Genomic DNA, 142166 nt, shown 5'->3' with positions numbered 1-142166 from the left:
ATGGGATGGACAATATCTGCAGTGATCGGAAAACACATTAAGACAAGTAGGTTGAAGTTACTGTGTGGAAAGCCTGGATATTTTTATTACCAAAATTTTAAATATATTTCCAGTAGAAGTATGAAAACACTGAAATTGGGGGGTGGGGGGATAGTCATTCAGGTTACTTTATAGTTGGTGCTTTTTAACTTGAAGAGAAAACATCTAGACTAGCTGTATGACTGAGAAAATATGTAACTTCTCTGGCCCTATTACTTTTCTGCTGAAATTAAGATACTGTTATTAATCTCACAAGGTATGTATAAGAACCTAGGGTCTCAGAGTTCAGCCTACAACAATGAGACCATTGGCTCAGTCTCAGCAAAATGTAGGGATGAATGAATCCTCAGGCTTGACTTTATCCTACACTCAGATGAGGTGAACAGAATCTGGGTTCCCTTTCTCTGTTTCTCATCTCTGCTTTCCTAGGGTAGGTTACATTCTCAAGGAGGCTCTCCCCTCTGAGAGACAACAAGGCTGCCAATACAGAGATACATCCTCTCCAATCTGTGTCCCATGGGAAACATACCAGTTATTCTGTGGGGAAAGGCTTTCATTCACAAAAACCAATCCAAGAACCCCCCCCCACCCCATATCATTCACTGTAGTAGGATTACATGAGAGACCATGAACCAGACAATGTGACTAATGAGGGTGGAAAATGCTGCCAAATATGCACTTTATGGTCCCTACCCCATAGCTGAGGATAGCATCTACCCCAAGTGTACACACCTGAAAAAGTTTAATGAAAAAATTCCCCAGGAGAAATAAAGATATTGTTGGTAGAGGAAGGAGGCCAATGAGTGATGGTGAGCCAACGCTCAAATGCCCCTATACATATGCAAAGGCACACTGTCTCATTGCAACTATTGCATGAATACAAAGAAACCCAATCAATTCCATTTGTTGTTGGGGTTGTGTGTGTGTGTGTGTGTGTGTGTGTGTGTATGCACACACGTGTTTTGCAAGACAGGCTGGAAGGAAGTATAAATAGGATGGAATGGATGAGTAAAACAAGAAATATTGCAGAGGATGAATTGAGTGTCCTGAAGGACATGGATGTTGTGGGTGAAGAAGATAAGATTTCAAATCTTGATGAAGGAACGATAGAAAATAACTAGAAACAGGGTAAGAGAAGTCTATAAATGAATTACTTCAAAGAGTTCACACATTTTGTGGTCTAGTTCCCAAGTCTAGGAGTGAAGGGGAAAAGATTATTTAAAAAAAGTCAAAGGGTGAATAGTTACACATCCTACTAATGAAGGCGCCTTTTTGAGATTAACCATCCTTTCTCTCAGCAGGCTGAGTCTGACAGTATGGATGCCCCAGTCACCGTCTCCATGGTAAAAAAAATCTACTGTGCTGCACCAGTTTGCATTCCTACCAATAGTGAGTGCAAAATGCCACTCTGGGAAAAAGTATGGAGGTTTCTCAAAAAATTAAAAATTAAAAATAGAACTACTCTATGGCCCAGCAATTGTACCACTAGGTATTTATCCAAAAAATACAAAAGTGCTGATTCAAAGAGGCACATGCACCCCAATGTTTATAGCAGCACTATCAACAATAGATAAATTATGGAAAGAGCCCAAATTCCCATCAACTGATGGATGGATTAAGAAGATGTAGTATACATATATAATAGAATACTACTAGGCAATAAAAAAGAATGAAATTTTGCCATTTGCAACAATGTAGATGGAACTGGAAGTTATTATGTTAAGCAAAATAAGTTAGAGAAAGACAGATATCATATGATTTCACTCATGTGGAATTTGAGAAACTCAACAGATGAATATAGGGAAAAGGAAGGAAAAATAAGGTAAAAACAAAGAGGGAGGCAAACCAGAAAAGACTCTTAAATACAGAGAACAATATACAGCCAAGAATCTTTTATCCAGCAAGGCTGTCATTCTGAATACAAGGAGAGATAAAGACTCCCAGACAAACAAAAACTGAAGAAGTTCTTGACCACTAAACCAGCCCTGCAATAGATCCTAAGGGGGACTCTGTGAGTAGAATGCTGCAAAGACTACAAAGGATCAGAGACATCACCTACAGCATGAAACCTACAGATAACACAATTACACTAAATCCATATCTTTCAAAAATAATTCTGAATGTAAATGGACTAAATGCCCCAATCAAAAGACATAGGGTATCAGAATGGATTAAAAAAAAAAGACCCATCTATATACTGTCTATAAAAGACTCATTTTATTAAAAATTTTTTTAATGTTTATTTATTTTTGAAAGAGAGCACAAGCATAGGGGCAGAGAGAGGGGATCTGAAGCAGGATCTGAAGCAGGTTCCAGGCTCCAAGCTATCAGCACAGAGCCCTACATGGGGCCCAAACTCATGAGCCACAAGATCATGACCTGAGCCAAAGATGGATGTTCAACCAACTGAGACACCCAGACACCCCAAAAGACTCATTTTAGACCTGAGAATGCCTTCAGATTGAAAGTGAGGGGTTGGAGAACCATCTATCATGCTACTGGAAGTCAAAAGAAAGCTAGAGTAGCCATACTTATATGAGACAAACTCGATTTTAAACTAAAGACCGTAACAAGAGATGAAGAAGGGCATTATATCATAATTATGGGGTCTATACATCAAGAAGAGCTAACAATTGTAAATGTTTATGCCCCCAACTTGAAACAACCCAAATATAGAAATCATTTAGTCACAAACATAAGCAATCTTACTGATAAGAATACAGTAATTGCAGGGGACTTTAATACTCCACTTACAACAATGGACAGATCATCTAGGCAGAAAATCAATAAAGAAACAAAGGTCTTGAATATTACACTGGACTTGATGGACTTGACAGATATATTCAGAACTTTTCATCCTAAAGTGGCAGAATACACATTCTTCTCAAGTGCACATGGAACATTCTCCAAGATAGATCACGTACAGTGTCACAAAACAGCCCTCTATAAATATAAAAGAATTGAAATCATACCATTCATATTTTCAGGTCACAACGATATGAAACTTGAAATCAACCACAAGAAAAAATTTGGCAAACCTCCAAACACATGGAAGATAAAGAACATCCTACTAAAGAATGAATGGGTCAACCAAAGAATAAATTTTAAAAATATATAAATGGAAGCAAATGAAAATGAAAACATGATAGTCCAAACCCTTGGGATGCAGCAAAGGTCGTCCTAAGAAGCAAATACATTGCAATCCAGGCCTATCTCAAGAAACAAGAAAAATCCCAAATACAAAACCTGACCTCACACATAAAGGAACTAGAAGCAGAGCAGCAAAGAAACCCCAAAGCCAGCAGAAGAGAAATAATAAAGATTAGAACAGAAATTAGCAATATATAATCCAAAAACAAAACAAAACAAAACAAAACAAAAAACCAGTAGAACAGATCAATGAATCTAAGAGCTGATTTTTGAAAGAAGAAACAAAATTAATAACCCCCTAGCCAGACTTCTCAAAAAGAAAAGAGAGAGAATCTAAATAGATAAAATCACAAATGAAAGAGGAGAGCTCACAACCAACACCACAGGAATACAAACAATTATTAGAGAATAATGAAACTATGAAAAATTATGTGCCAACAGTCTGGACAACCTGGAAGAAATGGAAAAATTTCTAGACACCCGTGCACTATCAAAACTCAAAGGAAAGAAATGGAACGTTTGAACAGACCCATACCCAGCGAAGAAATGGAATCAGTTGCCAAACATCTCCCAACAAATAAGAGTCCTGGGGCAAATGGCTTCCCAGGGGAGTTCTACCAGACATTTAAAGCAAAATTAATACCTATCCTTCTCAAGCTGTTCCAAAAAATAGAAATGGAAGTAAAGCTTCTGGACTCTATAAAGCCAGCATTACCTTCATTCCCAAATCAGACAGAGATCCCACTAAAAAGAATTACAGGCCAATATCCCTGATGAAAATGGACACAAAAATTCTCAACAACATACTAGAAAATTGAATTCAACAGTATATTAAAAGAATTATTCACCATGATCAAGTGGGATTCATTCCTGGGCTGCAGGGCTGGTTCAGTATTCACAAATCAATCAATGTGATGCATCACATTAATAGAAGAAAGGATAAGAACCACATGATCTTGTCAATAGATACAGAAAAAGCATTTGACAAAATATAGCATCTTTCTTTAAAAAACCCTCAAGAAAGTCAGCATAGAAGGAACATACTTTAACATCATAAAAACTATATATGAAAAGCCTACAGCTAATATCATCCTCAATGGGAAAAACTGAGAGCTTTCTCCCTGAGATCAAGAACAGGACAGGAATGTCCACTCTCACCACTGTTGTTTAACATAGTGTTGGAAGTCCTAGCCTCAGCAATCAGACAACAAAATGAAATAAAAGGCATCCAAATTGGCAAAGAAAAAGTCAAACTTTCACTCTTCACAGATGACATGATACTCTACATGGAAAACCCGAAAGACTCCACCAAAAAGCTGCTAGAACTGATAACATGAATTCAGCAAAGTTTCAGGATAAAAAATCAATGTACAGAAATTGGTTGCATTTCTATACACCAATATGAAGCAAAAGAAAGAGAAAGCAACAAATTGATCCCATTTACAATTGCAACAAGAACCATAAAAAACCGAGGAATAAACCTAACCAAAGAGGTAAAAGATCTGTATGCTGAAAACTATAGAAAACCTATGAAAGAAGTTGAAGAAGACACAAAGAAATGGAAAAACGTTCCACTCTAATGGATTGGAAGAACAAATATTGTTAAAATGTCAATTCTACCCAAAGCAATCTACACATTCAATGCAATCCCAATCAAAATGGCACTGGCATTTTTCTCAGAGCTAGAACAAACAATCCTAAAATTTGTATGGAACCACCAAAGACCCTGAATAGCCAAAGTAATGCTGAAAAAGAAAACCAAAGTGGGAGGCATCACAATCCCAGACTTTCGTCTTCACTATAAAGCTGTAATCAAGACAATGTGGTATTGGCACAAAAACAGACACATAGACCAAAGGAATAGAATAGAGAACCCAGAATTGGACCCACAAAAGTATGGCCAACTAACCTTTGACAAAGCCAGAAAGAATATCCAATGGGGAAAAAAGACATACTCTTTAGCAAATGGTGCTGGGAGAACTGGACAACAACATGCAGAAGAATGAACCTGGACCACTTTCTTACACAATACACAAAAATAAATTCAAAATGGATAAGAGACCTAAATGTGAGACAGGAAACCATCAAAACCCTGGAGGAAAAAACAGGCAACCACCTCTTTGACCTCAGCTGCAGCAACTTATTACTTAACACGTCTCTGAAGGCAAGAGAAATAAAAGCAAAGGTGAACTATTGGGACCTCATCCAGATAAAAAGCTTCTGCACAGCAAAGGAAACAATCAACAAAACTAAAAGGCAACCAACAGAATGGGAAAAGATATGTGCAAATGACATATCAGATAAAAAGTATTCAAAATATATTTTAAAAACTTACTAAACTCAACACTCTAAAAATAAATAATCCAGTGAAGAAATGGGCAGAAAACATTAATAGACACTTTTCCAAAGAAAACACCCAGATTGCCAACAGACACATGAAAAGGTGCTCAACATCGCTCATCATCAGGGAAATACAAATCAAAACCGCATTGAGATACCACCTCACAGGTCAGAGTGGCTAACGTTAACAACTCAGGAAACAACAGATGTTGGTGAGGATGTGGAGAAAGGGGAACCCTCTTGCACTATTAGTGGGAATGCAAACTGGTGCAGCCACTCTGGAGAACAGTGTGGAGGTTCCTCAAAAAATTAAAAATAGAACTACCCTACAACCCAGCAATAGCGCTACTAGGAATTTATCCAAAGGATACGGGAGTGCTGATTCATAGGGGCACATATACCCCAATGTTTATAGCAGCACTTTCAACAATAGCCAAATTACAGAAAGAGCCCAAATGTCCATAACTGGTGAATGAATAAAGAAGACGTGGTTTAGATATACAATTGAATACTACTTAGCAATAAGAATGAAATCTTGCCACTTGCAACAACGTGGGCAGAACTGAGGAGTACTATGCTAAGTGAAATAAGTCAGCCAGAGCAATACAGGTATCATATGTTTTCACTCATATGGAACTTGAGAAACTTAACAGAAGACCATGGAGGAAGGGAAGGGGAAAAATAGTTTGAAACAGAGGGAAGCAAACCGTAAGACTCTTGAATATGGAGAACAAACTGAGGGTTGATGGGGGCATGAGGGAGAGGGAAAAATGGGTGATGGGCATTAAGGAGAGCACTTGTTGGGATGAGCACTGGTGTTAAATTTAAACAATGAATCATGGGAATCTACTCCTGAAGCCAAGAGCACCCTGTATACACTATATGTTAACTAACTTGACAATAAATTATATTTTTAAAAAATCAACACTGAATAGAAGCAAATCAGAACAGGGAAACAATAAAATTAAATTTAAAATAAATTTATCTTTAACCACCTTTACTGGGGCACATGGGTGGCTCAGTCAGTTGAGCGTCTGCTCAGGTCATGATCTCAGGGTCATGGGATGGAGCCCTGCATCGGTCTCCAACCGAGTGTGGAACCTGCTTGGGATTCTCTCTCCCTCTCTCTCTGCCCCCACCACTTGCACATGCTCTCTCTAAAATAAATTAAAAAAAATACAGAGAACAAACTGTGGGTTGATGGGAGGGGAGGTTAAATGGGTGACAGGCATTAAGGAGGGCACTTACATGTCATATGTAAGTGCCCTGGGTGTGATATGTAAGTGATCAATCACTGGGTGATTACACTGTATGTTAACTAAATTGGAAAAAAAAAATCCATTGGGGGCTAAAAGTGGGGAATGGGCAGTGTGAAACATAAAGATTATCATCTTTCTGAGTCTGTTATGAACTCAGAAGGGTGTTTTGCTTTGTTTTGTTGTTTTGATTTGTTGTTTTGTGTGGTGTTTGGAGGGGTTGTTTGCGGGGTAGATTATTTTGGTTTGTTTGTTTTGTGTGTCTGTGTGTGTGTGTGTGTGTGTGTGTGTGGAGGGAGTTGCATTTCTGCCAATGTTCCAAAAAGGGAAAAGGAAATTCTAACTTGTCTAAGAAGGCATAGTCAATGACAACAGTGACAAAAATGGATTTGCACATTGATCCAATCTCAAAATTGCCACATATTTGCTAAAATAAATTCAGTCTTTCCCTGGCAAATGTTCTCCAAATATTCCCAAGAATATTCACATTTTTAACTTGCTATAGGAACCCCACCAGTTTGTGGGCTCTACAAAAAAATGTGGGTTTCATTTTAAGAATCCCAGAGATAGGGAGAAATATGGTAAAATTTTCAAGACTATTTGGAGCTATAGCAGCTGATATATTACTTCATGTGGCTTATGGCTGCTGCCTGCTCCCCCACCACCCTCCTCCACTAAGGGTTGCCAGATTGAGCAAATAAAAATATATAATGCTCAGTTAAGTTTGAATTTCAGATAAACAAGTAAACTTTTAGTATAAGTGTGTCCCACGCCAAAAAAATATATATATATATAGTTTATCTGAAATTCAAATGTAACTGGGCATCTTGTATTTTGTCTCACTACCTTCCTCCTCCTGCCACTCTTGAACCCCACCCCTTCAGAGGGGGTCCCCATGGCTGTTCCCTAGGGACAGAGCTCTTCCCTTTGACCACAGCCTTCTCTTTCCCATGGTTGGCACCTCCCACTCCCCAGAGGGAGGCTAAGTAAGCACCAGGTAAGGCCAGCCCCTCTCTGTACCTGGAATCACTCCTCCCTTTGACCATCAAGTCCTGAAGCCCAGTGGACCCTTTCTTTCAGACTTCTATCCACAGGGATTTCATTGCATCTCCCTCTTACACAGCCCCCTCAGGGAATCCCAGACCATCAGACACACTTGTATTTGTGTAAAGTCTGTGTGACATATTGTTCTGCCTGTTCAGAATCCTTCCCTTTGGGGAGCTACTCTCCCATTCCATGCATTTCAGGAAGTTCTGATCCTTTCTTACTTAGCCATGGGGGTGTGGCCTAGACCATGAGACTTAGGGCTATCCAGTCAGAGAAGTTCATCTTCCAGACCACAGTGATTGTTCAAGGCTTGGTACATATCTAGGGTCAGGTCAGAAACCTCTTCCAACTTCTCTGCTAGACCTGTTGGTAAAGACAATTCTGTTCCTTTAGGGTCATTGACTGTAAGGATGGTTTAAGCAGACCATAAGAGAAATGGCTCTTATGGCCATTTTCTCTGACATGTAAGAGCCACTCTCTGAAATGAGAAGAAAGGGTGACTATAAAAAGAGCAACAGACAAGAGAGAGAGTGAAACCTTGATGTCGTTGTTTAAAAAGAGCCTGACAGGGGTGCCTGGGTGGCTCAGTCGGTTGAGCATCCAACTTCAGCTCAGGTCACGATCTCACGGTTCGTGAGTTCGAGCCCCGAGTCGGGCTCTGGGCTGATGGCTCAGAGCCTGGAGCCTGCTTCCGATCCTGTGTCTCCCTCTCTCTCTGCCCCTCCCCCATTCATGCTCTGTATCAAAAATAAATAAACATTAAAAAAATTTTTTTTAAATAAATAAATAAATAAAAAGAGCCTGACATACCTAAAACTAGAAATCATTACTTTTTAAAAAGTAAATACAGTGGGTCATTTAATTTTTGCTTAAGCTAGTTTGGATTGAACGTGAATCCTAATATGTTTAAACCTCAGTGGTTTTTAGATCCATGTTTTTTGAAGCAGGCCTCCTAGGCCCCATGAAAATCCAGCAGTGTAGCTAAGCACCTGTTTCATTGTGCCCAAATTCTGTATGACGTTTGGGAGTTGGTCTCTGTGAACATCTAAGCTCTGTAGGGGACAACACAGCCTTTCTCACTGGATGCCAACCAGCCTCTGTAGGAACGTAGTACAAATTACTCTTCAAATAAGTACATGCACACGCATAAGGTTTGTTACATGTACCCTGAATCTAGGTGTTCAATATGCAATCTATCTAATTATCAAATGTGGAGCCACCAACCTTCCTGTGTGAAAAAGAATTAATAATAATTAGTGTTATGATGTCCCAATTGACCATCCAAGGCTGAGTTCCCTTGGATTCAGACGTCTGGGCATGTCCAGCAGATTACTGGAATTGGTACACATGGAATCAATTTGTGAGGAGTCATGACAGTAATAAAAATGTGTAAAAAGCAAAACGAGGGGTATCTATAACCTTTCTGTGGGGCACTGAGGGTCCAAAGCAGCACCGACATTCTCAGCTGTGCTGACACCAGCAGCAACAGCTGGGGTGGGGATAGGTTTGCAGTGCTTAGGCACAAGGTCCTCAGGGGCCTCTACACTGTTGACTGAGGTATGGGAACTAAGAGATGTCTTTGAGGAACCCCAGAAATTGATAGGGCCCCTAACTGAACTTTAATTTCCTCATCTAAGAAATGAGTCACGAACTACATCTGGAATTCCTTTGATTCTTCTTCTTTTCTATACAGAGGGAGCCAAAGAAGAAAAAGAGATTATGAGTTACCGCTTAGAACTGACTGGTCTTTACAAAAATAAAAGGGAGGTAATGGCACCAATGAGGACAAGTGACATGGTATTAGTACAAAGCTAAGTCAAGTCACAGTAGACCTTCCAAGACCAAAGATCTGTAACAAGATATGGCTTATTTCCAACATGGAAACTCTAGAAGTTTCTAGAAAGATGGGGAGCTACTATCTAAGCAGCAATTGATCACAAGTACAAAGTCAAAGGGATATTCCAGTATGACACAGTACACTATTTCCTTTAAATGTTGATATGAGGGGCGCCTGGGTGGCGCAGTCGGTTGGGCGTCCGACTTCAGCCAGGTCACGATCTCGCGGTCCGTGAGTTCGAGCCCCACGTCAGGCTCTGGGCTGATGGCTCGGAGCCTGGAGCCTGTTTCCGATTCTGTGTCTCCCTCTCTCTCTGCCCCTCCCCCGTTCATGCTCTGTCTCTCTCTGTCCCAAAAATAAATAAATGTTGAAAAAAAAAATAAATGTTGATATGATATGTTTCACATTATCCCATTTTATAGAATAAGCACAATCCATAGTTTATTATATTTAGAAGTTTATTTTATACAAAGAGTCAAATCACATGTTTGGTGACTGACATTGACACATACATAAGAGGGGTTACTGAAACTCTACGGTATAGGAGGTTATAAACAGCCTCTAGGAGGAGGGGATTTTAAATAACTGATTTTGAGCCATTGATGGTAAATGTGGTTGTTCCTGGGAACTCATTCCACATGGACTTTCCCCACATCTTATGTTCCAAGTTTTCTGATCCCCTATTATCCAATGTTATTTTCGATTTGTTCCTCTGCTTTTCCACTCCTAGTACCCATTAGTGTAATCTCTCATCTGTCCATTCCTTTTTACACCCTGTATTCCCCTATCCCCCGGTCCCTACCCCCACCACCTTCCCAACCCTTCAGTTCTATCTGCTTCCCAGATAAATGCTGCTCCTACCTGCCACGTCGTTCATTCCTCTGCCTCTCTGCCTTTTCCATTAGAAGACTTCTCTTGAGCCTTTGCTATATTATTGTCACAAGGACATTTTTGCTTTTCTTTCCATCCATTGCTCAAGCTGGTTTTGACAGAAAATGAGTTCTTGCCATGGGATTTCTTTTTATTTGAATGTTCCATCTTAAACGATACATCGCTCATCTGAACGCCCTTTACCAGATTCTTTATTTTAGACTTATACAGAGATAATTCCAAATCCCAGGCCCTGTTACATTTTATAGATTCCATTTTTTCTTTAAAATTCTTCAGATCCTGCTGTACCGAGGGAGAAATTTTGAGGGAGAACTTTAGCTCAAAGTTCGAGGAGGTCTCTTTTCTCGATATGTCCAATAAAAACCGTGTACTGAGGGTCATCTCCTCGTTCCCTGCCTGCCCCTCTTCATCCAGAAGGCTGTTTACTTTTCTGTGGGACTCTTTCCCCAGCTGACTCTGGTCCTCTTTCACCAGGTAGGACATGGCATAAAAAAATTCCTGGAAACTAATGTGGCGGAAGGTATAGAACTTCTTGATGTCAAATCCCTCTTGGTAATCCATGCTGCTCAGGAAAGCATCAAGCCTGGTCCCATCTAAATTGTACTTCCTGAGGTCAGCTTCTTCAAACATGAACCTCTGGTGCTGGATCCCCTCAGCTGCTAAGGAGCACAGACCCCTCAGGACCCTGTGCCGGGTAAGCTCAGAGCCGCCTCCGTTGTCACTGGGCGGCAGGAAGGTAGAGACATAGGCCATGAAGATGTCTGTGCCATTACTGGGAGTCTCTGAGATCTCCCTGCCCTTCTCCATCTGCTCCTTCAACCAGGAGCAGACCACCCAACAGATGCCTGGAATCTGACATGATTTGTAGAGAATATCATTCCCTTGTACAATGTCAAAGGCATTTCTGGCTTGCTCCTCATCCGTGAAATAGGAGCTGAAATACTTCCTCCTCTCATCCTCAGAAAAGCCTAGGATGTGAATATGATGCGACTGTTTCAGCAAGGGCTTCAGATTCGGCAAAGCAAGGGGCCGGGTGGTGATAAGAAGTGAAGACGTGGAAAGCATCTCTCTCCTAATTAGACGGTGCAGGATTTCCCCCATGGGGCACGGACTCAGCCTCTTCAAGCCCTTTGCAAAGGGCCTCTGCAGCTCATCAAAGCCGTCCAGGATGAACAGCAGCCGCTCTGGCTCCCTCAACATCTCATCCACAGGTGCCTGGTTGTCCCCACAACACCACAAGAGGAGCTGGTTCAGTCTGCCCTCCTGCAACAGGACCACTTCTCTGCAGCTGACATAAAAGACATAATCAAACCGGCCTTGGTAAAGGGTGCCAGTGGCCCAGTCCAGCACCATTTTTCTGGCCAGTGTTGTCTTTCCAGTGCCAGCAGACCCCTGTAGTACCACTGTGGGCGGGGCTTGGTAAGGCCTTTCTCCTGGATCAAACAGAGCCTGCAGCGACACGGAGTCCAGCTCTTGCTCCAGAACGGGGAGGGCAGACGATTCTGGGCTCTCCTGGCTAGGCCTGGCCACGAGGAGCAGCTGGCTGTGGCTGCTGCAGGGTCCCCCCTCTTGCCTCTCCTCCAGGCCGCGCATATGCTCTCGGTATATTTCTCTGTAATCTGAGCCAGACACATGGGGTGTTAGCGGGTGACATGGAGATAAAGAAGGACCAAGAGGGCCGTTCACACTCTAGATCCTGATCTCTAGTTTCATTTTGTATGCTAACTTCTATCTTCCTGAAGTTTATACTTCCAGCCACAAGGACAGTGACTGCTACAGATGTGTATGTGTGTGTACCTGCACACATTTACATGCCTGGTGTGCATGTGTACACCCATATGAGTGTGCAAGGGTGTGTTTTGTGTGTGTGGGTATCTGTGGGGTATGAGTGACTGTATCCACACATGCCCATGAGAGTACACCTATGAAAGCTTATGTATTTTTTTAATGTTTACTTATTTTTGAGAGAGAGACAGAGCACGAGCAGGGTAGGGGCAGAGAGAGAGGGAGACACAGAATCTGAAGCAGGCTCCAGGCTCTGAGCCTGATGTGGGGCTTGAACCCACGAACTGTGAGATCATGACCTGAGCTGAAGTTGGATGCATAACTGACTGAGCTACCCGGGCACCCCAAAAGCTTGTGTATTTTTGTGTGAGGAAGGCATGTCAGTGTGCATCAGCAAGTAGGTGTTTGTAAGAATATGTATATGTGTAAAAGTCTCTGTGTATGTGACTGAGTGTTCCGATGAAACATCCTCATTTCAAATGGTGAAGACAGGGCCGCCTGGGTGGCTCAGTTTGTTAAGCATCTGACTCTTGACTTGGCTCAGGTCATGATCTCACAATTTGTGGGATTGAGCCCTGTGTGGGCTCTGTGCTGACAGTGCGGAGCCTGCTTGGGGTTCTCTGCCTCCCCTTGTTCTCTCTCTCTCTCTATCTCTCTCTCTCTCTCTCTCAAAATAAATAAATAAACTTTAAAAAAAAACAATTAAAAACTTTTTAAAAATTGAAATGATAAGGACAGAGAGGGGAGAAAGGGAAGGGAAGCTGGAGGATAGTGAAGTAATAGAAACCTATTTTTGGTAATCAAAGCAGGTGCTCAAGATAAACCAGCTTCTGAGCAGAAGCCATGACTTTGTGCCAGAAGAGGTCTCAGGTGTGAAAGGGGTCTATGGATGGAGCACCCCCCCAGCACCCCATGAGAAGGGACAGGAGACATTCTGGGCTCCATGCCCATCCTGCACTCTAGGGCGGCATCAATCCATCAGTTCCTTGAGAGAGAAGGACGCAGAAGCAGACTGTCCTCTGTGGGAAATAGCCTGAGCTGCCTGCTAGGACAGCAGCTAAGGCAAGGTCAGACCCCCACCACCTGATGCCATTTCTGCTGCTTAGCGGAATCCCCTTCACCAACATCTTCCCCAATCTCTAAGTCCTTCTCCTCTCCTCTTCTTTTCTGTGGCACTATGACTGGAGGCAGGAGGTGGGGGCATTATGGCCACAAGATAATAGTAATCTTTCTGTAAATAAATCCCCACCTTCGGCTCAGGCTGTCAGAGCCTTGGGCTGGAGACCACCAGGACCCTGGGCACTGGTGCTCCTAGGCATGGACAGAGGGCAAGAGTAAGAGACAGCATAAATCACAGGCTGTGGGAGTCTCTGGAAATGTCATGGGGGTATCATTCCCATGATACATTGCTTACATACATAGTCCTGGGGCTACCCTGACCTCCTGTCATCCCCTCCTGCACTCACCATTCAGACAGATGTGGCTGAGCTGGTCCACTAGTTCCAACAGGTTCATGACCTTCAGGATCCTGAGCACCACCTTTGAGGCCTCCTGTGCTCCATACAGGGAAATCAGCAAAGAAGCCAGGTCCACCCGGCTCAGGTCCTCCAGCTCCCCCCGAGCCAGCTGTGGCTGCCTCTCAAGCAGGCTTCTGTCCCGTAAGTGGAACTTGAATAGCTTGAAGCTTTTGTCCTCAAGGTCACTCAAAACCCAGAGCAATGTCTCTCGGGGGCTGTGGGCCAGGGCCATGGTGTTGGGGTGAAGGGTCGAGTTGAGACCAGTGACCTGGAGAAGCAAGGGAGAGGGGAAGAGAGGTGAGCACTGAGGGAAAAGCAGCCTGCAGGCACCTCAGCCACTCTCCTTTCTGGGTGTTTAGCAAGCTGCTGAGCCCAGGCCAAGGAGAGAGGAGAGAGAGACGTGTGCAAAATTCCAAGAAAAGCGAGTAGGTGGGACAGCAGGGAATTTTCTTACTCATTCCCGGCTGTGCTTCTTTGTCAGCTGACGTGTGTCTGTGCCAGCAAATAGGAAGGAAGGGATGTGGGTGTATAGGTTCTATCTCTCCATCTCTCCCTCCGCCCCCGTTCTCCCTCTCACACACACTATCAGGCCCTAAATGCCTACTTAAGACAGTTGGGTTAAAAATATATACTTCTTTAAGTTTTCAAAGTGAGCCCTTCCCTGACTTTGTGAACCTATCCAGAGTTGAAGCATACTGGCTAGGACTACTGAGGAGTTCTGGCAAGAAGGTAGAAACTCTATATCATCAACCCATTGGCTTCGCAATCAGCCTCATGGACTCAAGCACACACAGGATTTCAAAGCTGGAAGTTTTCTAATTCAGATAAGGAGACAAGTTCAAATAATAAAAGAACAGTCACTTTGAGGGCTCACTTTGTGCCCCATGATTTCTTTTCTTTTTTTAAAATTTATTGTCAAGTTAGCTAACATATAGTGTATACAGTGTGCCCTTGGTTTTGGGGGTAGATTCCCATGATACATTGCTTACATACAACACCCAGTGCTCATCCCAACAAGTGCCCTCCTCAATGTCCATCATCCATTTCCCCCTCCCCCACCCCCCCCACCAACCCTCAGTTTGTTATCCATATTCAAGAGTCTCTTATGGTTTGCCTCCCTCTTTGTTTGAAACTATTTTTCCCCTTCCCTTCTCCCACGGTCCTCCGTTAAGTTGCTCAAGTTCCACATATGAGTGAACACATATGATATCTGGTTTTCTTTTATTTATTTCACTTAGCATAATACCCTTCAGTTCCATCCATATTGTTGCAAATGGCAAGATTTCATTCTTCCTCATTGCCAAGTAGTATTCCATTGTATATATAAACCAGATCTTCTTTATCTATTCATCAGTTGATGGACACTTGGGCTCTTTCTATAATTTGGCTATTGTTGAAAGTGCTGCTATAAACATTGGGGTACATGTGCCCCTATGAATCAGCACTCCCGTATCCTTTGGATAAATTCCTAGTATCACTATTGCTGGGTCATAAGGTAGTTCTATTTTTAATTTTTTGAGAAACCTCCACACTATTTTCCAGAGTGGCTGTACCAGTTTGCATTCCCACCAACAGTGCAAGAGGGTTCCTATTTCTCCACATCCTCACCAACATCTTTTGTTTTCTGAGTTGTTAATGTTAGCCACTCTGACCCATGTGAGGTGGTATCTCAATGTGGTTTTGATTTATATTTCCTGATGATGAGTGATGTTGAGCATCTTTTCATGTGTCTGTTGGCCATCTGGATGTCTTCTTTGGGAAAGTGTCTATTCATGTCTTTTGCCCATTTCTTCACTGGGTTATTTTTCCCCATGATTTCTAAGTATTATCTCTCTTGATCATCACAGAAACTATCTTAGGGGTTACTCCAGATAAGAAATTTGAGAGAAAAGTGGTTTTCCAGAATTTTCCAGAGCCGGACCAGTGGGCAAAGAGGCAGGATTTAAATCATTGTCTATGACCTGGGTAAATAGGAACAGAAAGATGTGAAAAGAAAAACCATAGAAGACAGATGCAGAAACCATGTCGTTAGACTAACTGCTATCCCCCACTAGAGAGAACAGGATCTTGAATTGTGTTTAAAATATAGAGCTAATATGTTGACAGGGTGGCAGTCTTCAGAAGAAGAGAAGCAACAATTAGAAGACTTCAGAGTCCAGAACTACCCCTCTGATCTATAACCAATGGGAAATCCATCTCAGTAGCAAAATGTCTGAGAGCTAGAAAAAGGTATTTGGATATGGGGAAAGCCACTGAGATTCAAATGCCAGCATTTTAACTATGCACCAAAAAGTGAGAAAAAAATTTTCAGAGTATGTTAGGATACAAGGGACTTTGGGTGCAAGTCTTGGGGTAGTTTGGAAAAGCAAGCCTATTGACACAGGAGTGATTTACAATAAACTCTCAGGCTCCCCTGAAAATCTCTGCTGTTGGCAGAGCTAATTCAGGAGACAGCAAGAAAAGATAGCACTAGAGGGTGCCAAGGAGATCTGCTATCTAGGCTTCAGGCCATTTGGACTCAAAGAGCTGGAGGTGAGTTAGGGATGACTCACCTCCCTTAAGCAGGAGCCCAACAAGCCAGGTCCTGGGCACTGAGGGAAACAGATCTTCTTTTCTAGTCAGACCCCAGCCAAGCCTGGGTCCACTTAGCCCAAACCCACTAGTTCACTTCTTCTTGGTGGTGCTGGGATTAAAAGGGTGGGTGGGACAATCCCGTCACCTCCCCTTTCATACCTAATAGGCCCTGGCCCATCTGGGGCTGGGAGAGATGAAGCACCCCAGGGCCTCAGAGCAGCAGAAACACCCACACATTCCATCTAACATTCAGTAGATAAGCGCTGCTCATCAGAAGAAAACTTGACTTCCTTCCTGCACATAGTAAATTGAAAAACAAGGGAATGGCCAAAGGGATGACCTATTCTGTCACCAAGAAAAAAAAAAGAGTCCAGCAGCCCTTTCCTCTCCCTCTCTGAAACCCCAGCACTCTCCTACAACTTGACACAGGGCCAGGCTGGGGCAGTCTGACTCGCAAGGCAAAGGAATGGAGGCACTGTCACCACCATGTCCTCAGCCATGCATTGCACCATTTCTTCACATTGTTTAAACCACTGGAGGATGTGCTCCACCAAAGTGAAAAGGGAGAAATATAGGAGCTCCATGAAACAGGAATCCAAACAAGGAGGAAAACAAAGCACCCTCCCCACTCTGCCCAGGGCACCTGGTCAGAGAGCCTAGAGTGGGGACAGGACAGAAGCCCTGACCGAGGAGAATAGGGCTCTCAGATCATCTCCAGGGGGAAAAAAGAATTGACAGAATAACAGATGCTTCTAGGCCCTCTGGAAGATCCTACTGAGAGGCTACTAGAAGGTATGGAGAAACTAACATTCAATACCAAGAAAACTAAACAAATAACTAGAATATAGAAATTCTAGCTCTAGGAAAAACAAAAAATAAGAAAGAATTTTACATAATAATAAACTACAACACTCCATTGTAAATAATGTTTGCATAGAAATAATAATGGAACCGCTGAATATTGATCTAACTAAAATGTATAATATAACCATATTGAAAGGACAGTGGTGGAATATTATGGCATAGGAAGTCAAGAGATAGTGCATAAAATTGATGAGACAAAAGGTAGCAGTAGACATTTATTATTTAAAAGTGCAGAGATGAGAGGCACCTGGGTAGCTCAGTTGGTTAAGCATCTGACTTCAGCTCAGGTCATGTTCTCTCACAGTTTGTGGGTTCGAGCGCCACATCGGGCTCTGTGCTGACAGCTCAGAGCCTGGAGCCTGCTTCGGATTCTGTGTCTCCTTCTCTCTCTGCCCCTCCCCCACTTGTTCTCTGTCTCTCTACGTCTCTCAAAAATAAATAAATGTAAATATAGTAAAATAAAAAAATAAAAGTGCAGAGATACAAGAGGAAACAATTTAAATATAAAAGCAGTTGCCTCAGGAAAGAGAGAATGGAGGTAGTGGAGTAGGGAGGGGGTTGGAGAAGTGGACCAGGAAAGTACTGGATTTGGAGCACAAGCTTTTTGATGTTAATTGACCTTTTAAACTATGAGCATATATGTTATAAAATAAAAATTAGCAAAGTAAGAACAGGAGGTAGAAGTAGAGATAGTAATACTGTATTGCATATTTGGAAGTTAGTAAGAGTAAATCTTGAAAGTTCTCATCACACAAAAAAATTTGGAACTATGTATGATGATGGATGTTGGCTAGATTTGTTGTGATGATCAGTTCACAATATAAACATATATTGAATCATAATGTTGTATATCTGAAATAAATATAATGATGTATGTCAACTAAACCTCAGTACAAAAGAAAGTACATTAACTAATGTATATAGACATATCTTTCAGGAAGCTTGGCAACAAAAGGAATTGAGAGGTCCTGAGAAGATGTGGGGGATGTGGGGCCAAAAGAAGGTCTTGTTTGTTTTAATGTGAGAGAGTATGGGAAGGATTTAGATGCTGATAAAAAATCATCTGACACAGAATCAGGTTAGAAATACAGGCAAGAGAGAGAAGTACCAGAGGAGAGAATTGAGCTGTGGATTGAGGCAGGATTCAAAGCAAAAGCAAAAGATGGGCCTTTGACAGGAGAATGGAGGGAACATCTTCCATCCATGCCTGAGGAAAGTGACAGGGTCATTTGGCAGAGCAAAGCGGGTCTGTGAGTTTTGTGGTCAGGTGAGGGTACTCATGTCTGGTTGTCCCTGGATTCTCTTTGAATGATGAGTAAGAGCATCTCCTAAGGGTGGGAGGGCTGCTGGTGAAGAGGGGAGAAGCCATAAGGGAGCAGCTTGGAGCCTCTTTTGTGCACCTTTCCCCCTATCTCCCCAAGGCCTCTGTGCCCAGTGCTCAGTGAGTTCTGCCAGAATCCAGGAGAACAGGAAGGAATGGGAATTGGTCTCTCCCAGAGACTTAACCAAGCTGAGGCTAGAGACCGAAGCAAGACAGCAAAGAATCAAGCCCAAGAGATAAAATGGGAAAATGGAATGAGACATTGCCACATACATAGCCTGACACAGAAAACTGAGTCCACTAACTGAGAAGACTCTCAGACTGGCCTTCCCTAGAAGGATCCAAGTATGGAGATGATGGGTCAGGGATTGAAAGTCACACTGGAAGGAATAGAAATGAGATGTAAAAAGACTGGTTTTAATTGAAGGGTGGAGACAGGACATGAAATGAGGCAACCCTGGCTTGGCTGTGGGCAGAACTGAAACTGGAGCAATGGAATTCGAAAGGGAAGGGGTGGAGACAAAGAGACAGAGGCCAAGGGTGGAAACAGTCAGAAAAGAAATACAAAAGACAGAAGAGAGAAATAAGCGGATGAAACAGAAAGCGCTCTCTCTCTCTCTCTCTGTCTCACACACACACACACACACACACACACACACTTTATACACTTATTCTGTAAAGAGGGTTTTTCTTAACAGCAAACTCTCAAGAAACAAGAGTAACTAGAAATATGTGTGGAGGGATTGAAGTCTCTGAGTTGAGCTACCAGAATTCCGTGCCTGCATTATCATCTTTCCTCACCCATGGAGGCAAATGCCAAGGCAAAGTTCAGTATGCATCATAACCCCCCTGCTTCCAGGACTGCCTAATAGAGGTAGGGGCTCCAACTCCAGACCATCCCTTCCATGCAAAGGTCCCTTGAAAATGTGCCTTCTGGCCCCTATGGTGGTCACCATATTCTCTTTTATACTTTGGTCAGTTCTAACAAAGTTAGCATATGGGGTTGGTAAGTTTAAAGGTCCTCTTGAGATCGACTCCATATAGCCATTTGGAAGTATCCATCTCTGCTATGAGAGGCTGCCTTTTCTCAACAGTACTCCCACATGGCCTTGGAGGAGAAGGAGAACTGCATTGTCCCCAGTGACTTGGCAACTGCTAGCAAGATGGCGGTCAGAAAAACAGGCAGGTTGGCAAAGTACATGCACAAATCAGAATGGGAAATATCAGAGCTAGAACATTTCAAAGTCCTCGTATCATTGGTACAGCTATTTAAACTCAAAACAAATGAGTTAAAATGCATGGTAACTTTGGCACCTGTGTGCTGCTGGAACACCACCACTCCATTGGTCAGGGAGTTGATGTTGAGGAGAATAACTATAATGGCTCCCAGTGCTTTGACAAAACTTCAGATGTATACCCTTCTGGCCAAGCCTCTGCAATTCCATACTGTTAGAGCATTCATTGTATCCCTTTGGGGTTCCACTCTTTTTTAAGTTTGTTGTGCCTGAGCCACAAAAAGAAGTGTATATGGATTTCTACAGAAATTTTGATTCCATGAAAGATTTTGAGATGAAGAAGGCAGGTGTCTTTCAGAGTGCAAAATGATATTGGAATATAAAGGTTTTATTTGGATTGAGTTCCACAGAAGTTTGTCACTGACCTGTAATCCTTAACTATGAAATATGAATATTGTACACTAAGGAATCACTTCCCTTGATAAGTAATTAACAAATAAGAAAAGAAAAGGCATGGCAAAATCAAAAATAATAATTAAAATGCTAAAATTAGAATGTGTTTCTTAACTAGCAGAAGAACCTTAAGAAAACACAATCAGACAAATAACCACATTATAAGGCCAAATAGAAGTTAAAAAAAGAAAATGGAAAGTGTAACAAAAATAAACAATAAAATGTTAGAGGGGTACCTGCGTGATTCAGTCAGTTAAGCGCCTGTTGAAGCCCCATGTCAGGCTCTATGCAGACAGCTCAGAGCCTGGAGCCTACTTCAGATTCTGTGTCTCTCTTTGTCTATGACCTCCTCCGCTTGTGCTCTGTATGTCTGTCTCTCTCTCAAAAATAAACATCAAAAAATTAAAAATATAATAAAATGTTAGAAATTAACCCAAATAATAGTCTAGGTATGGGAATCCAAAAAATTCAAATGTGGGCAGTTGGATTTTCTAAATATTTAGGTATATGCTATTTACAAGAGATCCTCCTAAAACATAAAGATATGGAATTCTTGAAATCAAAAGAATGGAAAAAAGATATATAATACACTTATCAAGGGAAATCTGGTGTAGCCATATTTATGGAATTCAAAAACTGAAGAATTAAAGAGTATATTACTTAGTCAACCCATATATATTTGAAATAAACCATAATTTTTAAGCAAATGATGTTACACACAAATTCAGGTGAATAGTCACTTATCAGGGTGGGGCGGGAAGGCAATGAGATCTTGGGCATGAGCAATAGGTATATGTAAAGCAGCAGTGCTGGATCCAACCCATACCAGCTCTTGAAAGCCAGTTGGCAAATTTTCAGGAATTTTGAGAGCCAGTTGTTAAATTTTGAGAGCCAGTAGCTTGAAATCAACCATGATAGGAATATCTATACTATGGAAATTGATAACAAAACTAGGGTCACTTTTTTTAAGGGAGCTGGTTGTTAAACATTTACTAGCATACCACTGAATGATAATATGCTAATACTCATGATAATATTACCTATTATAATGTTCTAATTTTCATAGTAATAAATTCTATTGTATATAATTCTATTTTAATAAATTCATATTCTAATATATTAATTCATAATACTGCTGTTGATAATGTTCTAATCCTTGGTTTGGGTTGTAGGTCCTGTTCATCATTTTAAAAAATTAATGAATGTTCTAGTTCTTGGTTTGGATAATAAGTCCTGTTCATTACATTATTTAAAAAATAATGAGTGCCTCTTCCGGGGACGGCGTCTGTAGGCATTCAGAATGGTCCAGCGTTTGACATACCATCGTAGGCTGTCCTGCAACACAGCCTCTAACAAAACTAGGCTGTCCTGAACCCGGGTAACAGAATCGTTTACCTTTATACCAAGAAGGTTGGGAAAGCACCAAAATCTGCATGTGGCGTGTGCCCAGGCCGACTTCGAGGAGTGCTGTGAGACCTAAAGTTCTTATGAGGCTGTCCAAAACGAAAAAACATGTCAGCAGGGCCTACGGTGGTTCCATGTGTGCTGAGTGTGTTCGTGACAGGATCAAACGTGCATTCCTTATTGAGGAGCAGAAAATCATTGTGAAAGTGTTGAAGGCACAAGCACAGAGTCAGAAAGCTAAATAAAGAAATGAAGCTTTTTTGAGTAATAAAACAATCAAAGGCAAAAAATAATTAAAAAATTAAAAATAATGAGTGAATGAATGAATGGAACTAAAAAAGCAGTTCATGAATGAACCCAAGTGTCATGAACCAAAGAGTATGATTATTACAATTCTGTATACCTGCGATAGAAAAAAGAGCACTAAGTTTCTGGAGGACATCAAGTATCAAAAGAACCTCCACTAATGAGTGTGGTCCATGGACACCTGAAAAGAACCACCTCACTTTAAAGCAACACAGCAGATGCAAGAATAAGAAGATGGGCACATCTAGCCCAATGGAGGTGATTCTTCTTGGCTCCTTCACTGGGAGAGCCTCTCAAAGGTCAGCTCTGGGCTACAACACTGGCCCAGGCAGGGTAGACTTATGTCTCCTGTGATATTCACAGAAAGATCTGGGGCCACCCTAAAGTCTCCTTTCCTGAAGTTATAAGCAACAGCCATATGGTCATGGTTCTTGGGCCAGGCAAGACCCAGCCCCTAAGCGTAGCTTAGGCAAGAAGGGCAGAAAAGACCCACGGCTAATATCATCCTCAATGGGGAGAAACTGAGAGTTTTCCCCCTAAGGTCAGGGACACAACAGGGATGTCCACTCTCACCACTGTTGGTTCAACACAGTGTTGGAAGTCCTAGGCTCAGCAATCAGACAACAAAAAGAAATAAAAGTCATCCAAATTGGCAAAGAAGAAGTCAAACTTTCATTCTTCACCAATGACATGATACTCTACGTGAAAAATCCAAAGGACTCCACCAAAAAACTGCTAGAACTGATCCATGAATTCAGCAAAGTCACAGGATATAAATATCAACATACAAAAATTGGTTGCATTTCTATACACCAATAATGAAGCAACAGAAAGAGAAATCAAAGAATCAATCCCATTTACAATGCACCACAAACCATAATATACCTAGGAATAAACCTAACCAAAGAGGTAAAAGATCTGTGCTCTGAAAACTGTAGAATTCTTATGAAATAAATTGAAGAAGACACAAAGAAATGGAAAAACATGCCATGCTTGTGTATCAGAAGAACAAACATTGTTAAAATATCAATACTACCCAAAGCAATCTACACATTCAATGCAATTCCTATCAAAATAACACCAGAATTCTTCACAGAGCTGAAACAAACAATTCTAAAATTTGTATGGAATCAGAAAAGATCCCAAATAGCTAAAGCAATCCTGAAAAAGAAAACCAAAGCTGGAGGCATCACAGTTCCGGTCTTCAAGCTGTATTACAAAGTTTGAATCATCAAGACAGTATGGTACTGGCACAAAACCACATAGATGAAAGGAACAGAATAGAGAACCCAGAAATGGACCCACAAATGTATGGCCAACTAATCTTTGACAAAGTGGGAAAGTGTATCCAATAGAATAAAGACAGTCTCTTCAGCAAGTGGTGCTGGGAAAACTGGACAGCGACATGCAGAAGAATGAACCTGGACCACTTTCTTACACCATACACAAAAATAAACTCAAAATGGATGAAAGACCTAAATGTAGGACAGGAAGCCATCAAAATCCTAGAGGAGAAAACAGGCAGCAACCTTTTTTACCTCAGCTGTAGCAACTTCTTACTAGACATGTCTCCAGAAGCAAAATGAAACTATTGGGACTTCATCAAGGGAAGCAAAAGCAAAAGGAAACAAAAGCAAAAATGAACTATTGGGACTTCATCAAGATACAAATCATCTGGGGGCGCCTGGGTGGCTCAGTCGGTTAAGCGTCCGACTTCGGCTCAGGTCACGATCTCGCGGTCCGTGAGTTCGAGCCCCACGTCAGGCTCTGTGCTGATGGCTCAGAGCCTGGAGCCTGCTTCCCAGTCTGTGTCTCCCACTCTCTCTCTGCTCCTCCCCTGCTCATGCTCTGTCTCTCTCTGCCTCAAAAATAAATAAAAACATTAAAAAAAAAGATACAAATCATCTGCATAGCGAAGGAAATGATCAACAAAACTAAAAAGCAACCAACAGAATGGGAGAAGATATTTGCAAATGACATATCAGATAAAGGGTTAGTATCCAAAATCTATAAAGAACTTATCAAACTCAGGGCACCTGGGTGGCTCAGTCAGTTAAGCGTCTGACTTCACCTCAGGTCATGATCTCAAGGTTTGTGAATTCCAGTCCATCAGGCTCACTGCTGTCAGCTCAGAGCCCGCTTTGGATCCTCTGTTCCCCTCTCTCTGCCCATCCCCTGCTCTCTCTCTCTGTCTTTCTCTCTCAAAAATAGATAAACATTTTTTTTAAAAAAAGAACTTATCAAACTCAACACCAAAAAACAAATAATCCAGTGAAGAAATGAGCAAAAGACATGAACACTTTTCCAAAGAAGACATCCAGATGGCTAACAGACACATGAAAGGATGCTCAACATCACTCATCATCAGGGAAATACAAATTAAACCCACGAGATACCACCTTACACCTGTCAGAGTGGCTAAAATTAACAACTCAGGAAACAACAGATGTTGGTGAGGATGCAGAGAAAGGGAAACGCTTTTGCAGTGCTGGTAGGAATGCAAACTGGTGCAGCCACTCTGGAAAACAGTATGGCAGTTCCTCAAAAAGTTAAAAATAGAACTACCCTATGACCTGACAATTGCACTACTAGGAATTTATCCAAAGATACAAAAATGCTGATATGAAGAGGTACATGTCCCCCAGTGTTTATAGCAGCACTATCAGCAATAGACAAATTATGGAAACAGACCAAATGTTCATCAACTGATGAATGGATAAAGAAGAAGTGAAACACACACACACACACACACACACACACACACACACACAGGAATTATTACTCAGCGATCAAAAAGAATAAAATCTTGTCATTTGCAATGACGTGGATGGAACTAAAATGTATTATGCTAAGCGAAATAAGTCCGTCAGAGAAAGATAAATATGATTTCACCCATATGTGGAATTTAAGAAACAAAACAGATAAACATAGGGGGAAGGGAAGAAAACTAAGATAAAAACAGAGAGGGAGGCAAACCACAAGAGACTCTTAAGTACAGAGAACAAACTGAGGGTTGCTGGAGGGGTGTTGGGTGGGGGAATGGGTTTAAATGCATGATAAGCATTCAGGAGGGCACTTGTTGGGATGAACACTAAGTGTCATATGTAAGTTATGAATCACTAAATTCTACTCCTGAAACCATTATTACACTATAATTTAAATAAAATTTAAATAAGATTTTTTAAAGGGCAGAAAACACGAGCAACTCTCTGTGATTTTCTGCCCCCCACCTTGGCATGAAGTCAAGGGGGTTGGCCAGGCCCACTGCGACTAGAATCTGAAGAATCTGGAGAGGCAGAAATTAAGGATGAGCTGAGAATAGCAAGCCAGAGAAAGAAGCTCTAGTGACCAAAACCAGGTGGAGGGAGGGAAGACCAGAAGCAAGTGTAGAAATTAAGATATGGATATCAGAAAATCAGAGAACTAAGAAAATAGCATGCCTAGCCAAGTAGTCAAGAATGAACTGGAGACGGGCAAATCTCACGTGTGACGAGTTGCCTGATCAGGCTGGCTTTTGACAGGGTGGGTAACCAGTTGGTGGGGCCAGGTTCCCTCCAGAACAGAGAACATTTGCCATGCAGGGAGGCAGGTATGAGGCTTGAGGTCTGTGACACTGTTGCTTTCAAACTGTGGCCACTGCCCCTCACCACCTCAGTCTGAAAGGGCATCCAGGCAGAGAGCCTTAACTGTGTAGAAGTCTAGCATAGCAAAGGAGCATCCTGGCACTAGTGGGTGGAGCCTGCGTAAGGTGCACAACTTCCTGAAACCTGCTGGCAGTGAGCAGAGACAAACTGTGGGAGGCAGCCTACCAGCCTGCCTGTGCCAAACCCAGTCTACAGAAGGACAGGTGGTCGGCCACCAAGGTATGGTTCCTGCACTGCCCTGCCTCAATAAGTCCCAAGTCATACCTGCAGCGCTGAGCGAGCTTCGGGCTCCCCCTTGCGGCCTTCCCGTAGTTGGAGCTGTAGTCAGACCTCCCTTCACTCCAGCCAGTCATCGAAGAGGTGGAATGGGTTTATCAAGCTACAGTCCCCAATTTTAACATGAGCCTGTAGCTATGACCTTCTTTTCAGGAAGGACTATCAAGCATATTCCTCAAGATGACCAGGATCCCAGGTGTGATGGTTAATTTTATGTGTCAATTTGACTAGGGCACAGGATCTCCAGATATTTGGTCAAACATTACTGTAGGTGTGTCTTTTGGATAGGTTTAACATTTAAATTGATAGGCTGAATTAAACAGAATTCGATCCCTAATGTTGCTGGACCTTGTCCAATCAGTGGAAGGCCTGCATAGAACAAAGAGCTGATCCCCACCCAGAGTAAGAGGGAACTTCATCTGCCTGAAGGCTTGAGCAGGACATTGGTCTTTTCTAGCCTTCAGATTCAAGCTGAAACATAGGCTCTGCTTGGGTCTTGAGTCGGCCTGCTTTTGGACTAGAACTATATTGGCTCTCTTGGGTCTCCAGCTTGTTAAGTAAATATCTCAGGACTTCCTAGCCTCTATAATCACATGAGCCAATCCCTTATTTAAATATATGTATATATTTAGGGATGCCTAGGTGGCTCAGTTGGTTAACTGTTCGACTTTGGCTCAGGTCATGATCTCATGGTTAGTGGGTTCGGGCCCCGTGACAGGCTCTGTGCTAACAGCTCAGAGCCTGGAGCCTGCTTCGGATTCTGTGTCTCCTTCTCTCTCTGCGCCTTCCCCACTCACACTCTCTCTCTCTCAAAAATAAAACAGACATTAAAAAAATTATATATATATAATTTTAACATATATATTTATTTATATTTATACATATTTAAAATATATTATATATACATATAATACACATAGTATTTTATATGTATATTATATATGTATGGCATGCCTGGGAGGCTCAGTTAGTTAAGTGTCCAACTTCTGCCCAGATCATGATCTCACAGTACATGAGTTCGAGCCCCACATTGGGCTCCCTGCTGTCAGTGCAGAGCCCGCTTCAGATCCTCTGTCCCTCTCTGTCTCTACCCCTCACCCATTCACTCTCTCTCTCTCTCAAAAATAAAAAAATAAAAAACATTTTATATATATATATATATATATATATATATATATATATATATATACATATATATATGTATATATATCCTGACCAGTACGCCACGTGCACAACACAATTCCCATATTCAAGGGGACAGCTCGTTTTTCTCTCTCCCCATGCCTTCTGCCCTTTCATGATGAACCTAGGCCTCAGAGTTTCTATTCATAGGGTTCAGCCTGCCTGGATCCCTCAGTCAGTGATTGAAAAGTCAGCATCCTGGATGTATGTACTTCCTTATCCTAGCTGGTCAGCATTCCTAGGAAGGCCATGCCAATGATCTCTCCCTGCCTGCCTCTTAGCCACGTGGCTGGAGAAAAATACAAAAGCTAACCAGATCCTTGAGGTCTCCAGGCTTAGCTGGGCTCTCTCATAATTGATCAATGCCTTTAATGACTCACTCTTGGCCCCTCTTCCACTGCCCAAAGAGTGAGTCCCACCCTTGCACTTCCATTCTCAACAGATCACCATGGCTCCACTTCCCTGAGAAAACTATCACTTGACAGGAGGTCCTGCAACTTCCCTTCATTCCCCAATTCAAAGTGTCTGATTCTTTTTTAAAAAAAAAATTTTAATGTTTACTTATTTTTGAGAGAGAGAGAAAGAGCATGTGTAAGGCAAGGAAGGGGTAGAGACAGAAGAAGACACAGGATCCGAAGCAGGCTCTACACTGACAGCAGAGAGCCCAATGTAGGGCTTGAACTCACGAACAATGAGATCATGACCTGAGCTGAAGTTGGACTCTCAACCAACTGAGCCACCCAGGCGCCCCATGTCTGCTTCTTCATCTACCCCTTTCTCTTTTCCTTCCAGAGAGAAAGGTCTTCAGGATATTGACATCAAGGTAAAGTTCTTGGTGATGAAGTATCCACAACCAACTCAAATAAGTAGATAGAGGTCCCAAGGGTCAGTTCGGAGCAACAACACCTCTTCATCACAGGTGATTCTCTCCTCTGGCCTTCTTCCCATGGGATGATCTCAGGGGATCAGCCCTTGTAAGGCAGACCCACTAGCATCCATAAGGGAGGCCACAGCCTGGGGCAGCCTCTCTTGCATGTCCCTCACTCTATGCAAGAACATCTCTTTCATTTAGACTTCTCCATTCAGGTCCTCTTTCCTCCCTTCTTTCATTAGATGGTTCTTCTCACATGTATATTCAATCTTTCTCTTTCCTCTAGATCTTCACCCTTAGTTTAAAGTACACTTAAAACTCTTCCAGTCCAGGGGACTGAGAAGTGGCCCCTTCTCTAGTCCTATTGTTCCCCTCTGCTACTGCCTTAAATGTCTCCTCTCCTTTCTACCAATTCTCTTGAGAGAGCAGTCAGCACTCACTGCCATCAGTTCCCACTGACCATTCTCTCCCACCTGAATTCTGATTTCCATGCCCACCCCACCATCAATTCCTCAAATACTGTTCTGCTAGAGTTGTTAAAGATCCCAGTTACAAAATCCAAGCCTCGAGGAGCCTGGGTGGCTCAGTCAGTTGAGCGTCCGACTTCAGCTCAGGTCATGATCTCACAGTCGGTGAGTTCAAGCCCCGCATCGGGCTCTGTGCTGACAGCTCAGAGCCTGGAGCCTGCTTCAGATTCTGTGTCTCCCTCTCTCTCTGCCCCTCCCCCACTCATGCTCTGTCTCTCTCTGTCTCAAAAATAAATAAAGCATTAAAAAAAAATCCAAGTCTCTTTTCAATCCTCCTCTGATAGGCTGTTCACCTGTGTTTAGGGGAATTAAAAGAAAGAACATATGTCTGCCCAGAATATTGACAGGGGAGCTGGATCATATAAATTCTTTTTTTTTTTTTTTTTTTTTTTTAATTTTTTTTTTCAACGTTTTTTATTTATTTTTGGGACAGAGAGAGACAGAGCATGAACGGGGGAGGGTCAGAGAGAGAGGGAGACACAGAATCGGAAACAGGCTCCAGGCTCCGAGCCATCAGCCCAGAGCCTGACGCGGGGCTCGAACTCATGGACCGCGAGATCGTCGCGGGGCTCGAACTCACGGACCGCGAGATCGTGACCTGGCTGAAGTCGGATGCTTAACCGACTGCGCCACCCAGGCGCCCCTCATATAAATTCTAATTATGGAACATAGTTCCAAAGAGAAAGCAGCTCTTGGACATGAGAGTAAGGGCTGAGAAGTCCAACCTCACCCACCCACCTTGCCAACTAGCTGCCAGGACTTGACCTAATTAAGGGAGTTGATTGGTTTCCTAACAGGCAGATATCATCATTCCCATTGTACTGAGAAGGAAACTAAGACTCAGAAAAAATTATAGATTGCCCAAAGTTACATAGTACACTAGAATCAGAGCTCCTCCCATTACATAGCAGTGATAATAGCTACCACTTAATAATAATAACTGCTGGGGGTGCCTGGGTGGCTCAGTCGGTTAAGCGTCTGACTTTGGTTCAGATCATGATCTCATGGTTCATGAGTTCGAGCCCCACATCAGGCTCCCTGCTGTCAGTGCAGAGCCTGGTTCTGATCCTCTGCCACCATCCCCCGCCCCTCCCCCACTTGTGTTTTGTCTCTCTCAAAATAAATAAACTTTAAAATAATAATAATAATAACCGCTGTATATCAGGCATATGCTGAGAGATTTACAGAGGGTTACTCATTTAACCCTCTCCCAAGTATCTCCACCTGATCACACTACAGTTCTGCTTGGATGTCTAATAAACATCTCAAGGATGACACCTCCCAAATTGAACTTGGGATCTTTTCCCAAAAAACTGCTCCACTTGTAGCTTTTACTATCTCAACTGATGACAACTTCTTCATACTAGTTGTTCAGCACACACACAAAAATGGAGTCATCCTTGACTCTTCTCTTTCATACCTCACATACAATTCCTCAGAAAATCCTGTTGTCTCTATCCTCAAAATATGTCCCTAGTCTACCAACCTGTCACCACTTCCACTGTTACTGGCCTAGTTCCCACCACCGTCACCTCTCACTTAGGCTACCTGCTAATCTCCTAAAAAGTCTTCTTGCTCTTTCTCTCTCACCCTCCTCTCCTCAACAACCACCTCTCCCTGGCCCATTCTATTCTTCTCAAAATATCCAGAATGATCCTTTTAAAACTAAGACTGATCATGGCCTTCCCCTGCTCCAAACCCTGCAATGGCTCCCCTCCTCTCTCAGAGTAAAAGTCAAAATCCTTATCATGGCTTAGTACGTCCTTAATGATCTGCTCCCCAACTCCTATTCAAAGGTCCATCTCTGCTATTCCCCATCATGATATGAACACACCAGCCACCAAATAGTCTTCTCACATACTCCAGGCCTGCTCCTGTCTTTAAAGCCTTTGCATTGCTGTTCCTTCGACCTGAAGGCTCTTCTCCCCAATTATAGCCACCCCCTTCACCTCCTTCAATCAACTCAAACCTTGCATTCTCATTGTGACCTACCCTAACTTCTGATTCCCCCTTACTCCCCGCTAATTTTCCCTTTTTCATAGTTCTCATTATCTTCTAACATATTATATAATGTACTTATTTGCCTCCCTCCACTAGATGGTGAATTTTGGGAGAACAACAATCCTTGTTTCATTCATTGATATATCCCAAGGGACTAAAACAGCATCTGCCACATATTAAAACTGCTGAATAGAATAAGCCACCGCATTGTCTTCTTATGACTCTGTCAAGAAGTGCCGTTAAAGGCACTTTACCATTCACTATCCTGGGGTGCTGGGTGGCTAAGTCAGTTGAGTTTCCAACTTCCACTTAGGTCGTGATCTCACGGTTGAAGAATTCGACCGCCTCCGCTCTGCGCTGACAGCTCAGAGCCTGGAGCCTGTTTGGATTCTGTGTCTCCCTCTCTCCCTCTCCCCTGCTCTGCTCTCTCTCTCTCTCTCAAAAATGAATAAACATTAAAAAATTTTTTTTTTTTAATTCACTGCCTTTTTGAAGTCTGAAAACAGGAATTACAACCCATTCTCCGCTCTCTGGGTCCATCTGGCGGCAGCTGCGCAGACTGAGCTGTTTCCCTTTCTCAGCGGGGGTCCCAAGTTTGCTCGGAACTATTTAGCTCGCCTCTCACTGAGTGCTCATGGGACAGAAATTAAAGAGCACAAACTCAGCAGGAAATTGTAGTGCCGTGAGAAACATCATCAGTGACCAATAGGCACAAAGATCCGGTTCACGTGGTGCATATTCAGCCTATCGTGCCCCTAATATTCTTCAACTCACTCCCTTCCGTTCCTGGCTCCTTCTTTCTCGACAAGATGGCCACACCGGCGGCACCGGCGAGTGCGTCTGCCGCTACTCCAGCTCCAGCCGCAGCTCCAGCCGCGACCCCACCCTCGGTCCCAGTCCCGTCCCCAACCCCAGCCTCAGCGCCAGCCCCGTCTCCTGCTCCAGCGCCGGTTCCGGCTCCAACGCCGGCTCCAGCCTCATCCTCAGACGCGGCGGCTGCAGCGGTTACGACCGCGGCTCCGGGCCAGACCTCGGCCTCAGCGCCGGCCCCAGCGCAGACCCCTGCGCAGTCACTGCCCGGTCCTGCTCTTCCAGGCCCCTTCCCCGGCGGCCGTGTGGTCCGGCTGCACCCGGTCATTTTGGCCTCCATCGTGGACAGCTACGAGCGACGCAACGAGGGCGCTGCCCGAGTTATCGGCACCCTGCTGGGTGAGTGGTCAGACACAATCGTCTGAATCTTCTTCCTCCCACCTCCTTTTTCTCTTGTTCCCCTCCTTTCCCATCCCCATTGACCTCTTACCTATTCTTCCATGCCACCTTCCTGCCGCGACTTACCTCCTTAAGAAACTTGAACTTCCCTGCCACATTTCTGTCACTTCGGGTGGCATAAAATACGTAAGCAGTAGTTAGTTATTGAATAAAAACCGTATGCGGAATGATTTACATTTTATTTTTAATCTGCCCAGTAGCATTTCAGGCCAAGTATGACCAAAAATGAGTTCAGATGCTGAGTAGGAAGTCAGAAACATTTGACTCCCTAAACCCAATGACCACGTTTTCCCCCCTTTCCTACGGACTAAATTTCTTTATTTTCTAGGTGTTTACAAAGACATTTTTAACCACTTGAGAAAGGAGTGGGGAGATCTGTAAAAAGACATCCCTTTGAACAAGTAAACCGGTTTGTCAGAAACTCGTTTAGGGCTTCAATAATCCTCTGTTTTCCTAAAGGTTTAAGCCTGATCTTTTTAATTTATTTGTTTATTTTTATTTATCTTTTTAATTTACATCCAAGTTAGCATATAGTGCAACAATGATTACAGGAGTAGATTCCTTAATGCCCCTTACCCATTTAGCTCATCCTCCCTCCCGCAACCCCTCCAGTAACCATCTGTTTGTCTGCCATATTTAAGAGTCTCATATGTTTTCTCTCCCTGATGTTATACTATTTTTGCTTCCCTTCATTTATGTTCATCTCTTTTGTATCTTAAAGTCCTGATATGAGTGAAGTCATGTGATATTTGTCTTTCTCTGACTAATTTCACTTCGCATAATACCCTCCAGTTCCATCCATGTACTTGCATATGGTAAGATTTCATTCTTTTTGATTGCTGGGTAATACTCCATTGTATGTATATAGGGGTGTATACATCTTTATGCATTCATCCATTGATGGACATTTGGGCTCTTTCCATACTTTGGCTATTGTTGATAGTGCTGCTATAAACATTGGGGTACATGTGCCCCTTTGAAACAGCACACCTGTATCCTTTGGATAAATACCTAGTAGCACAGTTGCTGGGTCATAGGGTAGTTCTATTTTTAACTTTCTGAGGAACCTCCGCACTATTTTCCAGAGTTAAGCCTGATCTTCTGTCCATTAGTCTCCCTAATATGTTAAAGTAATTTGTAAAATGGAGAAGCACTAGAGAGAGATTACTGATAATGTGCCTCTTTCTATGGGTACTGCTGATCCCATCAAATTCATTTTCATTCCATCTTTGTCCCCAATTTTAGATACCTTTGTGACATGTAATAGTTCTTCCACCATAGAAGACAATTGGTGTATTGCAAAGAAGACAAGATTGTAGGTAGATTGCACCAAATATTAACCATGTGCCTTGGAACAAATTACCTAAAGTCTAGTTCTGTCGGGGGCGGGGGGGGGGGGGCTACTTAGACTTGGGCTTTGCAAGAGCAAAATTATTACCAAGAGCATCTAACTGCTGGGACACATGAGCTACAAAACAGCCATTAGTTGCCATCCTCCACATCAGGGCTCTACCCCTGCAACACACAAACATAGTCTCTCTTTACTTATTTTTGAAGGTTTAGCATTTTACAGGAACTTTAATTGATCCATTGTCTTCCAAACATTGCCAAAGTTTTTCTGAAACCAAGACTTTGTATTCTCTTTGCCACAAGTGCCTTCCCTGATCTCCCCCATTTGTTCCAAGTTCCACTCATCTTCCAGGTTCCCAGGAAAAGTGTTAATTAAGTATCAGTCCTTCATCCCATACCGCCACCCTCACCCCCACTCCTAACTTCCCAAAGTATAATAGCTTTCTGTAACCATGTCCTGCTTTGAGCTTCTGTAACAAATGATTTTTGCAACATTAACTTGGCACTTGACAAAGACTACTCTTTCAGCTGCACTGCCAAATTTTCCAAACTCACATGCATGAGCTATTTAACTAAAGAAACAGTTCTCCACTGAGGGAGAGTATTAAGTACCCCAGATACTATAGTGACCTTATTTAGTGACCTGTAATCTACATCTTAAGATTCTCTTCTGGACTGGGACCATGGTACAATGCTAGGTGTTACAGGGATAGTACTTACTGAAAAATGAAACAGACTCTTCTTACTAGGAGCTTATATATTTACTCAGACATTAATTCATGAAACATTTAATTTGGCTAAAAGAAGTCAGTGGTATCTTTTAAGTACCATAAAATTGTTTTAAATATTTGTAATTTAAAGTTTGAAAAAACAACATCTACTCTAACCTTCAATTCAAGATGAAGATCTACTCATTCAAATAATTAGAATACAATATGATAAATGCTCTAATAGAAGGTTATTATAGCGGCATGGAAATATAGAAGACTCAAAACTGCTTCAGAAGTCTGAAATGGTCAAGTCTATTGAATGCTGATGAGAGGTCAAATAAGAGAAAAAGTATTTACCCACTGGGTTTGCGGACGTAGTTTCACCTAAGGGAGCAAAAACCATAGCGAAGTGGAATTAAACAGACACAGGCGTGGGCAGCATTGTGGTCACTAGTATAGAGGGCAGGGCTTGAAGCCTGGTATGGGCAGTGCCAGTAGATTAGAAAAAAATGGAGAACCCAAGGGACCAGCAGTCTTAGGTCAAGAAACAAACGTAATGGGAGTAAGGGTATCAAAACTAGAATAGGAGTTTGTGGTAAAAGACTGATACTCATGTTTAAGGTTCACAGGTAGAAGGTTTCTGGATGGTGATGGGGCTAAGGTTATGACCATGGGACTAGATGACTGAAGGGAGGTACAGGTGAAGCTCCCTAACACTGTGCTTTGGGACTAGGCTACTGTATGGGTGCCCTGTGTAGACATTATTAGAATTTTCCAGGTAGTTCTGCAGATTGAATTGTAGGGAGAAAGTCTAGAGGCTGAAAATGAAGGTCATAGAAAAAAGACCTGGAGTAGGACTGGTAGCAGGATGGAACAGATAAGCAGAAGACCACCTTGTGAAGGAAGAATAGACCCCATATGTTGATGGCTAAAGCAAAGAGAGATCGCTTCAGAGCTTCAGCTCTCTGGAGAATCCTGGTCCCACTGATGCATATGGCTAACTTAGAATTTACGAATTCAATTTGTTCATTGACTTTGAGGAGGCCTCTGAAAGCATTTGGAAAGTGGTCGGAGGCTGCCGAGTGCCCTAGGGTCTTGTAACACGTGGACAATTCTCTCTCACAGGCACCGTTGACAAGCATTCAGTGGAGGTCACTAACTGCTTTTCAGTGCCACACAACGAGTCAGAAGATGAGGTGAGTGGGAGCTTGAGCTGCCACTGTGTGGTCTATAACTGTTTGCTAGGCTCTCCTTAAGGCTTCTCCTGCACAATACGTTGTGCTTCTATAACTAAAAGTTCAACAAAGAACCTTCTTTCTATGGGTACATACTTCCTGGGCCTCTTGTCTGCTGGGGTGGGCTCTGGCCCTTTTCATCCATTTTTTCTATGGACTTCTAGCTTCTTAGCTTCCTTTTCTGCTTTTCTTCTAAGGTGGCTGTTGACATGGAATTCGCTAAGAACATGTATGAATTACACAAGAAAGTCTCTCCAAATGAGCTCATTCTGGGCTGGTAAGTTGGAGTTGTGGGAATGGAAAGTGTTCGTGATTGCCAAGGTTTTTTGCTACCAAGCTAGTTATTCTACTCCCTTTTGGAGACAGAGTATTGAAAGTGTATTACTTCAGGGATCTGTGAATTTAGAGTGTCTTGCTGGCAGTTCTAATCTCATGAGGCCAAGAATATTTACTTTGAATTGTAGCTTTTACTGAGCCAAGTATTTTTGCCTTGCTGATGACTTGTAATGTTTCAAGAGCTCTGAGTCAGCCTTTGATTTGAGTTAATACAGTTTTCAGTGTAGTCTTTTTGCGTTTAGGTTGCACTGGGGGTAATGCTACCTAGAGACATCCATTTTACCATTGTGTTTGGTATTAATGTTACATGTAGACTTGAATCCACAACTATGTTTCATTTTCCAGGTATGCTACAGGCCATGACATTACAGAGCATTCTGTGCTGATCCATGAGTACTATAGCCGGGAAGCCCCCAACCCCATTCACCTCACCGTGGACACGAGCCTCCAGAATGGCCGCATGAGCATCAAGGCCTATGTCAGGTGACCGGTGTCTTGGGGCACAAGGCCATAAAAGGCTGTCTGGTTCCTACCATGCCTGGATGACACCCACCTCCACCCCAAGCAGGTTTAATCCTTCAGTGTATAACTCATTGCCTCATAAGGAAACCCATTCCTCCCTCTCCACAGTTATCACTAGAAGGGTTTTACTCTGAAACAAAATTTGTCCCTCAAATATCCACTTGCTGATACCAGTTGTACCCCAGATTTCTACTTATTTCTTTTAACCAATTTCAGATGACAGACCTTTAGGTATTTGAGCAAACTGTCATGTTTTTCCTGTCATCGTTTCTATAAGCTAACTCTTCACGGTTCCTATAGCTGATCCTCACTGGTATTTTGGTCATGTTCACTGCTTTTCTGAGTAACCGTTTGTTAATCATTATTCCTGGATACACAGGACTCAGAGTCATACAGATTAAAGGATGGCTGTCCTTTGTGACTACATCTATTACCCCAGGGTCGAGTACAGTTTTGGTGACAATAACATTATAGCATTGACACGTTGAGCTTGCAGGCAGTTAAAATTCCTGTTGACAGGGGAGGCATGCTGAAGAAGGGGCTGCTGGGAGAGTTGGAAGGATTATCTTTTCTGGTTAGAATGAAGGCATTTCTTAGCGTATCTCTTACGCTGTTTGATTTGGTGCACTTTCTGCGTGTGACCTAATGTAACAGACTTTGGTCCAGGTGAAAATATATAGTTGACATAGTAAAGGCAGTCACCTTTAGTGAGATTTCTTAAAGCACCTAATCTAGTCTTGGTGGGCTGGAGTCAATTTGCTTTTTTCAGTGCTAATGAAGGGCACAGTCTCATAGAAGACCTACGGGTGGATATCTGGGCAGCCAGCTCCACAGGGAAATGCAGCGTCCTGTTTCATCACTGATATTGCAGTGAGTGAAACAGTCCTCTGAAGGGACCAAGTCAGATCTGCAGGCTGAGTCCCCTCTCGCAGGCCAGGCTTCATTGTGTGTGAAGTGAGCTAAAGGAAAAATGTGACTTGCTCCCATGAGACCTCAGGTTCAGGTGGTTTCAGCCTTGTCTCAGAACCTTGGAACCCATAACCTTGGTATGACTGCTTTCCCAGCCTGGACTAGACATGGAAGCCCTCTCCCAAGGCTATTTATTTACCTTGACTTCTCTCTCCCCAGCACTTTAATGGGTGTCCCTGGGAGGACCATGGGGGTCATGTTCACACCTCTGACCGTGAAATACGCGTATTATGACACTGAACGCATCGGAGGTGAGTAACCTTCCCATACCCTCTTTTGAGGTCTGACACTTTTCAGGGCACAGGGTAGCTGCTCTCTAACAAGAATGGAGGGCTTTGGGTAGGTTGAAGAGGAACCGTTGATCTAAAGTCTGTGATGATTAAAGTCACAATCGTTCTCCATTATAAACGAACTTCCAGGAATTATTTGTGCAATTAGAATGGGAAATTATCAGCACCACAGGCTACGTGGCCATTCATATAAGACCAAAACCAGTGATTAAGCTCTAGCAGGTGGAAGAGAAGCAGCTAAGAGCAGAGCAGGGTTTCAGAGAAGTTGGCTGTATCCAGAGGGAAGTGAGAAAGTTAGCAGAATGATTAGAGATAGTCTCTTCCCTGATGGAATGACTGAAATGTCTGTGCCTCTTCTATCCCCCAACCTGTTCCCACAGTTGACCTGATCATGAAGACCTGTTTTAGCCCCAACCGGGTGATCGGACTTTCAAGTGACTTGCAGCAAGTAGGAGGGGCATCGGCTCGCATCCAGGATGCCCTGAGCACAGTGTTGCAGTATGCAGAGGATGTGCTGGTGAGGAGGGGGAAGGCGAGAAAGGAGGAGGGCATAGATCTCCACTCCGAGATCTCTGAGAGGTGTACTGGTGAAGTGACAGTCCTTGGTGGTGAGAATTAACTGTGCCTCACTGAATCTTTGTTTGGTGCTTAGTCCGGAAAGGTGTCTGCTGACAATACTGTGGGCCGCTTCTTGATGAGTCTGGTTAACCAAGTACCCAAGATTGTTCCTGATGACTTTGAGACCATGCTCAATAGCAACATCAATGTAAGTGCCATCCCTGAGCTTCTGGGAGCTTGTGTCTTCCCCCACCTCAGCTCATGCACACAAATGTGAAGGGAGATGACCTAGAGGGGAACAGAGGAGAAAGGGCTTTGCCGTTGGCCCCTTGCAGTCCAGGTTGGGAGGAAGGAAGAGATGGTACATGTGTTTGGGGAGGTCTTCTGCCTTCTCTTCTTTGATTCCATTGTCTCAGGAACTGCTGATACTACTGTGACTTGCTATCTAGATTCATGGTCAAAAGAAATGCTAAATTCAGAGGTTAACGAAAATGCAATTTCTTATTTTCCCCATCTGGGTTCACAGACTTCCCGCTCCCCATATCTTACCCCAGATCTTGGCTAAAGCACCCCACGTTTATAAGTGTATCAGTAAAGAAGAGAAAGTGTTCTCAAACATTTCATTCTTATCTTCCACCTTTGAGTCTTGCTCAACCTCTTCTGAGCTGTTATTTATCCAGGACTGCCCTCTACCCGGTGTTCACCATGGAGCTGGCCAACCCCAGACTTTCTTCTCCCTTTCTGCCCAACCCCTCTCTTATTGTGGCTTCTTCCTCTTCCAGGACCTGCTGATGGTGACCTACCTGGCCAATCTCACACAGTCACAGATTGCCCTCAATGAGAAACTTGTAAACCTGTGAATGGGCCCCAAGCAGCACTCCTGCCAATCTGGGCCACCCCAGGACTCAGAATGGAGTGTCGTAGGATGGTTTCCTTGTGGTTTGAGTCACACTGAGTCAGTCAACTGCTTGTGACTCTAAATAAACATAGCCTACCTTTTGTAAATGAATCCATCTTATATGAGTTTACTGCTGGGTGGAGGGAGAGCTCATGCAAAAACCAGGAAGTGAATACTTGGGTAGAAGTTGGTTGTGTGTTGGTGACTTGCCATCAGTAGTTGCACCCATAACCCAAGTCCAAGCCACTTTTCACCTGCCCCCAGACCAGACAGCCTTCTTTGCACAGTGGTTTCACAGAGGTACTTTCTTCCCGCTCTTTTGCCTATGATTAGAGCAAACTGGACCTTCAAAAAAACATTTTTGTCACTTCTCTTCCATAGTGCCTCACATGAATGACAGTACAAAGTGTTGCCCTATGCACAATTAGGAGGACCTAGAGCATGTGTTGGTGGGTGAGTGGAGAGGAACAAAGGAGTGGGTACAAATCTCAGTCCTGGGACCCATGAGTACATGCTGGTGGGAAGAAAGTCTTCTCCTGAGGATTAACTGCATTTTACCAAATTTTTCTTTTGGCTTTCAGTCTGGAAAGGTGTCCACTGGCAATACTCTGAACCATTTTTTGATGGATCATGTGGGGTTTCCACAGGAAGTGAAAAGGAGAATCCATGCAGGGAAAATAATTAAGGGAATTCAATGCTTGATCTGAACTGAAAGAGTAAAGAGTGTGGTCAGGGTCATAAACTACTTGAATAGTAGAATGGAGCTATTTGCCACTATGGTTCGCGGAGGCAAGTTTAGGATCTATAGCTTAAATTTAAAGAGATGTCCCCCAAACTGCAAACTCCTTCAGTACTATGTGTAACTTGAAAGCACCATCAGGCTGTGTTGAGCTCTGCCAATGGCTGAATCTAAGCAAAGACTAGATGATATTTCCCAGGGATTTTGTAGACTTCAAACAGCCCTTTCATCTGATTGCTGGAGTGTTCTGCCTGGCCACTGCGAAATACCTTAGGTTGAGAAGAAATGGGTCATTATTCAGGGACTTACGGTTATGTTACGTGTTGGAGTGGAAAGGTAAATGAAAGCAAGTGGGTATCAAAAAGGCCCAGATTGTAATTCTGTTTCTGAGACATGTGACAAGTTCTGGGGGTCATAAGCTATGAATAGTAATGATACATTTTTACACGTAGGCATGAAATGACAATAGTTACGCCAAATTGTGAGGTTAAAAATAGCATGCACAATGGGAAGAGGGTTGATCAGAGTTCAGAGTGTTTGTGTTCTATTTTTGGGGTGGGTGGTTAATACCAACTTCAGTTTTTTTAAATATGCATGATAAAATTCCAGGGTTACTCACTGGAAATAATCTCCAAATGAAAATGATGGGAAATAATAGAATAAGAAAAAGGAAAGAATTTTTTTTAATTGAGAAAGCATGGGAAAACTGGGTAAAGCAAATAAAGATGGCAGATGTACATCCAAATATAGTAACCACACTAAATGTAAAAAGGATTAAACTAATGAGAGAAAAAAAAGATTGAAGTTAAAAAACAAATCCCACCTATATTTTATTTGTGAGATACACCTAAAATATGGACACAAAATTGTCATGCAACTGTAAGCAGGACATCTTAAAACATTGAATGAAAAAGACTAGTCTCAGAAGACAATGCATACTATAGGGTCAGAATGCAGAATCTAATCCTCTTTCCTTCGAGGCTGCCCAGAGCCTGGTAGCTTTGACCCTCCTGAGAAGTAGAGGACAGGGGACAAAAGAAATACCATCTCTCAGGAGGCATGTGGTCTTCAAGCCAAGGGCAGCCAAAAGCATCCCTTGTGGAATTGAGAGTATAAACTGCTGCAGAAGCCCAGAAAAGTCACTGGAGAAGATTTTCACCGACGAGGTAAACCTAGAACCCTGGAATGGAGCTTAAAGGATGACCACAGCTGTCCCTGGGGTGAGAATAAGCTGAACGAGGCAGAGATAGACTGGCCTGGACACAGTGAAGAGACATGGTGTGGCGGGTCTGTGCAAAGGACAGCTAGCAAGAGATGGTTGATGAGGGCTTGTCACCACCAGAATAGCTAAGGGAGACCGCAAAAAAGTTTCTGAAAGAAGCAGGAGTGCCTTTCAGGATGATGCCATTGGTCATCAGAAAGGTAGCTGGAGTGGTCCAAGTGAGGACTGCAAGTAACCTGAATTAGAACCATAAGAGGCCCAGGAAATGAAGCAGAACGCATGGGAGACCATGGCCTGACATGCCTTGGTTCAGCACACATCGAGGATTTTTTACCACCTGCCCCCCTCACATTACCATTCCATACTGAGTGGGGAGTGGGAGCAGTGATTCCTAGCAGTTCTGAGGATCCCATGATTGGGAGAAGCAGCAACAAGCCATGGGGGACAGTTAAGAAGTTACGGCTAAGATGGGACTTGTACAGTCGAAGCAAAAACGGAACAAGCCTACACCAGTGAAGATAATGCTCCGCAACTGGCGAGTTACCCACCCCACCCGGCCATCCTGTCACAAGAGGTTCCCTGTTCAGGGCTCTTCAACAATCTTTAGCAGAAGTCTCCCTTCCCCTACTCCTCAAACAACTTTCCAAAGAACCCCCGCTAGCGAGTTCAAAGTGTTTCCAGACTGCAACCTTCAAATACTAATCCATCTTCTTTATCCCCCAAATCCTGTCCAAACATTCCACAGACCTTAGCCACCCAAACTGATTAGTCCTTTCAATCAATCCAACAAACTATGCAACCAACTAGCCCTACTAAAGTGATGGCCCCACCACCTCTCCATTTCTCACTTACTCCCTCTTCCCTGCAGAAGCTGGGCAACACCAGTTACCCAGTGTCCATGAGCTTCATTCTGATGGTTGGTTTGATAGCATTAGCTTCTTAGACATAAATGGCATATTCCTGTACCTCCCCTGATGGGCTTCAATGAACATTCTGACCTTTGGAGAGTCCTTATCAATGGATGGCCTAACCCTAAATAAAGTATCCTGAGCCCGGGGACATCTTGATCTTAGGAACAGATAGATCCCACAGGAATGCATCCTCAGGCACACTGAGCCTCTGGAGCATCTAATCCAATTGGCAGGCTGATGCCAAATGGCAATGAGTCTCTGAAACTATGTCGACACTGATAGTGGATAGTAACCCCGTGTACACTAACACCATTTGCTCTATATTGTTGACTCAAGCATTAAGTGTTTAGTGTTTGCCAAATAGTATGCTAGCACTAGGTCAGTAAGTGTGCACTCCATGCTACTGGCATTAAGGAGTTCACATTTTGATGGAGAAAACAGAAGAGTAAGTAGTTGCAAAATAGAAAATGAGTGTGGATCTAGCCCTCAATGAGCACCTGTTCTGTTTCGGTCAGTCTTCTCTTCATATCACAGAACAAGCTGGGGTTCAGAGAAGTGGAGTATGTTACTCGAGGTAGGCTACACAATTAGGAAGTGAAGAAATGGGGTTTTAATTCAGGTCTGGATTTTTCTTTTTTTTTCCTCTGTAGCCCTCTGCTTCACAGTTCAGTGACTCAGTAAGATAATATGGCAAAAATGAAACATTACAGGAGCATATTACAAAGGTTGACCAGGTCTGTCCTAGGGAGTCTGGGAAGATTCTACCCAGGACATAAATACCTGGGCTAGTCTTTTTTTACGAGGAACTTGGGAAAGGATAAACAGGGCAAAGGAAACATGCAAACACCTGTTCAAAAACCAAGGAGGCATATTCTGGGGGCAGACCATAAGAGCCCTCAAGACTATGGAGGTTGGACATTATCCTAGAATTTGGGGGAGGAGGAGGCTGCATAATTTAATCAGGCATTTCAGGAAGATCCCCTGCTAAGGGAGAGAAGCAGAAGACAGGAAGGTGAATCGGGGCCACTGTGACTGTTCAGAGGACACGACAGTGGCAACAAGGATGGCGACAAGACTATGATTGAAGAGGATGTTAAGAGGCAGACTCAGGAGGGCTTGGAGACTGGTTGAACTTGAATGGTGAGATACGGGAATCTAAGACGTTACCTGGTATTTTATAAAGATGATTAAAGGGATAGTATATGGAAAAGCTGGCTACTCCAGAGTGGTGGAAGCTTACAGCATGTGGAGATGTGTCCAGAATTAAGGTTAGAGGGATAGGTTGGGACCTGTTTTAAAAAGCCCAAAGTGAAGTCATTTGCCCCCCAAGATTTAATTAGTTTCAGCTTATCCCAGGAATGTCACCTTTTAACAGCCAACTATGAAATTTTCTGACCAACACTAGTGAGGTAGTCTGCATGATAAAAACCTTGCCAGTAACTTGCCCTCCTCCTTTCCTATGAGACCTTACATTTTGTACAACTCCTGGGAGCATCTCTGCTTGGTAGATGGGATGTTGCCCAATTTATGAATTGTTTAGCAAAGCCAATTAGATCTTCAGATTTGCTCAGGTGAATTTTGTTCTTTAGCAGACCAAATGGTGAGGTCTTAAATGCAACTAAGTAATTGTGACTTATTTGATCAACTGTGGGGCTACACCAAATCTTTTAAGGAAAGATTGAAGAATTTACTCAATGGAGTTAATGAAGTTATTCATTTATTCATGTAATACCAAATGGCAGCAAGGTGCTAAGCAAGAATCCTGCTTAGAACCTTTTGGAGGGGCAAACAAGTAAAAAGATGATTGCATTGGGAGTCACGAGACATTGGAGGTCATGGAAGTCTTCCATCTAGGAAGTAAGATCCAAGCTGGACTTGAAGAATGAAGAAGCAACAGACTGAAAAAGGAGAGGGAAATTGCATTGTAGACACAGAAAACTGCCAAAGGCTCAAAGACAGTGTCGACCATGTGGCTCTTTCGTTGCTGACTCTTGGCTAGGGAGGTGTTTGTAGGGAAAGAAATACCCTATGCCTAGGTTGACAGAAAATGGATGATACTGGAACTCTTTTTTTCCTTACAGCCTGTGCTAATGTGTGCACAAGTTTGTTTTTACTGTGAATGTGTGTTCACACATTCTCTTTGTGTGTGGTTGTGCATGTGCTAGAAACATTTCAGAAAGGGTCTCGGTGAGATCATATGTGTCGCTTAAGTTGTAAGACACCACAGTTCTCTTATTTTTTCCTGTTCCCCTTTTCTGTGCTTCTGCTTCATCCTTCCTCCTCTGACCCTCCCTTAAGGTTTCATTCCCCAGGCTTCCATCCTGGGTCCTTCTCACAGTCTACACACTGTGCTGGGAAGGTCTCATAGAAGCCTTTGACTGCGATTATTGCCAGTTTGTTAAAGGTGCCCAGTCTTCAGCTCTAGCTCTGGCCCATATTCAGAGCTGATCGCAGACTAGGTAAATGAACACTAGATTTCCCCTGGGTGTCTCAGAAGCATCTTAAATTCAACATGTTCAATATTGAGCTGATTGTCTCTTCCTCCTCCACAACACCTGAATTTCCCTTCTCAGGTGATGACACATCAGGTATTCTGTTGTCAAAACCAGAAACATGGATGAATCCTTGATTCTCCCCTCCATGCTTCAACTAGTTCATTACTACTCTGCCTTCAGTCTTGCCCTCTGTGATACTGTACCAAAAATACAGAAACACATATTTGGCTTTTCATCCAGGTTCCTGGAACACAGCTTTTAAACCCTTTGGAATTTGTTTAAGTGATAAGAGCTATAAATGGTGTAAAGAGTCTTTTGTTATTCCTAACCAGACCCTTTCAACCACACCGAGTTTATGTTAATGAAGTGATTTGAGTTTGGAATTTTCAGCTTGGGGGGAGGGGAGAGGGGCTGAAAGTCACCAATTGAATTAATCACCAATGGCCAATGATTTAATCAGTCATGCCTATGTAGTGGTGTTTCTGTCCAACAGAGTTTGGAGAGCTTCTGGGTTGGTGAATAAGAATGTATCTAGGAACAATTACATGCCAGGAAGGTAGTATACCCCCAGTCTTCAGAAACAGAAGCTCCTGTCCTTTATACCCTTCCAGACCTCACCCTGTGTATATTTTCATCTGGCTGTTCATTCGAATCCTTTAATGTTTTTTAGTAAATCGGTAATGGTAAGTAAACTGTTTTCCTGAATTCTGTGAGGTGCTGCAGTAAATTACTCAAACCCAAGAAGGAGGTCCAATTTATATCTGGTGTGTCAGAAGCACAGGTGACAACCTGGACTTGTGACATGTATCTGAAGGGGCAGGGGAAGGCAGTCTTGTAGTAGTGAGCCCCTAACCTTGGAATCTGATACTGTCTCCAGGTATTTGTAGTGTTATTGCAGGATATTTTTTTACCACAATACCTGGGATTCATTGTCTTGCAGCTTCCAAGAATGAAGAGGTGGGCACAAAATGAGCAGCAGACAAGTTTATTAGCATATAAGATTAGAAAGGAAGAATAGTAGAAAAGCTCTCTTTACAGAAGGGACATTCACAAATAAATGCCCCAGGACTATAGGCAAGGGTCCTTGTTTTACAAGGTTCTGGTCAGCCCCCCCCCCATCCCTTCCCCCTTGTACCTTTTCAGGTTCTACCATTATTGGCTTGATAGTTCCAGGTGCTGGGTTGTCCATTCCTGATTGGCTCCTTTCCGCTGTGTGAGGGGTTATCTGTGACCATACTTAGGTCTTTTGTCAAATTCCAGAGGGGAAATCTGAGGCGGGGGTTGGGGGGCGGGGGGGTCTGTTACATCCTTAAGAGGAACCTTAATGCCTCTTGAGGTCAGACATGCCCAGCATCGTTCCAAAATAGGTGTTCTTCCCCCACCCAGGGACCTCAGGCCCTAATCTTACCCTCCCTGCCTACTGAATCCTATCTTCTATCATAGTGTCAGAATTGAGTTAAACTGTAGGATACTCAGCTGATATCTGGGAATTGCTTGGTGTGGGAAAATTACCTGCACATCTGGTTGCAGAATTGTTTGATGTGAGTAGTAAGTGTAGAGAAAAACAGTTCCTCTTCACTCTCTTTGATCTATTCCCCTCACAGCCCAGGATAAAGTTCACACTTCTTACTACAGCCTGTAAAGCTCATCATGGCCTTGACTGATTTTCCACCTCCATAGCTGGGAGGGTCTCATATGGAGTATCGTGCTTCCTCTGCATTTGCTCTGCCCTCTGCCTAAAATATATGCCCCTTTGGCTCACTTCTGCTCTTCCTTTAGGTTTTGGTCTAAACCGAAAACCTCCTCTTGGAAGGTGCTCCTGTACCATGATTACATCTTAGCATTCATCTCACCATTTTGGACTTGTGTGTTTACTCTTGTTAAAAAGCAGAATTCAAAGGGATGCCTGGCTGGCTCAGTCAGAAGAGCATGCAACTCTTGATTTCGGGCTTGTGAGTTCAAGCCCCACGTTGGGTGTAGAGATTACTAAAAATAAATAAATTCAGGGATGGGAGAGGAAAAAAGTTTCAACTGAGTAAGTTTTAAAGATCTTGTTTGCTTTATTCAGTGATTCAGAAATTGGGCAGCATCCCATCTAGCAGATAGAAGGGAGCTCTGAGGGGCTGTACAAAATGAAATATAGGCAGAAGGAGGTGAGAACAAGGAAGTTATATTAGCAAGCATTAGATTGGTTGTGGCAAGGTCACTTTCCTTTAGGAGATGGCAGGGATCTGTCGGATTACCTCACTAGTGCTGACCAGGTGCTTCGGTTTTGGAGTCTGTTTCTGGGAAAGGTAGAAACCATAACTGAGTCTTGGTTTGGTGACTAGCATATGCTAAATGGGCTTGTGTAAGAGACTCTATTTTGGCCACTTTTTTTTTTTTTTTTTTTAATGTTTATTTTTGAGAGAAAGAGACCGCATGAGTGGGGGAGGGTCAGAGAGAGGAGGAGACAGAATCCGAAGCAAGCTCCAGGCGTTGAGCTGTCAGCCTACAGCTGGACTCGGGGCGTGTATGGAGTATCGTGCTTCAAAGGATACAGCAGCCAGGAGGTAAAATAAGGTAGCAATAACAGCCACGAGACAGATTGTTGTCCTGCTCCTATGTACCTGCTTACAAGTCCTCCCAAAAGTCATGTGGGGTATCTTAGAAGTTCTTTGAACCTACAGTCAACTTTGTGTTTTAAAAGTTTAACTGAATTTTATAAAATAATTTTTAAACATTGTAAAATAATGTCCATGTCATTAAATCTTCAAAAACCTTATTTTGAATAGGTTCATAAGTTTTTATTACGTAGCCAAACTTATTTATACAATTCTTTAGTGTTGGACACGTGAGTTTCCAATTTTGTGCTAATACATCATTCCGTGGTGAACAGGTGTGTGTAGACACAAATGTCTGCATTTCTATTTCTTTAGAATAATTTGCATCCCCTACTCTGTGTCGCACATTCTCACCTGAGAAACCATCCAAACCACTGCATGGGAAGGAGGCCATTACGAAAGTACATCTCCAGCTTCTGCTTACCCTCTTTCTACTGTGGAGGGAGGGGGTGGGAAGCTGAGAGGGAACCAGAGAAAATCTGATCCTCTGCCTTCTGTGGGTCCATAAGTGCCACAGTCCTGTCTGCCTCCATCAGCCTAAACTAGAGCCCCTGTGAAAACTCTAAGTAGCTTTGGAGAGCAAAAGGATTCTAGGGATGTTGAAACCTGAATGTGGTTCCCTTTAATCAACCCCAACCTATCTGCTCTCCTGAGCCTATAGGCTGCTTGGGTGCAAGAGAGGCCCTGGGCTCTGCTGGAGTCCTGAGAGAGGATTGCTTTAGGACTTTGGCTGTGGTGGGCCAGGGAAGTCTTGGGAGGCTGGTACAGAGGGGTCTCTAGCAAGGATCTGGCTCCTGCGGAGAACATGCTCCAGTGATCTGTGGACCCTTGAGGGAAGCAGATGTGGGCTCTTAATGGATTCTTGCTCTGGACAAGAGTAGTTGAACAGGTAAACTGAGTCTTCCTGTTCCCCTGAGGCAGGGAGTATGAGACAAGGGCTTCAGCAGGGGATTGGCGTCTTGCTTGGTTCTACCTGGCCCATCCTGGATGGCAAGACCATTTCACCTCCCAACACCCACAGAATGGCTAACAATAGCCAGACTTAACCCCAAAAAGCTTCACTCAGTCCTCCTTGAGGAATCAAGGGATCCATTCATACTCCAGTTGACTTCACAGCTTATTGCTGTGATATCAGGTTCTAGCATATCTGATGAAAAAAGTAGCATTTCTCCTACATACTAGCCATGGTCAGCATTTCCAAGAATGTTCAAACAGTGCCAAACTGCTGGAACTGCATTGCTTCTCATTGCAATGCCTAGGAATCCATGCATGATCAGTAATGCAATTCTTTACAGGGCTAACAAAATTCCAGTTGTCCCCGGCTACACCAGTGTGTCCCCCAGATGGGAAGATAATTGTTTGGTGGTGATCTAGGCTGTAATTAGGGCTGCTTGTTTCCTGATCTGTCCAGGTCTGTCTTCTGCTTCATTGGGAATGCCAGCCCCATGCTTATGTTTCTGTCCCATGTTGGTGGTCATCAGTTTAATAATGGTCTCTCCCACCATGTTGGTCCTTCTGTCTATAATGGATGGGCCAATAGTCCCATATGGAGCCCAGCTCTATGCCTGAGGCCTGAGTCAGGCCACTAGAGGGCTCCCTTGCACCACTTAACAGCCTTTGGTTGCCAGCTCACACTCCTTGTTCCTGGGCAGCTTTCTAAGGGCCTGGTACAGAAAAAGCACTTCTTGCCTTGGAAAGACTAGGTTGGTGCAAAATGAGTGACCAAAGCTCATAGAGATGCTTCGCCTCCAGAACCACCTTTGGTTACCTTTGATGTGGTTACAGAGTGAAGACACCGAACTATCTTACTGTAGCCCCACCACAAAATCACTATAAACACATACTAGTTTTCAAAACATGGTTTAGAAACACAGTTTTATTTATTTATTTATTTATTTATTTTAAATTTTTTAACATTTATTCATTTTTGAGACAGAGAGAGACAGAGCATGAACGGGGGAAGGTCAGAGAGAGAGGGAGACACAGAATCCGAAACAGGCTCCAGGCTCTGAGCTGTCAGCACAGAGCCCAACGCGGGGCTCGAACTCACAGACCGCGAGATCATGACCTGAGCCGAAGTCGGACGTCCAACCTACTGAGCCACCCAGGCGCCCCTAGAAACACAGTTTTAAATGAAACTCATAGGGACCATTCCCTTTCTAATCAGATTATAATATACAAGCCCTGCTATACAAAAATTCTGGAGCTGCCACTTCCCAGGAGAAACCCTGGCCCAGGCCCTAACGATCAAGAAGGGGTTTCTGGGGCTTTCTATCCAGGGAAGGGATGGTGCCAGAGCTAGTGTATAGCCCTGGGACCCCTAAATAAGATGGCCTTTCTGCATGGTACTAGTTTTTGGCAGGTGAATGAGGAACCCTCGACAACTCTGAAGGTTGGAAGAAGGTGCAAGGTGGTATCCTGTCCAAACCATCCCAGGTAAGACCACTCAGCTGATTGAGAGAGCAAGAGAAGGATTGAGGTAAGGGTTAGCTGAGGGTGGAAACCCCAAATCCAGATCTAAAATCTCAGCTGGAGGGGGGACATACTTAATTTGGGTCCCCTGAAAGCAGAGCATGTGACAGGGACTTGGGGGAAGAAGGTAGTTTATGTGGAAGGTGATCTGTATTAGAAAAATACCACAAACTTATTGTCTTATAACAATAGAAATTTATTCTCTTACAATTTATGGAGTCTGGAAGTCTGAAATCGAGATGTTTGTGGGGCCATGCTCCCTCTGAAGCCTCTAGAAGAGGATCCTTCCTTGCCTTTCCTAAATGCTGGTAGCCCCAGATGTTCCTTGGCTTAGAGCTGCAGCGCTTCGTCTCTGCCTGTCACCATGTGGCACTCTCCTTGTGCATCTGTGTCCAAATTTGCCTCTTATAAGGACACCAGTCATATTGGATATGGCCCACCCTAATGTTCTCAACTTGATTACATCTGGAAAGACCCTGTTTCCATGTAAGGCCATATTCGCAAGAACCAAGGTTTGGGACTTCAGCATATCTTTTGGGGGGAGACAGTCAACCCATAATATGATCCAAGAAGCAGATGTGAAGACGAGGGAGGAAAATCAATACAATCTAAGGTATTAAACTGGTTATTTACATGCCACCGAGAACCCTCTAGGAACTGTGTAAAATATCCCTCAGAATTCTGAAAGACCTGAAAGCTGGGACATTTAATCAGTTCTTCCACTGGTTGAAGAATGTCTTAGAAGGTTAACTTCCTCCTACTTGTAGACTGCATCCACAGGTGGATGACGTGTAGTTTCCTGGCCGATAAGGAGAACTTGAGATAAGAGTAATATGCATGAAACTGTCCACTACGACCAGGCAGAAGAAAGGAGGCCACGTGCTATGACACAGGGCACCAAAAGATTCTGCAGAGGTACACCCCTTGCATTGCTAAGATCTGCTCCTGCCCCACATAAGTCCACTCTGTCATTGACTCTTTTAAGGCAGTGGTCAGCTGCAAGCTCTTTAAAAAAAAAACAACAAACTTTCAACAGGAGGGTTAGTGGAATAAACTATAGTTCCCCTCCTGCAGCTTCTCCTAAGCCACAATTAATATTCATCATCTCCTTTCCCCACAACCCTAACATCAAAGCTGGTCTGGATGGCTCATCCTGAGGGGGTGAGCCCTTGTCTACCTTGCCATTATCAGGCTTTGTTGGCCGTGATTGCCTAGTTAGCATCATCCCCAGGGCTGAAAGCGCAAAGAGACACTCCAGCACACAGTTCCAGATGACTCTCCACTGATCCCACTATTCAGCAGCATCCTTAGCTCCTCTGGACAGTCAGGGATGATTGCTCCCTTCAGTATAATAAAACTCTTTTTACTTGATGGTCCACTGCCTTGAGGGGCCCAAAGTGGAAAAATCCTGTGTTAACCAGTTGACAATGTCTCCCTGAGAATCAGGATCTCAAATCCAACAGAGCCAGTCACAGAAATGGGAAAATGTTTCTGTAAGGATCTCACCAGAGTGATGATGAAAGGGACAAATCCTATTTTCACCACTTGGTTACTTGGCCCTGTGTCATCTTTTTTTTTTTTTTTTTAATTTTTTAATTTTATTTTTGAAAGAGCACTAGCGGGAGAGGTGCAGAGAGAGAGAGGGAGACACAGAATCCAAAGCAGGCTCCAGGCTCTGAGCTGTCTGCACAGACCCTAACACAGGGCTCGAACTCACGGAGTGTGAGATCATGACTTGAGCTGAAGTCGGACGCTCAACCAACTCAGCCACCCAGGCGCGCCCGACCCTGTGTCTTCTAACTACTGGGGACATAGCACTATATGTCAGCTGTTCCACAGGATGTCACTCCAAAGCTGGCTTCTTAGCTAAGCCTTTAATTTAAAAGGCCATTCCTGAGGTGTCTGGGTGGTTCAGTTGGTTAAGCGTCTGACTCTTGATTTTGGCTCAGGTCATGATCTCATGGTTCGTGAGATTGAGCCCTGTGTTGGGCTCTGTGCTGACAGCACAGAGCCAGTTTGGGATTCTCCTTCTCTGCCCCTCACCAACTTGTGCGTGTGTTCTCTCTCTTTAGCTCTCAATAAACAAACATTAAAAAAATAATAATACAAGGCCATCCCCACTTTCTACCATTTGTTTCCAGGCAATGAAGTATATGATAAGACCCCTTCTTTTACAAAACCATTGTCACATGTCCTTTACCATAAAATGTACCCTTCAACTGATACTTCACGATACAGAATCCCAGGTTGATAATTAGATGTTCAATAATCCACTAGAGAAGCACGACAGGCACGGAAGATAAATCCATATTCCAAAAAGATTTCAGTTCCGGTAAGAACACATTATTGCCTTCTGCAGGGTGGAAGGAGTCTGATGTAATCAAATTACCACCAAGTGCTGGGGCAATCTACTCAAGAAATGACACCATAGTGAGGATCCAGCCCCTGAGACTGAGACTGCAGGCTGAGCATTGAGCGGCTGCAGTAGATAAATCAGCCTTGGTGAGAGGGAGCCCCTGGTGGTGAGACTCTGCAGCACCTCCCTCTTGGCTACACCCCCACTCCATTCATGGGCCCGTGCACTTTGCTGGTTGAAACAGAAACCAGCAGACCAGTCATTCTGTGTACCTAATTATTGATCCTTCCTCTGCAGCAGAAGCTTTCTGATGAGCATTGACATGACACGTAAAGATCTGCACAATCTGACATCTCTCCTGTGAGTCCATCCATGCACCTTTTCCCTAGGCTTCCTTCTCCAGTACTCCAATCTTGCTTCATACGGTTGAGTTATTCTCTGCTGTCCAGAAGTCCATGTACATTCTTGCCTCAGGCCATGCCTCCCTACATGCGAAGTTGATGGACAAGTGTACTGCTCAGTAGAAGGATTTCCCTCACCGCTCACCTTTAGGACTTGTCCTGAGTATGTGGTACGGCTACAATTCATTTTTGTTTTGTACCATTGTATGAAGTCAACCCAAACAGACTCCAGGCTCCACATTTTTTCCTCCTGTAACAGTGGTCGTAAGGAACGCCCCCACAAGCATGAATGTGAGTTGTGGAGGCAGGTTGGTCAACAGGGCTGTACACATAGAGTCATCTTTCCATGCAGCTCACTTCTTGTTCTGTCTGGATCCAATCCCAAATGTACTATTCCCATCATACAATGAACTGCCCACTTATGACTGGTGAACTAGTCAACAGAAATTACCCAGTCTATGACTGGTGGCCCAGATTACAGCAGACATTTCTAGTCATATAGTGTCTTGATATCCCTGCTATCAGGTATTCACAGACTCTGCTTGAGCCCTGTAGCAAACCATGAGCTGCTTTTTCAAACATGAGTAATTCTGTGCTGTGGAAGGCAAGGCTTAGCTCTCAAGCCAGAAAGATCTCATAGTGGAACTTTCCACAGACCCCATACAGTGTTCTTGTCCAACGGAGACCTCTGGCACTAATGGACTGTGAAGTCCTAGAACTCAAGAGTTAGGCAGCTGGCACCTCCTTCTTTCCACTCATCATTTAGCCACCAGAGGACAACTGCCACTTTCCTAGTGCTTTACTATGCAGAACAATCGAGTTTCCCTGTTGCCACTCTTCTGTGTAAACTAACTGGGACCCTTCCTATCATAACCAAAAGGCCCCATTCATGAGCTTTCAAGGAAAAAGAACCAGCTCCTCTGAGATGAATTCTGCCTGTCTGGGTATCTTTGGTGTAAAACAACCGTTTCTATGTCCCCACTGATTTTCTGGGTGAGGGCAGGGCACTCAAGGGTGACTTATCTCTCCTCCATAATGTTTGGGGCCTCAGCTGGGAACACTCAAGCATCTGGAAATGACTCGAAGGACTAGGGGCTATAATCTGCTGAAGGCTTTTTTGCTTACATGTCTGGTGCTTGGGTGACCTGAAGACTGGGCTCAGCTGGGACTATCCACTGAAGCATCTACATATGACCTTCCTTTGTAGGTTGGGCTTCCTCACAGCATAGTGGCTACATGGTCGTGGGACTTTTTTACGTGGCGGCCTTTCCAGTAAACTAAAAGGCCATCTATTACTTAACCTCAGAAATCACATAGCATAGAGATTCATGGTAAGGTAACATAACCCTTCCGGCTCAAAAGGAGGAATGTCAAAGATTCGGCGACTGTACTTTAAACCTGCCACTATCTCCCCCCAACAGAATGCTGACACATGACTTCTGGAATTGATAAGGGTCAAAGGTCCATTCTCTGGGGCTTTGGTAGGCTCTTCCATCTGCCTAGCTCAGGGCTCATGTCTGGGATGCAGCTTCTCCACAGCTCTCAGCCCAGGCCTAGGAAACCTGACTTTGGGCTTCTTATTTGTACCTAAGGGTGTCAGGATTTGGAGATGCAGGTCTGGGAATCCAGTACACCTGCTACTGACTCTTATAGCTATAGAACTCTTGTCTTGCACCAAATACTTGGTTCCCTAGTGATGTAGAATAGGTGTTTATTACCACTGGCCCCAGTGACCTCCAAGGCAGGCTGCAAGGAAGGGCCTGGCAGCCAGTGCCCAACGTCAGCCCCAGTGGGTCTCTGTGAGCATGTGTTGGAGTGGGGTGATGCTGCTGGAGCAGGACTCCTCTTGTTGAGGGAATATCCTTCTTAGGTTCTACTGCTCTTCCATCAGTGTTTTGGGGAAAGAACATCCTTGGATGCTTGTCTGATAACATATGGGGCAGGAGCTGTGGCTTCTGGTTCTGCAGTGTCTGTGGGAGGTCCCACAAACACCACACATTCTCCAGATAGGAGTGTTCTCCCCTCAACTTTACCCAAACAATGAAATAAGGCTTCCCGCACTTGTAACGAGTTGATTCTGGAGTCCCAATCCACCACTCCCGTGGCCAAGAGACTCACCATCAAGATGTGGTTCTGAAACAGTGGTTCTCTTTGGGAGTCAGTCCATGCATGTCAGTCTATAAACCCCACAGGGGAGTGACAGTGTCTGCTTGCTATTTACAGCATCTTGCTGATCCTTGGTAAATACTGCTTAATGATGCATTTGCACAACTCTGAGGGCTTCGGGGAAACCATTGGTTACAGAGAGGACTGTTGCCCAGGGTGGCAAACTCCAAAGCTACAGGGACCAGTTATGTAAGTGGAAGAAACTGGCTGGCTGGGGCCTGAGGCCCATAGGAGAACACATTCTCCCTGTAAGGAGAGCAGCCACTTCTCGGCTGTATGCCCGCCATGCGGAGGGCCGGCCCAAGGCTTGCCAGATTTTCTTAGTTTTCAAGAGAGGACAAAAGTTTCAATCTATTAAATCTCTCCATTAATTGTTGTCAGCTTAGTCAATGAAAACAAACACAACCACATTTGTGGGCTGGATGCAACAGGTGTGCTGTCCCTTGCAAGCCAGGAACCCACAGGGTTCACAGAAGGTCTGGTTTCACAGAGTTGCCCCTGATCCTTGGATTAGTGTAGCTCAAAGGCTACTGTCCTGCGCTCCTCCTCCCCACCGCTGGCGCCTCCACCCTGACCCGGGTCTCAGCATGTTATTGCTGTCACAACAGCTGCACTGAAAGGTCCTTCTTAGGCTTCCGTGACCTCTGCAAGAAGATTATACCTGTAAATCCCCGCAGCCGGCAGCCAGGGTGGGGCAAGGGAAGAGAAGGAGGGGGCAGTCTTCCCTCTCCACGTCTGCGCCCCTCTCCCCATAGCCTTCCCTGGGCCTTTTTCTGCCGGGTGTAGATGAAGAAGACACTCTCCGCTAGTTGAGCCAACAAGGCTGGATTTTTTTCCAAAGAATTTTTAGTAGTAATGAAGGGAAAGCATAAGGAAAATAAACAGACATGGCCTAGAAATGGGTGTGTTTACAGAGCCCGGTCCTCGGAACCTAAGGGGGCCACTGTATGTTGAATAGCGGGGCCAAGGGAATCCAGTGGGGGAAAGGGAGGAAGAAGTGGCTTTTCCTTCGGGTAAGGAGGGGGCTGAGTCTCGCCACTTTCAGGCGAGGAGGACTCCGGTAATTAAAAGACTTACTAGGGGAAAAGGGGCTGGGAGATGGCGGGAGTACTCAAAATTCGGGGGATGGGGATTTCCACTCCTGAGAAGGGGGTCAATCGAAGCGGAAGGTTGAGAGGAGTCAATGCATGACACTCCACGCCAGGAAGAAGGGGGCGGCTCTGCAGAGGGGGCCTGAGTACGGTGAGCAGGAGAGGAGACAGCCTCTTAGCAATCCTAGTCCCGGGAAGGTTTGAAAGCAGCGGTGCCCCAGTGACGCCGGAAAAGATGGAGCGGTTGCCATGGCGACACGGAGCACACATCGGAAATAAATAAATAAGCCGTGCGGGCTGCAGCAGCCGCGCCCCCGCGGGACTGGAGCGCGGGGGAGGGGGCCCCGCGGGCCCGGGTCCCCGCAGCCCGCGCGTCCCAGCCATTGGCAGAGCCGGAGGGGGGGGGTCACCCCCCCCCGGAGGGGGGCGAATGGTACAGTCCTCCGCCCGCGCCCCGGCCGGGCCCGCAGCTAGCGAAAGGCGAGCCCAACGCAGCCGCTGCTGCCGCGGCGGAGCCGGAGGCGAGCCCGGAGGTGGTCATGGAGGGAGTCAGCAGCCACCGGACCCTGTCCTACAGCCGCTGGAGCTACGACAGGTAGGGCGGCCGCCTGCAGGGTGGGCTCGCGGGGCTCTCTGTGTGGCCCTGCGTGGGCGCCCTCCCCTGCGCCCACCCCGGCGGGAGGAGCAGAGTTCCCGGGGAGCGCGGCCGCCAGCGCTCAGACCCCCGGCTGCACCCGGACCCTCGAGCGTCCGGCTCGTCGGTGCCGGGAGCGGCGGATATGCGAAGCCGGAGCAGAGCGAGGGTGTCCTCACACCTACGGGGCAGAGCCGGCGGAGGAGGGCACCGGGTCCGACGAGCTGCCTCCCCACCTCGCACCCCGCCTCCATCCCAGCCCGGCTGCCCTGCGGTGTCCACCCGCGCCGCAACCGCACGAGGGAGCGTGGAGGGGCCGCGGGGCGGGCGGCGCCGCGCGGTGGGGCGAGGAGGGGCCCTGGGGCGGTGGGTGAGGACTGCCGGCCGGCCGGAGCGCCCCAGCTTGCTGCCGGGGACCTGCGGGTCGCCGCGGGCTGGGCGGAGCGGAAGGGCGGCCCGGGGCGGGCTGTCTCGGGGCGCCCGCAGTGTTGCCAGGCGCCCCGCCCGCCCCGCGGGCACCCGGAGAGGCTGCGGGCGTGGGCGGCCGGGAGTCGCGCTCCCCACGCACCCGTCCTGCCGGGAAGAATCATCCTTCCAGGTGAAATGAGAAAAATGAGGACAACAGAATGAGTCGGTCATCAAGCCGAGACTCATTCTGAAATTTTTGTCCTTTCTACCTATTTTTGGTGTGTTAAATGTCCCCTCTCTTTTAAAAATGAAACCATGACGATAGTAGACAGTAGATTGTTGCTGTTGTTAAAGTTCACAACCCCATGAGGATCTCTGGAGTTACATTTTCTGATCCATGGTCCTAATTGGGGAGGGCTGGAAGAGAAACTTCATTAACTGGGCTGCTCTCTTCTCCCTGAAGTCCTGCTTCCTGTGCTCTCCTTCCCTTCACTGCTAAAAGCCTTCCTGCATCTTTGACACCCCTACCTTCGGAGATTCAGAGAACAGGGTCCCCCTAGGACCCCTTTAACTCGCCCTCCAATTGATTCCATCTTTTTTCCATTTTCACCATTAATTCTTAACTGGCGATCTCTCAGCCTGTAAACCTATTCAAGTTTGTGACGCCTCCCTCAAAGAGGGGTGCAACTGGTCCACCTCTCTGCTTTCATCGCCTTCTTTGGGAGAACATGTCTAAATTGGTTGATTCTGTTTCCTCACCAACCCTGCATTGCACAGTCCTAGCCGTCTGCTCGCTGTCCAGCTCACAACTGCAGCGAACGTGCCCTTTTTAAAAATAGTGTTTCCTATGGAGAGGAACTCTAAAATGATTGGAGTATTCAACTTAAAATAACAAACCCTCTGAGCTTGCCTTCAGAGCCCAAACCACACAGGCATTTGCTTATTCTGCAAACATGTATTGACTGCAAACTGTGTGTGGGGCCCTGGAGATAAGGAGATAACAAGACATAATTCCTTCCTCCAGAGGAGCTCCCAGTCTAGATCCTAGTAGAAAGAAGTGGCAACATATGCCAAGGACCTAATACGTGTATAGGAGGGAATTTTTAAATTGAGACAATTCTATATAGTAACTAGACTTTTTTCCTGTAAAAACAAACAACAGCAAGACACTGGAATCAGACAGCCTGGGTTCAAATCCAGACTCCACCTAGCTCACTTGCAGCAAGTCATTTTCCCTTTCTAGGCTTCAGTTTTTTTCTTCTGTGAAATAGGAAGTAATATAAGAATTAGATGGGAACATAGTAATAAGTGGTATCTATCACTGTTGTATTAATAAATATTGTAAATGTCTCTGAGAACCCTGTCTTCCATAGATGCTTAGTTTGAAAAGCAGTGTTCTCCTTTTTAGACCCCTAAATAAAGACCTTTCCTGGGGTTCTACCCTCAGAACCTTTTTCTTCTCACCCACATCATCTCAACACCTGGGGAGCCATGGGAAGAAAATAGCTTCCCTGGTCCGTATCCAAACTAACTGAATCAGAATCTCCAGATGTGGAACTCAAGAATCCGTGATTCGGATACAGCTGGTTTGGCTTTTACTCTGGAACCATTGGTCTATATCACCTCCATTTTCCAGTTAGTGCTTAGTCTTTAAAACATAAGGATTGAATTATTTTAAAATTGCACAGTCCTCAGTAAACTTTTAAAAACACTACATAAGCTACACATATATGTAGTCCCCATATTAAAAGTGAAATTCTGTGATTGTGCTGTCCCTGTCCCCACCCCTAACCCCTAGAAGCAAACACAGTTAACAGTTAACACTTTCTGACTCTGTTCTTTCACTTCTGCCCCCACCACATCTCTGAACATTTGAACTCTCCTTCACACCCCCCTAGAAGTTGGCCTCTCTCCATTATATAGTGTGTTCTTTTGAATCTGTTCCCCTCTTTGCTTTTCAGGTCATGTATGTATCAGTCATCTATTGCTGTGTAACAAATTACTCTTAAGTTTAATGGCCTAAAATAATAGTTGTTCTAGTTAACTCGAGATTCTGTGTGTCAGCAATCTGGGCTGGGCTCGGTTGGGCAGTGTTTGTGGTCTGGCCTAGGCTTGGCTTCTCTTGGCCGTGCTTACTCACGTGTGTGGTGCCTCAGCTGTGAAAGCTAACACATCTGAAACTTCCCCAAAAAGAGAGAAATCCTTTCTCATCTTCCAGCAGGCTCACTCAGGTTTGTTCACATGCTGGTAGAAGTTTCCCAGTGAGAAAGCAGAAGGTACGAGGTCTCTTGAGGCCTAGGTTTAGGATGTGCACATCACCCTGTGGCACTGTATTGGTCAAAGTGAGTCAAAATGTCAGCGCATGTTCAGGATAGAGGAATAAGCTTCACCTCTTGAAGGGAGGAGCTGCAAAGAATTCATGGCCATTTTTGCAATCTACCACAATATGAGGCCTGCATTTCTTTAATTGCTCACTCCTCTTGGTCCCCACTGTCCCAACGTGAGCACATGCCAAAGCTCCCCTCTCTTCCGTTCTGCTGTGTTCCATTCTATTCTCAGGCTACACCCTGGTCCCAGTTATCACCTCAGTGCTTTTAACACAGAAATCAATATCTTCAACTCCACTCTTTTTGTCGAGCCCTAACCATGCCTCTAAATGCTTGTAAACATCTCCATGTGGGTATTCTGTAGATATTCCACCAACACCCCTAACTGAATGGGTTCAAAGCCAGATCCTTCACTGGTAACTCTGTATTCTCTATCCAGCATCCCTCTAGCCAATGAACTCCTCAAAATTCTGACAGTGATTTTGAACTCTCCAAGTGTAACCATTCTGTCTAATGTATATCACTGATTGTTATGAAGATAAAATGAACTGACTATGAAAGATGAGTGGCATGGAGTGCATATCATCAAGTCCCTGTGTTCTCAAGAGCTTGGCACTTGGTTAACCATCTTGCCTCCATTCAAGCTCTAGTCATTATCCCAAAGATTTCAGGGTTTATGTAAATTACCAACTAGCCGTCTTCACTCACAATTTCTGGACCTTCCCATTCTAGAAACTTCTCTTCAGCTATTCACAGAATACACTCCTACATGTTGGCTCCAGGGATCACCTCACCTCTGATATCATACACACTACTATCCCAATCTCTGGCCTCATGCGTCTCCCTCATATATTCTTCCCACCACATTATCGAGTTATCTAGTGCTTTCATGTCTGCTTTTTCTCCTGCCAGCCTTTTCCTGGCCTCTCTTCTTCCTTTCCTATCATGGACCACCTGGCAGATTATCTGAACCACTCACTACCATCGCTTTCTGTTTCCTTGCATATGCTTGCCACAACTCCAGCCCCCTGTGGGCCAGCGTTAGGATCCCCACCCCCTCTCTTATCGGGGGCATCAGAACACTGCCACAAAAACTGCAGGACCGTGATGATCGTCGCCATTTTCTGGGGCTTCATCTTGAGCCGTGCCATCAACAGTCTTTCCCTTCTCTGGCTTAGCATCACTCCCATCCCCCACAGCAGTTCTTCTGCATCACTCAGGGCCCCTCTTACTTGACCCTTACTCCACACCCCCAGGCCCTAAGCAAATGATATTGCCTCCTGCTCCTTTGAGAACTGTTCACATGGGGCTCAATCTTCTGTAACTTCCTGATTCCACATCACTGCCACGCCACCTCAGTCACACCCTTTGGGGGACTTTTTTGTCATCTCCAAATCTCTTGTTATAAATAATTCCACAGTAGACAACCTTATATACGTAACATTTTTTCCTCATATCTGGTTATTTGATTAGAATGAATTTCTTGAAGGGGGATTGCTAGTTTCAGATTTGGGTGACTGTTGCCAGATTATCCTCTAGAAGGAGTGGATTGATGTGTATTCTCACGCTCAGAGGCTCTAACTGCATTGTTTCATGGTGATCTCTTTGTTTTGAATCTGGCCCCCCAGACTCTGAGACAGTGTATACAACTTGCTTGGAACTTGGATTTTGGAGTCACAGTGACCTGACTTTGAAGCCCAGCTCCCTCAATAATTGGTTGTGTGACTTTAGACAAGCAACTTAACTTCTGCATACAGAAAGATGATAATAATGATACCTGCCTTTGAACGTGGTCCATTCACTCAATATGTATTTTCTGAGCACCTCCTAAATGCCAGGCAACATTATAGATGTTGGAGACAGAGCCGTGAACAAAACAAATTCCCTAGTCCCACAACTCTTACTGTCTAGTGGGGGGAGATAGACCCGGACAAAAACATGTATATAATATGTCAGTGCTAAGTGATTTACCTAATATGCTAAGTGCAAAGAAGAAAAATAGAGCTGAGCAAAAGGAAGAGAATCTCACTACATGGAGGTTGGGGTGGAGGTGAATATGTTGTATTATATTATCTGGTTGGGGAAACTCTTTCTGATAAGGTGATATTTCAGCAAAGACAGGTAAAAAACAAGGGAGTGAATGGGGAAGAATGTTCTATAGAAGGGAACAGCAGGTGTAAAGGTTTTAAGGTATAAGTGTGCCTAGTGTATTTCAGAACAGCAAAGAGGCCAGTGTATCCTTGTTTCCCTTTATAATACTTCCTTCCTCCTCCTCCGCCAAACCCTACCCTCCTCCTATCCTCAGGGAACCACTGATCTGATTTGTTTGCATATCCTAGAATTTTATATAATTGAAATCATTCAGTGTGTATTCTTTTTTTGTTTTTTGGGTTTTTTTTCTTTTGGTCTGGCTTCTTTCATGCATCCATAGTTATTTTGCTATTTCTCCATGTTGTTGCATGACTCGGTCATTCATTTCTTTTTACTGCTGATAGTACTCCATTATATGGAGATACCACAGTCTGTTTAGCCATTCCTCTGTTGGTAGACACTTGGGTGGTTTCCAGTTTTTGGCTATTACAAATATAACTTTTGTGATTGTTTATGTACAAGTCTTTGTATGGGCATATGTTTTTATTTCTTTTGGGTAAATATCTATGAGTGGGACGGCTGGATCACATGGTAGGCACATGTGTTTTCTTGGTAAGTGTGCATTTAACTTTTTTAAAAAACTGCCACTTTTCCAAAGTGGTTGTACCGCTTTACATTCCCATGAGCAGTGTATGAGAGTTCCAATTCCTCCACATCTGTGGGACAACTTCGTATGTTCTGTCTTTTAAATTTTGGCCATTCTAATAGGTATGTAATCATGTGTCATTGTGAGTCTATTTGCATGTCCTCAATGATTAATGATATTGAGCATCATTTCATGTGCTTATTTGCCATCTATGTATCTTTTGGGGGGGAAGTATCTGTTAAAGTCTTTTCCCCAATTGTTACTGGGTTATATGCACCCTTATTATTGAGTTTTGAGAATTCTTTGCTTATTCTGGATCCATGTCCTTTATCGGATATGTGACCTGCAAATATTTTCTACAAGTCTGTGGCTTTCTTTTCAGTCTCATGTATTTTGAAGAGCAGAATTTTACATTTGGTGCAGTCTAATTTAACAGTTTGTTCTTTTATGGATTGTGCTTCTAGTGTCTCATCTAAGAAATCATGGCCTAACTCCAGGTGAAAAAGGTTTTCTCCTAGGGATTTTCTAATTTAGGCTTAATATTTTAGGTCTGTGCTTCAGTTGAATTAACTTTTGTATGTAGAATGAGGTTCACTTAAAAACAAAAGTTGTGGGGTGCCTGGGTGGCTCAGTCGGTTAAGCGTCCGACTTCGGCTCAGGTCATGATCTCGCGGTCTGTGAGTTCGAGCCCCGCGTCGGGCTCTGTGCTGACGGCTCAGAGCCTAGAACCCGTTTCAGATTCTGTGTCACCCTCTCCTGTTCGTGCTCTGTCTCAAAAATAAATAAACATTAAAAAAAATTTTTTTTTAAAGTTTATCTAATTGTTCCAGCACCATTTGTTGAAAGGACTTTGCTTTTTTTGCACCTTTATCAAAACTGGATTGTCGTTGTATTTATTTCTATACTCTCTATTCTGTTCCACTGATCTATTTGCCTTTCTCAATGCCAACACCACACTATCTGGGTGACTATAGCTTTGCAAAGAGTCTTGAAATCAGGTAGCTTAGGATCCTCAACTTTGATGTTGTTGCTGTTCTCCTCCTCCTCCTCCTCCTTCTTTTCAAATCCAGAGACCCACTTATTAACCTAGAATTGTGAAGATCTCTTTGTAGTTATTGCAATGTTGGCGGCCCTGCACAGGGCCCATCCCCAAGCCAGAATCAAGCTACTTGGCAAGTAAAATCCAAAGGTTTCTGGGTGAGTGTGGAGCCAAAACAAGACAAAAGAAATGCCTGGGAGAGGCTGTTTCATCCAAGCACTGGAGAAACCAGGATGGTCTTCTTCAAAGCTGTTTGTCTCTTCTGGGTCCTTGTTAATTTCACATTCCTTTTATAATGAGATTTTCAAGTTCTGCAAAAACCAAAAAAGACAAAAGTCTGCTGGGATTTTGACTGGGATTGTGTTGAATCTATAGATCAATCTGGGGAAAGTTGACTCTTGGTAATGGTGGGCTTTCCAACCTATAAACATAATGTATCTTTGTGTTTATTTAGATCATCTTTCATTTCTCTCAAGCATATTTTGTAGTTTTCTGAGTATAAGTCTTTCACCTCTTTCATAAGATCTATCCTAGAGTATTGCATACTTTTCAATGATATTGTAAATGTAAATGTAAATTTAAATATTTTTAAATTCAGTTTCCAATAATTAATTGTCAATGTATAGCAATACAGTTTGTATCATTGTAGTAATATATATAACATAAAATTGGCCATGTTACTAATTGCTAAGTGTACATTCCGAATGTTGTGTGACCATCACCACTATTTCCAAAACTTTTTCATCACCCAAACAAAAACTTCATACTTATCAAGAAATAACTCTTCATTGACCCCTCTCCCCAGCCCCTGATAACCTGTAATTTCCTTCCCATCTTTATGAAGTTGCCTATTCTAGATATATGCCTATAAGTGGAATCGTACAATATTTTGCCTTTTGCAAAATATTTAGCTATTTCACTTCCTGTGATGTTTTCAAGGTCTATCCATGTTGTAGTGTATATGAGTACGTCATTCCTTTTTGGACTGAATAATATATTACATGCATATACCGCATTTTGTTTCTCCATTACTCTGTTGATGGACACTTGGGTTGGTTTCACCTTTTGGCCATAGTGAAAGTGCTACAGTGAACACTGGCGTACAAGCATCTGTTCCAGTCCCTGTTTTCAATTCTTTTACGTGGATCGTAGGAGTGAGATGGCTGGATCAGATACTAAGTCCACGTTTAGCTTTTTGAGGAACCACCCAACTGTTTTTCACAGCAACTGCACCATTTTATATTCCCAGGAGCAACACATGAGTTTCCCATTTCTCCACATCCTCGCCAACACCTGTTATTTTCTGGTTTTAAACCATCCTAGGGTGTGTGAAATGGTTTCTCACTGTGGTTTTGATTCACATTTCCCTAATGACTATTCATGTGCTTATTGGCCATTTGTGTATCTTCTTTGGATAAATGTCTGTTCAAGTCCTTTGCCCCCATTTTTTTTTAAAATAAACTCTTTATTGAAGTGTATGACCTCATATGAAAAAGCACACAAGTCATAAGTGAAGAATTTGGTGAATTTTCACAAAGTGAATACACTCTTATAATCAGAAACCATCCTATCTCTGCCCTCTAATTCGAGGGTTACCATCATCCTGACTTCTGTTAGGCTGACTTCGAATTGGAGAGGTTAGTTTTGCTGATTTTTAACTTAAGAGTACCAGGTGTACTCTTTTGTGTCTTCCTTCTTTTTAAAAAAATTGTTTTTAATGTTTATTTATTTTTGAGAGAGAGGGTGAGAGAGAGAGAGAGAGAGAGAGAGAGAGAGAGAGAGAGAGTCAGTCGGGGAGGGGCAGAGAGGGAGGCAGACACAGAATCTGAAGCAGGATCCAGGCTCCAAGCTGTCAGCACAGAGCCTGACACAAGGCTCAAACCCATGACTGTGAGATCCTGACCTGAGTCAAAGTCGGACACTAAACTGACTGAGCCACCCAGGTGCCCCTGTGTGTTCCTTCTTGAGTTTAACAGTGGAGTCATCTGTGTTTCTGCATCAAGTTGCAGTTAGTTCATTCTCACTGCTATGTAGAGTTCTGTATGGATTTACCACAATTCACCCGTTCCACTACGATGCATGCTTGAGATGTTTCCCAGCTTTGGTTATTATTAACACTGGACATTTGAGTGCATGTCTTTCTTTTGGTTGGTATTTCTTGGTGGCTTTTTTTTTCAGCTTCATTGAGGTATAATTAACACATAGGAATTTTGTATATATGTAAGCATATACACACATGTACATGTAAATATAGACTCTATAAATATATATATTTAAAGAGTACTACTTGATGTTTTGATACACATATACATTGTGAAATTATGGCCACAATCAAGTTCATGAGCATACCTATTACATCACAGTTACAATTTTCTTTCTTTCTTTCCTTTGTGTGCACGTGCACGTGTGTGTGTGTGTGTGTGTGTGTGTGTGTGTGTGTGTGAGTGATGAGAAAACTTAAGATGTATCCTCATAGCAAATTTCAAGGATACAAATAGTATTGTTAACTATAGTCCCCATGCTGTACCTCTGATCTCCAGAACTCATCTGTCTAAGATAACCAAAACTTTGTACCCTCCGACCAACATCTTCCCATTTTCTCCATCTGCCCAGCCCCTGGAAACCACCATTCTATTCTACTCTTCACTCCTATGACTTTGACTAGTTTAAGATTCCACATAAAGTGATATCGTGCAGTATTTGTCTTTCTGTGTCTGGCATATTTCACTTAGCACAGTGTCCTCCAGGTTCATCCATGTTGTCCTACATAGCAATTTCCTTATTTCTTAAGGCTGAATAATATTTCAGCCATATATATATATATATATATATATATATATATATTTTACATTTTCTTTATCCATTCCTCTGTTGATGGACATTTAAGTTGTTTCCATATCTTGGTGTGAATAATGCTGCAGTGAACATGGAAATATCCCTTTGAGGTCCAGATTTCATTTGCTTTGGAAGTATGCCCTGAAGTGAGATTGCTAGATCATATGGTAGTTCTGTTTTTAGTTTTTAAGAAACCTATGCCATTTTCCATAGTTGTTGTACCAATTTACAGTCCCACCAACAGTGAACAAAGGTTCACTTTCTTGGTAATGCCCTTTAAGCACAAGTTTCTAATTTGGAGGAAGTCCAATTTATCTATTTTTTTCTTTCTTTTTTTTAAATGTTTATTTATTTACTTTTGAGAGAGAGAGCAGGGAAGGGGCAGAAAGAGAGGGAGACAGAGAATCTCAGGCAGGCTCCATGCCATTAGCGCAGAGCCTGACAGATGCAAGGCTTGAACTCACAAACCTTGAGATCACGACCTGAGCTGAAATCAGGAGTCAGACACTTAACCGACTGAGCCACCAGATTCCCCTCTATTTTTTTCTTTTGTTTATACTTTTGATGTAGTATTTACACATTCATTGCCAAATCCAACGATTTACCACTGTTTTCTCCTAAGTGATTTTAAGGTATATATTTAGGTCTTTGATCCATTTTAAATTCATTTTTGCGTGAGATGTGGGTCCAACTCTATTCCTTGGCATGTAGAAATCCAGTATCCAGCTGTCTCATTGCCATTTGTTGAAGAGACTATTGAATGGACTTAACACTCTTGTCAAGATTCAATTGTCCATAGATGTATGGATTTATTTCTGGACGTGCAATTCTACTCTATTGGTCTGTGCATCTATCCTTATACCAGCACCTCACTGTTTGATTAATTGCAGCTTTGTAATAAGTTTTGAATAGGAGAGATGGGCAAGGAAGCAAGACATGACCTGTATTAAACATGTCTAGGGAGGGCTGTGACTCCCAAGAGACTAGGTCGCCAAGATGGCACAGAGGGTGCAGTAGAAAGAGCCCAGGCTTTGTTATTAGTCAGACCTGGTTCAAATCCCAGCCCCACCTCTTATTAGCTGTGTACATGTAGCACAGTATGGGAAATCTTTATTGTTTTGGTTGATTATAAAAATCCTATGTGCCATTTGTAGACATAAAAGAAGCAAAGTCTAAACAGTTTAGAAGTGTGTCAAGTAGCAAGTTACTTAATGTCCTTTAGTCTCAATTCCCCTGTCTGTAAAATGGGGGTGATGATTTTCTTCTAGCGAAGGGTCATGGTGAGACTTGAATGAGATGATGTTTGTATACCCTTTCAGGTAGGCTGTGGATTAGAAACAGACCACACACATACCCACTCTAGGATTAGGTAAAATGAAGTTCCTAATTTAACTGGTCCAGAGCTTATTGGTGACCAGGGACCACACCGGCCAGGAGTCTCCACAGCACATCTTGCTGCGATTTTCTTTTGGCCCCTTGGTTCCCACCCAGGGCGTGCAGTGCTGGCCGACATTCTGTGCACAGGCAGGTTTCTGCCAAGTTGAGAGAGTACCCAAATCCTTATTGTAAAAGTAGCCCTTTGTACTTACGGCTTACTTCATCATTCTGAGAGTACTTGACCCTAACAAAATATATTCTGTTTTCAAAAGGTAGACTCTCTTGCCACTAGAAAAAAATGTCGAGGCTCTCCTGGTTCTTTAGAGCCAGCAGCTTGGTGTCAGCAGAGCCACCGACTTTTGGCCAGGACGAGGCTGAGGTGGAAGGGGAAGCGAGTCAGTGTCTGGACGTTCCCGAACAATGGCTCTGGCTTCTGTCCCCTAACGTTCCAGAAAGTTGTTCCTTCACAGTATTCAAATCACTTGCACAGTGTATGTGTGACCTTGGGAAAGCTATTTAACTGCCATGAGCCTCCATTTCCTCATCACTAAAATGGAAGTAATAGTATTAGAGGAAATAGTACCTACCGTTGTAGGGAGTAAATGACTTGATGTTTGTAAGGCTTGATAAATGTAGAGTGCCCGGGACAGTGCCCGCCACATGGTGAGTGCTATTTCTGTGCTGGCTGCTGTTATTACGAGCCAGCACAGAACGAGATTCCTCTATTAATATTGGCATTTTCCTGTCCAGTTGAATCTGAAAGTTAGGCCATTCCTAGATACAGGGATAAGTGCCATGGCCCAGGCAGGCTCTGCCCCAAGGTGGAGCTGTGTGAGGAGAGTGTAAGGGCAGGTAAGGGAAGGAGGCCGAGGTACCTAGGGAAGCGGTCCAGGGACTGAAGAGGCATGGCTGATGAAGACCAGCTGGGACCAGTTGGGTGAGAGGGGCATAGTTGCAGGACCCCCGGGCTAGGGATGAAAAGCGAAGTCAGATGAGAACTCGGGGGGTGGGGACCTTAGCCAGTGCCTGAAGTGTGGGTGACAAGGTCTAGCTTCCTCAAGGGGGCCAAGCATTTAGCCCCAGTGGAGAATTCACAAGCGGATCAGGACACTGAAACAGCCCCTTCCCTTAGCACTTGGACTCAGGCCACAGCTGTTGAGAGACTACACAGAGGGAACCATAGGGATAAGCCAACTAACTCCAGTCCCTACTGCTGGTGGGTCAGAACCAGCAGAGAGGCTGGGAGAGACAGGGCAGTAGCAGGGAAGATCAGGCTTGGGCACAGCCAGACTGACCACTGTGGTATGTAAGTTCACAAGCAGCTTCTTCTGAGACAAAGTGGTGATGCTTTTACTGTCTGTACACTGAGTTTTGTTTTTGTTTTTTTTTTTTAACATTTATTTATTTTTGAGACAGAGAGAGACAGAGCATGAACGGGGGAGGGGCAGAGAGAGAGGGAGACACAGAATCGGAAGCAGGCTCCAGACTCTGAGCTATCAGCCCAGAGCCTGACGCAGGGCTCGAACTCACAGACCGTGAGATCGTGACCTGAGCTGAAGTCGGACGCTCAACCGACTGAGCCACCCAGGCGCCCCATGTACACTGAGTTTTATGAAGCAGGGAAAGATGTTGGGAAAAGCACTGTGCAGGGAGTTAGGAATCGAGGATCTCATTCTGGCTACTCCATTAATTTCCATTCTGGCTCTGGGCAAGTCACTTGCCTCTCTGGGCCTGTTTCCTCTGAAGTTGAAGAGGCTGGACTGGTTGACTGAGCACTCTTATAGTTCTGGTATTCTGTAAGTACATGACCCAGGGCCTTCTATGTGTTCTGTGATTGGAAAGGCCAAGGTGCAGGGATGTGAATAGGGCAGGCTGGGATTGGAGGTCCTGGCCAAGGCAGTGCCAGCTTCCAGGGTGCAGCGGGGCGGGGGGGGGGGGGGGGGTGCTGGGGTGGACACCAAAGCCAGGTGGTTGGAGGTCCTGCTTTGTTCCAGAACTTTTGGAATATAACTATCCTTTTGGCAGATTTATAGCAGTGTAGGACCAAAATGACTGTACTGGGTAGGACAGTCAAATGAGAGTGGTGGTCTAGGGTCAGTGAAGCAATAGTTCTGGGGGAGGGTGGAATGTGGGGGGTGGTCTGTCTCCCATGCAGTCAGCATGGTTGGGGCTCAGGGTGATAAAGGATAGAGAGAAGAGCAAGTCATGGAGGTGAGACAAAGATTTCTCAAGTCTTTGGGGACTTGTCCACACTGAGGTTTGAAGTCATCAGGCAGTGTGGCTTCCCAGGTAGGATGACAGGATGCTTTTAAACAAAGGTAGAAAGACCCTGGAGCAGTGACATCATTTCTGTGACCAAAGGTGGAGAGAGGGGCACAGTGTGGAGGACAGTTGCTAAGCAGGAGCTCATAGGAACCCACTGATATCTGACTCCTTCGTTCTGAAAAATCCTGAGCCCTGATGATAGACAAATGCCGAGCCTGGCTCTCATCTGGGGCATTCTTACCCAGCATGTGCTTGGGAGAGACGCACACCTTTTTCCTCCATCCCGGGCAGTGTGGGCTGTGCTGCAGTTGGAGAAGTTAGATCTCCTAGCTCAGGTGTGTGTTCCCAATCAGCCTCACTCTGATATTTTGGGCATATGTTTTGGTCTCCTCTAATCTGAAGATTGACAGAGCAAATCCTAGGGTTCTGTGTATGTGTGTGGGTGGGGAGGGTCTGTTGATGAGTGCCAGGCCAGGCTGTGGGGAAGTTAGCAGGCGTTAGGGAATAGCTTGCCTGTGCTGTTGCCAGAGGAGGCAGACTTCTGCACGTGAACAACGCGAGAGAGCTGTGCCGGCTGATTGGAACCTAGCATCGGAATGAAGGGCCCAGAGTTCAGGCCAGGCAGATGAGGGCCTAGCATCTAAGAACCTTTGGAATCAGGCAGGGCCTGCATCAGGGTAAGAGGGACCCAGTATTATCTTCTTACAAGGTCACATTCCTCAGCAAAGATTTAATCCCAACCTGGCTTTGCCTCTGTGCCCTCTCCAGCACTGCAGACCAACTAATCGGGCCAGGAATTCCACAGTGCACCAGGAGGGCACTGTCCTTGCACCTGCCCCTCCCTCCACAGTCTGGTTTGCCCTGGGTGGGAGAGTCTGGGTGGCATTCCCTTCTCCCCATCACCAAATGTCAGAGAGCAGATGCAGTGACGGTTTGGGCTCCTCTGGGAGAGGGCTTCTGCCAGTGTGTTTTTCATGCAGCTGAGCGTGTGCACCAGTAATTGTGTATGTGGGCTGTAAACGTGTTGTGCCGGGGTGTGTATGCACCACTGAGCTTGTGCACCTTTGAGGGAGGTGCACATGTGCCAACAAGAGTGGCTATGTGGATGTGTGTGAGTGGCAGGTATTTGAATGAAAGCAGGTGAACTGGAGAGAAGTGACTGCAAGAGGCGGGAGGGAGAGACTGGCTTGCTCTCTCTGTCTTCTTCCCCTGCACCTTGGAAGTGGGGGTGGGGGGAGGACAGGTACACTGCCCTTCTCCCAGTGCGAGATAGGCGTGGTCAGGGTCATGAGCCTGCCCCACCCTGCCTGGGCAGTTTCTTCAGGGGTGGAGGGCTGCAGAAGCACCTCTGGAGAGTAGGAGGGGCCAGTTAGATCTCGGAGCTGATAGCTGTCTGTGTGACCCTGCATGATGAGCTGTGCGGGCAGAAGACCCTGCCCTACCCTCCTGGATCGCCCCAGAGGAGCTGGGAGCAGGATCCCCGCCTCTGCCACGAGGGGCTCCTGAGGCAATCCGGGGCCGCATCAATGTTGGATGAGCCCACGCCGCCTTCGCAGGGCCTCGATACCATCTTCCTCGGTCTCACTTTTAGTGTAACTGGAGAGCCCAGGGACCAGCCCCAGCCTGCGACCGCGATCTTCTCGTGACGGCGCCACCTGTGGGAGGACTACAGCTGGGGTGGGGAGGCCGGTGCCAGCTGGGGTAGACTGTCCCGGGACGGGGTTGGGGCCTGCTGGCCCGGCCTCTCCGGACAGGGCCGTTGGTTCCAGCCTGGCCTCTCCTAGGCCCCTGGATCCCAGTGCCGGGTTACACCTCCTCCCCCCTCGGGCCACGTCGCCCTCTCCGGGGTGTCATCTGTCTAGTGACCTGTCCTTGGGGCAGTTCAGTCCCATCCCCCCTCCCGGATTTGGGGGTTTCCTGCTCAGGAACGGGCTGGAGGGGCATCAGCTAGACGGACAGAGATCCCCTAGGGGAAAGAAGGGGAGTAGCGGCGACTGGGCAGAGCCTCCCGCTGCAGGTGAGTGTCGGGAGCCCTGAGTGCATGCTGGGAAAGGGAGAGGGCAGGACTGAGGTCTGGGGGTCCTGGCTGGCCATGCTTCTCACAACCTTGACCTCTTCTACTCCAGCCCCCACACCTTACCCCTTGTGACACCACACCCAGCCTGGCCCTGTGAGGCAGCGGTGGTCAAGTGGGCTGGTGGTCCTTAAGCATCTGGCACAAGTGGGCAGTCACTGGGCTGTGGCCTTGGGTGGTTGGGCCTGGGCAGCCATTCTGGTGGGTGGTGAGGTTGAATTAGATTAGCAGCCTGTTTCTGTACATAGTTTAACGGAACACAGGCCTGCCTGTTTGTTTACATACTGTCTTTGGCTGTTTTCGCACTACAACTCAGAGTGGAGTACAGCTCAGTTTGCAAGCCTAGAATATATACCGTCTGGCCCTTTAAGAAAATGTTTGCCCCCCCACCCCTCAGATATTCTCCAGTCCTTGCTTCTTTTCACCCTCTCCCTGAGCTGGTTCTTGCCTGCCTCCCTCTGCATGCCCCACACCGAGGGCTGGCCCAGGCTGAGTGCTCTCCACACCTGGGAACACAGACTTTGGGGACCGCTACCTCACATCTTGTCACTATCACTTTCTCTGGCAAGAAAGGAAAATAACTGGGGGCAGCAGGTATTCCCAAATCCAATAGGATATCTGAGAGCTGAGGGTGGAGCCCCTACAGCATCCTTGCCTGACCCCAGACTGAAAGTGAGCCCCTTCCTAGGTCACAGGAGCAAGGTGGGTTAGCTGATGGTGAGCACAGTTTTCCTGGGACCACTAAGTCTGGCACCTGAGAGGCTGAGCAGACCACTTCTTGGTAGGGGCTTCCTGTTACCTCTCCCTGTGGGCCAGGAGCAGGTGACAGCTGAGGTCCCAGTGGAACGGTGGGGAGACAGTGCTGTGTGAACAGATAATTATAGGGCACCAGAATGCTCTGGAGGGAGCCAGGGAGCTCGGATGCCGGGCCCCTCCCCTGCCTGCTGTCCTGTAGCTTCCAGACCCTGGGGCCCATTGTGCCCTCTTTAAGCCAAGCCTCAAGCCTTTGTGAACAAAACTGAATCCTTTTCCTGAGTTCCTGCACAGCTGAGTTGAGGGGAAGGAGAGGAGCAGAGGGAAACAAACCCCAGGGCCTGAAGACAGCTGCATTTCTGCTGCGCCATCACTAGGTGGCACCCTCGAGGTGCCAGCTCCAGCTGGGGAGGGCTGAGTGTTCTGACACTTGCCCAGTCTAATTACAGCCTGAAAGGCTGTGGTCCTCCACATTCTGAATCGCACCAGGCCTGACCAGCTCTGTCTGTCCACTGAGGCAGCTCATCGATACCTCCAGACTCTGTACTTCAGGTCATTTTTACCTAAGAGTCAGAAGGGATCATTAGGGATAACCTGCAGTCCTAATGATCTGTCATTATCAGCCTACTTATCCTCCTCCCCCACAGGGCTCCCTGGAGGCAGGGATTGTCTTATTCTCATTGTCACAGCAGAGAGGGTGTTTGGTGGTGAGTGATGTGAGCCGGACAGAGTGTTGCCATCACTGCTCCCTGCTGCAGTTCATCTAGTGAATGCTTTTTTAGTATCCAGCAGTCCTATCTGCTGGGAAGCTGGGGGTGTGTCGGGGGGAGGTACCCAGGCACATGTAGACCCTGGGAGGGGAGCTCGTTCAGACACAGGAGTAGCCTTTCCCCTCTGGCCTGGTTCTGCTGGTGCCAGCATTCTAGGGGGCCTCTAGAGAGGAGGAGGTGCCGAGGGACACAGGCTAGGGCTATAGGATGCTGCTTGTTTCTGGGGAGAATGTCCAGGCATACCTGGCCTTGTCTGGCACTGGGAGCAGGCACACGCTCGTCAAGAACAGAGACAGGGGCTGGGAAGGACTCTAGAACCTATGGTGGTCCTGCCCCTCTCGCCTGGCCACAGCTCATGCCATTCAGGAGCCTCCTGGTGTAACAGGGAGCAATTGTGTGGTCGTACGACCTAGGGTCCTGATGGGGATTTGGAGGGCTGCATCTGTTTTGGGGAAGAGAGCCACCCCTTCCCCGAGCAACTGCTTCTGATAGCCAGGGATGATGTCAGCAAGGGACCTCCACCCAGCCCAAGGACAGACGGACAGTGTGAGTGAGGTCTGAGGTCTGGACTTTGCCTAGAGACTATGGGTGATTGTTGAGCGTCCCTCACCCACTGTAGTTCCTAGGAAGAAGGGTGGAAACTGTCCCACTGAGTCAGTGGAGGCCAGGCCAGCCTGTGCTCTTGGGTGTGACCCTGGGAAGGGGCCCCTTGCAGAATCCTCTCCCTGATGGACTGACACTGACATGCAGGTGCCATTTCCCTGCCTGGAACAGGCTCCACAGTAAGACTGGCATCGTTCACTGGGGTAATTACTGGTTTGGGTTCGATTTCCATTCAAAACAGTAATCCCAGCCTGAGCTGGGTGTCAGATCTGAAGGTTGATTATTAGTAACATTTATCAACAGCCTCTCTCAGCTTCAGGCAATTACAGCTAATCTGCCTTTCCTGCTCCCCACCGTGCAGAACTGCCAGCCTCTTCCCTGCCCGCCCCCTCTGTTCCCTCTTCCCGTCTCTTCTCCCCTCCTCTCTCCTAAGCACCCAGACTGAGGAAGGGCAGGAGATGGGAGCCACCTTCTGAGTCACCATCACCCCGATATGTAGGGGCCCGTGTGCACACTGGGAATCTGTGCTGCTCAACAGCAATCTTTGTGTTGCAGAGTCTTGTGAAATCTGAATCTGATTCTGTCAGAACTGAGAGGAATCCCTGCAGTTTGCAGACAGGAACTCATGTGTCCTGGCTCCTTGTCATATGATGTATTTTCAACTGCATGAGGGTCCCTCTTGCCCCCGATTCCATCTGTCCTCCCCTTCAGGCCTGAGACTAGGGTGAGGCAATTGAGGCATTTACCTCAGATACAAAATTTAAGGAACCACCAAAAAGCTCAGTAATTGATGTAACTAATATTTCAATGCAATACTCTTTTACATATTTATTTATTTTTGAGAGAGAGAGAGAGTGTGTGTGTGTGTGTGCATGAGCAGTGCAGGTGCAGAGAGAGTGGGGCAGAGAATCTGAAGCGGGCTCTGTGCTGACTGCAGGGAGCCCGACGCAGGGCTTGAACCCATGAAGCATGAGATCATGACCTGAGCCAAAGTCTGACGCTTAACCGACAGAGCCACCTAGGCACCCCTTCAATGCAATCCTTTTTAAAAATCAGAATCAATGCAAAAACATCCCTAATGAACAAAATCAAAACTTTAATAGAGGATCCAACCCTTGATTGCAGGATTTGGCCTCACTTGCCTTACTCTAATTCCAGTCTCACAGAACCTGTCTTTGTTTAAAATTTCAATGTTTTGCTTATCAAGAGTATTTTTACATTCAAGTTGACTTAAATGTTATCTTGATCACTGAGTTTTGGTACCTCCTTAAATTTGGCTCCTCATTCAACTCCCCCTCACTATTAATTGGGCGCTAACCCCTGCTCCCTCCATTTCAGCTTCTCTCTGAGCTGGGACCCCCACCAGAAGCTGGCCTTCCTGGGGCCCTTCCTCCACTGCATCCCTCTGGACTTGCTTCAGCCTTTAGATCCCTCTGAGAGGCCGCAGGTTGCCATGGTAACTGCTGCATTAATGGGCAGACAGAACGTGCAGGTCTTGCTTCTGTCCCAGATCGGGTCCAGCCAGGGCTGGATAAGCGCAGGCATGCCTGACAGAGTCCCTGATGCACGAATCTCAAAGGCAGCTAACACACTGCTGCCTGTGTATAGGGATGGAGAATGTCACATGTTTCCGAATCCCTCCCAGGGAGAGGACAGCAAGTCACTAAAGGAAGGCTGTGATGATCTGTTTGTGACAGGGAGGCAGAGGGAGCACTGAAGTAACCAGGGGTGCTGGCTGACCAGCCTCCTGCAGAGGACAGGTCTAATTCCCGGCTTCTGTTTTGCTGAGCTGGACGTGAGCTCAGGTGAGCTGAGGCGCACCTTCACCAGAGGATGCCGCCCTCCCCTGTCCCTTCCCCCAGGCTGTGCTCGGCTTGTCGAAGGGCTAAACAGACATTTCAGGAAAATCAATGTGGAAGAGGTGCCCAGGATGCCAAATCGTATCCGGGACTTGGGGTGTTGTCACGTCAAGGTCCAGGCCTAGGGAGCCAGGCCACTCAGTGTCCAGTTGCTGTCACTGAGGGTCTTGGAGGTAATGTGTCAGAAGCGCCCCTGCCCTTGGTCCTCTGCTCCACGAGCTCTCTCCACAGCCCCACAGAGTCGGCACACTCTCCATCACCCAGACTGGCAGTCTGCCATCCAGTGCCCGCTCTGGGCCTCAGTTTCCTCTTCTGTGATATACCGATGACAGTGCCCTCCCTAGAGGGTTGTGCTCACCATTAAGAGCTAACATATGTAAAAGTGCTTTGAGCTGCAAAGCACCAGGACAGACAGACTAAAAAGTCACGTTCGGTGGGGCCCTGGAGGTCAGAACTGGAACCAAGGGGAAGTGTATTTGGGGTTGAAGTGAAGAAGAAATTGCCAGTCGCCGAGAAGGAGGGACCACTCTAGGAGTGAGCGCACTGATGCTGGAAGTGTGCACGGAGACGTTTCATAATCACCAGTCCATCCACTTTGCTTCCAAAGGACTTCCTGCCCCTGGCTGTGACCTTGACTGTGACCTTGACTGTGACCTCTCCCAGGGTGTCCTGAAGCTGCCCCACTCCACCCCAATCCCCATCACCCTGGAAATGAGGAAGCTGGCTTCTCTTACAGTGGATATGGCTTTTTCCTGTTCCATGTTCCCTGATTTAACGTATGGACCAGTGTATAAACCGGAGAACTTGGGCAGGCAGTCAAACGGGGGTGGGGGTGAGGGGGTGGGGGAGTGGGGGAGGACCTAGTGTTTGGGAAAGTGCTGACCTGAACATTGGTTTAAGATGCCCTTTGACTCTGACTGGAAAGTTCCATTCTGCCCGTAGTAGGACAGAAGACTTCTGAAAGACAAGTTATAAGAGATGGAGGGATGAGGTCTCTAGTTCCAGGTGGGCACCCACATATGCTCCCCTACCTGGAAACTGCCACCTGCAACACATCTGTGCATGAACCCTTTGTGCTGATGGCCCATGCTGGCTTTGGAGCTTTGTGGCACATGTCAAAGTGGAGAGAACCGCAGGCCGAGAGTTGGGAGACGTGGCTCAGACACTTCCTTCCCCTGAGCCCGATTTGCCCATCTGTGACATGAAGGGGAGGGGTTGAGGTGCCCTCCTCAGCTGATGGTCTGTGATTCTCTTGCCTTCTGGAGGCCATGAGATCTGCCTCTCCTCCACAGCTACTTACGGTGTTTCTACGAGTCTTTTTCTGTCTGCTTGGCACAGCTAGGGGCTGAGGTCTTCAGATCTAGTCCGAGTGGGGTCAGCAATGTGCGGTTTTTCATCTAGACATCATTGCCCTTCAGATATTTGAAATTACATCCCAAAGATTTCTAATTGTTGATCTAGGCACTCATTGGAAGTCTGGGTTCATTTTCGCAAGAACTTGGCCAGGGTTAGGCAAGAAAGGGGAAGAGGTGGGGTGGGAGTAGGGGGGAGAGAGGCAGAGGTGACATGATCCGGGAGTTCCAGTAGGCACCTGACCGCGGGGACACTGGAGGGGTTGTCAGGACTTGGCAGAGTATATTGGCTTAGCTTCTGTCCTGAGTCAGTGGGGAACTTCTGGAGGGTTCAAGCAGGGTCGGGAGACATGATCAGATTTGCATTTAGAATGCTCACTCTGACTCCAGTGGAGGAGGGCCCTTATGAGAGGAGCAAGTTGGAGGCAGACACCATCCTGATGCCAAGATCCAGGTGACAGGGACACCCTGCTGAGGATGTGGACCTAAGGAAGGGGGTAGAGTTGAGAGAGGCTTGCCAGCTGGCAGCAAAGGGCTTGATGATCACCTGCCGGCCTTGGCAGGGGAAAGTGGACAGGAAGAGCTGGAAGCTATGCTGGCACCTTGGGGACCAGATGTGTCACTCATGGAGACAGAATGGAGAAGATAAGTGCTCGGACTCACAGGAAGTCTTAAGCTACATACCTCAGTGTGAGCTGCTGTAGGACATCTGGGGAGATGTGTCCAGAGAGCAGGTGGAGGGAGGGTTCTGGAGTTTGGAAGAGGGGTGGGCCCACAATGCAGGCAGTGTATGTTCTTGATAGAAGTGTTGTGGGAGGTGAGGCCCTGTGAGGGGGAAGATCACTCACGTGCCCTTTAGGTGGAGTGAGAAGACAAGAGGCTGAGGACACAGACAAGGAAATCCTGGATCCCCCACTAGTCCCTCAAAGACACAAGGTGGGAGACCGCCAGCACAGAGACTGCTACCAACACAGGGCAGGCCACGGAGAGCAGCAGTGGATGTGTTTTCCGGCTGTGGTTCCTCCAGATGGGGACTTTGTCCTCAGTGCACCTGGCTCTGCTGGGGTTGCTATAGCAACCACAGAGGCAGGCACACTTGGTCTCTGTGTTGCCATGGAAACGAGCGGTTGGGTGTCCCTGAGTGGCAGGGCCATGGAGGCCTTGGGGAGTCAGTCTGGTCCCGAAGGGCTTGCAAGGGGGACTGTGACCAGCAGAAAGGGTTTCTGTGCCCTAGTGAATCAGTGACGGTGGTTGTTAGTGTGACTGTTGCCACAGTGATGGGGGGAGACACCGGTGCGAGCTTCAGTTCAGAGCTGAGTACTATAAGGAACTGCAACAGGCTCCAGGTCTTTGTGTGCCGCCTGAAGCAGCCCCAGCCTCCAGACTCACCCCATCGTCTGGCTGCCATGGAGGGAAGGACCCTCTCCTTTCTTTCTGGGTTTGCACTCTTTTGCCGAGACAGGGATTTTGTTCCCAGGAGGCACTCCCCGGCCCATGGGATCTCAGCATTCAAAGCAACACAGGATACCTGGGCCCCTGAAACGGGGCCACCGAAGAGATCGGTAAGCACTCAACACCCCTGCCTTTAGCCCGTGGACCCCACCCCCAGGTCCACCCCACCCACCTACCCTCACCGACCTCACCCCTTTGCAGTTCCAAGACCTTCCCTTCCCCATCACCATGCCGGGCCCCCACAGCCCTCCCAAAGCCTCAGGCGCTAGGCAGGTGAACAGGGAGGCTCTGCTCCTCCACCTGCCCCACATCAGAGGGGCTTCCTCCACCATGGGGGTGAGGCCTCTGCCCTTGGCAGCTCCACACTCCGGCTCTCTGCCTCTTTTGGTGGGCTTCTCCTCCTGGTCTGCATCTGGCCCCCTGTTTTGTCCCAGGTCTCATTACCGCCCCCATTCTGGGCTGCCTGCTTGCTGTCCCAGAGCTCTTCCACCCTGATCCCGTTGAGTCCCCATCTGAAGTGGCCAAGACCAAGGCCCTGAAAGAGGCCTGAAAGACCTGGTCTGGCCAGGCAAGGGGCAGGAATGATGAAGTTGAGGCAACAGGGCGTGGGGTCACACCTTCTTTTCCCCCCCCCAGGAGAACAACCAGGAGGAAGTACTGGAAGGAAGGAAGGGAGATCGCTAGGTGAGCTGGCAGGGGAGGAGGGAGCGCTGGCTTCGAATGGGCCATTCACGGGAGACTGCAGGGAGGTGGTGGGAAGGACATGAGCAGCTCAGGGGCTATGGACCCCATATGTGCTGAGTGTGTGTGTGTGAAATGGGGTCCTGGGGAGGGGTGACCCCTCCAAAGGCTGCACTCACTATGGCTGTTGTGGCCTTGGTTTGTTCCTCTTAGATTCTTCTGGGGTCTTTTTGCCCTGACTCTAGCCAGCTGCCTAGAGGGCCCAGCTCCCCAGCCTATCCTGGGACTCTCAGCCAGGCCTTTCCCAGAGAGGAGGTGTCCTCAAGGTGTGGCCCAGGACCACTGAGGGAATTCCTTCCCACTGTCCACATCCCCAGACCCACATGCTACCTGCACCAGGCTGACATCCCAGGCCTGTCTTCTACAGTCACGAAATGGGTCTTTTCCAAGACTCTTGACAGGACCTCATTTGTTCTTCACTCATGACAGGAGCCCTAGGACATACTGTTGGTCCAAACGATAGGCAGAAATAGCTGCCTTGTGAAAGAGGGGGCTCAGTGCTGGGTGCCGATAGGCAACATGATGGGATCCCCTCACCAGCATCAGCACGGGGTGCTGAGGATCCCTGGGACCCAAGGAATCTGCCTGCCTCCCAGGGACCAGGCCAGACAAATATGGTAGCATCTGGAGCTCTCATGGATGTTGGTCCTGGATTTCTGATGGAGTTTGTGATGATGGTGCCCTAAGAGGGTAGAGAGCCAGTGGTCTCTGGTATGGCCCCATGGCTGGCCTCCTATGTTCTTCTTTTCAACACAGAGCTTCAAACCAGGTAGAGTTTTTAGCTTAAAGAAAATCTCATGAAGAGGAAGATGGGAGGCATGGAGGTGGTGGTATGTATCCCTTGAGCTTAATTCAGAGGCTCTCAGGAAGGAGGAAGAGGAGGATACAAGGAGTGAACCCTAGGGGGAGGACTATACAGTATGACTCTCATGAAGCTTGAAGACTTCAGCTCATTTGTTTTCTGCAGCTCATGCATCTTGAGCGCTGTGAGCTGATGAGCGTCTCCTTCCTGCACCCACAACCCACAGACCGTCAAGGCTGCAAGAAGCTTTGAGATCCCACAGCCAGTCCCTTGTTTCCCAGCAAACCGAGGCCTCAGGGCAGGGTCACACTGCAAGTTCATGGCAGAGTCAGGACTAGAACTCAGGCCCCCTACTCAAGGCTCTTTCTCTACACTGCAGGCCAGGGAGCCAGCCTCACTGTATGGGAGTCAAGGGGCTTACTGGGAGCATGTGGTCTTTTGGTTATGACCTTGCTTCATGTGAACAGAAGCTCTGAGCATACTGTGACCATCTATCTACAGCTGATGGCTAGCTAGCAGGGACTTCTGGTCATATGGGGTTTCTGGGATGGCTAATTTCTGGGATTTGGTGCCTCTACTTTATACAGGGCTCTCAGTACCACTCTGGCTCTTCCGTGTTTAAAGGCTCTGCCAGTATTTCTTAAAGCTGTGTAATTCAAGATGGTGCCAACAAACATGATGTTTCACCCATGCTGACCAGTCCTGAAGGGCACACAAGGCTGTAACTAGATGAACAAGGGAGATGAGGACCCAGGCAGCCTCAGGGATGAAGGCTGAGTTATAAGGACATATTTCTGCAGGTTGGGAGTAGTCATAATTAATGGCAAAGTTAGATGGTCCAACCACCTAGGGACCCAGCCAAAGCAAAAGAATCTGGTCCCAGTGTTTATATGCTAGGTTCTACCATCCTACCAGGAGCTTCCATATCTGTGAAAACAGCTCTTCCAAACCCTCGTTCTGAGGTACTTGTCTTCAGCTCACTGACTGTCACCTCTATTTCAGTCATCCATTACCGTGATCTTGTCATCATTTGAAACCATTCCACCTCTGAAGTCTTAATCTCTGTGTCCCTCCTATGCTGTCTGTCTCCCTTGCCTCTACCATGACTGTTTACAGAGACCTTCAAGCTCCTGCCTCTTACTTTCTCCCCTCACCCTGAATCAGCTCTTGGTCCCCTCCAATTTGGATGTTATGACCTATAACTTGAACTGCTCACCATTCACTACCTGGCCCCTCAGCCTCCGACCTCACCCCTAGAACATGGTAACTGCCGTCCTTCTTTAGTCCTGGCTTATTATAGGGCTGAGGTGGTGGGTGGAAATCCCTTCGTGAATTGATGCTAGTGCAACTTCATGGTCCAGCTGAGCCCTCAGCAGTGCCAAGCAGTCCTGCTCCAAACTCCACCCCCCAGCCGTTTCAAAGCTCTCACATAACCCTCTTCTTTTCCACACCACAGCTTCCTCACTCACTCTCAGCAGCCAACCCAGACTCTCTCTTTACAAGGAAAAGAAAATTTTATAAGGAAAATTCAGGAGGGAATTTCTTTAACCTCTGCCCTGGGTTCCAAATTTACCTGCATCCATGCCCATCCATGCCTCTGGGCCCCATTATACTGAGAGATAGGTGTCCCTCTTCCAGTCAACCTCTCCCCCAGAGATCTGGTAACCCTCCCCTTGACCCCTGCCTGAGTACTTCCTTCTGTTGCTCATTCCTTGTCCCCTGTGTCTTCAATGACTCCACTCTCCTGGCTCCTTCCATTGTAACCCAGTTAAAATAAAAAATACCTTGACTTTACAACCTCCTCTCTCTCCTCCTTTTCTCAGCCAAGCCTATTGAAATCAAAACCAGTGCTTATGATCTCCATCTCCCAGGTCCTGCTGCTGAGTATGCAATCTGCTACAGGCTGGTTTCTGCTCCCACTACTCTACCCATGCTTCCCATGCCCATGTCTCCAATGATTCTAACTGTAAATCCTGGTGCAGCCTGTGAGGTCCTACTTTATCTGTGCAGCGTTTGATGTAGCTGAGCGCACTCTGCCTTTCCAAGCATTCTTCCCTTGAGCTCCATGACCTCACACTCTCCTTTTCTGCCTCCTATTCTGATAGGTATTTCTCTGTTTTCTTCATGAGAGTTTTTTCTTCTGTTCACCCTGGTGATGCTGAACTGGTCCAGAATTCTGTCCTGATCTCTTTTCTCCCTTAGGCTTGTTTCTGCTGATCTACTTGATTGCTATGGCTTCAACCTCTATCTCGAAGCTGATGACTACAGCTGCTACCTAGACATTCGTCCTTTGTTTTATTTTTTCTTTTCAGGTCCGTTACCTTGTGCATCACGTGTATTGAAGCTCTGTTCCAGGTGCATAAACATTTAAGATTGTTATATCTTCTCAAGACCTTAACCCCTTCATTAATACGAAATGTTCTTCTTTATCCCTGGTAATATTTCCAGTTGGTTTGTGTAATCACTCTTGCTTTCTATTGACTAGTGTTTGCATGGCATATCTTTTTCTATCCTTATCTTTTTAACCTCTCTGATTTTATATTTAAAGAGGGTTTCTTGGGGCACCTGACTGCCTCAGTTGGAAGAGCATGCAACTCTTGATCTTGGGGTCATATGTTAGAGCCCCATGTTGGGCATAGAGATTACTTAAATAAAATTAAAAAAAAAAAAAGAGGATTTCTTTTAGAAAGCATTTAATTGTGTCAGTTTTATCCAATATGCCATATTTGACTTTTTAATTGGAGTATTTAGACCATATACATTTAATGTTATTATCACTATGGTTGAGTTTAAGTCTATCATCTTGCCATTAGTAGTCTATTTGTCCTACTTGTTCTTTGTTCCTTTGTCTTCTCTTCTTTCTTTCTTTTAGATTGGGTGTTTTTATGGGTCTATTTTATCTCTATTCTTAGCTCATTAGTTGTAACTCTTTTTATGTTCATGTTTTATTTGTTTTTATTAGTCATTGCTCTGGAATTTACATGATATATCTTCACCTTTTAAATAATCTGATACCATTCATGAGTATCATAAGAACCTTACGATAGTATGATTCCATTCCTCCTTTCTGTCCTTTGAACTGTTGTCATGTATTTTGCTTTTATTTCTCATACAAACCCAACAATACATTATTATTTTTGTTGTTTTAAACAATTCAAAAAATTTTTTTAATGTTTATTTATTCTTGAGACAGAGAGAGACAGAGAATGAACAGGGGAGGAGCAGAGAGAGAGGGAGACACAGAATCCAAAGCAGGCTCCAGGCTCTGAGCTGTCAGCACAGAGCCCGATGCGGGGCTTGAACCCATGGACCGTGAGATCACAACCTGAGCTGAAGTGGGATGCTCAACCGACTGAGCCACACAGGCACCCCAGTTGTTTTTTTTTTTAAAGTAACATCTTTATTGGAATGTAATTCATATACCATACAGTTCACCTATATATAGTGTTCCATTTAATGGGTTTTAAGTTGTGCAACCCACACTATAATCAATCTTAGAACATTTTTATTACCTATACCCCCCACCACCAAAAACTGCATACCCAGTAGCAATCACTCTCCTCTCTTTTACCTTCCCCCAGCCCTAGGCAACTGCTAACTTATTTTCTCTATAGATTTGCCTATTGTGGAAATTTCATATGAATGGAATCACATACTATATGGTTGTTTGTGGCTGGCTTCTTTCCTTAGCAGAATGTTTTCAGGGTCCATCTATGTTGTAGTATGTCTCAATGGTTTATTTCTTTTCATTGCCAAATAATATTACACTGTATGGACACACACATTTTGCTTATCTATTCATCAATTGATGAATATTTGGATTATTTTCACTCTATAGCTGTTATAAATGATGCTGCTGTGAAGATTTATGGACACATTTCATTTCTCATGGGTATATACCTAGCAGTAGAACTTCTGGGAAACTCTAATGTTCAGCCTTTTGAGGAACTGCCAGACTGTTTTCCAAAGTGGCCGCATCATTTCACATTCCCATCAGCAATGTATGAAGTTTCTAATTTCTCTACATCCTTGCCAATAAATGTTTTATCTGTGGTTTTTATTATAGCTATCCTAGTGCGTGTGAAGTGGCATCTCATTGTGGTTCTGACTTCTATTTCCCTGATGACTAATCATAACTAATGATGTGCCTATAGGCCATTTGTATATCTTCTTTGGAAAAATGGTTATTCAGATCCTTTGCCCATTTTTAAAATGGATCATTTGTCTTTTTATTATTGAGGTATAACCATTTGTTAGGTATTTAGATACAAGTCCTTTGTCAGATAATGACTTGCAAATATTTTATCGAATTCTGTGGCTTATCTTTTCACTTTCTTGACGATGTCCTTTGTAACACAAAAGTTTTAAATTTTGATGAAGTCTGATTTATCTATTTTTTCTTTTGCTGCTGGTGCTTTTGGTGTCCTAAGAAATCATTGCTTAATCCAAGGTCGTGAAGATTTGTGTCTCGGTGTTCTTCTAAGAGTTTTATGGTTTTAGTCCTTATGTTTAGGTCTTTGATTCATTTTGAGTCAATTTTTGTGTATAGTGTGAGGTAGAGGGTCCCAGGTCATTCTCATTTTAGATACTCAGTTGTCCCAGTACCATTTGCTGAACAAAACTATTCTCTCCTCTCCTACATGGTCTTGGCATTCTTGCTACAAATTGATTGATTTATACATGAGTTTACTCCCAGACTATAAATTTACTGCCTTGATTTACATGTCTGTCCTTATGCCAAGACCACACAGTCTTGATTATTATAGCTTTGTTGTAAGTTTTTGAATTCAGGAAGTGTGAGCTCTCCAAATTTGTTCTTTTTAAAGATTGTTTTGGCTATGCTGGGTGCTTGAATTTCCGTATGAATTTTAGGATCAGCTTGTCAATTTATGCTGAGAAACCAGCTGGTATTCTGATGGGGATTGTGTTGAATCTGTAGATCAACTTGGGGAATATTGCCATCTTAACAGTAGTTAAACTTCTGATCCATAAGAACAGGATGTCTTTTTATTTACTCAGGTCTTCTTTAATTTCTGTCAAAGAAATTTGTAGTTTTCATTGTAAAGTCTTACACTTCTTTTTAAAAATGTATTCCTAAATATTTTATTCCTTTTGATGCTCTTGAAAATTGAATTGTTTTCTTAATTTCATTTTTGGATCATTCACTGCAGGTGTATAGAAATATAACTGATTTTGTGCATAGATCTTGTATCCCATATGTTTGTGGAACTCATTTGTTAGCTCTAATAGTTCTTAGGGTAGATACCTTAGGTTTTCTTTATGCAAAATCCTGTCATCTATGAAGACAGATGGTTTTAATTTTTCCTTTTTAATCTGCATGTCTTTTATCTCATTGTCTTGCCTGATCACCTTGGCTAGAACCTCCAGTACAGTATTGAACAGATTTGTCAAGAGCAAGCATCCTTGTTTTGATCTTAGGGGTAGGTAATACATTCAGTTTTTCACTGTTAAGTATGATTTCACCTTTTGGTTTTCCACAGGTGCCCCTTATCAGGCTGAGGAAATCCCCTTCTATTCCTAGTTTGTTGAACGATTTTATCATGAAGAGGTATTAAATTTTTTCAAAGGCTTTTTCTTTATTGCCTAGACAATTATGGGATTTTTATACTTTATTCTTTTTTTTTTTTTTTTTTTAATTTTTTTTTTTCAACATTTTTTATTTTTATTTTTGGGACAGAGAGAGACAGAGCATGAACGGGGGAGGGGCAGAGAGAGAGGGAGACACAGAATCGGAAACAGGCTCCAGGCTCCGAGCCATCAGCCCAGAGCCTGACGCGGGGCTTGAACTCACGGACCGCGAGATCATGACCTGGCTGAAGTCGGACGCTTAACAGACTGCGCCACCCAGGCGCCCCAATATACTTTATTCTTTTGATATTGTATATGATATTATTGATTTTTTAAAAATTTTTTAATGTTTACTTACTTTTAAGAGAGAGACAGAGTGCGAGAGGGGGAGGGGCAGAGAGAGAGGGAGACAGAATTTGAAGCAGGCTCCAGGCTCTGAGCTGTCAGCACAAAGCCTGACATGGGGCTTGAACTCATGAACTGTGAGACCATGACCTGAGCCAAAGTTGGACTCTTAACTGACTGAGCCAGCCAGGCGGCCCCCAAGATTCATTTTTAGATAAGCCAATTTTGCGTCCCTGGCATAAGTCCTCCTTGGTCAGATGTATAATCTTTTTTATATATTGCTGGATTCAGTGTTTTTTGTTTCTTTTTTTTTGTGAGAAAAAAATTTTTCATGAGTACCTACATATTTACTTTTTCTTAGGCTCTTCATATGTGTATGTAAATTATTCTCTAGTATCATTTTCCTTTTCCTTGAAGGACTTGACATTCCTTATAGTGCGGATTTGCTGGTGATGCATTCTCTCAGATTTTATTTGTATGAAGCAGTCTTTATCTTGCTCTCATTTTTGAAATATACTTTGACCAGGAATAGAATTAAAATTGACAGGGCTCCCCACCTCCCCCCCCCCCCCCCCCCGCCGCCCTCCAGTACTGTAAAGGTGTTGCTGCACTGTCTTCTGGTTTGCATCATTTCATGAACAGTGTGCTGCCATTCTTTTCTTTGTTCCTGTTGGCAGTGTGCATTCCCTTCTCCTTTTCTGGCTGTTTTTTTTTCCATATAAAGTAAAATTTATTTATTTTTAACGTCAGTCCAAGTTAGTTAACATATAGTGTAATAATGATTTCAGGAGTAGAATTTAGTGATCCATCACTTACATACAATACCCAGTGCTCATCCCAACAAATGCCCCCTAATGCCCATCACCCATTTAGCCCATCCCCTACCCCAACATCCCTCCAGCAACCCTCAGTTTGTTCTCTGTATTTAAGAGTCTCTTACGGTTTGCCCTTTTCTGGCTGCTTTTAAGCTTTTTTTCCTTATCACTGGTTTTCAACAATTTGGTTATGAGGGATCTTGGCATAGTTTTCTCTATATTTCTCCTGCTTGAGGTCTTTTGAGGTTGTTGGACTTGTGGGTTTATAATTTTCATCCAGTTTGAAAAGATTTGGGGCATTATTTCTTCAAATATTTTTTTCTGCCTCCCTCCTATTTCCTTCTTTTTTTCCTGGAGCTCTATTTACGTGTATGTTGGATAGCTTGATATTCCACAGTTCACTGATACTTTGGGTTTTCTTTTTTCAGTACTTTTTTCCGAGTTTTATTTCGGAATATTTCTATTGCAGTGTCTTTGAATTCATAATCTTTTCTTCTGCAGTGTCTAATTCTATGCAGTGTACTTTTGTTTTAGGTATTGTGTTTCTCAACTCTGCAAGTTTGATTTGGATCTTAGTTACGTCTTCCATTTTTCTCCTCATTATAGGCATATTTTCTTCTACCTTCTTTGCTCTATGGAGTAAGTTTATAATAGCTCTTCTAACATTCTGGTCCACTAATACTATCATATTTGTCACTTCTACGTATGCTCCTTGTGATTGATTTTTCTTCTAATTATGTGTTCTAGTCTGCTTTTTTGCATGCCTGGTCATATTTTATTAAAGGATAGGTGCTGTGAATTTTACGTTTTTACATTGTTGGGTGCTGGACTCTGTTTGGGGCTTTGTTCTGACACAGTTAAATTATCTAGAATTTGGATCCTTTTGAGGTTTTCTTTTCATCTTTGTTAGGGTAGGTCCAGAGCAGCCTTTAGCCAGGGGCTAATTTAACCTCGCTACTAAAGCAGTATTCTTCTGAGGACTCTGCTTGATGTCCTACGTTTTAGGAGGTCCTTGCAGTCTGGCTGGTAGGAACACAAACTATTCCCAGCTTTCTGTGAGTTTCTGGGAATCTTTGGCCTGCTCCTCCCTGGTGATTCGTTACCCAGTCTCACATAGTCCCCTCACATGCATGAGCTGCTCAGCACGGAGCCAAATATTTGATCTCTTCCCCACCTGCACCAGTCCTGCAAACTCACATTCTGTCTTCCTTTTCAGGCCTGTACCTGTGGTTCCTTCCCCATCTTCACCTGGTAAACTTCCCATCATGCTGAAGGACTTAGTACCACCTCTGCTAGGAAGCTTACTCAGTTGTCCTAGTCACACACAGTGCTAAATTCTATCCTAAGTCTTACTCAACTTTAATCATGGGTTATATCCAAATATGCTACTTGGCTGTGACCTCTCTGAGGGTAAGGGCCTGTCTTGCTTGGCTCTGTACCGGTAGCAGAGGGCTATGCGTAGAGTAGGTGTTCTGTGTAAGTGCGGGGAATGAATGAAAGCTGGGTATGGAGCCATGGCTGGTGGAAACAAGGAGACCCGAGACCAGCTGCCTTCCAATGATCTGGATGTCCCCAGGCTCTCTGGCCCAGAGCAGAAGGGCTCAGTGTAGGATAGCCTTCCTTCCAGAATTGGACAGTACTGGGCTTGAGGGCTTAGGCTATTTCCTTGCTCTGCCACACAGGGGCTAGACGTATGTGAGCATTCCAGTGGCTGCATTTGTACCTGCTTCAGAGGGAGCCCTGTGACATCATCCCAGCCAGTGTGGGTCCCAGGGAGGGTCTTGGGGTGGGCTGGACTTTTGGCTCCCCACCATCTCCTGCATGGTGGTCAGAAACTATGGCACAAGAAGCCTACTGTGTCACAGGAAATTCTTATTGAAAAGAGGTTTTGAATAGGGTGTGGGACAGGGCTTTGATGACTGGGATGTGTGGCCATGCAGTGTAACTCTGTTGGGAAAGGTCCTGCTTGCTCAGCCACTTAAAAAAGTGTATACTGTGATTCGATTGTAACTTCCATGAAGGCAGGGGCCATGTCTGTCTTTTTCATTGTTGTGTCCTCAACTCACTGAGAACTCATAAATAATTGTCAAATGGATAATAACAGCTGAAATTTATTGAGGGCTTACAGCACATCACAGATGGTTCTAAGCCTTTTACATATATTAGCTCATATAATGGTAACAACCACCCTGCAAGGTACACACTATTATCATTCTCATTTTGCAAAAGGAGAAACTGGGACATGAGTGGATAAGTAAGTTGCCCAAGGTCACATTGTCACGTAAGTAGATCCTAAGGGCTTTGCCTAACTCCCTGTCCTGTAGTCTGGCTGAAGCAGGGCTACCTTGGGCTTTCCCAGCCCTACCAAGAGGGACTATGGGTGCCCCAGGGAGCCTTTCCCAGCCCCTGTCCAGCAGGAAGAGCTCTTCAGATACTGTGGCACATAGTCCCAGTACTTTAGAGCATGCGGGGTGCCATATTAGAGCCCATCCTAGATCAACTGAATCCAGATCTCTGGGAGCAGGGTCCTAGAAACAGAATTTTTAAAGAGCTCCCCAGGGAACTCTGATGTCCAGACAGATTTGGGAACTACTGGCCCAGACTCTGGAGAAAGGAAGTAGATACTCCTCAGGAAAAGAAGTGATAGCTTCTTACCCAGAACAACTTCACAACACCTTTTTTAGAAGCATGGTTGTATTACGTGGTGTGAACATATATTATAAAATAACATTAAAATATTTTAAGAAGTATTGTAGTAAATTTGGAATACGTGAACAATATAAGGAAGAAAAATTAAATTATCTATAATCCCAATATGTAAACATAACTCCTGTTAACTTTTTATTTCTATCTTTTAACCTTTCAAAGTATATATGGTATATATAAAAACACAAATTGGGGCGCCTGGCTGGCTCCTAATCTTGGGGTCATGAGTTTGAGCCCCACATTAGACCTAGAGCTTACTTAAAAATAATTTTTTTAAAGCACATATTTTAGGGGCACCTGAGTGGCTTAGTCGGTTAAGTGTCCAACTTCAGCTCAGGTCACGAACTTGTGGTTTGTGGGTTCGACACCCGCATCGGGCTCCGTGCTGACAGCTCAGAGCCTGGATCCTGCTTTGGATTCTGTGTCTCCCTCCCTCTCTCTCTCTGTTCCTACCCCACTTTTGCTCTGTATTTCTCTCTCTCAAAAATAAATAAAGATTAAAAAGAATAAAGCACATATTTTAGTGCACAGCTTATAATGCATTTCCACAGCTGAAAACAGTCATGTTCATAAAACCCAAACTAAGAAACAGAATGTTGCCAGCACCCTAGAAGTTTCCTTTGAGCTCCTTTTGGTGACTGCCCCCTCCCAAAGCTGTTTCCCTGACTCCTAATATCATAGATTGATTTCGCTTGTGCTCAGCATTTATATAAATGGAATAATTCACTATATCCTGTTTGAATGTGTCTTGCTTTGCTCAATATTATATTTGGGAGATTCATCTGTGTTATGTATATACTTACACGGTAGTTCATTTTTTGCTGCTATATAGAATTTAATTGTGTGACGATAGCACAATTTATATATCCACCTAACTGTTGATGGAATTTTGGAATTTTAAAGTATTTGGCAATCATCACATGGTGCTGCCAGGAACAGTCTCGTACACGTCCTTTGCACATGTGTGTGCATTTCTGTGGGGTATATACCCAGGAGTGAAATTGTAGAGTTTTGTGTTCACCTTTAGTAGATGCTGCCAGAGTTTGCCAAAGTGGTTCTACAGATACTCTTTCACCAGCAGTATGTGAGTCCCGGTCACTCCACATCCTCACCAAACTTTAGGTTTTTCTGTCTTTTTATCTTAGCTTATTCTGGTGAATGTGTGGTATTGATTGCGGTATTGGTATTGCATCTCCTTGGTGAATAATAAAGTTGAACATCTTTTCCTTCATGCATTTTTTCTTTTTTACCTTTTTTTTTTTTTTTTTTTTTTTTTTGTAGCGAGAGAGAAAGAGAGAAACAGCATGAGCAGGGGAGAGGAGCAGAGGGAGAGAGAGGGAGAATCCATGCTCAGCACAGAGCCTGCCATGGGGCTTGATCCAATGACTCTGGGATCACAACCTGAGCTGAAATCAAGTGTCAGATGCTCAACCAACAAAGCCACCCAGGTGTCCCCCACCCCAATGCTTTTTTAAAGATTTTCTTTTTAAGTAATCTCCACACCCAACATGGGGCTCAAACTTACAACCCCGAGATCAAGAGTCCCATGCTCTTCCAACTGAGCCATCCAGGCACCCCTCATGGATTTTTTAAAAAATCCTTTACGTATGTGCCCACCCTGGAAACCTCTAGTTCACTAGGAGGGGGTAGAAAAAGAAAAAGAAAAAGGAGAATGAGTAAGGTAAACCATAAAGCAGAAGCATCTGGGTAAAGTCGTATGCTCCTCTCCCTTTCAGTGGGCTTAAAGTAAGTTTAAGTAACTTACTTAAAAGTAAGTTCTGTCTAACTTAGACCTTAAAGAAAAGATCTGGTCTGCTCTTGTTCTGTCTCTTAGCTCTTTCTTCCTATGCTTTTCTCAGCCATTTAGTTTTTACTTGTTCTGCCAACAGCATCAGGATGGTTGGGGAGGAGGCGTTTTTATGAATTTTGCACAGATAGTCTTCAGAGAAAGGCTGCTGTCACAAAGGAGAAGCTTCCAGTCAGGGTCAGGAAGGGCGCCTCGGGTAGCTAATGCCCGGGTCTGGTCGCAGGTGCCAAGCTCCCTGAGTGGCAGGGAGCTTCCCAGAGCCGAGCTGTAAGCCTTGCAAGGTACATGGCAAGAGTGAGGTGGTTTAGTATTGTGTTGTTGCTGCAGCAAATTCTTCACTAAAAAAATTGGGTTTCAGTTCTGTCAAGGTACTATTTTGTTTTGTTTTGTTTTTTTACTTAAAAAAACTTTTTAACATTTATTCATTTTTGAGAGAGAAAGAGAGAGAGAGAGGGAGAGAGAGATTAGGGGAGGGGCAGAGAGAGAAGGAGACACAGAATTTGAAGCAGGCTCCAGGCTCTGAGCTGTCAGCACAGAGCCCGATGTGGGGCTCGAACTCACAGACCCCAAGATTATGACCTGAGCCGAAGTGCGGCGCTTAACCTAAGCGACTGAGCCACCCAGATACCCCAATATATCATTAAATATTGTTAGACGAATATTGTTTTGATGGCTGTATAATAGTTCTTTTTATAGACTTATCGAAATTTATTTAACCATTTTCCTGTTTGGATTATTTCAGTAATTTCAAAATCCTCAATGATGAACATCTTTGTACATAAATTTCCATGCTTACCTGCTTGCTTACTTAGACTAGCTTCAGGGAAGTGAAATTCATGGCTCAAAAGGCCTGAGTGCCTCAAAGATATTCAGTAAAGGTCTTTGATATGTTCCTAGGATCACATTTCCTTCCAGAAGGACTCCCCATGAGGACATCTCGCAGCAAGTGCCTGCAAAGTGCCTCCCTCAGTGCCGTCTGCCATCTTTACATTCAGTTCAGTTCATGGTGCCTCTTGCCATATAGGACACTGTTGCTCTTAGCTTAATAAATCTGTGTGGCTTCTGGATTTAGGAACATGCTTAGAAGAGCTCCTACACATGATTGGAGGAATATTCTCCAACATTTTCTACTTGTAGTCTTCTTGTTTTGTTTTGTTTTGTTTTTGTTTTGTTTTCTTTACAAGAAGTCTTTAATCCATCTGTTAGGTGTTTTTGTGAGTCACATGAGGTAGGGGTATACTTTTGTCCCCCCAAGTGGATAGCAAGCTGATCTTGAAACCATATACTAAATAGTGTAACATTTCTTCAGAGTTTTGTGAGGCCAGCTTCATCATAACCCAATTTCTTCTGCAGACGCGGGTATGTTTACACATCATATGGGCCTGTTTGATCATTCTCGAGCTAGTGCTGCTGTTTGGGTCATTTCAGATTCATAGTACAGTTTCGTAGCCTGTATGGCAAGTCCTTATTCTTTTTCTCTTACTGCATTTTCTTGGTTATCTTGGAAAATTGACTTATTTGGAATAAATTTGTCCCATTGAAAACAGAAATCCTACTGCACTTATGTTTAGAATGGCAATTGAATCCATAAATTCATTTGATCAAATGACAATACCGTACAGGAACAGAGGGTGTGTCACTTTTTATCATGGGTGTTCATATAGGTAAGATCTCTAGTTTGATTTATTAGGATTTTAGTGTGCTTTCATATATATCTGAGATGTTTCTTCTGAAGCTTCCCAGGATATCTTATTTCTTCTGTTGCTTTTGTGGGTAAGATCTCTGGTTGTTTTCTTTTTAACTAGATGTTTCTGATATGTAGGAAAATTATTTAGAGTCAGTGTGTCAGAGATGAAAGGGCCAGAGTATAGTCTTACTCTCCCTGAGCCCCAGGGACACTGAGGCTAGAGGACTGGGACTTGCTCCAGGCCAAAGATGAGTCATGGCCTAGCCAAGTCTGAAGCCCAGACCTAGATACATAGCCCGTGTCCCCTTGAAACACCCCAAGCTAGGCAGAGGGAAAGACTTGTAACACATCAATCAGGGAACCAACTACTGTTGCCATGGAAACCTGAAGGCAGTGTCTTCTGGGAGGACCAGGATGCATTGTCCAGAGAGAACAGGCTGCACTAGGGTGGGCCAGTCTAGGGATGCCCTGTCTCTGGGCGTGTGTGTGTGTGTGTGTGTGTGTGTGTGTGTGTGTGAGAGAGAGAGAGAGAGAGAGAGAGATATCACATGGATGCAAGAGTGAAAATGAGTACATGCTTTCTAAAGAAGGAGGTGTTCACCCCATCTTTTAAGGCCTGCTCTGTTACTCCTATCAGTGCTGGGTGGTGCTGTAAGAAGAGGCACTGTGCCATTAAATGGCTTCCCTGTGTTCATCGGGGTCCAGTCTGAGGCTGCTCTCAGAGTGAGCTGGAAGAAGTCTGGGAGGTGTGCTGACATCTGCCCATCGTGTGCCCTGGAGCCCACCTGGCATCTGCTGGACACTGGCTTCTCCTCCTCTTCACCTGGGGTGTTCCAGGAGAGAGGACTTCACCCAGGCCATGTAGACACTGGGGTGATGGGACCCTTCACCCCAGGACTCCCCTCCACTGCTGGTGGGCCAAGTGGCAAAGACAGTGTAGGAGTACAGGCTGATAGTCAGATGGACTGGACAGGCCCCAACCTTCAGATGGAGCTCAGAGTTGGGACAGCCAAGGACAGGATGTGCCTCTGCCACTACCTCAGTCTAGCAAGATATGAGAAGGGGACATGGCCTGGAGTCCTGAGAGTGTCAGCGGGGTTTGTAGTTGGGAGTCCTGACTTCCCTGTTTGTCTTCCTGCCAGCTGTCCCCCGCCCAGGATCCTGTGCCTCTTGCTTCCTGATCCCTCCCATGAGCCCAGGAGAGCCTGAGCACAGCCTCTGAACAAGGCCCACGTATCTCCATGGAAGCCTGCTGTTGCTGGGTGTGGGAGGAGCTTCCAGAAGCAGGTGGGGCATTTTTGTTTGGGAGTGGGGATGCTGGAGAGAGCAGCCAGGAGGTGGGCTGCTGGAGCCCCCCCATGGTGCCTGAGGCTGGGCCTAAAGGAAACCAAGGTGTTTAGCCGGCAGTCTTTGTCCCCTCCCTCCCATCTTACGCCCCTCTGCCTACCAGTCCTGTTACTTCCCCTGAATCTCAGACCAGAGCCTGACCCCCAGGAAAGCAAACTGTCACCCAGGGAAGCTCACCTCAGCTTTCCCAACTCCTGCTGCCTGGATTCCCCTCATGCTCCTTGATCCAGGGGGTAGGCTTAAGGGCTGGTGGGGGGGTCTTCCGTCTTGGAACATGGAGGTGATATGGGGACGTGTTGAGTGTATGAGCTCAGCATATGGGGTGGCATGTGTGGGTGCCTGTGATATGTGAGTGTGGAGAGGAGTAGAGGTAGGTGATGGTATATATGCATGCATGGCGTGTGTGTATGTTTTGTGGAGGCTGAGAACTGTGTGTGGTAGGTCTGGAGTGATGGGGGCCGCGTGGTGGGTAAGGTGACATATCCATTGATACGTGAAATGCCCTGAATTGGGGGGTAATAGGTACTTGCTGGGGGGTGTGCATGTTTGGAGCATGTGAAGGCATTTCAAGTACGTGCGCATGTATGAGTATTGTGTGGTGGTTTGGGCAGGTGGATACTGGGTGTGTATGAGACACAGCTGGAGGCAAATATGTATGCGGAGTGTCTGAGGTAATGGATGGGAGGCAGCTGTACACACGTAAACTTGTCTGCACGTGGCATAGGAAGGGCTGACATGTTAGTGTATGTGGTGTGGCTTGGAAGGGGGAGGGCAATGTGTGGGTTCAAGATACGTGCATGGTACGCCTGAGGCGATGTGTGTGTGTGTTGGGGGGGATGCAAATGAGTTAGTATGTGAGTGGGCAGAGTGTGTGTGGAGAAGGGGAAGTGGGCGTATAACCCTCCCTACACCTCAAGAGTTGGTGGGCATGGTTTTCCCACTAAAAGTTGAAGAATCTGAGGCTCACACAGGGGACCCCATCTCTGGCAGCCCACAGCCTAGACTCTAGAGGGTGGGGGTTGGGCCTGGCCCCTCTGGTGGCCTGGTGGGTTATGGCAGGTCACGTTCAGTTCTTCAGGGTCACTGTCCTGCAGCTGGCCCGCGTGCCTCCCCAGCCGTAAAGGAGAGTTTGTGCAAGCCAGTTGTTAAACGTAGCTGCTGTTAAGCTTAAACTATATAAACTTAAATAAGTGAAAATATAAAATTAAGATCTAAAACAAAGGTGACAGATACACAAAGCTCACCCCCTTTTTTTTTTTTTAAACTGCATTTGACTACATCTGTGCTCTTGAGGTGATTCGTGCCTGTTGTATCTGTGCAGTAGAAATAATCTGCCCAGCTCTGCCTTGTGTCACACAACTGGCCACAGAGGGTGTATTTACTCCATAGTAGTCAGGAAATGCTACAAATGAAGACCGGAGTTGTTTTGTTGATTATCTAGATCTACGAAAGAGATGGGGGGAGATGCTATGAGAGCAGATGAACTTCAAAGTGTATCTTGTCTGTGGCTGCTATATTGTCTTCACTTATATTGTAGTTTAGTAGTCTCTGTACCCAGTGTGGGGCTCAAACTCACCACCCTGAGATCAAGAGTCACATGCCCTTCTGAGCCAGCCAGACATCCCTAGATCAGTAAAATTTATAGTAAACTTACATATGTATGCATGCAAACATGTTTTGGAGAGCTGAGTGTTAAACATCACCGTTGAAAGCTCTCAGTAGGTCCTAGTTACTCACAAGCCCCCAACAGGTCTCCTTTATCCTACAGGAGGTGAGGTGAAGGAGGGCAGGTGCAACTTGCAAAGGCATTGGAGCAGCTTCCAGAAAAGCTGTGGCTTGTCACCAGCTCAGCTGTGACTTCGTCCTGGTCCTGGGCCAGGTGGTCAGAGCTCACCTACAGCACATTCATTCTGTGCTGGCTTCCTAAGCCCCCTCCCTGTGCCCGGTGCTGGGGATTCACGGGTAGGGGGAAGAAGTGCTCACTGCCTGCCTGGAGCCCATGGCCCGGGGGAGGACACACCGAGTCACAGCCAGTCATTCCCTGGAGAGTGTAGGGCAGGCAGGATATACCTCGCCCGGCTGGAGAAGGAAGGAGACTGGGACAGGTTAGTTGGGCTGGGAGTGTGCCACCTGGGGCAGTGGTCCTCGGCACTGAGTGTGTAAGGGTTCTCTGTTAAACATGCAGAGACTCTTTTGGCACGTCTAGACAGGGAGGTGCCCAGGAGTCTGCAGTATGCTAGGGCATGGTGAAGGAGGTGGCCCTTAGACCACATTTGGAGAAACATTGTTCCAGTGAACTGAGAGGATGAAGTTCCTTTGGGAGGTCGGGGTGGCTGGAGCAAACCAGAGGCTGGCCAGCCTGGTGGGAGGGCAGAGAGGAGTAGGCGACAGAGGCGGGCAGCAGGCCGCGTGAAGGGGGTTGGAGTCTATCCTGTAGAATGAGGGGCCGTCGAAGGATCCTTGTCAGCAGACAGGTGATAGGCTCAGATTGACTTTGGAAGGTGTATGCTCTTAGAGAGGGCAGAACTGGAGGCAGGGAGCCTGGAAGAGGCTGGAGACACATGAGGCCTAAACCCAGAGGCATCAGAACAGGGGGAGGGGACCAAAAGAGGGCACCGTAGGTCCAATAAACTGGGCTAGAAGGAAGAGGAGGTAGGGTGAATCTGGGCTTCTGGGCTGGTGATTGAGTCGATGGCAGGGCTGATAATGTTGCTGGAAACAGCAGAAGAGCAGATCTGGGGTGAGAGACATTGCGGTTTGGACCTGGAGACTTAGTTGGTGGTTCTGGAGGAGCCCAGAGGCATTAGGAACTCAGAGGAGCCACCAGGAAGTAGATTTGGGAGCCCCTGCAGATAGGTGGTGGGGCTCTGGGAGTGGAAAGGTCGCCTGGGAGAACACAGAACGAGAAGTGTCTCAGAGAGCCATCCAGATTTGGTCTTGAAGGGCCAGGAACCCAGGTGTTTATCTTGGTCTCATTTCTGGAAGAAGGTGGGTGTTAGGGGGCAGTTACCAGTCCTCCATGCAGGAGAGCCGAAGAGTGGGCTGGAGAGGAGGAGGAGAAGTTCAGAACTGTGGGCAGGCAGCTGGCTGTCTTCTGTGAAGAGCTGGGAGCCATGATGGTTAGGAGTCACAGGGCCCCATTTTCAGCTCCAGTCCTGGCTCTGCTATCAACTTGCTATGTGACCTTTGGCAAATCACTACTCACTCTCGGCCTCAGCTTCTCCATCTGCCAAAGAGAAGGTGGGACCAGACCAGTGACTTTCAAATGACATTTGGAGCTCCAGGGCCACCCAGAAGTATCCCCAGGGAAGTGCTGGGGGGAAGGGGAGCTCTCGGTGGGGCATTCCCACCCCTGCCCCACCCCCAGCTTCATCCAGAGCCACTTGCTTTTATGTTTTCTGTGTTGGCTGCCGGCTGAAAACCACTGGGTCAGAGGATCCCAAGTCTGAAGCCTTGTCAACATAGACACTGATGGAGAATGAAGAGTAAATAAAACACAGTGAGGAAACCAAGTATCCTCCTACAGCACTGTGTGGGCCTCAGCACCCATTCGCCATGTAGCAAAGTCATGGTCATGCCTAGTCACATAGGACTCAGCCCTGCCTGCTTGTGGATGATTTCAGCTGTCAGTGCAGTTCAGTTTACTTCCTCCTCCTGGCTGGCAGGTCACCAGTCTCAGCCATTAGTGTGTCCCTAGAGGAATCTGTGTGACACCAGCCCTTCTCTACTGCTCCCAGGGCAAATGCAGTGTGAGGTTGGCTGTGAAGCAGCATGTCAGCTTCCCTGTCCCTTGATGTGCTCTGTCCATGGTCTCTACCTAGACAGAGCAAAGGTTCTTAGAACAGGACACAAAAAACACTTGGGCTGCTCCCAGAGCTTGGCTTCAGTGATGATGCCCACTGTTGTGCTGGAGGCCTCAGTGGGTATTGCTCTGACTTCCCTCCAGCCCCACCCGGCATCCCCCAAATGCCCTTGACAGCCAGGTACTATCAGCAAACTGGAGGCAAGGCTGGGTCCAGACTAGTGGGGCGGGGGGGCAATGAGAGGGGAGACCCTCAAATGGGAACAGGATGCCCTTCTAGTGCCTCCACGGGGGAAACAGGCCTGTGTGACTTCACATCCCCGAGAAGCCCAGGCATGGCTCCCCTCCCTCAGGGTAGGAGCTATGGAGGGGCAGCTGCCCCACACCTTGGTTTTGGCATCCTGCGGCAGGGGGTGCAGGATGGGGGGCAGCCAACTTAGAGGAGCCAGAGATCCCATGCCCCTTCAGCCCAAGCTCTTGTCCCAGCATATACGCCCCTCCCATTGCTGGGAAGGTGGTTCAGCCCCTGACCCTACCCCCTAAGGGAGGGGCTGTGGTCTGTCCCTCAAACTAGAGCACACGGGGTTCCAGGCTCAAACTGTGCCTTTGGGGTGCTCCAGGTTCTGGGGGCTCTTGCTACCTTAGGAACTGTTTGGGGGAAGAGCTCAGCAGAATGGCTTCCTCCCTGTGCTCTCCTTAGTATCCTAGATGGACTCAGAAAGTTTCTCCAAGGCTCCTGAGAAGAGCCCCCTCCAGCCCACCCTGGAGTCCCTCCCTGTTCTTGCCCATGTTCTCAGGGTTCCCCAGACCACAGGGTCCACTTCAACCAGTTCTCGCTTGGCAGGGTGGTTGCATGGGGGCAGGGGTGACGACTCTCGGTGTTTCCTGACAACAGGCTGGGGGACTCAAGCACCAATGTGAAGCTGAAGAGTGTCGTGGAGACAGGGGGCGGTGAGACGGAGTCTGCCCAGGCCACGCCCGTGGCTGGGGTGTGGCCCTGGGCCTGGGGAGGGTCGCTGTTTGAGAGGAGGACGCAGCTTTATAAAATGACTCCGTAAGTATGGCCTGGGCAGGCGGGGCCACAGGCCCCCACTGCCCCACTTGGGACATGGGCACGGACCAGGAGCACCTGCTGCAGGCGACCCTGCAGCAGGGAGTGGGGGACCCTGGAGAGATGGGAGGCTGCTGGTGTCAAGGAAACACAAATGCTTGGGCCAAGGCAGAGGCTGGCTCTGGGCCTCTGGGGAATGGGGGAGGCCAGGTGCTCCCCAGTGTTCAAGACTGCCTGGCTGAGGTATTCCCTTGAGCATTGTGTGTGTGTGTGTGTGTGTGTGTGTGTGTGTGTGTTCACACACATGAGGGGCTGTGGTATCTGCTATGATTACTGACTCCATTGGCCCAAATTAAGAACCCTCTGAACTCAGAAGCCTAGGAAGGCAGGCCCATGACTTCTTTCTTAGACATCAAAGTCTCTAGAAAAGTGGTTTGTCTCATGTGAACCTATGAGAGGGTTTGAAAAATACATATCCCAGACCCTACCACCAGAGTGTCTACAATGCAGCCCAGGAATCTCCATTTTAACCCCCCGCCCCGGTGATGTTGATAGACTGCTGTAGCTGAGTGAGGAAACCATTGCTCTGGAGGGACGCCTACCCTGGGCCAGTCTTATTTTAGGTGTGTGGTGGCTCGGGCCTCTGCCTACAAAACCGTTAGACACTCATGCTTTGACCCTTACAGATGCTCTGACAATCCAGAATCTCACATGAGGGGAAGACCCCATGTGCTTTTCAGTACCCTCTTCCTGGAGCACAAGAAGAGAAAGCATGGTGAATGGGGCGGGCCCTTGAAGGAGAAGAAATTTCAGGAAGGACTGGTCTCAGGAGGAAGGACCCTTGCATCCCAGTGTCTAGGGCTACGTTCACGGACCGGTGGCTCAGAGCTCAGGGCACCCATGGGGCAACCCCTGCATGGTCCCCCATCCAGTCCTGTGGACGAGTCTGGCTCTTTTAGGACAGACACAACTAAGAATAGGGCTCAGAGAGTGGACTTCTAGAAGGTAGGCATGCCCAAGGATAGTTGTGGATTTTAGTTGGTGGAGTTGCTTTTTAACATGTTTAGTACATTAAAAAAAAAAAGGAATCCACTTAATTTAAAATGACCCTTAAAGCCCTCATCATTAACACGAAGTTTACTGACTTCACTGAATGGACATGAGGTAGCTTCCAGGACATTCGCATGGTGAAGCTGGAGTCGGAGTTGGTCTGAGCCCATTTCCTTCCTGTCCGGCCTGTCCAGGGGCATGCATTCACATCACCCCACGCTGCACACTTCCCGGCCTCCTGGCTGTGGAGCATCTGAGGTGCTCACTCGACCCAGTTTGCTGCATCAATCCCCAAGTGCTGAACCTCTGGGCTCCTTCCAGTTCCTTGCTATTATAAATATCACTGCTATGAATATCTCTGGGCAAATTACTTTCTTAGTATTTTACTGGGAAGCATTCCCCAAGTGGAATTACTAAGTCAAAGGGCACAAGCAATTTTATAGCTCTTGTCACATATTACTAGATGGTTCTCCAGAAATATTGAGCCTGTTTACCATGACACCGATTATGTATGGCTGTCCCTACAGCCCTCCAATATTAAGGTTCATTGTTTTTACTTGTTGGGAGCTGTATTACTTTGTTTTGATTTGTCTCCATTGTCATATTGGTCAGGAGTGGCACTATAACCTTGTTTTCAGTGTGATGTTCCCTGGAGGACCCCGAGAACCTGATGGGCATCATTTGCTCTACAGGAATTACAGTGCGGTCATTTCAAAGAGCTGGCCCGGGGCCTGGAAACAAAGTTTTGGTTCTCCAGACTTAACTCGGTTCACAGCCCCCAGCAGGAGGCCAGCATGCACCCCGGGACCACTGTTCCAAACGCTCTGATGTTGGGTGCACTTTGGAAGCAGAAGCACTTGTCCTGGGGAGAAGACTGAAATGAAGGGAAGAGGGAAATCCCGTGGCCCTCTGCTTGTCGCTGGCCTGGCATGCTCTGCTGGGGGGAACTACACAGCCGCCTGCCTGGCCGTGGCCTCGTGGGTGCACAGATCGCCATGCTGTGCTTGCGGCTGTGGGCATGGAGATAAACCAGGTGTGGGGCTTTATAGCACACTTGCCTGTTGTCTTGATCCTGAAGATCATTGGGGAAGCTGCACCCAGAGTTTGTCCACTGCCTGTCAGACCAGGATGTTGACCAGAGGTCAGCTGGGTAAGACCAGGAGTGTTTATTGAGGTCTGGGCCCTTCGGTCTTGGCCGAGGTCCAAGCACGGGGAGTTTGGGACAAGATAGGCATTAGGGAACATTGCCTCATCTCAGCATCCCAGACTGTGGCCTGAAGGTAATGCAGACAGGGTCAATGCAATCATCATGCAATCAGGGACTCAAGCGAGGGACAGTGAGGTTCAGGGCACAATACCCAGTAAAGAAATCGGGATGCCACAGCTGTCACAGGCAGGGCCACGGTGCACCCTTTGATCTCGGAACAGGCCAGATGAGGGAGGAAGATAAGTCTGAGCAGATGTGGGTGGTGGGCAGTGGCAACTTGCATAGCACGTGAGGCTGAAGTCACAGTGTCAAAGGACTCAGAAAACCTGAGAACAGAGAGACAGATATGGACATTCCAAGGTATTCTGGGCAGACTGGAGCAGTAGCAGTAGGCAGTTTGTACAACCACGGGGGTTCAGTTTCTATACTAAGGGCCTCTCCATGGGGAAGCAGGATGCTGGGGGAGGGTAGGACACAGGGTCAGTATATGGTACAGACAAGAGGGCCAAGCTTCTTAGAGGGGAATCGGCAGAAGCTGGCCAGGGGATCCACTTTCCAGCCCAACAGCTGTGTTTGGCCAGGGCTCCTGTCTGCAGAGGGCAAGCCCAGATTGTGGGCATCAGGCTGAAGGTAAGGCAAGCATCTCACTGGGTAACAGGGAGATCTCCTGGGTCCACCTAGGTCCTCCAGGCTTTGGGCAGTCAGCAATTCCCCTTTCCCTCTCATTCCTGGCCTGCTGCTCATGGGGCCAGCTTGGTGGGGCTGAGGCAGGTGCTAATGGCAGAGGAGACGTGCAGGTACCCCAGAATACCCAAGTGGCAACTAGACAGAGTTGAGAAATGCTTTGGTGCAGCAGAAGTATGGACTTCAGATTCAAATAAGTTGGTCTAATCCTGGTACTACACATGACTTCAGTTTAACATCTCCGAGCCTCTGTTTCCTCTTCTGTGAAATGGAGATACTCATTACAGCATGGTTGAAAAGATTAGATTAGCAAAGAATACATGAGGGTGCCTGGGTGGCTCAGTCGGTTGTGTGTCTGACTTTTGATTTCAGCTCAGGTCATGATCTTAGGGTCGTGGAATCGAGCCCTGCATCAGGCTCCACACTGAGCATAGACCTGCTTGGGATTCTCTCTTTCTCTCTTTCTCTCTCTCTCCCTCTAAAAAAAAAAAAAAAAAAAAAAAAAAAAAAAAAAAAATATATATATATATATATATATATATATATATATATATATATATACTAAAGTGCTCAGCACACATAGTTATTGCTCAGCAAATGCCAGTTTCCTTCCTTTTGCCTCTTCACGTACCTAGAGCAGGTTGAATGTCTGCTAGGCCCAGGTACACCTCCTCCCTGGGCCAGGAGGTCCTCGGGTCGGGGAGTGAGGAAGCAGGGGGGCATGGTGGAAGGGGCAGCATGCTCCCTGCTAAGCTGGAATAGAACCTCAGCTTCCGGGTTAATTTGACCTGGGGCTCAGGTTGGGTGTACAACATGGGAAGCAGCAAGTTGGTGGGTTAAATGCTGGCAGGTTTCTGAGCCTCTATTTCCTTATTTGAAAACCGGGTATATTCACATCTCACTTCCCAGAGGTTGGGTGAAGAGTAGCCAGAATACATGTAACCACTCACTGGCACCACTCACGCACATAGCAGGGGCCCGTACTTTCGTGGCAGTGTGGTTTCTGTGGCTGCTGACACCTCTGTTGACTCCAGAATCATATCGACTTGGGGAGTTTCTCTCTGTGACCCCGAGCCCAGCTTGGGGTCTGACAGACATGGAACAGGGCACATGCATGGTGGTTAGTGTTCGCTCTGCCTGATCGTGTCATCCTAGAGGTGGCTGAGGAGGGAGGACCCAGGAGGAAGCTGCCCTGGAGTCCTTGGAACCTGTGGGGGCCCAGGGGACACTCAGCAGTTCTCTCTCACATAGGGGATTCTGACGGTGGCAAGTGCCAGCTAGTCTGCTCAGGCGCTGGGCCGAGATCTGGTTTGGCACCTGGTGGGACAGCCTTTTCCCTGCAGGAGCCGTTACCAGAGGCAGGCAGCAGAAAGGTGATGGATTTGGGGAGTGCCCAGCACAGGTCAGGAGTAGGTGAGGATAGGGCCACCTACTAGGTGCAGGTCCAAGTCCGTGCAGTCCAGAGGGAGCTGGCCCTGGGCTCTGTCTCTGGACGCATCATCTGCCAGTGCCCTGGGCCTGACCCCAGACCTGGTGCCTCACTGTGCACAGGGGTTGGACCTTACTCCTCTCTGGGGGCAGGAGGACCATGCAAAGGATGCAGATGTTTGGAGAGTCAGGCCCTGAAGCGGCTTCAGCCTTCCCCCAGGGCCACCTTGCTCTAGGCACCAGGGCTGTGGGGCAAGAGGATTCCAGGTTTCTGAATCCCATTCCATCACCTGCAAGTTGGAGACCTGAGGCGATCTAGCCTGTCTGACTCTTTGAGTCCCTTTCTGGAAAATGCCCGCATGTGTCAGATGTTGTGCTTGTGCTGGGCGTGCAGCAGGGGGCAGAGCTGGACCTGGTCCCATGGAGTTTATGGTCTAGGAACTAGACTTCTTGTTACACCAATAATACCAGCAGGTTCGGGACTTTGGCTGTGGTCACAAAACTACTCTGAAGGCATGTAAATCTGCCTGCACAAGCTCGGTCCCTGCTGGGTAGACAGACATGCACCTTGCAAATGGCCTCCTGTCTCCACCTCCTGGGAAGACCCAGGATCTTGTAGGCTCCCTGGATCCCCTGACAGCATGTGCACACCTGTACACACCTGCTCACAGCTATCCCCGTGGAAAGGTGGGCCTCCTTGCTCTCACTGTGTTGCTGACGTCCATTCTGAACCTGGAACCCCAGCAATCTCTTCTCCCACTTCCTCATCTGCTCCCCATTCGCCCAGCATCTGGTTCCAGGAAGACACTGGTGTGTAAGTCTGACACTAACTAGGTCCTTCTTCTTCAGCTCCTGCTTCTGGCTCCTTCCTCCACCAACAAGATCAGTAACGCTCATTCTTTACTGAGCACTGGGGCTCTAGCACAGTGGGATCGTCAGCGAACTCTTTTCTCCCCAGATTCCTTCTTGCTCACCCGTGTCAAGGAGAGCACCTACAGGGATCACATGGCCCTGGGTTTGGACCCTGCTCTGCTCCTTACTAGCTGTGCCAGAACTTGGGCAAGTTGTATCACCTTCTGGAACCTGTTTCCTGATGTGTAAAATGGGAACCTTCTCTGTAGGGCTGCCATAAAGATTAAATGAGACCTTGCACATGCAGCTTTTTAGCATAGTGCCTAGCACATAGTAGGTGTCTAATACATGCTAGCTCCTGTTATCACTCTGTGCCTAAAATTTGGAGTGGGTGACTGGAACAGTTACGCTCACTTATTCACTCAGCAACTTTTTATCAATCTTCTACCTTGTTCCAGGTGCTATCCCAGGTACAGGGGATACAGCGGGGAGCGAAACAGGGAAGATGCCTGCCCTCAGGGAGCTCCGATTCTTCTTGTTTCCACAGTTACAAACTCAAACCTCTGCCGTCAGCCCTCCCTAGCTCTCAGTCTGCACCTTCCCCCACGACTCCCTGAATTTCCATCTTCTGACCCCCCCCCCCCCACTAAGCTCCGTGTCCTATAGGTGCTGGAACCTAGTACATCCAAACAGGGACTCAAACCTGCTCCTCCCACCACATTCCTGGAGAGGGTCCCCATGCACTCCAGCCCCACCTCAGATATGCAGCTGTCCCCTAATCATCACCATTATCAGGGCATCACCTCTTACAGAGCGCTTACTACGTCAGCATAATTCTGAAGGCTTTCTTTTTTTTACATTAATTTTTAAAAATTTACATCCAAGTTAGTTACCATATAGTGTAATAATGATTTCAGGAATAGAGGTTAGTGATGCATCACCTACATATAACCCCCAGTGCTCATCCCAACAAGTGTCCTCCCTAATGCCCCTTGCCCATTTAGCCCATCCCCCTACCCACAACCCCTCCAGCAGCCCTCAGTTCGGTCTCGGTATTTAAGAGTCTCGCGTGGTTTGTCCCCCTCCCTGTTTTTATCTTATTTTTGCTTCCCTTCCCTTATGTTCATCTGTTTTGTATTGTAAATTCCACATATGAGTTCACTCATACGATATTTGTCTTTCTCTATAAAATCATTTAATCTCCTGACATGCCTAAGAAATAGTTCCCATTATTTGCAGATGAGAAAACTGAGGCCAGGATGGTTAAATAAATAGACCAAGACCCCGTTAGTATAGGGCCAGGAAAAAAGCCCATGCAATCTGGCCTCAGAAATTGTCTCCAAAGGCTGTGATTTTCCTACCCCTGTGTAATCCTGCCTTGGTCCCGCGGGCTCACCTGGACCCTCCCCCCCCCCCCCCCCCCCGCCCCCTTCTCTGCCACGGGCCAGGCCACTCTGGAGTGGTGAGCCCGCTCCCGGATCCCTGCTCCAAGGGCTGCTGTGAACTTCTCCCTCACAGAGCTAGACGATGTCATGTCCCCAGTGCTAGCAACCCCTGGGGTTTCCCATTGGTAAGAGATTCAAGGCCAAGCACTCAGCCTGGCCCCAAATAACCTCCCCTTTATCCTCCCCCTCAGTTCCTGCTCACGGGTTCCAGCCACACCACCCACCTCAACACCCTCCTGCCTCCTGTGTCTCCCCCTTTACCTTTATATTAAACTTCAGTCTGGGGGCATGTGGGTGTGGCTCAGTTGGTTGAGGGTCCGACTCCTAGTTTCAGCTCAGGTCATGATCTCACGGTTCATGAGTTTGAGCCCCGTGTCAGGCTTCTCAGTGTGTGTGGACCTTGCTTGGGAGTTTCTCTCTCTCCCTCTCCCTCTCCCTCTCCCTCTCCCTCTCCCTCTCCCTCTCCCTCTCCCTCTCCCTCTCCCTCACCCTCACCCTCACCCTCTCCCTCTCCCTTTCCCTCTCCATCTCCCTCCCTCTGCCCCCTTCCCTGCTTGTTCTCTTTCTCCCTACCATAAAAAAATAAAATAGAAAGAATACATTCTTAAAAACAAAAAAACAAACCAAACATAACTTCAATGCAGCCTCAAATGCCACCTCTGCTGCAAAGCCATGCCTGATACCCCCCACCCCGGCCAGACCCCACCGCCCTCTCCCCTGCGCCCCCACAGCTCTGGACCTTCACTGGCCCAGACCTCCGACTTCTGTCCACCTGGGATTATCCTCTGTTGTGTCTGCATCCACCCAGGCCGTGTCCTCCACTGCCCTGTGGGCTTCACACACTGGCGCCATGTCTCATTCATCTCTGGGTCCTGGTGACCGACAGGCTGGGTGCCGAGTGAGCCCCAACGCTGAATGAACAGAGCCAGCCTATGGCATCACTTGGTGATTTGGGGCAGGAAAGGGCCAGACATCTTTCTGTTCTCCCATCGAGTCCTGCTGCAGAAACCAGAAATGGGAATGATTCCCACCTTGTCAGGTCCCAGAATGGCTGAGCTGGAAGGGCCAGTAGAGGTCATCTGCGTTAATCCTTTATCTTTGCAACGTTGGACTGAGGCCCAGAAAGGGGGCAAGCCCTGAAAGCTGGCAGCATTCAGAGCCCGGCCTCTGAGCCAGAGTCCTGGCTGTGTTGCTGAGCTGCTGTATTTTCTCTTTGCTCTTTCTCTACATCAGCCACCTGCTGTGGTAACAGCAGTTACCCGTCTCCTTAGAGCGGCAGCGTCCTCCCAGCTTTCCAGATAACTGCGTGCACACTTCACCCCTTTGTTGTCACCACTGGGCGTTCTCATTATCTTATTGAGTGTCCTTTTTCGGGTAACTGGCGTTTAAATTAAGTTCTTGGGGAGAATGGGGTGTGTTTCTGGGTTACTTATTTTCTTCCCTTGAAGTTTGCTGTGTGATCTGTGTCTATCACCACACAGTTTGAGTCGTGGTAGCTTTAGCATGTATTTTACTATCTAGTGGAACTGGTCCTCCTCTCGTTAACTGTCATTATCAGAATTTCTTTGTTTTCTTACCTACTTTTGTTTTGGCTTCCAGAATATCTTCACCTGGGTTTTCTAGAGGAATTAAGGGCAGTGACTACTTTATCCCAGGCTGCCCTAATCTGGAGTATTGACATAGGTCAGTTGAATTGAGCACACTTTAATAATTTTTTAAATGTTTATTTATTTTTGTGGGAGGGGGCAGAGAGAGAGGGAGAGGGAGGATGCAAAGTGGGCTCCACGCCAAAGCAGAGAGCCAGACGCGGGGCTCAAACTACAAACCATGAGATCATGACCTGAGCTGAAGTCAGATGCTTAACTGACTGCACCACCCAGATGCCCCTGAATTGAGCACTCTTTTTTTTTTTTTTTTAAGTTTAATGATTTAATTTGAGAGAGAGGGAGAGAGAGAGGAGAGAGAGAGAGAGAGAGAGAGAGAGAGAGAGAGTAGGGGAAGGGCAGAGAGAGAGGGAGAGACAGAATCCCAAGCAGGCTCCAAGCTGTCAGCACAGAGCCCAATGAGAGGCTCAAATTTACAAACCGTGAGCTGAAGTCGGACACTTAACTGACTGAGCCACCCCGGTGCCCCTGTATTGAGCACTCTTAGCTCATGTCTCTGAAAATGGAAGAGGCCCCTTGACTGGGTGAAACAGGCAAGCAAGGAAGTAGTGGCACCAGCTCTCTGACTACCCCCCCTCCCCTCACCATCGTCCCCTGTTCTGCTGTCCTGGGACTGTGGCTTTTCCTGAGACTAGGACCCCTTGGGCAGCCTCTTGTGTAGTGGGGAAGTCTAGGGAGCGGGCCTGGCTCACGGGAGCTCTGCACATGCACCGCTGTCTCTGGCCACATCCCCACCTCCCCGGGCCCGGGCCTGACTTCCTGATGAGTCTGTCTGCACCCCTCGATCCTTTTGCTTTGGTACGAGGCTCTGCCTCTCACTGCCCACTCTCCCAAAGGGCTGTTACCTTTCCTCTTAAGAGCCTGTTACTGCTAAAAACACTCAGTTGAGGTACAGAGTGGACACCTAATTATATCACCGACCCAACTGCTTTGTGAGACAAAATTTAGAAACACCGTTGAGTGACATTAGCAAGTCAAGGCGGGGTGGGGGGGTCCCTTGGCTTTCTTATCATAGAGCCCACGTTCACAAACCAGCTTGTTCAGCCACCTTTCTTTAGATCATCATCCAAGGGAACCTTAAGAAATCCCTGCACCTTATCAAGTTCCAGAATCCCCTTGGTATTTTGCTTGGAACTAAATGAAATGTAATTTAGGAAGAAGTACTGTCTTTAAAATGGTTTTCTAATCACATAGGAATATACTGAGAATCTCCATTATTTTGTCATTTTCTTCATATGAATCACAAATAAGTCTCATCAATATTGTTTTAAAACCCTTTACACACAGTCTTGTCTTCATTATCTCATCTTCATTATCATTCTGTTAAACTTTATTATTTTGTAATGATAACAGAAATGTTATTGGCTTTTATTTTTTATGTATTTTTTTAAAGTTTATTTATTTTGAGAGAGACAGAGAGACAGTGCAAGAGGGGGAGGGGCAGAGAGAGATCTGAAGCGGGCTGTGTGCTGACAGCAGAGAGTCCGTTGAGGGGCTTGAACTCACAAACCATGAGATCATTACTGGAGCCAAAGTCAGATGCTTAACTGACTGAGCCACCCAGGTGCCCCTTTTTATCTTCTTATCTGGCAACTCTATTGAACTTTCTGATTCTAGAGATTTTCTCGATGATCCCCTTATGTTTTTTCAGGATCCCCATACAGCATATCACTTGTCATAACATAAATTATGACTCCTCCTTTCTAATATAGTAGACTAATGACTATTCATCAGTGTTGCCCTCAGGAACTTTTAAAAAATACATAACCACAACCTTGGGCTCAGCAACAGGGCCCAGGGCCCGGGAGCAGTGGGGTGAGAGGTAGATTCCAGACCAAGGAGATGGCACCTGCAGGCCTGGAAAGAGCATGAGCTTGGCTTGTCTGGAAGCAAGCCAGTATGGGGAACAGAAGCATGATCAGCCTGGTAACACTTTAAAATTTTTGGTCTGTGAGCAAGGAAGTCAGTAAGGATTTTAAGCAGCAGGTGCAATGGCAGATTTGCTCGGTGAAAAGATCACTCTTGCTGCCATGTGAGAACAGACTGCAGGGCGGCCAGAGGGAAAGGGGGTGCACAGCATTATGTAACAACAGCTAAGTCACACGTCTCCTCACTATGTGCCAGGCGCTGTTTGCGGTGGCTCATATATATTAACTATCAAGTTCCCAGGCACGCAGGTAGTTGGTGGTTCAGCCTGGTCTGGAACCAGCAGACCCGGCTCCAGGGTCCACTCTGAAGCACCACAGCTTGTCCCATCCACAAAGTAGTTTGGATGATGGTGGTGGCATTGGTGGTGGTGAGAAGGGGACCAGCTAAAGAGATACTTAGTACTTAATATCAGCGGGACCTGGCGATGGATTGGATATCAGGATGGGGGAGATATCAAGTACCCATTCTACCACACGTTCGTGGCCATTTGGAGTTTCTCTGGGACATGGATGTTCACTTTTCCACTGGGTTGTTCACATGCACACTTCACCCCTACTTATTTTCATGGGGAGGGAGGGAAATCGGACTCACTTGCCAGGGTGCATTCTGCACCGTCCGTGTGTCTTCTGGGCATGTGACTGGATAAGGGATAGGTGTCTGCTCATCATACCTTTGGCTCGGGGGGTACGAGATCAAGGTGAGCCTGATCTGAGTGTTCTCTACTCTCCAAGGGCAATTGGAAATGTGTGTCCTTTTCATATAAATTGACTGTTGGGGCCCTAGATAATGGAACTCTAGTGATATTGAAGGCCCCGGACATTAATCTCACAAATTGATACATTGAGGCCAAGAAAACTGGGACGGGACTTGTCTGGTGTCATAGGAGGCCAGGGACTGAGCCCTGGAACTCAGGTTTCCCAACATCCAAGACATTAGTGGCATCTTCAGTGCTACTGAGGGAGCAGCAAGTGTCTGTCCTGGTGGGGGGCCAGAGGAGTATCCCGCAGTGTGTCATAGCCAAGAGGTGGGGGTGGGACAAATCTGAGGACAGGTTGGTGGAGCCAGAGAAACGGGTACCAATAGCTCATGAAAACCAGACGGGCTGAGGTGTGGGTATGGGGAGCTGGGACACATTATAGAGACCTGGGGGATTTTGGAGCAGGTGGTCAGGAGGCTGGGGCAGAGCAGAGGGTGACTGGGTGTGTGATTGGGCACCTCTCAGGGTCCTGCCCACTGGGGAATGGAGACCTCTGAAGTTCATTTGGAGGGCAGGCCCAGCTTGTCTTCAGAGAGACACCTGAAGCCCTACAAATGTGAGAGCCAGGACAGGGCCGACTAACCTACGATGACCAGGTCAGAATCCAGGGTATACAATTGACCCTTGAAACAGCATGAGTTTGACCTGTGTGGGTCTAGTCATACACAGATTTTTTTCGGATATAGTATAGTACTGTAAATGTCATGTGTAATAATGCAAACGTATATGATTTTCTTGACATCTTTTTTCTCTAGTTTATTGTAAGAATACAGTATATAATACATATAACATACAAAACATGCATTGACTCCTTATCAGTAAGGCTCAACAGTAAGCTATTAGCAGTTAAGTTTTGGGGGGAATCAAAAGTTATATGTGAACCTTTGCCTGTGTGGAAGGTCAATGCCCCTAACCCCCCATTGTTCAAGAGTCAACTGTAAGGGTGCCTTGGTGGCTCAGTCGGTTAAGCATTCAACTTCGGCTTAGGTCGTGATCTCATAGTTTGTGGGTTCAACCTTGTGTCGGGCTCTGTGTTGACAGGAGTCTGCTTGGGATTCTCTCTCTTTGCCCTTCCCTCCCTCACTCTCTCTCTTTCTCTCAAATACAATTTTAAAAAGTCAACTGTAAAAAAAAACAAAACAAAAAAACTCCAAAAACGATGACGTACAATGACCAGGTCAGAATCCAGGGCCTCGTGCTGCTGAGTGGAACCCCTGTCTCCAGGGCCCCGCTCCCTGCCAGCCTCAATGTGGCAGGATCAGGAAGGCGCAGGCTCTCTGGCAGCAGGGAGGGTGGTGCCTGCAGAGGAGACGTGCAGGAAGGTAGGCTGTGGTGGGGACTAGGAATCAGGGAGAGATGAAGAGAGAGATCCGAAGCAGCCTGGAGTTGGAGAAAGGCAGCAATGGATCCTGCCCCGCCCAATGCCACCAGCTCTCCAGACTTCCCCTCATCGCCTGGAAGGGGCTACACATGGCCTCCTCCCTGCACCAGAGCTGGGCAGTGCCGGGGGCGGGTAGGCGGCCCGGGCAAAGCAGCCGCCTCTGGGACTTCCTGTTCTCATCCTCAGCAAAGCCTGGCACGGGCCCTGAGGCATAGTTCTTTGGCCTGGACTGAGTAAATCCTCGCTGTTCTGAGGGCCCGGTGGCCCCTCGGGGTTGCTGTGAGCATCAGTGAGAGAATACAGTAACACTTAGCACAGTGCCAGTCCCAGGTGAGGGCTCAGCAAGCAGGAGCTCTAATTACTAACTGTTGGCACCTCTTCATGGTGCTTTGGACTTTCGACCCAGCGGTCACAGGCTCACACTCCTCTCAGTTCAGCCTCACACACCCTGTGCAGTATAAGACATGCACTTAACAGATGAAGAAACTGAGGCAAGTCTGGGCCCGTGGTCCCTAGCTACCCAGTGAGTTAGCAGTACAGAGAGGACAAGAGTTTAGCTCTCCTAAGTCTAGCATATGTTCACTTTCTTCTATAAAATATAAGACTTTAATCCTTATTTCAGAGTAGAGCATAACCCTTTGTCTGCTACCAGTCCTCCTGTAAAGTCAAAATATCAGAGAAATTTAGTACCGGAAGGTAGCCTTCAAAATGGTTCTACCCACTGATTTTCATGAGGCACAGAGAGGCTAAATACTCACTCAAGGTCACACAGCACAGAGCCAGCACTGGAACTTAAGGTGTTCTTTCCTCTATACTCGCTACTATTATAGGTCTTGGAACTTTTATCCCCATTTCAGAGATGGGAAAACTGAGCCATAGAGGTAAAACTATTGACTCCAGTCCCATAGCACTGCCTTTCAGGACACTGCTTCTTCAGTAACCTGGTGGCTCTAGTCTGATATTTGTGAACCATCTGCAGCAAAAGGGAAGGCCATGGAGTGAAATGTTGCTGTATTGGAAGTAACATGCTTTGCAAATTGTTTAAATTGCATTTCAGGGTCTGATTCCTCTTGCTAGAGAGATTGGTTTATGAATTCAGAGTAGGATTGTTTAAAATGCATTTCACATTTTAAATAACCATGGTTTTCTTAGGTGAGAAAGAATAACAGGTCAAAAACGCACACTCATAGGCTTTTCTGAAAGGTTACAATATAAAATGTTCTTTGCTGGAGGATATGAAGGCACTGGCTCTCTGTTTGACAAAGGAGAGGGCTCTGCTAGATAAATCCTGCATTATGAACAAATGAGAACTGTGTCCCTCTCTTCCTGATCAGCTTAATTCCTTGTTGCTTATCTGCAAATCCAATAATGCCAGGAAAACAAACCCCTTGGGCAGGCTGAGCTCAGGGGCCTGGACGCTCCTCCTCAGAAGCCTTTTTGTGTTTATAACTTCAGTTCCTGCTCCCTGGAGAGCAGGGCTCAGAAGCCCTGTCAGAAAGTGGGCAGGAGAACTTGTCTGGGAGTGACAGTTTTCCCAAGATGGGTCTTCCGGCCCCCAGCCCCAGTCCGGGGCCCTCTGAGCAGGAAACTCTCTTGATTCTCAGGGCAGAGCCAGGGAACTGGGGACCGAGCAGGTATTAAGATCCAGCATCCTTCCCGCACATCCCCTGTGCCCCTGCAAGATAAACAACCTGGCCCAAAATTGCAGGCATTTCTTGTGCCTGCATGCTTAGAGTGTGGTCACCTGGGTGTCATCTTGCTGCTATATCATACTCCACTAGGTGACTAAGGATATTTCAACTGCACAGCTTTTAAAATATTATTTATTTGTTTATGACATCCATGGTGCACTGACAGTATTTATTTACTGTTCATTTCCCCCAACGGGGGCAGGGGTATTTTCTGTGCTCTTTAGGGGTTACTAGGCGCTCATGGGAGCTGAAACCCAGACCTTATAGGAAACCCAGCACCTGGAAAGAGGAGCCACGTGTCAAAAGGTTGTGGTCCTAGGGTGGCCTAGCTGATGGCACTAGACTGTGTCTCTCTCACCCCGGGCAACTTTTTATGAGACCATTCATGTGTGTGCCAGCACGTGGAACTTCTTTATAGGACATTATTTCCTGCAATAGCGGATCCCATCCCATAAACCTGTTCCTCTGTCGTTAAAAACTCCCCATAAAGGGTGCTTAATGATCCCTCCTGTGAACACAGAATTCTTTACTTAACCGAGTCCCAACTGATAGACATTTTGTACCCCCAACTCCTGCCAATTTCTCCTATTAGAAATAAAGCTGTCATGACTATCTGTACATAAATGTAGCAGGATTCTTGCACAGAGTCGTGACACCAAGGCTTTTCTTTCCAGGGAGCAACTTTATTCGTGCCGACACCACTCAGTTGGGTTCGTCCCCGAAGAACTGAGCCCTGAATGCCACGTGGCATAGTTTTTTATACATTTTCTATTTTTTTGTCTCCCATATATGGTAACACACAAATATGCAGTCTGATTAAGTGGTCTCATGTTACAAGGTTGTGAGGAATGTTGTCACATACATGAATAGTCAGGTTGCCTTGAGGTTTTTTTTTTTTTTCTTCTTTCCTTAGGGAGGTGACCCTACCACACAAACTTTTGATTCCGTTGCATATTTCCCCTGGCTAGATTTCTAGAACAGGAATTAATGAGTCAAAGGGCTAAGGCTCTCATCATTTGGTTTTCTCTAGAGGATTGCAGTTAAGCCTGTGGCTCTAGAACTCTCTGGTGCCTGAGCTTGAATTTGAACTCTCCCACTTATTGTCTGTGTGACTTTGAGCAGGTTATGTAACCTCCTGTTTCTTCACCTGTAAAATGGGGATAATAATAGTACCTACCTCATAGTGTTGTTAGGATTCAATGAGAGGAACCATGTGTGTGAATAGGCATGACTCATGAGACGTCATCATAAAGCAAACTTTATTTTTGTCTCCCACGGTCTCTTTAATTTTATTCTATGGGGCTGCTCCCCCCTCCCGCCCCCCCCGCAAACCTAGATGAAATTATTGAGGATAAGTCCCATGACTTCTCTGGCCACTTTCAGGGAACCAAAAGTTGTCCTGTGAATAATTAATATGTCCTGTCTATTGCAATAAGCAAATCTTAAATTGCGGAGTTACCCATCATGATCTGCTGGAAGCCAGCTGCCTGCAGGAGAGGGTCCAGTTTGCAGCTCTGACTCTTTCTAGGGTCTAAAGTGAAGGGAAGGAGGGGAAGAAGAGAGGAAAGGGGCAGGAAAATTCTTCCTCCTCTCTCTCACGTGAGTGCCTTTTGAGGTTCTTGGAGACCATTCCATCGTTTGGGGTGTCTCCGTAAGCACAGCTCCCTCGATGTGAGTGATGCTTGCTCTCTATCCTCCATAGGACACTCTGGTTCCTTTCTCAGGCCCTGGGAAGCCCGGGCCTGTCCGCTCTGCCCACTGTCACCTCCTCCCACAAGGGGGGGGGTCCTCTTGACTGGGATCTAAGACAACCACATCTGGTCCTCTTGCTGGGACCCGCGTGGGCCCCCCGAAATACTCACGTATCCTTTGCCCACAAACCTGACCCTGAGTCAGCAGAGCCCTCTTGGCCATCAGGGCAGCCACCCCCCACCCGCTCTCTGGATTTGTAGGCATGAATCAGTTGCCTGTGCCCCATGGCCTCAGGACAATTATGGCCACATATGAAGCCATCCTGGGGGGGGGGGTCTCCAAGCCCCACTCCCTGGACTTGAGGCAAAGGCCATGTACCCTGCTGTGCTCCCACTGAGAGTCCGCTGGACCCTGAGGCTCCTTCTAAAATTCCTCCTAGACCTCCAGCAACATTTTTTGCAGACTGGCATATTTTTTTATGTATTAGAGGCGGGTGATGGGCACCTGGTCACAGACCCAGGTTTTCACTGCCTCTCTTCCAAGTCCCATTTGGGGCTATCCCACCTCACTTTGGTATGTTGTATCTGTTAACGTGGAGCCTCGACTGGAGAGTTGCATTTCATCATTACCTACTGCCCTTATTTGCTTTTTATGGAACATGTGGAGAAGGGCCAGGCACATAGCATGTACTCAACAAGTGATGGTCTCGTGTGACCCCAGCTCACAGGCTCCCCACTTACGTTCATTTCATCACTATTCCTTTTGACTTTATCCCTATTACCTTGTTTTATGCTTTACCATTTTATTTTTCCTGTGGACTGTGCTGGTTGTGGTGATGTTGGTCGTGATTTTAATTTGCTATTATCTTCTGCAGTTATTTGGAAAAATATACGTATTGTTTTTATTTTTTCAAAGTTTATTTATTTTGAGAGAGAGCGAGAGAGAGAGGGAGTACAGGTGGGTGGAGTAGGGGCAGAGAGAGAGGGAAAGAGAGAGAGAATCCCAAGCAAGCTCCACACTTTCAGCATGAGCTCAATGTGGGGCTTGAACTCACAGACTGTGAGATCATGACTGGAGCCGAAATCAAAGAGTCAGACACTTAACTGACTGAGCCACCCAGGCACCCCTACACATTTTGCTTTTAATTCTTCTAGTGCTTACGCTGCATTTTTTCAAATATGTCAGTAAGCCTATCTGCCTCACTTTAATCGTGGAGAAATGGGGCAGTGGGCACTGTCCGGCTGTCCACATATGCTACTGTTTTGCCATGATGTCTACCCAATGGCTTTGAAAAGACACTGGGCTCTGGTCTAGCGTCCGCTCATTTCTGTCCTGGACTTTCCAAATAGCCCGCTAGCAGTTGCCAATACCTCTGGCCTTGTCTCCCTCTGTCCGCCATTTTGCTCCCAATTATGTCTTTCTAAAAGTACATCTGGGAAGGTTACTCTTGGCTTCAAACCCTCAGTGATGCCTCATTAGCTCTAGAATAAAATCCACACTCCTCAGTCTGGTGTCCAGGGTGCCAGGGGATCTGGCCCTACCTTAACTTTCTAGGCCCTTCTCCTGCCACGTGGAACAGCTACCCTCCATGCCACCACACGGGTTTGCATTTTGGTTTTCAAGTGCATCGGTCACATATTCTCATATCCTGATGCCTTCACTCACGTCATCTTCTCTGTCTGGAATGCCCTTTGGTCAGAGACCAGCACAGCACTGGGCCAGTTGTAAAATCTCAGTAACTGGTAAGCTTCCCCCTTCCTTTCTTATTAGTCTCTCAGAATCCTTCAAGGCCCGATTCCAATGTCATCTTTTTCACTCTCAGGACAGATTTGTCCTAACCTGACTTCCCCTCCCTCTGGTACCACTGGCTGCCCCTCCTCTGTGCCCCCAGTACTTTGTACACCTGTACTGTAACCCCAGCACCTTGGTGCTTTCAGTCCCTCCTGCCAGATGGAATGCTCCCCAAGAGCAGCACTGGACCGGCCTGACACCTGCCCAAGCCCTGCGTGGACCTGCGAGCCCAGTCGGGTCCAGTCGATATATGATTGATTCGAATTGCCTTCCTTCCTCACCCTGCAAGGATGCAACACCAAGCTACTACGCAGGGCACCTTGGGACTTAGTGCCCAATCTAAATAGGTATTCACTTATTATTCATATCCGTTTGTTTCTAAAATTGATTAGAGGTGAGCCACACTCAATAAAACTGTTAAATTAGAAACAGAAAATTTAAGACTTCACATGGAAGTAGCAAAGTGCCAGAAGAAGGTGCTAACTTTCTTCCCTGGCTGAATGAGTGTCGCTGAGAGCAGCTTGCACTGGGGTCCTTCGGCTGGGGTGGCAGATATAAGGGTCTCCTTGGGGCTAAACTCTTTCACTCCCCTCACAAACCATGGCCCTGTCTGAGAATGCCTGAAAGGCAACAAGGAGAATTTAAATTCACAGAAAATATCTCACCCTTGCAGGATTTGGACAGTGGTGAGGAGGCCGTTGGGGGTTGCTACATGGCAGCATTTCGATAGAGATCACCTTGTTCCGCGGGCTAAATTTGAAAAGCTTAGGCCCTTTCTCAAGGGTCATTGTATAGCAGTTGTATTTTAACCATGGCCTAGTACAGTATTCCTCATGTGGCTTTCTGGAGTGGCTTTTCGATGGAAGCCAAGGGCATACACATAAAATGTCAACCAGGGGAGCTATTTGAGCAGGAAAACCCATTGGCAGTTCTCAGTTGAGTGTGAACTCTCACATACCCCTTTTAACTCACAGAAGCACACACTTAGATCCTCCCCATGCACACACATCAACACACCATCCAACAAACATTCTTGTGCAGACCCATTCAGATGCAGGGACACCTTACCACACACACACACACACACTCTGTCTCTCTCCCGCACACTCATACGTACATGGCACAGTCCCACTGGCTCCCACACATCCCATGGGCACACACAGCCTCTATAGGACATGGGGAGCTGTCTTATTTCTGCACCTCACTCTGCCTCCAGATTTTACTCCCTTAGGACAGAATCTACAGTATCTATTTAATAGATTCAATTACTTCAGGCTCCTGAGATCTTCCAACTTGATTTTGATTGCTTTAAGGTGTCAGATAATTTGGGAATGGGGGAAAGCAGCCTCAAATTCTTGAAGGGAAAATCTTCTAGGCTCTAGTCATCACCAAAGTGGCAGCTGCTGATGGAAGTTTGGGGAACATGGTCTGGATGGTGGGACCAGCCTCTTGTTGCTGGGCAGGGCTCCGTCCTCCAGTCCTACAGGACAGAGGGCCTCAGGGTAGTGCTTTGTTTGGCCTCCAAGGCAAGGACCAGTCCCTTTCTGCTGACCTTCCTGGGAGCCTGATCAGCGGAACCGAGGCCTATGCCAAATGTCCCAGCAGGCAAGGAAACAGCCCTGCTTTCTGCCCCCTTGCACTCACTCTGAGGTGATTTCTTTTGTCTGCCCTCTGTCCCCTGTGACAGGGATAGCTCTTGGAGGTTGATAAATAATCAGAGGTCACAGCCTTCAGAGAGTGTCAATGCTGTACCAGACAGAGATGGATCTAACCTGTCGTGCGCTCCAGAAACCAGAAGAAAGAGGCTGGGTGTGCATCCATGTGCACTGCACGAACGGTGATAGGGAGGAAGGAGGCGAAAGGCAAGGGCTGTGGACCCAGACTGCTGTGTGTGAATCCTAGCTTCACCGTTGAATAGCTCTATGGCTTTGGGCAAGATCTTTGCCTTCTGTGTGCCCCAGTTTCTTCTGCTATAAAATGGGTATGATAATAGCATCTCCCTCCTGGGGTGGTTGTGAGGATGAAATCAGTTACAGTGTAGAGATAGCACCTGGAGCTCAGCAAATGCTCCACACATTTGGTTATTGTTTTTATAGTTAATGGGCAAGGCCGCCAGGAGGAAAGCCTGGGAGAGTCCTGGGATGGGAAATCCTGGCCGTGGACCTAGGGCAGCAGGATGGGGCCCTCCTTCAGCGGAGCTGGTTCTTCTCATACTCTCCACCTCCGACACCCCGCCCCCTCTCCCCGGTGTGGTGGAGTCACCACACAGACCCTCTTCTGGCATGGTTACCGGGGTGTGTGCGCTGCTGAATCCAGGGCGCACATGAGGACACCCACATGTAGTGGGAAGAAAGTGCTCCTCAGCAGACCGCTGCCAGATCACCTGTCCTCGCTTCCCTGCTTCTGTCAGCCGGCTGTGGATTCACTAGCCTTCACCTCATCATGCCACGGCTTGCTTTAAAGTTGGTGTGAGTCACAGCCAAGACTTCCTCAGCACTCAGAGACTTTAAGATGACCTTTATTAATAAGTTTTTGCCTCCTTTTAAGTGTATCCCCTAGAAAGAGCTTTGGAGGACAGAGACCCTGGTTCTATTTCAGCTCCATCACTTTGTAGCTTTCTGTCCTTGGGCATCTTAGCACTATTGAGGCTTTATTCTCCAGAAATAGAAATAAAACACTTGCCTCTCAAGGCTGTTGTGTAGCTTAAATAATATAAATTCATAAGGGTTGGGAATGCAATAGACGGTTTATGTTCTCCTTGACTGCTATAGCTTAGAGGGGAAAGACTACTGCTGCTAGGAAGCAGCTCCTTCACAGAAAACCAGAGGTTCCCCGGGGACCTGTGAGGGGGTGGGGAGGGTGGGGAAGTGGAAGGGGCCAAGAAGGGAAGGCCAGCCTCTAGAGTTTGGACCAGCGGGTTCCCTGGGACCTCTTCTGTTCCAGACCTCAATCCTTTCCGGCACCGAAGGATCCCCTCCCCTCCCCCATCCCTCTTCCCACCCCCGATCTGAGCAGCGGTTCCCATCTCTTAGCGGAGATAGGTATGCTAGGCAGGCAGGTAGGAGTTAGAATTATCTCGGCTTCACAGAGGAAGAAACTGACGCTCGGAGGTCTAGGGACCCGCCCAGCGGCTTTGGTCTTAGCCTCGGGTGGGCGCGGGCGCGGTCACGTGTGTGGAGCTGGAGCCCCGCGGCTCCCGGGAAGGCGCGGGGGCGGGGGCGTTCGCAACGCCAGCGCCGGCCCGGGGGTGGGGTCTCCGCCGGGGGGCGGGGCGGGGCGAGGGGGGAGGGGGCGGGCCGCCACGCAGCACTCCGGCGGTCGGCGCGGGACCGAGCCCCTTTAGCAGCGCCGGGCCGTGGGGGCCGGCCTCTCCCGCCTCTACGCGCGCGCACGCCGGTCCGCCCGCCCGCCGCGGCCCCGCGCACTCCGCCGCTTCGCCCGTCGCGCCGCGCAGGCAGCCGCTCGCCGAGCCCGCGGCCGGGGCCCTGGCGTGCAGCGCGGGCCTCGGAGGGGCCCAGCGCCCCGGCCCGGGAGGATGCGGCCCGGGGCGGCCCGGCAGCTGAGCAGGGTCCCCGCGCCGGCCCCCGCGGGCCCCGGCTTCCAGAGCCGCAGCCGCCGCCCCGCCCCCGGGAGACATGACTTCCAAGCCGCATTCCGACTGGATTCCCTACAGGTACGCGGGAGCCCGTCCCACCTCCCCTTCGGCTCCGGGACGCGGGCCCGGCCCACTACCCTCCAGCGCTGAGGGCGAGGGCGCCCTCCACCCCGACCCGGGGCGCAGGGCTCCCATATCCATCCCATCCAACACTGCGGGCGCGGGCTGGAGGCGCTGGGCCTTCCTATCCCAACTTTGGGCCCCGGGCGGACTGAACCTGGCTGCCCTGCTTCATCTCCCGTCCGCCGGGGTTGCTGAAAGGGTCCAGAGCTCTGGGCCTGTGTGGGCCCTGGTTCGGTCCGGCAGCGCCATGTGGCCGCCTGGGGAAGGAGCGCACTGCTCTAAGCCCCCTCCTAGGCCCAGCGCACCGGGTCACATGCCAGTGTAGCCGTGGACAGACCCCCCCGTACAAGCTGCAGGCATGCACCTTCCGTGAGTGCATCCAGCCAAAGATGCTCCTGTTGGTCGGTTCACACACTCAAAGCATGAATTCCTGGAGACAGTTATTCTGAACCAAGATCACCGGCTGCTCATATACACATGCACCCTGTACGTCTCCCCACACACTGATTCTTGGGCTCACACGGGTATACTACTATCTGTGCACATACACATCCTGTATGGGACGATACCTGACACCTGCTACCCACTCACAGATACTACTCCTATCTTTCAGAGACTCAGAAATCCACTTGCTAACAGGTCCATACCTGGACGCACACCAACTCACAATACATAGAACTGCCTTTACATGCATAAGAACACTCATGAAAACACAGAAAGCACAGCCACCCTGTGTTCCCAGACTCTGGTCTGTCCCAAGGACAGCTGGGCTTTGCTACTTGTGTGGAGGTCCGGGTGGGGAAGGAGTGTGGGGGGTTTCACACAGGTGCAGGCCTTTCCCCCATGCACTCCATTCTCTCCCTTACCACTGGAATAGATCTCATCGTCATGGCAGCGCCAGATCCTTGGCCACCTATTGGCTCCTGGTTGCCATGGGCTACGGGGCTGTCTCTAGGCCTCCCAGAGAGGCATGTGTGTAAAATAGGTGCTGGACTGCTAGGGTCCACTATGTTAGTGTCTGCTTAGGTGCACAGGCCCGTGGGTTGTAGGAACAGACCCTCAGGACCCGCCTTGTAGCAGCCAGCTCTTGGGGAGGGACGGACCTGAGTCCAGTCACTGATAGGAAATACTTCTGACCGAGCTCTTCTATAGTCTGTCCAGACAGCATCCAAAATGGAAACCAGCTGAAGCCGCCTGAGGCTTGTTAAAAGCAGATCCTTCTGCAAACGAGCACCTGTCAACTGGCCTGGGGATTCAGGGTTTCTCTTAAGAACTGTTGTCTCTAATCTCAGCTCCTTTGGGGGCTTTAGGGTTTCCCAAGTTAGAATTTGTGGGTGCTCCTCCCACCGACATACCCACGTGCACACATACACAAGTCACTCCTAGGATTTCCTGAAGACCTAATGCAGTCACACCTCAGAGTCTCCCATATATCAGGGAGATATTTCTATCAGGAAACTGGGGCTTTGCTGACTCAGAAGAGCTGCTACCCTACACTGGGCATCCAGGCTAGGGGCACAGGTAGTTTCTGGAACATCCTGGCTTTCTTGACACACCTGTACTGAGGGGGTGCAGCCACAAGGAGTATCCTTAACCTTTTCTAGCCACCCAGCAGAGGTGCCTGGGGTAGTGCCTGTGGGCTGAGTGGCCTCCAGTGCTGTGGGAGTACGAGTATGGAGGAGCAGGTGGCAGGTGGTGGCCACAGACTAACTTCGGAGGGAGGGAAGGGACAGCACTTACAGACACGACGGTGTGGTTAGGGTCTGGCCGACTGGGGGCCGGGCCAGATCGTGGTTCAAGGAAGCCTCTCCCAAGAGCCAAAGACCAAAGACCAAAGCAATGCATAGAGTAAGTGCATAGGTCTTAGAGAAAGTCTGTCTCAAATAGGGGAGACTTAATCCTGCCCCTAGGAAAGGGGGCCCTGGAGAAGTGGGGTTGTCTCTGGGAAGTGGCATTGTCCTCCAGCAATCCCAGGGCACTGGCATCCTTCAAGGAGTGAGTTGGCACTTATTCCAGCCCAGGTCCAACCACTCCATTGCCCATCCCCTTCTTGGGCCCGCACACTGCACCTGGAGCACAGAATCTTATCACCCTGGCAGACTACCCCTGAGGAGCAGCTTGGCACCCTTGTGGCCCTGCCTGCTTGCTGTCCCATTGCTCTGTCACCCCTGCCTTTTTGCTCTGTGGCCAAGAGGGTGGGTCTCAAGCTGGGAGCAGGCTATAGTCAGAAGTTGCCCGAATCTCTCGTGCCTTGTTGGGGTCTTTGTGAGCGTGCACCGAGCCTGGGACGGCACTGGACTTTGGGTGTAGACTTCCAGAATGGGGAGGCCTGGGCTGAGAGGAGGAGATGCAAATTGCCTCCTTGGGTTAACTGGGCTGCTGATTGCAGTTAAAGCCACATGCCTGTGTGATCACAGAAAACTGGGGCAGAAGACTGGCAAGGCAGTTTACTTGCAGATGAGGGGGATGGGCACGTGTGCACGCGCTTTGGTATGAGGCTTCCCTCTGATGTCACAGCATGTCAGAACTGGAATGTGTTATTTGGTTTGGGGGAGAGAAGCCGGTCGATTTCTTATTAGCTCTCCTGGTGGGGGTTTTATTCCCTCTGTGATGGTTGCACCTGCGTTCCTTAGGCCTGGCTCATTTTCTTCTAAGCGACGCCAGTTGGTGATAATCTTCTTAAGGGTAATTGTGGCCCAGTTTACAATGATTACGGATTAATCTCACATTCTGACTCAGAAGGGAGCCATTTAGTTTATAAAGTTGAACAATTAGAAGAGCGTTTTGCCTTTTGATATGTTTCTGTTATTACTACTAATAATTTCCACTTCTGCCATTTTCTGTCCGTCTATGTTGTTCTTGAGTATTAAATGCCCTTCATTCCTGACTTCACAGCCTTCGATGAGCTGCAGGTGGAGTATTCAGAGTGGGGCGTGCTGGCCAGCCCCTGTCCTCAGTGCTCTGTCCGCATGGTCGTGCGGCCGTTGTCTGGTGTGTCCCCAGCCAGGCCCTGAACTCCTGGAGAGCAGGGACCTCATCTGGTTCTTGGCTGTGTGCCTGGCATGAGCCAGCATAGACAAGATGCCTGCTACTTTGAATCAAAGAGGCATCCCCAGATAGCTTTTAGGACTTCCCGGCTTTCCTGGCTCCACACCCAGGTTGTCAGCACACCCGAGGGATGTAGTACTCCCCTCTCAGAAAAAGGAATACTTCTGGAAGAGTGTGGGCCTAGGTTAGAGAATGAGAAGCTCGGCTGGAAGGGCCCTTGCTGTCCAGTCCTCAGTGCGAATGCTCTGTGCAGTAGCCTGCCATCAGATGGCTATGACCAGTAGAAAGTTCTTCCTTGGGGTGAGCCTCAGCATGCCTCTGGGTGTTCCCTCCTCTTGGCTCTTTTTGGGGTCCTCTCACCACTTCCTCACTACGCTTTCTGGAGAGTGGAATGGCCGCTGACCAAGCAAGACCTGACTCTTTCAGTTCTGCCTGTGTGGGGAGCCTCGGGGCGCCCTGGATGCTGTGGACTGCTGCTTTGCCTGTGGCAGCAGGAGCGAGGAGCAGAATCTCTCTCCACTCCCCGCCCAAACCCCCCTGGGAAGTCTTCCTGATGTTGCTTAGGGCAGAAGGAGAAGGAAACACAGGGGTGTAAGAGTGGACTTGGGGAGCAGGCATCCTGTTGGTACACTCAGATTGGTCTCTTCCCTCCTCCAGCACAGGCCTAGAGGCACCTGCAGCCTGCGGGGTGTGGCCTGTCCCACAGCAGTGGAGGGAGGCTGTTACTTCCTGGCCCGGGGCCGTGGCTGACCTTGAGTCCTCACAAAGCCTCCCCTCTCGGGGAATGGCTTTGGCTCACTGACTAGTCACCTTGAGGCCTCTGTAAACAGAACCCTGAAGTCTCATCAGGCTGATGTCAAGCCCTGTCTCCCCCATTCTGCCTGTGTCGGGAAGACCTAGGTTCGGGGACCCACATGTGAGACATGACCTTCTCCTGTTAGGTTTCTGTTAGTTAGACTCTGTTAGCTCTCCAGTGTCTTCTGAAGTCCTACTGTCTTTTTAAAAAGAAAAAAAAAATTTTTTTAATGTTTATTTTTGAGAGAGAGAGAGACATAATCCGAAGCAGGTTCCAGGGCCTGAGCTGTCAGCACAGAGCCCCAGGATCTGTAAGATCATGACCTGGGCCACCCACGTGCCCCTGAAGCCCTACTGTCTTAATGAACAGTTTAGTATCGCTTCTACTTTGCGTCATTTGAAGTCTGCTGAGAGGCCTGCCTTGTCTTTAGGTCATCAGTAAACATGCCAACCAGGGCAAGCAGGATGCTAGAAACCTTCTCTGACTATGGCATGCCCTATTGTTGCAAAGATCTTTGAGTGTCTGTCTTACTGGAGAAGCATGCCACTCACGTGGCTTCGTCGTGCCCGTGGGTGACCATCACTGGTCCCTTCGAGTCCGTGTGGAAGCCTGGCTGTGCTGTCCTCCCGTTTTCCCTGATAGGTCTGGGGGCATGTGCCCTGACTTGCCAGTGGCCTGGGCTTGCTCCTGGTGGTCACTGGGTCTTCTAGCTGCTCACTTGGCCTGTCCCGTGATCTTAACCTGGGGCCTACATAAGACTCGTTGATCTGCAGGCTATAATTTCTTCCCCCATCTGAACATAAGGCTGCATTTGCATACTTCCAGCAACTCTCCAATTTCTTTTTTGTTCTTTAGAGAGCACCAGCTGTGGCTCATGGTCCTCATTTGCATGGCTGAGCATTAGAATCACCTACGTTTCTTGTTTTAAAAGAGAGAGTGCGGTGAGGGATTGACTCTGGGGTAATTTCCCCAGCAGTTCTGAATTACCAAGTCAGGCCCTCGTGCCCATAGCAGTTTTAACGCACCTGCTAAGTTTGGGAATCAGTGGTTGGAACGGAGAGGGTCCATCCGGGGAGGCTGGGACTCTTCTTCCTTCTGGGGCTCCCTCTGTTCCCAGCTGTACTGTTTCCATGATGTTCCAAGCAGCCACTAAGCAACGAAAGCACAGGTCTGAATGTGCCGGGGTGGGGGTAGGGGAGTCTGGCATTGGGTACAGGGGTTGTGGCCTGGCCCCCTGGGTGGTCTTTCCTCCTCTGGTAGGCCATTTCCCTGATTCCCTGGGTCCGACAGGGGCAGTTTCCACTGTGATTGAGTGGAAGGAATGAGGGAGTAAAAGGGGAGAGAGTGAATTGGCCATGGAGTATGGGCCTGTCCCTGGGTAGCCTGGCCCCCAGGCCTCTGGTCAGCTCTGGTGGGTCAGCTGAGCATGTAGGGTGGCATCTGAGATGAGAGGCAGGGAACCGGCTTCCTAAATGTGTTGTTCCTGTCTGGCCCTTCCATCCCATGGGAGAAGAAGTGCCCCCACTCTCATTTGTTGTCAAGCACGGTTTTCTCTCCAGATATCTGTTGGGCATCTCGGAGGGAAGCAAGAGGGTATGGAGGGGCTCTCCTTGGAAGGTGAAGGGGCCACCTTGTTGGTCCTGGGCAGAGTGGATGGATTGATGGACACCGCAGCCTGGGTTTCTCTGACCCTCATGAGCCAGTGTGGCTCATGGTCCTCATTTGCATGGCTGATCATTAGCATCACTTACGTCTCTTGTTTTAAAAGCGAGGGTGAGGTGAGGGATTGACTCTGGGGTAATTTCCCCAGCAGTCCTGGATTGCCAAGTCAGGCCCCAGTGCCCATAGCAATTTTGTGGTGCTTTCCTGGGTCTCCCTGGTCTCGTCCCCAGCAGGAGAAGCCTGTAATGAAGGAGCCACCAGGGTCAGCTGGAGGCCCCATCCATCAGTGTCCTGTCTCCTGTCCGAGGCTCCTGGCGGGGCTGCAGCTGGCAGCCTGGGTTTGGCAGTGGTTCCATAATTGGAGCCCGAATTGTTAAAAAGCCATTACTGTCTCCTCTGTGGTTATCATTTAATGCTGCCTAGAATAGTGCCCATCAGAGGCAGTGTCGGTGAGAAAGGAAGGTGCTGAAGCGGGAGCTGAGAGGCAGGGCTGTCTGGAGGGGTGGGGCCCGGGCCTGCTGAGGAGGTGAGAGGGGTTTCCTTGACTCCCTGGAGACAGCCATCCTTGTTGTCATTGTGCTCCTCAGCAGCTGGTGTTTGCGGGGTTTCCGTTATCCACCAGGGATGGGTGTCGTGTGCCCCGGATACATTGCGGCTAGGCAGTGCAAGCCTATCCCTGCTGGGGGACCGTGGTTCGCCTCGTGCCTTTGTGGCTTTCCTAGAAACAGTGCTGTGCCAGGAGCCTGTTCACTGTACCTGCTGCTGCCTGCTGTCGGAGCCACTCCATGTAGGTGCATTAATTGCCGGCCCTCCTGGGTGGGTCTTGCTCAGCCAGGCACGTTGTGACTCACCGGGCACAGGTTGCTTCTCCCAACTGCCGCCCCCAGCCTGCATGTACCCGCCCCCCGCCCCCACGGCTGCTCCAACAGGCATGGTGGATGGCTCTCTAGGCACCTCCAGGCCGAGTTTCTGGAATCTCTTCAGAAGCCTACCCCTAGTTCATCCATCTTTCTGTTCATCCGTCCGTCTCCGGTGGTGAAGTCCATTCTGCTTATAATCTTATCACTGTTGCTAAAGCTGCTAAAGCCTGCAGCTCTTCATCTTTCTCCTCCATCAGGGAAAGGAGATGGGGCCAGAGGAAGAGCAAGGCAGCTTCCTTACCTGGGTGTGACTATAGAATGACCGTGGCAGTGGACAGTAGCCTGGGGTAGGAATGTACCCTCCTGCACGGATAAGGACATTAGAGGCACTGGGCAGCAAGGCCACCATGGCTGGAGCCACCTTTTGTCCATCCGGCTGCCAGTGTGACCCAGCAGTTCTGGAGGTGGCTTTGCTAATGTCAGCTTAACTCTCAGATGGATGTCCCCTTTTCTTTAAAAAAAAAAAATTTTTTTTTTAATGTTTATTCTTGAGACAGAGACAGAGCATGAACAGGAGAGGGGCAGAGAGAGAGGGAGACACAGAATCTGAAACAGGCTCCAGGCTCTGAGCTGTCAGCACAGAGCCCGACGCAGGGCTCGAACCCACAAACTGTGAGATCATGACCTGAGCCAAAGTCGGACTCTCAACTGACTGAGCCACCCAGGTGCCCCTGAATGTCCCCTTTTCTAAATGACCCTAGATTTTAGTGTCAGCACCATGGGAGGCATCTTCATTGCTCTGCTCAGCAAGCCCAGTGCCAGGATGACCCAGATGAGTGCCCCCTGCCCTGCCCTGTGAAAGTACGAGCGACTCGCATCATCCCAGCAAGCCATGAGACTGCCTCTCCTGCTGCCTGCTGGAGCCGGCAGTCTGGCAGAGGTGACACGGGTGCCTGTAGCCAGGCCACTGGCACGTGACTGAGATTACAGGCCGCCCCGTGTGCACCCAGGCACAGAGCTTGGCAAGCAGAGCATGGGTGGATTTCAGGCCCGGTCGCTTCTGTCAGCCAGGTGCCACATGGAGTCCAGACTGCAGTCTCCATCTGTATCTGGCAAGTTACAATTGAATATGCATTGCTCGTGCAGCAGCCCAGGGTAGACAGTGGTGTTTGTGGACTGACCTGTTGAAGTCTGTGGGAGCAGACGCTTTGCCTTGGTGTTATTCAGTCAGACCACTGACTTAGGTGGAGAGACCAGTGGCAGAGATGTAGCCTCTCAGACCTGGCAGGGCCCCCAGGCATCTTGCTCACTCTAGTACTGTCATCTTTTCTTCAAGACCCTTGCTGCCACTCTCCCATCATGCCTGATTTCTCTGATGCGGCACTCACTGGCCCAGACAGCTTGCGTTTTTAGGAGCTGCTTCCCTGTCCTCGGCCCTGGCAATGCCTTCAGGGAGTCCCACATGCAGCTCTAGAGTATTTTAGGTGGACTGAGCCCTTGACTTCGAGCATGTCTGTTTAGTAGTGTTTTCTCTTGTGCTCTGGCAGCCAAGGATTTTGGTGAATAAGGCTGTGCATGGCCCCAGATCACAGTTGGGGCTCCTCTTGAGTGTATAGCAGTCCATGGGTATCAGGAAAGGCCTTCAAGTAGGTAGGACAGCTGCCAGTTAAAAACATGCAGTCGTTATAGGTTGTGGCCAGGGAGGTGTGTGCGTAAAGCCAGAGGTGGGCAGTGAGCTGTGTAATCCATGGACTTCCTGCCCCCCCCCGGGCCGGCTGCCCCAGCACATGGATGCACAGGTAGTTTGAGCTGAAGGGTCCTTTCAAGTCAATGACTGGTCCAGCTAGAAAGAGTTGCTGTTGTCAGGAGGAGGTGGAAATGGCTTTACCTTGTCTGTGGGGCGACTTGACCTCATCTTTCCCCCTTACATGCACACTGTACTCACCTGCACACAAGCACACCCACTTCTTACGCAGGTGTTTACATGCATTGATATCCAGGTATGTGCTTATCCACGTAGATGTACTCCTATATTTGCACACATTCCAGTGTGTTCACATGCATGAGATACTATCACTTAGAGCTTCACACACAGACCTGATGCACTCAGGCAAGCCTGTGCAGGTGCCCACACAGGTCTGGTTCAGGGGCAGGCTCCAGCATAACTGGGCCAGGGCAGCCTGGGGATTCCCAGGGCTCAGATCCTCAGGCTCCAATCTTACCCCTTAACCTTGGCTTTTATAGAATTTGGGCTTGGGTCTCATGTATGTGTCTTGGACGAGAAGGAAGGCTAAGTGGTTGGAGCTCGCTGATTATGCTTACCTTCCTGGGAGCCAGGTCTGGTGTATGTGAGGTGATGCTACCTGTTCTAAGACCTTAGGGACTCAAGGATTTGATGCCCTGGTGCCCCCTGTGCCATATTGGCGCCATATTGGCTGGTTGCTGGGCTATGCGCTGACATGCTGTGTCTGTTTGCAGACATGCCCACCCAGCCCTGCCCTAAGGGACTGGTTGGTGTTTTAGCTTCACTCTCCCAAATGAGGGGACCCTCAACCCTCTTTAAGTGGGGAAGGGGAGTGGGCAGTGTTAGCACCTCCATTCTGCCACCCGGAAAGCCAGGAGTTTGAACAGAAGGGGAAGGTGTCTGCCCCAGAGGATCCAGCCTCCTCCAGAAAGGATGGAAAGAGAGGGGAAGAGCTGGTGAGATCCGAGAGGCACCTGGAACGGACGGGCGCCTGACTCTGAAGCCCAGCCTTGGGCCCGGCTTCTGCCTGGTGCCTTGGGACAGGTTTCCTGGATCTCAGGCATGTTCCTGCTCATGGCCGCAAAGGGAAAGTCTCCTCCTGTACTTACTGGGGCCAGGCTGACTAGGAATTCCTTAAATCAGCAGGGATCCCAGCAGGAGAAAGCTCTAAAGTGGCTAAAATATGGCTCACACCTTTTTGTCTGGAGCCAATTTCCAGAGGGTGGCTCCACCCTTCCTCCCTCTCCTATGTACCCAGGAGTCATGACAGGAGGGGTTTAAAGAACGCAGATGTGCTGGGGGTGGGCTCTGGGCTCCATCCTGGCACGTGGTAGGCAGGCCCTGAGTGCCGCTCTCTCCCTCTGCAGTGTCTTAGATGATGAGGGCAGCAACCTGAGGCAGCAGAAGCTTGACCGGCAGGTGAGTGGGGCTGGGGCCAGGTGGAGTCATGGTCAACATTTGCCGTCTTGGCCTGAGTCTCCAAGGGTGGGGAGGGAGGACTGTCTCCCTTCCTGGGGTGGCTCTGTCTGGGGAGGAGGAGGCTCTCACAGAAGACAGGCAAGCCCTCTCTGCCAGCTCAGCATTAGCATTGCCCCAGAACCCAGGGCTTCTGTGGGATAGGCAGCTGGACCACTGCAGGTGGAACCCTGGACATCTGTGCTGGGGTCCTGCCAGGGCAACTCCCCGGGGTCACTTTTGCCTCCTTTTCCTGGACCCTGAGTCTCAAGGTACCTTGGTCCGGAGTGCGCTGTGGATCCCATCGCAACCTCTAGAACTGAGCTGAGTGAGCAGGGCCTTCTCTTTGATCCCAGTTGGGAGCCTGCCCTCTGGGCGGAAGTGATAGGCTGCCCTCTCAGGGCCTGCCAACATCCCTGCCTGTCCGGTGCCTCTGTAGCGGGCCCTGCTGGAGCAGAAGCAGAAGAAGAAGCGTCAGGAACCCCTGATGGTGCAGGCCAACGCGGATGGGCGGCCCCGGAGCCGGCGGGCCCGGCAGTCGGAGGAGCAGGCCCCCCTGGTGGAGTCCTACCTCAGCAGCAGTGGCAGCACCAGCTACCAAGGTATCTGCCCTTGGGTCAGCCTGCGCAGGCCCCCGTGCTGTGGCTTCATACCCTGGCTTTGCTTTGGGGAGCCCCTCAGGGACTTTCTGCCTGCCTGCGCAGGCGAGGGGCTCACCCCATCAGGGTGTGCTCAGGCTGGTTGCGGCTCCCAGCTCAGGTGGAGGGAGGCGGGCCGAGGGAGGCTGGGGCCTGGAGCCTGGGGCCCCTGCATGTGCTCAGGCATCTTGAGGCTTTGGGAGTCTTGTAAGTCACTGCCATGCAGCTGTTTCAGCAGCTGTTTTCTTGAGTACAGATTGTGTGCCCGGGGCAGGGCCAGGCCCGCAGAAGGACGGCAGCCCTTCCGGAGGGAGTGTGCCTCCCATGTGACAAGACACAGCTTCTGGTCGCACCACCATAGGTCACCTGCTCACTTGTGACTGTGAGCAAGTCATTTCCCCTCTCTGGGTCTGTTTTCTCCCATTGCAAAGTGAGGATAATTCTGTTTCTCGGGGCTTTGAAACATTAAAGCGGCCATGGTGTGTTCCACAGTAGTCCAGTCTGCTGAGTGCTGTTCCCTGCTGAGACTCGAGACCAGGCTGCGTGCCTCCTGCTGCCCGGGAGGGCCAGTGTTTGCCCAGCTCTGAGCAGCGGGCAGGGCCCCAGGAGGCGGCCGTACAGGTGACTGGCTGGCCTGGGCTGGGGATGTCCTAGAGTACCTGCCACCCCCACCTGCGGCCCTAGCTGTCTCCCGCCCTGCCCTCTGCTGGCTCTTGGTGTTAAGTACAATGGGATCGTTTCCAGAGGATGATTGGGGAGTTTGACGTAAATCAGAAGTGTTTATCCCAGCAAGTGGTTTTTGATTTATTGGCCATGCTCGTTCATGTTAAATATTTGTTTCTTAAATATATTTTGAGGGCTTGGTTTATGTTAAGCTCTGGATTAGAGGCTGAGGGTCCTGGGTAAGCACAAAACAGGTGTGGTCTCTGTTCATGCATGAACCTTAAGGTCTCGGAGGGCAGAGAGAGTTAAACAGATAGTCACAGGTGTATTTTGCAGAAAGAAACCAGGCTCTGGGAGTGAATGGCAGAGAGCCTACTCCCAGACTGGGGTCAGGGAAAGCATCCCTGAGGAGGGTACAGGTTGAGTGGGAGTTCAGTTGGGGTTAGGGGACACTCAATAGTGAAGGCAGTTCAGGCAGCTGGAGCAAGGCTTCTGTGGCAAGAGGGAGGACCGGGTGCACAAGGCACTGAAAGAGCCTGGTGTGGCTGGGACTTGGGTCTCCTGAGAAGTGAGGAGTGTGAGATTAAGGCCAAGGCCAAGTGGAGGGGAGCTGGAGGGGCCAGACTCACAAGAGAATGTTGGTCATTTTCATGTTCTGAGCATTGAGAAGTCATTCAGGGACTTTGAGCAGGTTGGGGTCCTGATGTGTGGAGACCGTGGAGGCCATCCAGCTGTGATCCTTGTGAGGCCTCTCTGTCAGTGTGTGCAACTCTTCATGTCCCAGACTTATTCTCCTGCCTTGGGGGTGCTCCAGCATCCAGGCTCCTGTGGACTTGTCCTGTGAGGGCCAGCGCAGGCTCCCCGCCGTGCTTGTCCTGCTAGTTCTGGGCTCTTCTAGGAGATGCAGCCTTTTCTGTCTTCACCATTTTCAGTGACCCACATTCTCCCGGATCTTCTCCCTCCCCCTGCCCAGGCTCAGAATGTTTGCTGGCCCAGAGACTGACTGCAGTGCTTCTTGATGGATCATGGTGTGGGCCAGCTTGCTGTGACTTTATCACACTGGAGTGGGGGTGCCACCTCCTTCCGGCCCAGCCTGCCCTGGGCCCCTGTGCCTTGTCAAGATGGGTGGTTCAGAGGCCCCGGTGGGGCTCAGGTGGTGGTGCAGCCCTGGGAAATGTTGTGCTGAGAAGTGAGTTCCACTTGGACCTCTGCTCTCACCTAGATCTCACCCATTGCTCTCTCTCTGGCTCTCTCCTGAGCAGTTCAAGAGGCCGACCCAGTTACCAGTGCACAGCTGGGAGCTGCCCGCCCAACAGCACCAGCCTCAGCCAAGAGAACCAAGGCAGCCGCAGCAGCAGGAGGCCAGGGCGGGGCCTCTAGGAAGGAGAAGAAGGGGAAGCACAAAGGTTGGCTTGCCTCCACTACAGCCCTCCTCAGGAGGCCTGGCTCCCACTGAAGGGTTGGGGGGAGGCTTCTCCTCCAGACTTGGAGGTAAGGGACAGGGCGGGAGGCCTCCACAAAGGCCCAGAATGGCACTCAGGCCCCCACCCAGCTGGCTCACAGGCTTCGTCTAGCTCATGGGGTTCCTGCGCTGGCCTGTGGGTGTGGGCAAGCGCTGCCTGCTGCCAGAAGTGACGTGCATCTCGGCTGGGTCAGGCCTGGGAAGTACCTCCCTCACCCGGCCCCAGTGCCTGCCTGGCCAGCTGCCTGTGTCCTGCCCCAGGACGCTCCCTGCAGCAGGTGTCACAGCCTCCCGGGCCACCTGCCCATCCTTGTGCAGCGCTCATGGTTGCCCTGTGGGCTTCCTCCACTCTCTGCTCAAGTCCTGACTCCACCCTCCGGGCCCACAAACCAGTCTGTTCTCTGTGCTCCTCTCTCTCCAGAAAAGATCCCCAGAGATCGAGGACAGTTTTATACTGGCTCCTGCCACGAGTCCTGTCTCTGCTGGCTAGACACTCTGTGTCCTCAACCCTTGGGCAGGGGCCATTGATTGCCAGGCCTGTGGGCCATGGTTGGACAGTGGTGTGTCCGGGTTCCTAGGCTTCTGGAGCTGACAGCATTTGGCGCACAGCCCAACCAGGCAGGGCAGCTGCCACCTGTGTGGGCCAGGTCTTCTGTTACTTGGGCACCTGGGGCTGGGTGATGTGGGACAGGAGATCTTCCATGTAGGAAAGCGAGTGTATGCCAAACCCCACCTTTTTCAGGAGGCCCCATATGTTTCGAATGATGTCTATGAGTTACTGTGTGTGTGTGTGTGTGTGTGTGTGTGTGTGTGTGTGTGTGTGTGTGTGTGTGTGAGAGAGAGAGAGAGAGAGAGAGAGAGAGAGCGCGCGCGCGCACATGAGCGAGCAGCATGGGTGTGTGTGTGTTGGAGAGAGAGAGAGATTGAGAGAGATCAGCACTGGTAACCAGGAGCTGGTCACGTCTGTGAACGAGTGGTGGCCTTGGGTCTGGTCGCAATCGATCTTTGTTCTCCATCTTGTCCTTTTCACTGTGCAGTTGGTTTTGTAGATGGCTGCTTTTCCATAGGGATGTGAAGCATTTCAAACCAACCCTCGGCAGCTAACTTGGGGGAACAGCAGAAGAAACGAAGTCCATGTCCCTTCGTAGCTTACCGATCATTAAGAGGCTGGCAGCAATCATTAGTTTTTTTTTAAAGATCAGTTTTGCAAATAAAGTTTTGCAGAGAGTCTCCCCACTCATCCCTCACCCACTTTAAGGATGTCTGAGAATCCAGACTCTCCCTCCCCCCGAATCCCCACGGAACTCAGGAGTGTCCGTGGCCTGCAGGCACCAGCGGGCCAGCAGCACTGGCAGAAGACAAGTGTGAGGCCCGAGGCCCGGTGCAGATCCTGACTGTGGGCCAGTCAGACCACGCCCAGGACGCAGGGGAGACGGCAGCTGGTGGGGGCGCACAGCCCAGCGGGCAGGACCTCCGTGCCACGATGCAGAGGAAGGGTGAGCCCTGTGGGGTTTCAGTGACACCCCCGAAGCTCAGTCCCAGGTTCATAGATGTACCTTTCTGGAGGAGCATGGTCCTCCTGTGTCTGTTGCGGTCCCTCCTAGGCCCTGGTAGGGGGGCGCAGTTGGACACCAATGAGAAACTTGGGTGTAGGGGCCCCTAATAAGGCCAAGTTAAGGGAAATAGATGTGAACTGGAGTGAGCAACCTGTCCACAGCCCAGCCCTATCTCCCTACTTCCATCTCCTGTCCCCAGGGAGGTCCGGGTTTGGAGACAGATTTCCTTTCCCTTTGGTTCCTTTGAAAAAGCTCCTTTTGCACATTGTTTCCCCTGTACCTGCTCAGCTCGGGGAGCAGAGCCAGAATGCCAAGAGGCAGGGCACATCCTCCCGGGAAACCTGCTGCCCAGAGTTGCACCTCCGTGAGCCCTGCCTGAGGGAGTCCCTGGCACACGGTGGTAGAGGGAAGCCTGGCAGTGCCACATGCTCCAACAAGTCAGATCAGGGCCGGCTTCCTGGAGAAAGGGCCACTGAGGCAGCGTGAGGCTGGGGACAGCATTCCAGGTGGGGAGCAATGCGTAGACAGAAGGCCTCAGACAGGCTGGGAGGGGAGTCGGCAGCCCCTGCACATCAGGCTGGGTGAGGAACTGGGCCTCCCCCAAGCAGATGCCATTGCCTGTGCCAGCTGAGACCTCTGGTGGTCATGAAGGCCTCCTGCACAGGGTCAGCTCTGCTCAGGTCTCACTACCCAGGAGTTGGGCACTGTGACTAGGGGTTTGGGGGAAACTCATGGGGGGACTGAGCTAAAGCTGGGGCGGGGTCACACACTGTGAGCATCCCCAGCTCACGCATGCACTTGAGAGAATGTGTCCTTGCGTATATTTGGGTGTGTGTGTGTACCCACGTGTGTACGTATGGCTGTATGTGTACGGGTGGCTCAGTGCTTCTGAACAGGTGTTTGTCCAGGGGTGTATATGTGACCCCTTGGCCCTGCCTGCTCCCCTGCCTGGCCCAGGTGTCTCTAGCAGCATGAGCTTTGAAGAGGAAGAGGAGGATGAGGACGAGAATAGCTCCAGTTCTTCCCAGCTAAACAGCAACACCCGCCCCAGCTCTGCTACCAGCAGGAAGTCTGTCAGGGTGAGGCACTCTCCTGCCCAGCAGGGGTGTGGACGGCAGTCTTCGGAGGGTGATCATCCGAGCTGCAGGGGAACGGGTGTGAAGAAATGATAGTTGGCCCTCCTGGGACTAGGCCTAGGTGCCCACCAGGAGCTTCTCTGGGCCGGGGCTCTTCTGTCCTCCTATCCTGCCTCCTCCCCAGTCAGGCCAGGAGCAGGGGGCGGAGGGGGGGGGGCTCGAGTTGGACAGGATGGCCCTGAGAACCTTCCCACATCCTCCGTCTCCACCCTCAGGACAGCTGAGGTGGGAGAAGGGCTGAGGTGCTAGCTGCTGACCCCAGGGCCAGCATGGCCAGGCCCATGTCCCAAGGACCTTGCCCCAATTCCCACCACCACCACCTCAGAGGGCAGCTTTGGATCCCAGACTGCCAACTGCAGCTGCTCTGGATCTCTGGGGCATCAGGCTCCTACTCTCTCTCTGGTAGGAGGCAGCCTCGGCCCCCAGCCCAACAGCCCCAGAACCCTCGGCGGATGTTGAGGTCCAGGATCTTGAGGAGTTTGCACTGAGGCCGGCCCCCCAAGGTATCACCATCAAGTGCCGCATCACGCGGGACAAGAAGGGGATGGACCGGGGGATGTACCCCACCTACTTCCTGCACCTGGACCGAGAGGATGGGAAGAAGGTGAGGTTGGCCTGCACCTGCAGTTCTGCTGGGGGATGGCCTGAGGTCCCGGGGCTGGGATGTGACCGGAAGCCTCAGATCCAACACTGACCTTTCAGTTCCCCCAAAGGGACAGAAGCCTCCATACCTGGTCGGTGCGTACCTTTGTGTCTGCTGGTGCACATGTGTGCGTGCACACACATATGTTCAGGAGCTGACACAAGGGAGAGTCGTGTGTGTGAGGGGCACCCGTAATTGTGACCAGAGGCTGGGCCTGGAACGTGACTTTGCTCCATTCCCCAAGGTGTTCCTCTTGGCGGGAAGGAAGAGAAAGAAGAGTAAAACTTCCAATTACCTCATCTCTGTGGACCCAACAGACTTGTCTCGAGGAGGGGACAGCTACATCGGGAAACTGCGGTACTAGCGCTCCCCTGGGAAGCAGGCAGGGGTAGGAGGGAGGGGCAGGGCCAGACCCTGGACAGGCCATGTCTTGTCCCTGAAGGAGCTCTAGGTTAGGGGTCAGATCCGCTCATGGAATTCCGTCTGTCCATCAGATTCAACCACAGGCCCAGGTCTGTGCCAGTGTAGAGCCAGACTTGGGGATGGACCTTGCGCACCCTACCCTAAGCTGCTCCCAGGCGAGTGGGGCACAGGCCTGCCAAGAGTGGTGGATCAAAACCTCAGGAAGTCATTGAAGATGTAGGCCACCATGGAAGAGCTGCTGTGGCCCCATGGTCTGTGCTAGAGCCCTTGAGGGAAGAGAATGCAACCTTGGGATCGGAGAAGGGCTCTGAGCTAGGTCTTGGGGAATGTTTGCTGAGGAGCAGAGTGCCAGATTGGGGAAACAGAAGTCAAGCTTAGAGATGAGGAGGTAATGCTGGAGATGGGGCTGGACCAACACCATGGGCTGGATGGGACAGAGGAGTTCATCTGTGATATCCACTCTCTACAGGATGTTGAGTCCTCTTTACAGTCTTGCCACATGCCGTTGTGCTTGCTCACCTCCCATGAGAGGAGCACTCCTGTTCCTTGAGGGAAACTTGTGGATCCCAGATTTACCTCCTGGAATTTCTTTCACTGAACTAAGATGCCCTTTGATTCTCTTCAGAGCAAATCCAGGCCTTGTGCCCATGATCAAACTTGGGGATTCAGTGAGCAGGGTCCCCCCCACCCAGGTCTGTTCCTGGCTCAATCCAGTATGTCCTGCAGGCTCCTCATGGGACAGACTGAGCTTTTCCCTGCCATAGGGCAGAAGGTGCATGATCCTTTATCGATTGCCTGTCCTTCAGGTCTAACCTCATGGGCACTAAGTTCACCGTTTATGACAATGGAGTCAACCCTCAGAAGGCATCATCCTCTACTTTGGAAAGTGGAGCCTTGCGTCAGGAGTTGGCAGCCGTGTGCTATGTGAGTCCTGCATTCCTGGCCTCTAGTCTCCAAGTTAGACATGACACTGAGGACTTGCCCAACCTGTGGGCTTTCCCATCTTGCTTTGTGAGTAGACAAAACTGTACAGAGTTGGGCTGCTCTCTGTTGGAGTGGCCCCTGCCTGTCTTCAGAGCTCAGACCACAGATGGCCATCTGGCCGGGGAGCCTTGGGAACCAGGTGAGCTCTATATAGCCCAGCCTGGGAGCCTCCGGGAAAGGAGACAGGAGGTCTGGGTCATCCCTTATGTCTTCCCTTTGGTATGTAGGCCCTCATGGACTACAAGGCTCTTGGCATAATCATCTCACTGAATGTACAACCTAAGAGCTCAGTCTTCTATTTTTTATCATATAGATGAAACTGAAGCTCAGAGGTTGGGTCACTTGTCAGTGTCCTATAGATTCTAAATGACCAAACTGGAATACAAATACAGGGGATTTGTCTCCATTTTAAAATGGGGGATTGGTATCCCCTTCACCTGGGCATGGATACTTCTAAGGCGGCCAGTCTGGGAGCTCTGTAGCTGTTTTGTATGGTCCTGTGCTGCCACCTGCTGGTCACCTTTGGGGAGGCAGCCCAAAACTCCAAATGCTTTCTGAGCCCCAGCTGTGTTGCAGGTACTGTTTGAGGCACTGAAGATACAATAGTGAAGAAGAGAGATGTAAATTTATACCTTAAACCTCTGGTAGGGGAGACAAGCTATAAAATATATAAACAAAATAAATAATGTTCCTGATGAATGTGAAGAGGAAACAGCAAAGCAGGGAAGAGGGATATGAAATATTAGGTGTGTGTAAGCTTTTAGGAAGGATGGTAGGGAGGGTCTCCCTGAGGTAGCACTTGGGTAAAGCCCGGAAGGAAGTTGGAGCCAGCCATGTAGGTGTAGGGGAGAACACAGCCAGTGCTAATGTCCTGAGTGACTGGCATGTATGGGGAGTAGCAAGGAGGGCAGAGTGAGTGCAGAGGAGAGCAAATGGTGTGGAGAGGAAAGTGATGGGGCCATACCATGTGAGGCCTTGCGGTCAGGGTAAGGCCTTCAGCTTTTAATGTGAATGAACAGTGGAGGCAAAGCATGGGACTTGACTGCTTGCTGCTGTGTGAAAAGATGGGGGGCAGGGAAGGTTGGAAACAAGGAATCCAGATAAAGGTTATTACTGTCATATTGGTGAGATGTGATGCTGGTAGCAAGTGGTTGAGTTCTGGATATAATTTGAAGGTCGAGTTGACAGCATTTGCTGATGGATTAGAAGTGGGTTGTGAGTGAGAGAGAGGAGTCAAGAATGAACAAATGGAAGAATTGAGAGACTGTAGGTGTTGCTGGTTTAGGCAGAGTGGAGATTGGGGAGCTTGGTTCTGCATGTGTCAAGTTTAGAGACGCCTGTTAGACATTCAAGTGGAGAGGCTGGAAACGAGCTCATCATCTTTATTCCCTCTCCCCACGCCCCTGCCATCTCTCTGTGAGGTAAGTAGAGTCCTCTCCAGTGTTGAGTTCTCGCTCTGTGTTTGTTTCCCAGGAGACAAACGTCTTAGGTTTCAAGGGGCCACGGAAGATGAGTGTGATTGTCCCAGGCATGAACATGGTTCATGAGAGAGTCTCCATCCGGCCCCGAAACGTGAGTCTCTGCCCACCCCTTCCCCATCATCCCAGCCTCTGCATGCACTTCTGTGGACAGAACTGTAGCTGGCTTGTGTCTGTGGAGGAGACACAGTGTAAGAAGCCCTGGAGGTCAAGGTGGAGGTCTAGGGAAATCTAAGAACCCCACCCCCAGGGCACATCCCTCTTCAGGGTGGTTGTGGTGCGGTGGCACAGGGCTGGGCCTGGCTCAGGAGAGGCTGCCTTCCCAGGAGCACGAGACGCTGCTAGCACGCTGGCAGAATAAGAACACGGAGAGTATCATTGAGCTGCAAAACAAGACGCCTGTCTGGAATGACGACACACAGTCCTACGTACTCAACTTCCACGGGCGCGTCACACAGGCCTCTGTGAAGAACTTCCAGATCATCCATGGCAATGACCGTGAGTGTTTCTGCCCTTACTCATTATCGTCCACGTGGTAGCCATGGCCTGTAGCTCAGGATTCACTCACCCAGCCCAGCCTTTACAGGCCAGAGCTTAAGGACGTGGGTCATATGGCTTAGGTCAGATGTCAAGAGCTCTCTAACCAGAATGACGGGGAGGCCCTTGGAAGAACCTTCTTTGGAGCCCTAACCCTAGTCAGCAGTCTCAGGTGTGGAAACACCCTCTGAATGGACTTTTTCTCTTCTGTCTTCTGGTTTTTTATATGTCTGTCTTTTTGTGTCATCTGCTCCCTCTTTCCCACCACTTCTCCCCCATTGGTCTGTGTTTTACCTCCTTTGGGATTTCCCTTGGCATCTCGGCTTCCTTCTCTTCCCGCTTCCTCATCTCTACTATCCCTGCTCTGTCCTCGCTCTCTGTGCACACTTGTGCCTGCCTCCAGCGGACTACATTGTGATGCAGTTTGGCCGTGTAGCAGAGGATGTGTTCACCATGGATTACAACTACCCACTGTGTGCGCTGCAGGCCTTCGCCATCGCCCTGTCCAGCTTCGACAGCAAGCTGGCCTGCGAGTAGAGGGCCTGCTTGTGCCCGTTGGGGTTGCCCAGCCTGGAGTGGAGCTGCCTGCAGAGACAGCCCTGCCTACCCTCTGTACATAGGCCTCCTGCCAGATGAACCTTCTGTTCTCGGTGGCTCCCTGGCCCAGCCAGCTCAGACCCGCCTCCACTGCTGAGACAGAGGACTAGATGGGGGAGATGTGTGTGAATGGACCAGAATGAATTCTTCCTGCGCCCCAAGGGCCACACACCCCCAACTCTTGGGTTAGTATCCTGCTGCAATCATGTTTGCCAAGCTGGGTGGCCTCTTCAGCCTGAAGGTAGGAAGACCGTGTAGAGGGAGAGGAAGCACAATGCAGGGCTCCTGTGGCCCAGCCATCCCCTTAGCCTAGGAGTCAGGGGACAACGGGTCCCCTATAGTGAAGGGCACAGTGTTTGTGTGTGTTGGGTACATCAACTTTACACAGAAGGGCAAGGATCGGCTACCAAGTCCTTTGCTAACTACAGAAAGGCTTCTGGCTTCAGAAGGCCTCAGCCAGGCTGGGAGGAGTTATAGGGGTTTGGGAAAGGTGAGTGGCAGGACCTTGTCAGGACTGTAGGGACCTGGCTGTGGGAGGTTTTCTCCATGTGCACAGAGACAGGCAGTAGGAGGCTGGGCCTCCAGGCCAGATGTCTTAGAGGATGGGGCCTGTAGGACACAGGTCCACGTGCAAGAGGTACACGGAAAGGCTCCCTGGACCAGGGCGATCTCGAGAGTTCTGTCAACTGCCGGAGGAGCTTTCTACTGAGCAGTTCCCGCACAATCCCCAGTAAATGTGGACGGGGACCAGATTGTCAGCCTGAGTGCACACAGGTAGGCGGGCCTGGGACTCTAGTGGGCAGAGCACTACTCCTGAACCCTGGCATGCTCCGGGAAGAAATTCCAGCTCAGTGCTCTTAGCCGTGCTTCAGCTCCTCCTATGGTCAGTCTAGGTGTGGTTCTTCCTGGGGGGGAGTGGGGCAGGGTGAAGAAAGCAGGGAGTATACAAGAGCTCAGAGATGGCAGGGCCTTTAGAGATGAACTAGTAGTACTTTAGGTGAATCATAACAGGAATGGGACTTGCACTGGGTCACCTGGCTGGTTAGTGGCAAAGTTCAGCTCCCTTGATTTGTTCCTACCATCCCCCAAGAAACTGGTTCTCTGGCCTTCCTGGGACCCAGTCTGCATACCCTCACCCTTTTGTCTGGTTACAGAGACTGAAAGCTGGCTTTGTGGGTATCACTCTGATTGAGACTGGCTTGTGTTTGGCTCAGGGGGCAGGCCTTAGCAAGGCTGCTGCCCCTTTCTCTATTCGGGTGTGATGGGTGGGGCGTGAGTGTTCCAGGGCTGGGCCTGATCTCCCCCCTCCATCTAGTAGATGGGATGGCACCATCTACTCTGAAGACTTGGAAATGCTAAGCCAAGCCCTTACCTGTTTTGTCATTTACACCCCCCCCCCCCCCCCGCCACTTGCCCAGATGGAGGTCAGAAGTCAATGGGAAGCAAGCAGGAATAGCTTCTCCCTTCAGAGTAGGTCTGCTTGGAAAGGTGGTGTAGAAAATTTTTTTTTTTTAATAAGTCCTAACTACTCTAGTGAGGTTCTGTAGTGAGGGGGAGTTGTTCTGACCTAAGTGTAAGGTACTGAGTTCCTATTTCCTTCTAATCTAGGATTTCCTACATTGAGTGCTCATAGCAAGGGACACCTATTCTAGTGTGAATATGTGCGAGGCCCTTCCACTGGTCTAGTTTCTGGACCACTCTTGAGGGCACGAGACTTTTGTTTACCAGGGCTGATCCACTTCTTGATGAGGTACTGTGGGGCCCTCCTCCTTTCCATAGTTCTAGTTTGGCTCTTCTCCTCACTTTGGGAAGAGACCTGCTGACAGTTGGGATGATGAAAACTAGATCTCCCAAGTCTGGGTCAAGCGGTGTCTCTGATTTTAAAGTAGAATGAGTTGTTTTAGATCCTAGGGAGGGGGGAATCCAGGTGGCCATGTGGAAAAGGTAGAAGCCCAGTGGCAAATGTGCAGGAGAGCAGGGTGGTTGGATAGTCGGGTGGGGTTGGGAACTTGGTGTGGCCTGGGGAAAAAAGCTGTGGTGAGCAGTGGGTGATGGGTGCTTGAGCTCCAGCCTCACAAGGTCTTTTCTTAAGGCCCCATTCCTGGTGATGCTGGGTTTCCCTGTCCACTCACCTCTCCATGGGCCCAAAGACTCAAAAAGCTGCCAGGGCCCCTGGAAACCATCTGGGCTCAGCATCTCCCACGGGAACAGCTCTTGCCCTTCATACCCTCTACGTACCTGGTCCTTGATGGGCAGGGGACTGGATGATGAAATGAGCAAGCCCTGAGGGTGGTGGGCAGCTGGGACCTTCGGCAGCTCCTCTGTACTGCTCCTGGGGCCACACCCCAAAACTCTACTCCCTCTTCCCCCAAACAGCTCTTCTACAGAGCAGTGATGTTCACTTCCCCCCTCTTCTCCAAATCTAGCTTTTCTTTCCTTCTGGCTCCAAGGTGCTCTGTGTCTGTCTGTGTGTGTCTGTGTCTCTGTGTGTAACTGGGGAAAAGGGCAATCTGCAAATCACCAACTGAGGTTTCTTACTTCGATCATATTTCTAAGGATGAGTAGGAAAGGAATAAGGATGTTATCACCTGTGGATTTTTTTTTTTTTTTTTCATTTCATGCTCTTTGATCAGAAAGTAGACCTGGGAAAGTAGCAGCTCCTTCTCCCAGGGGTTCTGACTGGGAGGATACCATCCAAGAAATTTTAGTTTCAGTTTCATTTTGCATTACCTGAAGAAATTGGTGTGTTACATGCATGCTTTTGGATGAATCTGAACATACTCTAGTGAATGTGCCTTAAAAATCACGACACTAGTTTAGGAGGAGCAGGTAAGGTCCAGACTCATGCTGAGGACAGGCACTGGAAGCCAGCAAGTGTAATAATCACGAGCTAGAAGAGGACCTT

The 142166-nt window shown here is 47.7% G+C and overlaps 3 protein-coding genes and 1 pseudogene across 7 annotated transcripts; 3 read left to right on the top strand and 1 right to left on the bottom strand.

The window, feature by feature from the left end:
• Positions 1-10115: 10115 nt before the first annotated feature.
• Positions 10116-14263, bottom strand: NLRP10 (NLR family pyrin domain containing 10). The gene is made up of 2 exons (XM_019456202.2): positions 13812-14263; positions 10116-12179 (listed from the first exon to the last, which is right to left on the bottom strand). Exons 1-2 carry the CDS (start codon positions 14092-14094, stop codon positions 10543-10545), a joined length of 1920 nt encoding a protein of 639 aa, XP_019311747.1. The 5' UTR covers positions 14095-14263; the 3' UTR covers positions 10116-10542.
• Positions 14264-21609: 7346 nt separating this feature from the next.
• Positions 21610-21989, top strand: LOC109271338 (60S ribosomal protein L34-like; annotated as a pseudogene).
• A 9308-nt stretch (positions 21990-31297) lies between these two features.
• On the top strand, positions 31298-46788 carry EIF3F (eukaryotic translation initiation factor 3 subunit F). Of its 2 annotated transcripts, XM_019456204.2 has the most exons (8): positions 31300-31729; positions 34975-35045; positions 35282-35361; positions 35766-35903; positions 37071-37162; positions 37582-37718; positions 37854-37967; positions 38542-38768. In XM_019456204.2, the coding sequence occupies exons 1-8, from the start codon at positions 31330-31332 to the stop codon at positions 38617-38619; spliced, it is 1110 nt and encodes a 369-aa protein (XP_019311749.2). In that variant the 5' UTR covers positions 31300-31329; the 3' UTR covers positions 38620-38768. The 2 variants fall into 2 exon arrangements, with proteins under 2 accessions (XP_019311751.2, XP_019311749.2); XM_019456206.2 differs by lacking the exons at positions 37854-37967; positions 38542-38768 and adding an exon at positions 39239-46788 and having other exon boundaries at positions 31298-31729.
• Positions 46789-55460: 8672 nt separating this feature from the next.
• TUB (TUB bipartite transcription factor) lies at positions 55461-140603 on the top strand. 4 transcript variants are annotated; one of them, XM_053900009.1, is made up of 13 exons: positions 77505-77708; positions 78235-78282; positions 129057-129108; positions 129584-129746; positions 131708-131851; positions 133236-133403; positions 134421-134542; positions 135006-135203; positions 135487-135599; positions 136472-136589; positions 138123-138221; positions 138454-138625; positions 139068-140603. In XM_053900009.1, exons 1-13 carry the CDS (start codon positions 77641-77643, stop codon positions 139199-139201), a joined length of 1599 nt encoding a protein of 532 aa, XP_053755984.1. In that variant the 5' UTR covers positions 77505-77640; the 3' UTR covers positions 139202-140603. The 4 variants fall into 4 exon arrangements, with proteins under 4 accessions (XP_019311752.1, XP_053755984.1, XP_053755985.1 ...); XM_019456207.2 differs by lacking the exons at positions 77505-77708; positions 78235-78282 and adding an exon at positions 55461-55708; XM_053900010.1 differs by lacking the exon at positions 133236-133403 and having other exon boundaries at positions 77506-77708.
• The last annotated feature ends 1563 nt before the right edge of the window (positions 140604-142166 follow it).

Source organism: Panthera pardus, unplaced genomic scaffold (assembly GCF_024362965.1).
Source record: "Panthera pardus isolate Hobbes unplaced genomic scaffold, ASM2436296v1 HiC_scaffold_12, whole genome shotgun sequence".
NCBI lineage: Eukaryota > Metazoa > Chordata > Mammalia > Carnivora > Felidae > Panthera > Panthera pardus.
This window is presented reverse-complemented; position numbering and strand designations above follow the sequence as displayed.

Excerpts from the sequence above, each read along its gene's own strand:
- NLRP10 (XM_019456202.2), bottom strand. The coding sequence starts at position 14,094 with ATGGCCCTGGCCCACAGCCCCCGAGAGACATTGCTCTGGGTTTTGAGT. Across the intron at positions 12,180-13,811 it reads CAGCCACATCTGTCTGAATG|ATTACAGAGAAATATACCGA; the intron begins GTGAGTGCAGGA and ends TGTCTGGCTCAG.
- EIF3F (XM_019456204.2), top strand. The coding sequence starts at position 31,330 with ATGGCCACACCGGCGGCACCGGCGAGTGCGTCTGCCGCTACTCCAGCT. Across the intron at positions 35,362-35,765 it reads AATGAGCTCATTCTGGGCTG|GTATGCTACAGGCCATGACA; the intron begins GTAAGTTGGAGT and ends TTCATTTTCCAG. Across the intron at positions 37,163-37,581 it reads TGACACTGAACGCATCGGAG|TTGACCTGATCATGAAGACC; the intron begins GTGAGTAACCTT and ends CTGTTCCCACAG.
- TUB (XM_053900009.1), top strand. The coding sequence starts at position 77,641 with ATGGGATCTCAGCATTCAAAGCAACACAGGATACCTGGGCCCCTGAAA. Across the intron at positions 78,283-129,056 it reads GAAGGAAGGGAGATCGCTAG|TGTCTTAGATGATGAGGGCA; the intron begins GTGAGCTGGCAG and ends CTCCCTCTGCAG. Across the intron at positions 129,747-131,707 it reads TGGCAGCACCAGCTACCAAG|TTCAAGAGGCCGACCCAGTT; the intron begins GTATCTGCCCTT and ends TCTCCTGAGCAG.